This window comes from Elephas maximus, chromosome X (assembly GCF_024166365.1).
Source record: "Elephas maximus indicus isolate mEleMax1 chromosome X, mEleMax1 primary haplotype, whole genome shotgun sequence".
NCBI lineage: Eukaryota > Metazoa > Chordata > Mammalia > Proboscidea > Elephantidae > Elephas > Elephas maximus.
In genome coordinates this window covers 154,383,865-154,528,043 of record NC_064846.1, presented here as the reverse complement: position 1 = coordinate 154,528,043, position 144,179 = coordinate 154,383,865, and the positions used below count along the sequence as shown (strand labels likewise).

The 144,179-nt window shown below is 41.0% G+C and overlaps 1 protein-coding gene across 1 annotated transcript; it reads left to right on the top strand.

Annotated features, from left to right (window-relative positions):
* Window positions 1-60,740: 60,740 nt before the first annotated feature.
* Window positions 60,741-134,596, top strand: PDK3 (pyruvate dehydrogenase kinase 3). Its single transcript, XM_049871801.1, has 12 exons — window positions 60,741-61,018; window positions 86,923-87,064; window positions 90,985-91,056; window positions 92,781-92,965; window positions 93,643-93,732; window positions 111,298-111,375; window positions 118,560-118,636; window positions 120,279-120,380; window positions 121,299-121,409; window positions 126,358-126,471; window positions 128,359-128,498; window positions 133,881-134,596. The coding sequence occupies exons 1-12, from the start codon at window positions 60,913-60,915 to the stop codon at window positions 133,909-133,911; spliced, it is 1,248 nt and encodes a 415-aa protein (XP_049727758.1). The 5' UTR covers window positions 60,741-60,912; the 3' UTR covers window positions 133,912-134,596.
* Window positions 134,597-144,179: the final 9,583 nt, after the last annotated feature.

The following is a 144,179-nucleotide window of genomic DNA, read 5'->3' as shown; positions in this document are numbered from 1 at the left end:
TAAACATAGCCTTGTAAAATGCTTGTGGAAGAGGGAAGAGAATCCATTATGGAGGAGGAAAAACACCAAGGACAAAACAGCCCTGACACTTTCCTGAGTTCTGGTATACAGAGTCAAGCCTTGATTACTTCTTAATTATCAGCTTTTGGAGGCAGTTGCATAGATTTATATAATACGTAAGCATATCTTTCATACACGTGCACGTATTTTCTGCCTCTGCTGATGTGGTGTGTGATTTAGAAGCTGCTCATAATTTGGGGGAAGAGCCTGTTCTCCTTTGGGAGTGTAAACTTGCACATTCTTTCTTTTATTGCACCTGTCCCTACTTCGCTTCCAGGAAGAATACTGGTTTTTGCACAGAAACATCACAAAATGCCTTTCTGGGAAAGGAAAATCTCCTTAGATCAACTCTCTCTTAACATAAGGCCAACTGGAAAGAACATCAAAGGGAAAGGGGATGGCAGCAGTGGGCTAGGATGGAAAGCAGAATTAGCCGCTGAAATGGACATGTCTGTTCACCTTCTCTCTTGCTCCTTCCAGATTTTTCTTAAAAACAAACAAAAAAATTTTTTTTAAATCTATGTTTTGTGCTACATTCAGGCTCATGTTTCTACTTCTCTTTTTACTGCTTGGGGTGGCACTTTGCTGCCACTTGGTAAGCTTATTAGAGTACAGTTGTCTTTGTTCAAAAAGAACCCTCCGTTGGTTTTGTGGTCTTTGGCAGGCAGCTAGCAGAAAGACTAAGCTCAGAACAGATGCCATGTTTCTTTGGGGCATGGCTTTGGCCAGCCTTCTTTTCATTTTTGGACCTGCAAGTGGAAAATTACCACTCTAAGGAGCCACGTACCTTATGGAAAAAACGTTTGGAATTACCCAGTAGAATAAAATGGCCTTGGTAAGAAGAGGTAATACAGAACCTCACCAGATTCCACTGGGGGCTTCTTTTCTCCTTACATTTAATTTCAAGGGTAGTTCTGCTAGAAACCTACATTTCTGAGCAAGAAGCTGTGAAACAATTCCAAACTGATACAACTGCTGGCAACCATGCATTGTAATCATTTAGAGAGCATCTTCTCTGGGTTGGCTCAGTGCTGGGTGTTACTAGGGATACAGAGATTAAAAAGACACTGTTCCTCTCCTCTGAGAGCTTCCAACCTAGTGGGAAAGACAAACATGCAGAGACCCCATGTTATGCCTGGAATTAGAGTTAAGTGCCAAGAGCAAAATAAAATCAAAGTTATAACTCTGCTTGGCTGGGCATGGCTGCAGCAATTGAAAATCTACTAAAATGCAGACTGTTAGTAAAGTCAAATTATCTTTTGTCCTCAAAATGTAAGTAACTGGCTGGATGTGGGTTTTTTCTTCTTCTTCTTCTCTATACTTTTCTCTGTCAAGTTTCTAAAATAAGCATGTTTAGGTTTTTTTTTTTCCTTCTTCTGCTTTTGCCCTCATTATGAAAGTAAGTGGGAGTCTGAAGGGGAAAATGTATACTTTTTTTTTTTGCAATACTCCTAGTAATGTTAACAAGAGCAAACACTAATTTAGTGGTTACTATGGTTTTTTTTTTATGGTGTTAGGTACTAAACCTATTTTATACAGGAGGAAGGAAGTAATTCGCCCAAGTTACTCAAGGAGTTAAATGGCTGAGCAGGCTGGCTCCAGAGGTCAAGCTGCCTAATTGAGTGAACATTATGAAGGAAGAGTTTTTCCTATGAAATTAATTTCTCAGGTAACTGAAGGTTGCCATCCTGTCTCAGAATTGGGCTGGGGAATGACTCATTCCTGAGAGCAGTAGGGTGGCGGGGGGGGTGGTATGCTGGGATTGGAAAGACAGGCCCAAATCTGGTTCAGTCACTCAGAGAAACCTCCAAAGAGCTGCTAGCTGGTTGGCCTAACCTGGCCTAAAGGATCCAGGGAAATAGCAGGTCCTTCTCTAGAAAAGCAGCTGGGCCTGGGAGGGAGCACAGGGAGGAGTTGCAGCAGGGGAGCAGAGAATCCTGGGAAAAGAGATTGGGGGTTAGGGTTCAGGGTTCAGGTTAGGGTTAGGAGTTAGGGTTAGGACTGGGGGGTTAGGATTATGGGTATTAAAAAAAAACCCAGTGCCATGGTATTAGGGGTTAGAATTACATGTTAGGGATGGGTTTAGGGTTAGGGTTAGAGATTAGAGTTATGTGACAGTTTGGAGGGTTTGTGTTAGAGTTGGGAGTGGAGTTTGGTGTTTGGATTAGGGTTAAGTGTTTGAGTAATGATTAGGGTTAGGGCAGTATTACAGGTTTGGATTAGGGTTAGCAGTTAGGGGTTAAGATAGGTTTAGGGTTAGAGGTTAGGGAATAGGGTTATGAACATGGTTAGTGTTAGGGTTATGACAACATCCAGTTTTTCTGAGTGGCCAAAGCTGCTGGCCATTCTGTTGAGGTTTGGGAAAAGACATGAGAATCTGGGAGGGGATTTTTGCAAGGGCAAAGTGAGACCCCAGACCTAGGAGGGCCTATGGGTTACAGCCCCAGTGAGGTCTCCTGAACAGAAACTGAGAACAGGACCAAAGAAGACTCATGACAGGGAAAGGCTTGGGGGTCATGGAGGGGAGATGCCCAGGAATCATAAATGGGACACAAGCACAGTCAGGTGACCTGCTTCAATAGCCACCTTGCCGGATTGGCCCTGGGAGCTGAAAGCAGGGCTGAACTCCAAGGTGAGATCCAGCAGCCCCAGGCATGGAGAGGCCAAGAGATGCCGTGGCTGGGATGCAGCCCAGTCCTGATGGAAAGCTAAGGATTTCCTGGAAATGGTAGCAGGATGTACTTGGAGATGTAGGCAATCAATATCCCCATATTACAGGAAAATGAAGTGCGGAAAAGTTAAGTAACTTTCCTAAGGTCACACAGCAAGCAATAATCATCATCCATACATGGATTTGTGTGATTTAAAAACGGCTTTGAATTGGTTTGTTCTGGTTCGACTCCCTGCTGAGAATTTGCATTTCCAGTCCAGATATTGTGAATCAAAATCTACATTTTAAGAAGATCCCTGGGTGATTTTTTTTTTTATCATTTTAGCAAGACCCCCAGGTGATTCTTATTTGTACCTAAGGATTTGTAGCCAACCTTTGGTTGCAGTTGATGAATGAACCTGGTTTCTATAGAAGTGTTCGTAGCTATTTTTGTGTATTTTAACGAGGAAGACAAAGTGAGACAAAGAAGATGTAAGAACTTCAGTCATCCTTCGATGACCCAATGACTTCTTTGCTGAATCAAATAATGGTTTTCGAATGCCATAAAAATAGTTTCTTAATTTTTTTATTGCTATTCACAATCTAATGGCTATAGACGTGACACACTTTGAAGTTTAATCTATGTTATTGACATTTTCTCCATCAATTTCCTAAGGCTAGAGCTATAAATACTCCCGCCCATACTGAATCTAAAGTTACCAACATGACGTCACTGAACTCATAGATGGGAAGAGATATGCAGTCGCACCCCATTATTATGTATTTCCATCATACAGGTACAATAGACAGAAATAAGCTCAAGAAGGTAGATAAAAGTGAAATGTAGAATAATCAGGAAGCTATGCGTTTTGAGTGTTTATTACTTTTGTTTTGAATATAATTTATATAAAGGCAATTTTTTTGACTATTAAAAGCAATGGTTTAATGTTTTGTTACATGCCCTGAGAGCTTTACATATTGTTACTTGGTCCTTTAAGAATACAGCTTACAGTTGAAAGCCAAAGAATCGTGGTCACATAAAGCATGTTTTCACTGCCTAAGCCAACCAGAAAATGAACACAGTAACTTATTTTGACCTGAAATTATCCAGTGAAATTCTTATGTTTATTTTTGCAATTTTCTGCATAAAGTGGCCTCATGGTTTTCATAGCAAATTGATGGTGAATGTAGGAATGGAGTGCAGACCAAGATGTAGTCCTTTGTGTTTCACCATTAAAAGAGAGTTTAAGGTGGTCTTCAATCCTGGCCAATGTCGTAGAGTCATTTGCTTTTCCCACTTGCTTTTTTCTCAGTATTTCTCTCGAGAAAGCCAAGAGTTTAGTCAAATTACCTTCATTAACTGTACTTTCATTTAAGTGACATAGAGATGGAAAGAGATAATAGTTCTAGAAATACACGGCTACCTCATAATCCACATTGCTACCTGTGGAAATCTAACAGAAAACTATTAATAATTGGGTCTGACACTACAGCAGTAAAACTCACAGTATGTTCTTATTAGTTTTTTTATTCATGTTGCTTTCAATCACTATATTCTGTTCTCTGGGAATGTTCTTATTAACTTCTGTAATACAAAGCATTCATATATGTATGGTTTTAAAGAATAATACAAAAAATAGAGATGCTACGAATCAGGGCAAAAAGGAAAGTTAATTGGAATTTCAGTATTAAAAAAGAGGATGAAAAAGAGAAAGTTTTTTTTCCATTATTTTATATAAATAGCAGACGGACATGATTTAGGGAAAGCTTACAGTTAGTGACCACAATTGTTATCGTATTAATTAAGGGCAAGTGGGATGGTCCATTTTCCTCTCTGTGATGCTCTATGCGTAAGTTTTGTCTTTGATTCAGTTCTCTGAGTTTTGGGCTTTGTTTTTGCCTAACCCACCCTACTTGGCTTAAAAAAAAAATCTTTTGAAGAAAAAATGTAGGCTAAAGAATCTTAATTTCATGTTATATATGGTGTTTTGAAATATTGAGATTAAACTGCCTTTAAGAATCTGGCGATGTCTCTTTAATTTTGTCTTTATCATGTGAAAAATGAGTTGTATGAAAAATAAAGAAATTATATTGTGCCATTTATAGCATGATAAGAATTATTTCCAAAGTTAATTTTTCTAATTTTTGTGTGGCATCAGGTACGTAAGCAAGGCCAAGAGTATTAATTATAGACAAGATGCCAGAGTGGAATACTTATGCACCTTTCATTGTTATAGAACTTCGTATGCGAGTTAATATTAATATCAGCGCTGTCTCAAATACCATTCATCTGACACTTGGCAAATGCGTTGTCACTAAAGGTGAAAAAATATTAATAGTTCAGTTCAGTTGAAATGGGTGTTCTTATGTGTTTTTCCAGAGAATTCTCCCTTTGATTAACTCGGTATCCTCTCTGACACATTTTTGTTGCACTAAAGTGTCTTTTATAGTGTGTCAAAGTTATGAATAATGATAGACCCTCTCTTAAATTGCCCCTCAAGTTCACTGCCATTTGCTCATTAGGTTTGCTTTTTTTTAAATAATTTTGGTTGAGCTTTAAGTGAACGTTTACAAATCAAGTCAGTCTGTCACATATAAGCTTATATACACCTTACTCCATACTCCCACTTATTCTCCCCCTAATGAGTCAGCCCTTCCAGTCACTCCTTTCGTGACAATTTTGCCAGTTTCTAACCCTCTCTACCCTCCTATCTCCCCTCCAGACAGGAGATGCCAACACAGTCTCAAGTGTCCACCTGATACAAGTAGCTCACTCTTCATCAGCATCTCTCTCCTACCCATTGTCCAGTCCCTTCCACGTCTGCTGAGTTGTCTTCGGGAATGGTTCCTGTCCTGGGCCAACAGAAGGTTTGGGGATCATGACTGCTGGGATTCCTCTAGTCTCAGTCAGACCATTAAGTCTGGCCTTTTTATGAGAATTTGGGGTCTGCATCCCACTGATCTCCTGCTCCCTCAGGGGTTCTCTGTTGTGCTCCCTGTCAGGGCAGTCACCGGTTGTGGCCGGGCACCATCTAGTTCTTCTGGTCTCAGGATGATGTAAGTCTCTAGTTCATGTGGCCCTTTCTGTCTCTTGGGCTCTTCGTTATCGTGTGACCTTGGTGTTCTTCATTCTCCTTTGCTCCAGGTGGGTTGAGACCAATTGATGCATCTTAGATGGCCGCTTGTTAGCATTTAAGACCCCAGACGCCACATTTCAAAGTGAGATGCAGAATGTTTTCATAATAGAATTGTTTTGATAAAGGCAATTTTATATAATTCAATTTTTTTACTAACTACTGTGTTTAAGAACTGGCTTGCAAAATTCCTGAAAATTTAACAGTCAGCTCTTGCAAGCTGGTGTGAGCCTGCCACAGTACACTGTTTGTCTGACCCCATATCCAGACCTTTTTTATACCCATCACAGCTGTCTCTACGTCATTGAGACTTACAGTTACACATGGGTATCCAGGAGGAAATTGGGTTCTTAGGCATCATCTATTGAGAAGGGTAACTTTAGAAGTATCTCAGTCACAACATTCCAATTATGGGCAATGTAGAAACAGTGTTCGATGGTTTACTGAAAAAGAAAAGGCAGTAGAAATTCCTTTGGCATTGGTATTCGTGTAAATGTTTGATCCTTTTTGGCTATGAAGATGATTCTCTCTAGTGCTCTGAAAGGAGTGTTGCATCTCCTCACAGCGTAGGATGCATGCTGAAACCTCTGTCAGGGGACATTCACACACGCACACCCGTAGATACTTATTGCCAGGTGCTGTTTATGTCTGTATATCCACGTGTATCATTCTGCTATTGCCACAATTATGATGTATAACGAGCCACCCCAAAACTCATTCATTGTGTTAAACCAGCAATCATTTATCCTCATCCACATATCTGGGGATTGGCTCATCTAGGCTTCTCTTGACTTGGCTTGATTCTAAGGTGCAGGTTGGGTCTATGTCTACTCCAAGTGTCTCTCATCCTCTTTGGACCAGCAGGCTACCTGGCCCATGTTCTGCTCATGACAGTGGCAGAAGCACAAGAGAACAAGTCCAACTGCAAAGGCACGTACATTTCAAGCCTCTGTTTCTATCGTACCTACTAACATCCCATTGGCCAGAGCATGTCACATGTCCAAACCAAATAGCAATGGGGTGGGGAAACATACTCTGCTAGTGGGAGGAATTGCAAAGTCTTAAGACAAAGGGTATAAATGTGGGGAAGGGTCAAGAACTGGAAGCAATAATGCAATCTGCCATGCCACATGTTTACCAAACTTAATTACCCAGGGATCAGCTTTTGACCCTGAACTCATTATTCAACGCTGCTGAGCTGTGGACTATATAAGATGGAGAAGGGAAATAATTCCTATTCTAATATACGATACCACAGGAGACACAGTCCCTCAGATTGGGCATCTCAGAGCAAACCTTTTCCAGGTTTTTAAGGCTGTGCTGTATCTGGGAATATGCTGGAGTTGACTCTTCTGCATTTCTCCATTGTATTGCTCAGCTATTCACTGATTTAGCCACTGTTCTGCCCATTTTCCCTGCCATACTTAGCCACATACACAGAGTACTAGTCATACATCTTTGGATGCCAGCTAGCTGCCACCTCCATCCCAAAGGGTCAAGGGAGAAAACAGAAAATTCTAGGTGCTACAGTATTGTGGTATAGTAGGCACATACGGGCTTAGCAGGCAAGGTAACTTGTTTGAAATCCATACCTTTCACTAAGTAGCCATGTAAATTTGGGGAAGCTTCTCTGAATTTCAGTTCCCTCATTCACGAAGGGAAGATAATTCTACATTTCTCACAGGGTGTTATGTGGTTTAAATGACATGAAGTTAACACCTGCTGTGGAACCTAGCACATAGAAGGCAATCGATAAATGTTTTTGGTTGGGAGACACTGTCATTGAATATCTTGAATGGATTTTTAACTCTAGATTTTAAATCTAGACTGCAACTTCAAAACTTATAGAGACACATTAGACTGTAAGCTATTTTCTGTCTCTGGGGAAATGCCCATTGTCTTCCAGGAAGGTATAGCGTATCAGCCAGTTGTCAGGGTAACCTTGGAATGCTCTGTGGCAAACTCTGAGAAGTGCTTCCTTTGCACCTGGAGGCCACCCAAGGGTCACTCCATCCCCAACCTAGTTCTCAGCCTCTGCATTCTTCTTCTTGCCCACTGCTGGGTTGTGAGCACCCACCTGCAATACACACACACGCCCCTCCTGCAAATGGCTACAACTGTTCCAAAATGGAGCACATTCTTTGCCAAGGCCCAGTCAAGAAATTCTGGTGGCGATGGCCTTATGGGCTTAAGGTGACTCTCACTGCCAAACCTGGAACTAGCCCAGCCTTCCTCTGCCTTTGGGAACAATTGTGCCTTATTAAAATGCACTGACAGTGGATCCAAGCGGAGGAAGCGTGCTTGTTTGAAATAAACTCCTGTCTCACTTACCTCGCCTGCAATTCAACTCAATGAACACTTATAGGAAGTCTTTGAAGAAGGAATTGACCCTCCAAGGAAAGACGTAGGGGTGAGAAAGATTGGAGTATTGAATGAAGGTCATTGGGCTTTTCAGCAGTAGTAAACCCAATGCCATATAAGGAGCCCTGGTGGTGCAATGGTTAAGCCCTCAGTAGCTAACCCACTCTGTGTGAGAAAGATGCGGCAGTCTGTTTCTGTGAACATTTGTAAATCTGCAGCCTTGAAACCTTATGAGGGCAGTTCTACTCTGTTCTACAGGGTTGCTATGAGTCAGAATCAACTTGATGGCAATGGCAATTTTTTTTTCTTATTCCTCCTTCAGCAAACTCATGATATGCAGAGTTTGAAGATCGTGGGCAAGGGGGTGGGAAATTTTGCATTAGAAGGACCAGAGTCTTCTGGAAGGGAAGACACTGTCAGCACCAAGCCTTCTCTCTGAGATTCAGAGGTGAAATCTGTTTAGGTGGACCTGGGCAACACAGAGCAACAAGGTAGGGAATAGCAACAAGGCCCCTGCAATGCAGTTGCTATGGGGGGATAAGGGAGACTGGAACCATGGGCTAGCCACAGCTCTGAATCAAGAGCAGTGTTCCTGGGTCTGGGGTGTGGAGTGCCAATTAACTTGTCCCAGTGCAGTCCTCCTGAGGACAGGCCTAGCCTGGTAAATCGGCTGTGTGGATGGGTCCAAAAAGCCCTAGCCACTAGGTTTGTTCTTTCCCACATCACATGGCTTCTTAGTCTACACCTCTTCCTTGGTAGCTGTAGTTGGGACAAGTAGTGCCATCAGTTGCAATGTTACCCTGGCCTGGCGGTCTGGTGGTGGTTGTAGTATGCTCCAGTGTCAAGATGGTGCTGTGAGTTCTGGCTCCCACAAAATAAGCAAGAATTTGCAGGCCAGGAAACTAAAAATCCTTAGGAATTCCTGTCATATAAGGTGACAGCAAGAGAGAGGGAATAGATGGATTTCTACTAGTCTGCGTGGGTAAGGGCTTAAGTATTGCATTCTGGACAATACTAGGGGGCCCTCGCTGAATTGGAAACCAAAATCTGACCTTCCAGTTGCAGAGCAAATAATGGGACAAGAAGAAACATCAATATGGAAATGTCTTTGCGGATGCATTCTCAAGTGTCAGTGGGATAAACTCTTGTGGTAGAGGTCTCTGGATTTGACAAATATAACATGATTAAATATAAAACATTTTTTTAATATTTAATCATGTTATATTTTTTTGATTAAATATAAAAAAATTTTTTTTTATATTTAATCATGTTATATTTTTTTGAAGTACAGAATTTTTTTAAGGCAATCTCAGTGTAAGAAGAAAATATTAATGTATGAGTGAAATTATGAGTCTCTAAGAAATAAAAGTAAGTTGAAACTTCATTAGAGAGTTTGTCCAGATTCTAAAAAAATAACCCTGAAATTCATGGCACCATCTGTTTTCCCCCTTGAGATTAAAAAGAGTGGATTCACTGTGTAATAGTTACCACTGTCCATCATGTAATAGAAGGAGGTGGGCAGACTTTGTCAGTTAAATCTGCATATTCATAAATATTCATATGCATAAATATTCATGCATGTGACGTTTTCCTTTTCAATGGCATTTCTATTCCCTTATCTTTCTAGGGAGATTTCTCTCTCTCTCTTTTTTTAATTGTACTTTAGATGAAGGTTTACAGAACAAACTATAGTTTCTCATTAAACAGTTAGTACACATATTGTTTTATGACATTGGTTAACAACCACATAGCATGTCAACACTCTCCCTTCTCAACCCTGGGCTCCCTATTACTAGCTTTTCTGTCCCCTCCTGCCTTCTAGTCCTTGCCCCTGGGTTCGTGTGCCCCTTTAGTCTTGTTTTGTTTTATGGGCCTGTTCTAGAGGGATCTCTGATAACCATAAATAGTTTTCATCATGCCAGTCTAGGATATAAAACTCCAGATCTTCTGGAGGTTTCTGATCACAGAAAGTAGATTGTACACGATGTTTCAGCCTCAGAATTACAAAGTTCATAATAAGAGACAGTGATATTAACAAAGGGGAAGGACACTGCTGATTGTCTACCCAACATCCATTTCCCTTTTTGTTATGGTTCTGCCCCATCCTCAGCTCAAGAGGGGAATCCTGATTAATCTAAGCCAAACAGCACATGGCAATGACTCAAGCTGGCCTAGTCAGGGTGAAGGAAAGCCCTCCATGCTTCCTTTCCTTTTCCCACCCTACATTAACAAGGAAGCCTGTAGCCCAAAGTGTTGTCCAGGCAGCCGTCTTGTGACCATGAGAGGAATCAGCCTCAGGATAAGTCAACACCAAATATAGCAAAGTAGGGAAATGGAGAGAGACTGCACCACACCTGTCTCTGTCCTAGATGGACTTCTAGCTATGTAAGGTAAGATATTTCCTTACTCAAGGTCGTGGAAGCTCCGTAGACACAGCCAAACTCCCTGAGGGACCGAATTGCTGGGCTGAGGGCTGTGGGGACCATGGTCTCAGGGAACATCTAGCTCAATTGGCATAACATAGTTTATAAAGAAAATGTTCTACATTCTACTTTGGTGAGTAGTGTTCTGGGGTCTTAAAAGCCTGTGAGTAGCCATCTAGGATACTCCACTGGTCTTACCCCTTTGGAAGCAAGGAAAAATGAAGAAAACTAGAGATACAAGGGAAAGATTGATCCAAAGGACTAATGGACCACATCTACCATATTCTGCACCAGACTGAGTCCAGTACAACTAGATGGTGCCTGGCTACCACTGAATGCTCTGACAGGGATCACAATAGAGGGTCCTGGACAGAGCTAGAGAAAAATGTAGAACAAAATTCTTACTCAAAAAGAAAGACCAGGCTTGCTGGCCTGACAGAGACTGGAGAAACCTTGAGAGTGTGGCCCCCGGCCACCCTTTCAGCTCAGTAATGAAGTCACTCCTGAGGTTCACCCTTCAGCCAAAGAGTGGACAGGCCCATAAAACAAAATGAGACTAAAGGGGCACACTAGCCCAGGGGCAAGGACTAGAAGGCAGGAGGGGACAGAAAAGCTGGTAATAGGGAACCCAAGGTGGAGAAGAGTGTTGACAGGTCATGGGGTTGTTAACCAATGTCATAAAACAACATGTGTACTAACTGTTTAATGAGAAACTAGTTTGTTCTGTAAACCTTCATCTAAAGTACAATTAAAAAAAAAAATCCAAACATGAAAAAAAAGAAAAATATTTCCTTACTGATGAAGTCAGTTTGAGTCAGGGTTTTCTGACTTGCAGCCAAATTGATCCAAACTGGCAGGCATCCTAGCCCATGTCAGTCTCCCTGCCTTTCTTCATGACCGAGAGTGGCAAGCAGAGCCTAGAGTTGAGCCACACCCCAAAGACACTCATGGAAGCTCTGTGGGCAGAGGAATCTTATAAGGAGCCCTCCCTCCCCCAAAAGGGACTGTGCCTGAGAGCTGGTACTCCCTCACTGGTTTGAGTTTGAGGTTGTTTATGGCCACACCCATGCCCTGAGGTACTGCTCTCTGAGGGAAATAACAACTCAAGACTGGAACCAAAGCTGTCTGAGGAAAGGGTAAGGGGTCAAAAATCACCTTGGAGCTGATCCAAAGACAAATCAGACACATCCTTTCCAGAAAAGAAACAGCTATACACACTGTTCATTTTCTATTTCTTCGTATAGTCACAGAAGTTACTGCTTGTGTCATTTAAAATACAAGTACCACAAACATCTGCTAATCTGACTGTGGAAACATCAAGTCGAATGCCACGCAGCACCTTGGAAAGAGAAGTAGGATTAGATTCCAAATTTAAGCCTTCCAAGTCAGTCATCCGTGCCCTCTGTTGTTTCCATGGAAATTGAGTTTGGGTTAAGAGTAGTTTAGAGGTACCCATTCATGATGTTTGTGATATCACTACCACCAGTTACCGTACAGTCGATTTCGACTCATGACGACCCCATGCGTGTGACAGTAGAACTGTACTCCATAGGGTTTTCATGGCTGTGATCTTTTGGAAGCAGATCACCAGGCCTTTCTTCCAAGCACCTCTGGGTGGGTTGGAACCAACAACCTTTCAGTTAGTAGCCTAGTATTGAACCATGTACGCTACCCAGGGACTCCTCACTGATACATCTCCCTTATCAAAGACTTGCTGTCAATGAAATAATGGACCTTTGTGAGACAGCACCTGGTACCTGGTAACACACCACTCTGGTAAACGATGAAATCTTCTGGCATTTGACCAAACAGCCCTTCTTTCCATGATGGTCAGAGATAACTGCCTTTCATTTGGTTCCAAAAAGTATGGAAAATGAAGTATTTGAGTGGTGGCCACGGAGATGCACCGCCCAGATCTCTCTTCAGGAAAGAACTTGCCACTCAGCTGTCAAGACTACGATTAGCTGTTAGCACCTTCAGGCAATGACTGAGCATGGGGCCCGGGTGGTGGGGTTTGAGGGGCTGTGGTATTAGGGCCTGGACATTTCTGCCCAATGCAGGACTCCTGTAATGGACAACCCTGTTCCAGGGGTTGGCTGAGACTGTCTCAGACCTACACCATGGTCTGAAGCTCTCCCTGCCCAATTCTGCTTTCCATGCCCCACCCCCACCTTTTTTTTCTCAGGTGTCAGAGCTGCACTGTGGTCTGAAGATTTCCTCTGCCTGATCCTGTTCTTTCCCTTGTCTTTTTCACAGGTGTTACCCGCCCGCCCCCAATAAACCTCTGGCACTCCTAACTCTGTGTCACCATCTGCTTCCTCCAGGTTCCAGCTGACATAATTTGCATTATCCATTTTCTCCTTGTTCCCAGATAGAATTATTCAGACTATTTTTTCCATTCACTTACATCAAGATAGGAAACTTAATTTTTCTTATTTCCTAAAACCCTCACTATTCCTTTATCCCTCCATTTCAAGGAGTGCAGAGGTCTGCGTTCACTACTTTTCTCTGCATTGCAAGTTATATACAGTGGAGCCAGAATGTCTGCCTTGGGTTTTATTGTGAAATAATATGTGGTATGCTTTGACAATGTACAACACTGAAAAAGATTGTTGCTCAGGAAACAGGCATGTTCAGTAAAGACAACCCAACTGGGCCATTATTGACCCTCAAACCCATTGCCATTGGGTCGATGCTGTGATCTTTATGGAAACAGATCGCCAGGCCTTTTCTTCCATGGTGCTGCTGGGTGAGTTCGACCCACCAACCTTTAGGTTAGTAGTAGAGTGCAAACTATTTGCAGCACCTGGGGACCTTATCAACCCTTGTTGTTGTTAGTTGCTGTTGAGTGGATTCCAGCTTATAGCAACCCCATGTGTGCAGAGTAGAACTGTTCCATAGGGCTTTCAAGGCTGTGACCTTTTGGAAACAGGTCACCAGGACTGTCTTCTGAGGTGCTTCTGGGTAGGTTCAAACCACCAGCCTTTTGGCTAATAGTCTAGCGCTTAACCATTTGTGCCAGCCAGGGCTTTCCTATTGACCCTCAAAGTCACAGAATTCCACAACCAGAGAGACCTGAGAATTTTGTACTGGTTTTGATTTTCTTTGGATCTCAGAGCCTATGATGAAAGTCAAGGATCCTCTTCACCCAAGTTTGCAGGCGTGGACCCAGATTAAGCCCCCTGACTTCTAGCCAAGCCAAACTCTCATTTTCAAGAGGAGGAATGGAGGCCTGACAAGATGAGAGGATTTGTTCAAGGTCTTCTGTCTCCTAGCCCAGGACAAAGGGTGGGATGGGCAGAGGGTTGGCTCTGCCCAAGTCTTTCAAGCAGCATTTAGGGCTTCTTTGTTGAATTAAGAAGATATTGCTAACACAGAAGAAAACATTCTTTGATGGTTACGAAGGAGGGGAGGGAGGGAGAGGGGTATTCACTAACTAGATAAAAAAAATAGTAGACAAGAATTATTTTAGGTGAAGGGAAGAACAACACACAATACAGGGGAAGTCAGCACAATCGGACTAAACCAAAAGCTAAGAAGTTTCCTGAATATAACCAAACACTTCTAGGGACAATGTAGCAGGGGTGGGGGTCTGGGGACCATGGTTTCAGGGGACGCCTAGGTCAATTGCCATGACAAAGTTTATTAAGAAAACGTTCTGCATCCCACTTTGGTGAGTGGTGTCTGGGATCTTAAAAGCTACCAAGTGGCCATCTAAGAGGCATCAATTGGTCCCAGCCTACCTGGAGCAAAGGAGAGTGAAGAATACTAAAGACACAAGGAAAATATGAGCCCTTGAGACAGAAAGGGCCACATAAACCAGAGACTCCATCAGCCTGAGACTGGAAGAACTAAATGGTGCCTGGGTACCACCAATGACTGCCCTAACAGGGAACACAACAGAGAGTCCCTGATGGAACAGGAGAAAAGTGGGGTGTAGAACTCAAATTCTGGTAAAAAGACCAGACTTAATGGTCTGACTGAGATTGGAGGAACCCCAGAAGACACGGCCCCTAGACTTTCTGTTAACCCAAAACTGAACTATTCCTGAAGCCAACTCTTCAGACAGGAATTGGACTGGGTTATAGGATAGAAAATGATACTGGTGAGGAGTGAGCTTCTAAGCTCAAGTAGACACAGGAAACTATGTGGGCAGCTCCTGTCTGGAGGCAACATGAAAAGGCAGAGGGGGACAGGAGCTGGTTGAATGGACGCGGGAAATACAGGGTGGAAAGAAAGAGTATGCTGTCACATTGTAGGGAGAGAAACTAGGGTCACATAACAATGTGTGGATAAGTTTTTGTATGAGAAACTACAATCTCCAGCCTACCCTGTGCTTGGGCAAGCCCAAGAAAGCCCCCAGTAGCCCAGGAACTCCTTCACAATGGGTTAGAAGAAGCAGGGACGGCCCCAAAGAATGCAAAAGAGGCTGCCTGGGCTGTTTCTCTGCCTTCGTTAACACACTGTTTCCATCGCTTTCAGGACCTCCATGGATAGGCTCACTTCCCCTACCCAGGGTTTGACAAGTGAAGGTTTAAAAATGAAGAGTGAGACAGAGAATAATGCCAATTATTTCTTACAGTTCAAACCATAAACAAACCTCAGTAGCAGACACCCATATCCCTTGGTCTTCATCATTCCATGCACTCCAGTGGCTTCCTCCTCCAAGCCCCTGTGACTCTCAGCCTGGGGGCTTTCTTGGGCTTGCCCAAGCACAGGGTAGGCTGGAGATTAAATGCCCTGGAGTGACTCTCAACCAATGATGGCGAGAGTTGATGTATAACTGCTCCTTCTTCCTTTTCCCTAGAGTGGGACAACTCTAAGGCATGTTCTACATGATTTTCCACTTGATCCATTTGCTTAGAGTGGTAACCTACTCATTAACACACCCTATATTGGTTTTCTTCCCTTCCCTGTTTCACATTCCCACTTCCCTCCCAGTGCTTCCTGGGTCTCTCTCTCAATTAAACGAATTGCACTCAAATCCTTGTCTCCAGGTCTGCTTCTAGGGGAACCCAACCTAGCACAGCCCACAAACCCAGCAATATTCTCTGAAATAAGGCCTTCCCATTGCTTACAGCAATGAACTACAAACTTTTATGCTTGTGTACCTTCTCTCCATCATATGCATACTTGTTTATTTATAAATGATATACAATCATTGGAAACCCTGGTGGTGTAGTGGTTAAGAGCTACAGCTGCTAACCAAAACGTCTGCAGTTTGAATCCACCAGATGCTTCTTGGAAACCGTATGGGGCAGTTCTACTCTGTCCTATAGGGCCGCTATGAGTTGGAATCAACTCGACAGCAATGGGTTTGGTTTGGTTTTGGTTTTATACAATCACTAACTAATATATTATGTCATAGGCTGCAACTTGGACAAGCTATACATACATATTTTAATAGATACTGGAGTAATTTTGAGTTCTTTGGGCAACCTCTTTTCAGATCTGAATAGATGGTCGTTGCTTCGATTTCAACTGTGGCTGACAAAGAAGGTCCTGGAAGGAGGAAATATGCAACCATTGACATTTTTTGGTTGTTTGATTCTGCTTGTCCTATTAATATTATTTTAACCAGGGATTCCTTTGTTACCTGTTCATTTTGTGAGGGCTGGTTTCATTATAATTAGGTACTAAAAATAATTAGGTACTAGAATCTGTAAACATACCCAGGCAGAAGAAAACTGTGATATGTTGCAAAATGCTGAAAGGGAGTGGACTGAACCACCAATGCCCACATACTACCTATTAGTTAAGTTTATTTTCTAATTCTTTGGATCAAAAATAATTATAATAGCTGACACAGATCACAATGGAGGGTCCTGGACACAGCTGGAAAAAAATGTAGAACAAAATTCTAACTCAAAAAGAAAGACCAGACTTGCTGGCCTGACAGAGTCTGGAGAAACCCAGAGACTGTGGCCACTGGACAGCCTTTCAGCTCAGTAATGAAGTCACTCCTGAGGTTCACCCTTCAGCCAAAGAGTGGACAGGCCCATAAAACAAAATGAGACTAAAGGACCACACCAGCCCAGGGGCAAGGACTAGAAGGCAGGAGGAGACAGGAAAGCTGGTAATACGGAACCCGAGATTGAGAAGGGAGAGTGTTGACATGTTGTGGGGTTGTTAACCAATGACATAAAACAATACGTGTACTAACTGTTTAATGCGAAACTAGTTTGTTCTGTAAACCTTCATCTAAAGTACAATTAAAAAAAGAAAAAAATCATTATAGGTGTAATAATATTTTCTTCCTCCACCCCAATGGATTGTCTTGAACACACCTTGAGATGCGCACACCCTGCTTTGGAGGCCACTGGTTTGCTTACATCCAGTCTGCATTCCTCCTTGCCCTGTACCCACTTTCCTGTACCTGCTAAACCTCTCCAGGGCACTCTGCTCCAGTTGGCCCAGCCTCTTTCCTCCTCTAACCCTTTGTTTGTACCCTCCTGAGCTATCTGCATCTGCATTTTGTTCATCCTTCCTTTCCCAAGGGCCGCTTCTGAGCTATTCCAGCCCAAAACCATCTCACTCTGTCTAAATCCCTTGAACACATCTAGCCCTAGCCACACATATTTTTTAAACTCACCACCTACTTATTTGTTTCTGTAGCTGAGCTCTAACAGCTGCATGCAGGCCAGAGCTATGTGAGTGCAGAGAAGACAGAGAGTTAATTGGAGGTGACATGGTGTTTATTAGGTGGCCCCAGGTCTTACAACACAAAATCAGCGCATGGCCCAAGGAATCTCCTGGGCCCTTAGCACAGACTGTGCTCTTCAGCTCTCCCGGAATCTGTCTGCTCCAGTGACTGGCTGAGGACTGTAAACATTAATTGGTCTATGGCACAGAGGCAGTAATGAAGCCATGGAAAAATTGCTCCGACTTCTAGCTGAGAGGACAAAACTGTGCCAGGCTCAGGGTGAGTTAGCACCATGTTTTTCATGCATTACAGCTTCTCTTCTGCCTTCCCAGGCTTAGTCAAACACATTCCTAATATGACTTTTTTTTTAAAGAAGCCCACATCAATGTTTCTAAAAATTAGATCTTCCAAAGTATAGAATTAGCCCACTTTTTAAAACTAGCTTTATTGAGATGTATTGTTTATTGAGATGTATTGTAGGTACCATAAACTTCCCCATTTAAAGTGTACAGTTCAATGATTTTAAGTATATCCACAGAGTTGTGCAATCTAACTCCGTGATGGTCTTTTGATTTGTCAATGTGGCTACAGTTCCCAGTTATTCAGTTAAACACTAATGTAGGTGTCACTGTGAAGGTATTTTACAGATGTGATTAAAGTCCATAATCAGTTGACTTTAAGTAAGCGAAATTATCCTAGATAATCTAGGGGGGCCTGATTCAATCAATTAAAAGGCCTTAAGAGCAGAGCTGAGGCTTCTCTGATGAAGAAGAAATTCCGCCCGTGGACTGAAGCTTCCTTTTTTTGGAGCAATCTTCCACGTCATGACACAGTCATTACTACAACATAAAATTTTAATAGCTACGTAGTATTCCATTGCATGGCTGAACCTTAATTTATTTGACTAAATCCTTGTTATTTGGATTGTTTCTAATTTGGGACTATTATCAAACTCACTGCTATAAAGAAGCTAATAGGCTTTTAAATTTGACAGCAGCTATGTCCTTTTCTGAATTGTTATGGATCAAATTGTATCCCCCCCAAAAAAGTGGGTGTCAACTTGGCTAGGCCATGGTTGCCTCCATTTTGTGATCTGATGTACTTATCCTATGTGTTGTAAATCTTAATTCTGTGATATTAATCAGGCAAGATTGGAGGCAGTTATGTTAATGAGGCAGGACTCAGGCTACAAGATTAGGTTGTACCTTGAGTCAGTCTCTTTTGCAGTATAAAAGAAAGAATCAAGCAGAGAGGAGAGGTATTTCATTACCACCAAGCAAGAAGAGTCAAGAGTGGAGCGCATCCTTCGTGCCTGGGTTCCCTGCACTGAGAAGCTCCTAGACCAGGGAAAGATTGAGGACAAAGACCTTCCCCCAGAGCCGACAGAGACAGAAAGCCTTCCCCAGGAGCTGGAGCCCTGAATTCAGACTTGTAGCCTCCTAGACTGTGAGAGAATAAATTTCTGTTTGTTAAAGCCAGCCACTTGTGGTATTTCTGTTATAGCAGCACTAGATAACTAAGACCATGATCAGTGTAGGATCTCTTTCTTTTTTTTTAACTTTTTAGGCATGCACAATGTATACATATAGAAGTGCATATATTGTAAGTATGTGGGTGAATATCTTCACAAACTGAACATACCTATGTAACCAGTACCCAGATCAAGTAACAGAATATGACCAGCACTTCAGGAGAGCCCCTTTTGTGACTCCTGCCTGCCAGGTCTTTTTTCTTTTTCAACTGAATAGCAGCTGGCAATACATCAAACCGGCAAATCCAACACCCCCTTTGTTTTTTTAATATTATTTTTATTGTTATTGAAAATATACACTGCAAAACATACACCAATTCAATAATTTCTACATGTACAGTTCAGTGACGTTGATTACATTCTTCAAGTTGTACAACCATTCTCACCTTCCTTTTCCTAATTGTTCTTCCCCCATTAACATAAACTCATAGCTGCCCCCCCCCAAGCCTCCTATCTAACTTTTCTAGTTGCCATTGTAATTTGATTCCATATAGTTAGTTCTTTAAAAGAGCACAATGCTGAAGGCACACATTCTTTACTAATTAAGCTAAACTATTATTGTTTGGTTTTAAGAAGACTTCAGGGAATATTTTTGTTTTAAGGTTTTCTCAGGGCAATAGTTTCAGGGCTTCTTCCAGCCTCTATGGCTCCAGAAAGTCTGGATTCTATGAGAATTTGAAATTCTGTTCTACATTTTTATCCCTTTTGATCAGAATTCTTCTACAGAATCTTTGATCAAACCATTCAGTTATGGTACCCAGGCACCACCCAGTTCTGGTGTTATGGTGAAGGTGGCAGTTGTTCACGGAGGCAATTAGCCACACATTCCGTTTTGTCCTCGTATTCCTGACTCTCCTTCTTCCTCTGTTGCTCTAGGCAGAAAGAGACCAATTGTTGTGCCTTGGATGGCCACTTGCAAGCTTTTAAGACCCCAGACACTACACAACAAACTAGGAGGTTCAACAGAAGCACTAAAAACGATATTAGACCAGTAAACTGGGATGTCCCATGAAACCATGACCCTAAACCTCCAAACCAAGAAATCAAATCCCATGAGATGCTTGGTCTTACTTAAGAGCCTCAGCAACTACCCTTCTTCTTCTTTTTTTTTTGCATTGTTGTAGTAAAAATAATATCTCACACCACATGCCAATTCAGCTTTTTGCAGGTGTACAACTTAGTGATATCAATTACACCAATTGGCTGTGCACCCATTACCCAGCACCCCCTTTGGAGCAGGGCAAGTAAAGACATCACAGATTGCCACTTAGTGTGCACTCATGTCTCTCTGTTCTCTGTACCTCGAATCTCTGCTTTCAGCACTCTCTATAGTAACCTTAACCCTCACCTCAGCATCAACTCTATTTTCAGTGTCTACCTTTAGTGTAGCTTCAATAACTGAGTGGATGGCTGGAGAGTTGGGTTGGCATGGTGAGTGAGCAGCATGACCAGGCATGTGGTACCCTCTTCCCTGCCCTACACCCAGGCTGAGGCCGATACGGAAAGCCTAAACAGTTGTGAGCAAGGGCCAGGCTTTCTAAACTAGTGGGTCTCAAACTTGGCTGCATATTGGAATCCCTGGGGAGCTTTAAAATTGAGTGATACCCAAGACCTGCACTCAGAAGTTCTGATTTAAATGACTTGGGGTGAGGCCTGGGCATCAAGATTTACAAAAAATACCTAGGTGATTCCAATGTGCAACCAAGGCTGAGAACCAGTACTTCAAACTCAGATTCTCTTTGGCTTTTGTGGCTTTTGTGGGTGTGTGGCTAAGGATTAAATGCCACTTCTCATTGATGCTGTAATGTTTTTGTAACTTACACTGACATTTTATTTTATTTTTGGCTTTCCTTGGAGGGCTTGTGCAACACTGTTTTAACAACGTCCCACCCTCTCCACAGACTGAATTGACAGTCTCTAATTTTTTTTTTTTAAGATGGTGTGGATACACTGGGTCATTTAGCCTGAATGGGAATTAAGATGTTTTAAAACAATAATGAGTTAGAAAAGTCATTCTTTAAGCATATTTGATGTGCTTTCTTACCTCTCCTGCAGATAATGCGCCTTGATAAAATAACATTGTTACTAGAAGAAATTATGGTTTTTAGATGTGTAAATTACACAAGACAGATTTGCAAAACCATCATGCCTGACCCAGCTGAATTGTTCCCTGGTTGTTTACTGTAGAGGAATTTCCCACACAGGGGCCCAGACAGCATACTTGAAAGATGATTTAAAAAGAATTCTTTTATAAGTTACTTTAAGAAGGAGAAAGATCCTAGGTATGTACCCAGAAGACTTGAGACTAGGGACTCAAACATACTTGTACACCAATGTTCATAGCAACATTATCCAGGATAGTCAAAAGGCGGAATCAACCTAAGAGTCCATCAACGGATGAGTGGATAAACAAAATGTGGCACATCATACAATGGAGTATTACTCCGCCATAAAGAGAAATGAAGTCCTGATACATGCTATGACATGGGTGAACCTTGAAAACATTATGCTGAGTGAAATAATTCAGACACAAATAGACAAATATTGTATGATCCCACTTGTATGAAGTATCTAGAGTAGGCAAATGTATAGAGAACAGAAAGCAGATTAGAAGTTACTAGCGGCTGAGGGGAGGGGGAAATAGGGAATTATTGCTTAAGGAGTAGTGAGTGTCTGTTTGGGGTGATGAAAACGCTTTGGAAATAGTGGTGATTATTGCACAACACAGTGAATGTAATTAATGTCACTGAATGACACACTTGGAAATGGTTAAAATGGCAATTTTTTGTTTTATATATGTGTGTGTGTACATATATATGCATATTTGCACTACAATATAATAAAAAGGGAGAAGGGAGGAAACGTCTGGTATATGAGCCCAAACATATGGGTTGACCAGACATCAGACATTTAAGGTAAAAAGGAGAAAGGAATTTGAGCAAAGGAAGAAGAGAGATGAGTCTCGGGTAAATTGGTGCTTCTGGGATGTAAAGGAGCCCTGGTGGCGCAGTGGTTAAGAGCTCAGCTGCTAATGGGCGGTTCAAATCCACCAGTCGCTCCTTGGAATCCCTATGGGGCAGTTCTACTCTGTCCTATAGCGTCGCTATGAGTTGGAAACAAATGGACCGCAGTGGGTTTGACTTTGGTTTGGGGGTATAAAAGGTGTATAGCTGACAACCAGTAGAGGGATGACCAGCTGGCTTACCTAGTAAGGATGTTGGCAAGTGTGAGCAGAGCCTCCGAGGTACTGAGGCAAAGGAAACAAGTGTCATCTGTGTTAGACAGGCAGGGTAATTAACCAGGAAGGCAAAGGCACAGATATGAAAACACATCCTGGTGAATGGAGGGAAATGTCATGCCATCCCCAAATTCACTTTTCTTAATGTTCACATGAGAATGCTGGTGCATAGGCTGGTGTTCACAGGAACCCCATCCTTTCCTGAGGAGTGCTCAGTGGCTCCTGGCCAGGAGGTCTGCTCTGGCAGAGCTTGGAGCTGATGATACACTGTCCCACATGATTTCAAAGCAGTGGTGGGTTCTGTCTTATATTTATACAACCAACAGAAAGAACCTATTTTAGAGAAAACAGGCAAAGAAGGGAGCTGAGGGTAGCAATTTTATAGCCTGCCCTGTAATTTAGTCTGGTATTCTCTGTTGAAGGAGAAAATAGTCCTGGTGTTAACAGACAGTAGAGGATGAGAGAATGAAGGATCAAGCAATTTGAGCCCTGGTCCTAGAATTTTCAGTGTATTGGTAAGGGAGGAAAAACTTTTGACCTTTTCCCCTCATTTTAGCATCATAGAAAGACATTGGTCATTTGTGGAGGAGACCGATTCACAAATTAAAATATCTATATCCAGAGAGAGAGAGAGATAGGAGGACATGAAATAATAGAATGAGAGGAAATGAAATATTGGCCAAGAGCATGGGCTCTGGAGTCAGGCTTCCTGGGACTGCATCCCAGCTCCGCCACTGACCTGGGGCAGTGCCCAAGGTGACCTTGGGTGGGTTATGACCTTGGATAGGTTATGCAACCTCTCTCTGCCCCAGTGTCCTTGTCTGTAAAGTGGAGTAATAAGAGTACATACATCTCATGGGGGCCTGGCACAAAATAAGTCAATAAAAGTTATCATTATCATAAAACTTCCCAGGATATTACAAGAGATGAGAATTATCTACTCTAGCCTGAGGGAGCCAGATAGAATCACGTCCCAAGCTAGGGGAGGTGGTAGCCTAAGCTGAGTCTTAAACAATGAAAAGAAATTGGCAAGAGAGGAGGGAGATGGTATTCCCATTCTTGGCAGAGGAAAATGATATGTGGGCAAGAAACAGGGTGTTCTTAAGAAAGGCTTTTTTAAAAATAATATTTTATCGTGTTTAAGGTGAAAGTTTACGCAGCAAATTAGGTTCCACTTTAACAATTTCTATACAAATTATTCAGCTGTATTGGTTACATTTTTCACAATGAGTCATCATTCATTCCTTTTTCGCTGTACCATTTCCAGTGCACTAGTTTTCCTGCCCCCTTCTCTTCTTCGCTTTGGAGTAATTTTTGACCATTTGGTCTCATATAGATGATTTCTTAAAGGAGCTCATTACTCACAGGTGATATTCTTTATTTTATGAGTCAATCTGGGTTTTTTTTTTTAATCTGTTTTTTTATCTAAAAGGTGACCTTGGGGAAAAGTTTGGTTTAAAGTTTAAAGAGTATCTCAGGGCAATAGTCTTGGGGAGTCCTCTAGTCTCAACTGGTCCAGTAACTTTTATAAAATTTTAGTTTTGTTCCACAGGTTTCTCCTGTTCTATCAGGATCCGTCTATAGTGGCCCTGATTAGAACGGTTGGTTGTGGTAGCCCGGCACCATCTAGTTCTTCTGGCCTCAGGGTAGATGAGCCCGTGGTTCATGTATACTATTAGTCCTATAGACTACTTTCTTCTCTAAGTCTTTTGTTTCCTTTTTTTCTTTTGTTCCTGATGGGTAGAGACCAATAGTTGTATCTTAGATGGCACAACATGATGAATGTAATAATGAAGAAGAGTGAACTGTAGCACCAACTTGGGTTGGGATGGTCTATGATGGGCATGGGGGAGTTTCCACCAGTCCTAAACAGGATCTCCAGATGCTGCATTGTGGGGGCTGTGCCCTGCACATGGTCACCTGGCAGATAGTGGGAGTTGAAGTCCAGCCCATGCCCCACTTGCCAAGCTGTGGGCCTCAGCATGAAGCTGCATGCTTTTGGAGGAACGGGTGTCTTGTAAAATCCATACTGAGGTGTTGTATGGGCAGTTCTGGTGCTAGGCAATAGGATAGAGAGGAGGGGCTGAGAGGCAGCCCATTTTCAAGCCTTCTGACACCCAGAAGGATGTTGCCTCCCTGCCCTCCAAGCTACCAAGGGTACAGATGCTAGTAGAGCTGTTTGCCTAATCTTCTCCCAGCTCTGCATGAGAGAGCAGTTTGGTCTTTTCTTATATAACCACACAGAACAGGCAAGGTGGCATTCACTTTGTTATTGTTTCCTCTGCCAAATGTTTTTATGCCACAAACGTCATGTTAGGAACCCTGTAGCCATTCTCTGGATTTTGAAAATTGCATAGGGAAGAATACTTCATTTCAGGAAAGGGTCTGGGGAGAAGAGGGAAGGAAGGAAAGAGGAGGAGGCAAAGTCCTCTTGAAATGCAGACTGTCAGTTTCCCTTCCAGAATAACTAACTGCATTTGGTCTTTTGTTCCCTGCCCTGGGGAACATGTTTCTCAAGTATAAAACTGGATCAGGCTGTTCATAGAAATGCTTTGAAGGTACCAAGCCCTTCTACTGTAATAGCAGCCCAGGCTGTGTTTTCTACTCTTCTAAACCACATCTGCCAAAAACAGACAACAGGTCATACTGGAATAAGCTGCTTGGCCACTGAGGCCTTCACCCTGCTATTAATCAGGCCCAACCTCCAGGAAGGAGGAGGGAAGGAAGGATGTGCCAGCAGCAACGTGGGCATAGCTCTTGTGCATACTGGGGAAAGAAAAAGGAAAAGTGCCCACAAGGGAATATAGTAGATTTAAAGTCAGCTTTAAGGAGAATTTTGATCATAAATATAAATTACTAAAACCACTAGAGAACGAAAATCACCAAAGAAAACTAAAACACCATGCTCAAGCCTGTTTCCTCCACCTGTAGCAGATGTTTTGATGTCCCACTCACAGCCCCCAGCATTTCCCATTTTCATGCATACTGGCCCAGTTTCCAACAGTCAGCACCTGCTACTCTTTGGAGGCTCCCTCTGGCCACTACAGCAGCCTTCAAACAGCGCCCTTGCTTCTCAGGTAGGGTAACTCTGATGCATATATTCTACCATGTCACCCAGAGTTCCCCAGCAGGATTAAGCTCCAGTTGCCCACAATGTAACTTGCTTGATAACATACCATTAACTGGCTTCCTTTCCTTCCCTCCTCTTACTGCCCCACCGCCCTATCAGTGTTTCCTGAAGTCTCTTCCCAAATAAATGGCTTGTACTCGAATCCTTCCATTACGGCCCACTTCGGGGCAACCCAAACTAAAACATCCTTTAACCTTCATCCATTTTGTTAAAATTTACTCCCTTCCCCTATTTAACAAGTTTAACTTTCCCTTAAATTGTTCATTCTGAAATTCAACACAGAGCTGTGATGGCTCCTCCATCCAAACAATGTGTCCAATACAAGACATGTTGTTGTTGTTAGTTGCCATTGAGTCGATTCCAGCTCACGGTGACCCCAGGTGTCAGAACAGAACTGTTCCGTAGGGTTTTTAAGGCTGTGACCTTTTGGAAACTGATTGCCAGGGCTTCCTTCTGCCTCTGGGTGTGTTCGAACTGCCAACCTTTTGACTAGTACTTGAGTGCTTAATCATTTGTGCCACCCAGGGACTCCAATACAAGGCATATCCAAATTTTAAAAACTGTTTTGTAAATCTATCTAAGGAACTTTCCCAATTTTTTTTGGTAGACTGGAATCTTTTGTATTAAATATTTGTTCTGATATCCGAATTATAGACCAGATCTAGGCAAGCTTTCACTTGGTAAATGTATTCTCTGGTAAATTATAGGAGTAGCGTCATATTTTCAACGTATTAGGGGGATTTAGAAGTCGAACTAATTGTCTTCTGAATCCTTTTATAAAACAGGCCCAAATTTATGAATTTTCATGTATTTTGTTTCCTGAAAGTGAACTGTACCCATCTTGGTATTTCATTGTTGCGTCTCATATTTGAATGGAATTTCAACTATGGTTCCCCCCGCCACTTTTTAATGCTATTTCTACTAGTACTACTTAGACTATTACCAAAGTCCTAATACAAAACTATCTGAAATATCATATTGATGGTACACAGATACAGGAAGTTAGTTTTATCCTCCAACATCCTCTTGGGACTACCACAATATTTCTTTTTCTGTCATTAATTTGTTAAGAGGTGCTAGATAAATCACCCTGACTCTTCGTTCTTCAATTTTTCCAGGTATTGAGCAATAAATTAATATTTGAAGTTGTATGAACTAAAAAGGAAATGGGTCAATATCCTTTTCTTGGAAATAAAATGTCAGGGCTTATTTCAGTATAAAAGCAATGTATACACAGAGAAAACTACAGGAATTCAGAAAAGCAGAATAAGAGAAAAGCACCTATATTTCTATTGTATAAAGAGGCCCAGTATTACATTTTAATTTATTTTCTTCCAATTTTCTTACTATATACAGGTTTTGTGTATTATCATCATCATGACATAAGCATTTTCTGTTATTATCTCTTGTTGGGCATCAGATAACATCTTGCTGTTGTTGTTAGGTGAGGTGAGTCAGTTCCAACTCATAGGAACCCTATGTACAACAGAACTAAACACTGCCTGGTCCTGCACCATCTTAACAATTGTTGCTATATTTAAGCCCATTGTTGCATCAGTGGCAAGAAAAAGGAAAAGTAACATACCATTATACCATACCATCTTTCTGGTATTCGCTGCTTCCAGCCAGGATCCATCTAATGTCAGCGATAATATCCCTTGTTCCATATCCACTTCTGAATCCTGCTTGAATTTCTGGCAGTGCCCTGTCAATGTATTGGTGTAGCCGCTCTTGAATGATCTTCAGCAAAATTTTACTTGACTGTGATATTAATGATATTGTTTGATAATTTCTGCATTCTGTTAGATCCTTTCTTTGGAATGGGTAGAGATAGGGATCTCTTTCTTTTTTTTTATTATGGTTTAGGTGCGAGTTTATAGCTCAAGTTAGTGTCTCATACAAAAATTTATACACACATTGTTATGTGACCCCAGTTGCTACCCCTGTAATGTGACCATACATTCTGCCTTCCCACCCTGGATTTCCCATGTCCATTCAACCAGTTCCTGTCCTTTTCTGCCTTCTCATCCCCCCTACGGGCAGGAGCTGCCCATTTAGTCTCGTGTATCTACTTGAACTAAGAAGCACTCTCTTCACGAGCATCATTTTATGTCTTACAGTCCAGTCTAACCATTGTCTAGAGAGTTGGCTTCGGGAATGGTTTTAGTTCTGGGTTTTAGTTTAGAGTCCGGGGACCATGTCTTCTGGAGTTCCTCCAGTCTCAGTCAGACCATTAAGTCTGGTCTTTTAACTAGAATTTGAGTTCTGCACCCCACTTTTCTTTTGCTCCATCAGGAACTCTCTGTTGTGTTCCCTGTCAGGGTGATCATTGGTGGTAGCTGGGCACCATCTAGTTCTTCTGGCCTCGGGCTGATGGAATCTCTGGTTTATGTGGCCCCTTTTGTCTTTTGGGCTCATATTTTCCTTGTGTCTTTGGTGTTCTTCATTCACCTTTGCTCCAGGTGGGTTGGGACCAATTGATGCATCTTAGATGGCCTTAGATGGCCACTTGCCAGCTTTTAAGACCCCAGATGCCACTCACCAAAGTGGGAAGCAGAACATTTTCTTAATGAACTTTGTTATGCCAATTGACCTAGATGTCTCCTGAAACCATGGTCCCCAGACCCCTGCCCCTGCTACACTGCCACTTGAAGTGTTTGGTTGTGTTCAGCAAACTTCTTAGCTTTTGGTTTAGTCCAATTGTGCTGATTTCCCCTGTATTGTGTGTTATCCTTCCCTTCATATGAACAGGGATCTCTTCCAGTCGGTTGGCCAGGTAGCTGTATTCCAAATATCTTGGCATAGATGATTGAGCACTTCCAGTGGTGCATCACTTTGTTAAACATCTCAACTGGTGACCTGTCAATTCCTGGAGACTTGTTTTTTGCCAATGTTTTTAGTGCAGCTTGGACCTCTTCCTTCAGTACCATCGGCTCTTGACCATATACTACCTCCTGAAATGGTTGAATGTCAACCAATTCTTTTTGGTGTAGTGACTCAGTGTATTTCTTCCATCTTCTTTCCATGCTTCCTGCGTTGTTTAGTATTTTCCTCATAGAATTCTTCAATATTCCAACTCGAGACTTAATTTTTTTCTTCAGTTCTTTCAGCTTAAGAAATGCCAAAAGTGTTCTTCCCTTTTGGTTTTCTATCTCCAGGTCTTTGCACATTTCATTATAATACTTTACTTTGTCTTCTCTAGCCACCCTTTGAAATCTTCTGTCTCTTTTACTTCATCTTTTCTTCTTTCGCTTTAGATAATCTGCTTTCAAGAGCAACTTTCAGAGTCTCTTCTGACATCCATTTTGGTCTTTTCTTTCTTTCCTATCTTTTTAATGACCTCTTGCTTTCTTCATGTATGATGGTCTTGATGTCATTCCACAACTCCCTTGGTCTTTGGTTATCAGTGTTCAAGGTGTCAAATCTATTCTTGAAATGGCCTCTAAATTCAGGTTTAGAGCTCAGGCTGCTAACCAAAAAGTTGGCAGTTTGAGTCCACCAGCTGCTCCTTGGAAACCCTACGGAGCAGTTCTACTCTGTCCTATAGGGTCACTAGGATTTGGAATCAACTCAATAGCAACGGGTTTGGTTTTTTTTTTTTTAAATATATATACTCAAGGTCATAGTTTGACTCTTGTGGACCTGTTTTAATTTTCTTCAACTTCAACTTGAATTTGCATATGAACAGTTGATGGTCTGTTCCACAGTTGGCCCCTGGCCTTGTTCTGACTGATGATACTGAGCTTTTCCATTGTCTCTTTCCACAGATGTAGCCAATTTGATTCCTGTGCATTCCGTCTGGTGAGGTCCACGTGTATAGTCACTGTTTATGTTGTTGAAAAAAGGTATTTACAATGGCCTTGCAAAATTGTAATGTGATCTCCAGCATTGTTTCTATCACCAAGGCCATTATTTTCTAACTACCAATCCTTTTTCTTTGTTTCCAACTTTTGCATTCCAATTACCAGTAATTATCAATGCATCTTGACTGTATGTCTGATCAATTTCAGACTGCAGAAGTTGATAAAAATCTTCAACTTTGGCCTTAGTGATTGGTGTGTAAATTTGAATAATAGTCTTATTAACTGGTGCTCCTTGTAGGCGTATGGATATTATCCTATCACTGACAGTGTTGTACTTCAGGATAGATCTGAAAGTGCTCTTTTTGGCGATGAACGTGATGCCATTCCTCTTCAATTTGTCATTCCCAGCATAGTAGACCATATGATTGTCTGATTCAAGATGACCAATACCAGTCTATTTCAGTTGACTAATGCCTAAGATATTGATGTTTATCTGTTCCATTTCATTTTTGGCGACTTCCAATTTTTCTAGACTCATACTTCGTACATTCCAGGTTCTGAGTATTAATGGATATTTGCGGCAATTTCATATGGTTCAACCGAATAATTACCTTACAGGGTGGTTGTGAGAATCAAACACGATAATATTTGTTTAAGACCTTGCATGATGGTTATTAAATGTTAATATCCCCTTTGATAAAAGTGAAAAATATCTGCATCAATGTTTAATCTCTTTTAAACTGGCAGAATATACACCAATATATTGCACATTATATACTTATTTATTTTATATCTTGCCTTTCTCCAGAAGGAATTTAAGGAGTCTGTTTTGCACAAAGCTGGTAATCTTTGAATTGATAAATGAATGAATGTTTCTGCTTAGTTTTGGCTCTTTGGTTATTTCTGAGCCATACTTTGGCAAACGCTAAAACCAAAAACCAAACCAGTTGCCGTGGAGTCAATTCTAACTCATGGCATCCTCGTGTGTAACACAGTGGAACTGCTCCATAAGGTTTTCTTGGCTGTAATCTTGACAGATGCAGATTGCCAGGCTTTTTTTTCTGCCTCTGGGTGGGTTAAAACCACCTTTAGGTTAGTATTTGAGCGCAAACCGTTTCTGCCACCCAGGGACTTGCTCAAACACTAGACAGCCCAATTTGGACAGATCTTTTCCAAAAGAGTTTGTAACAAAGTTTGTGCATGTGTCCTTTTCTAGCAGGTTGCTCTTTCCTACAGGTATCTGGTAAATATCTAACAACCTGCTCTCCAGATCTGTGATGGGGTGGAACAGATCAGCAGCGTTTGCCCATTTCCGTGGTGTGAATACTCACTCCTTTTACAGTCAATTTCAGGCTACCAACTTGACGTCACCAAATGCAGAGTTGGGAAGAGATATGGGTACTGGCCGGCAGCAGCCCACCACTGGCTCCACCAAACAAGAAACCCGAGGCCAGTGATCCATAGACTGGCACTGATAGTGTTTATAATATATGATTTTGTATTGATGTTGCTAATTTTCACACTTACCAAATATTTTTGAAAAACTACAACAGAATAACTTCAAAAATGGAACAAAACAATAATTACAGTATTTATTGCTATCCTAAATCTGTATGACACCTTCTTATTAAATTGCTCTTCTTGATGAGACAACCTGCAGGGTTTAGTTCTTCGTTTTTCCTTTTGTGAACCTGTTATTTTAATGAAAAAGACACTCAGTCAGTAATTCCAAGAAAAAAGCACTATGTAATTTTGTTTGTTGACCCTCTTGACGATCTTAATGACTCAGATCTTGGGAAATACCTTTTTGGTGGGATTGCAAAACCAAAGATCAAAATTTTATTTTAAATGCAAAGGAATGTGAATCACAAATGGGGTAATCACTGAGGACATGGATTTTTTTTAATCAAAGATGTGTTTTAAGCTTCTAAAAACACTTCTGCAAATAAAATATTTTACTCTAAACCAGAGATTCTACATGGAAGAGAGTATTGTCTGGAAGGTGAAGGGTATTTTAGAAATCAATGGGGGCATTTTTTTGTTTGTCACCATGATTAGGGACACTATTTTAAGGGTGGGATCTGGGGTTGCTAGGATTGGAAATTGCCCCGTTTCCAAATGACCTTCAAATATCCTGTTGGACCTTTTAAAAAAAAAAAAACCAAACTCGTTGCTGTTGAGTCGATTCCAACTTATAGAGACCCTATAGGACAGAGTAGAACTGCTCCGTAGGGTTTCCAAGGAGCGGCTGGTAGATTCCAACTGCTGACCTTTTGGTTGGCAGCCATAGCTCTTAACCACTGTGCAACCAGGGCTCTGCTGGACCTTTATGTAGGTGAAAATATGTACTTAATTTTCCAAGAATGCAACTACTATATAAATTGGGTGCTTGCATTTAATTTTGCTCAAAATTGGCCAAGAGTTGTTCACCATCTTGGGAAGTCATAGAAATATAGGCAGCACTTGCTTTGGTTGTTTGAGTTGCCAATAAAGCGCTCCTGCATTTCTAGCTGTTGCAATCACAGTGATGCTATGATTAGTAGCATCTGGCTAATTTATTATGTCTTCTAGTGTTGCCAGGCCTGAGGGTTTACATTTTGAGGTGCATGTTATTTTATTAAGGAGCCCTGGAGCCCTGGTGCACAGTGGTTAAGAGCTTGGCTGCTAACCGAAAGGTCTGCCATTCAAACCCTCCAGCTTCTCTGTAGGAAAAATATGTGGCAGTCTGCCTTTGTAAGGATTACAGCCTTGGAAACCCTATGGGGCAGTTCTACTCTGCCCTACAGGGTCTCTATGAGTCAGAATCGATGCGACAGTGTGGTTTTAATGGGTTAGTTTACTATAAATTACTTTTACTTCTCCTTTCTACTTGGGCATTATATTGATTTTTAAAATTATGTGTTGGGGTAAGTGATAAAGAAAAAAAAAAGAAAGTGATATCACCTATAAATTTCATAGCAGGTTAGTACAGGGGACAACATATGAATATGCGTAATAAAAGGGATCATTGGGTCTGATAGGGTTGAGACCACTGATATAAATAAACAATCCTTAGCATAATATGACAATACCTTTTCTGTTTTCGAGGCACCCAGCATATCTGCCTACCATCTGTCATCAAAGAGTGGCATATCATATTCCCTTGGCTTCAAGACTGTAAAAAGATTGTTCAACCCTGCCTTAGTCCATTTGTGGTTTAAAATAACAATTGTATCCATTCCCTTAATCACAATGCTTACGGCTTTGTCATTTGTTCTTGGGAACATTGGTTGCCCTTTGGAAAAGTGCATAATCAAAAAGTCCAGTGGATCAAATCTTTAAGGCAATTTTAAAGTGCAATGAGCCTAAATTTCCTTGAGTTTAGAATTTTCCCCTGAGGAAGTCAGAAGCAAGCGTTAACAAGCACATCTGCTTAGTCTCATGCCATATGTATTGGCAATAAACACCCTGGTAGGAAAATAAGCAGTTAGTGCTATGCACACAGTAACAAAAAATAAATATATACCTTGAGCTGGATTCAAATATGAACCTACAGATCATGTTGTCAACACAGGGAAAAAGAAAAAAAATGCATCATCAATGCAAAAAACTGTAATAAATATGCAGGGTTAACCTCTGGCAAGATTGCAAAGTACCTAGTGTTTGCTTCCAGCACTTCCACACTTCTTTATTCCGTGCCTTTTTCTTTACTCAGCACCTCCCACAGCTGCAAGCCTAAGGGCCTCAGTTAACTCCAAAGCAGCAAGCATTGTTGAGCTATTTCTGCTGTATGCCAGGCACTGTAATAGGCACTATTAAATTATTTTTCTTATTTAAAGGCTACAAACTGTCAGAAGGAAAGGGATCTGATAAACTTGTTTTTCTTAATTTACTCTAGAAACTTTTTCCAAGCAGATGGGCTATTGGTGTGTGTGTGTGTTTTAGGTGAAGGTTTACAGAGCAAATTAATTTCTCATTAAACAATTAATACACATATTGTTTTATGACATTGGTTGTCAACCCCATGACATGTTGACACTCTCTGCTTCTCAACCTTGGGTTCCCCATTTCCATTCATCCAGCTTTCCTGTGCCCTCCTGCCTTCTTGTCCTTGCCCCTGGGCTGCTGTGTTCATTTAATCTCGTATACGTGGTTAAGCTACGTGTATTATTGTTTGTTTTATGGGCCTCTCTAATCTTTGGCTGAAGGGTGAACCTCAGGAGTGACTTCAGTACTGAGTTAAAAGGGTGTACAGGGGCCATACTCTTGGGGTTTCTTCAGTCTCTGTCAGACCAGTAAGTCTGGTCTTTTTTTGTGAGTTTGAATTTTGTTCTACTTTTTTCTCCAGCTCTGTCTGAGACCCTCTACTGTGATCTCTGTCAGAGCAGTCGGTGGTGGTAGCCGGACACCATCTCGTTGTGCTGGTCTCAGTCTGTTGGAGGCTGTCGTAGTTGCGGTCCCTTAGTCCTTTGGACTGATCTTTCCCTTGTCTCTTTCGTTTTCTTCATTCTCCCTTGCTCCAGATGGGGTGGGACCAGTGGAGTATCTAAATGGTCACTTACAAGCTTTTAAGACCCCAGACGCTACTCGTCAAAGTAGGATGTAAAACATTTTCTTCATAAACTATGTTATGCCACTTGAGCTAGAGGTCCCCCAAGACCATGGTCCCCAGGCACACGGGCTATTTTTTTTTATTCACTTTTATTGAGCTTCAAGTGAACGTTTACAAATCAAGTCAAACTGTCACATATAAGTTTATATACACCTTACTCCATACTCCCACTTGCTCTCCCCCTAATGAGTCAGCCCTTCCAGTCTCTCCTTTCGTGACCTTTTTGCCAGCTTCCAACTCTCTCTATCCTCCCATCCTCCCTCCAGACAGGAGATGCCAACACAGTCTCAAGTGTCCACCTGATACAAGTAGCTCAGTCTTCATCAGCATCTCTCTCCTACTCACTGTCCAGTCCCTTTCATGTCTGATGAGTTGTCTTCGGGAATGGTTCCCGTCCTGGGCCAACAGAAGGTTTGGGGACCATGGCCGCCGGGATTCCTCTAGTCTCAGTCAGACCATTAAGTATGGCGTTTTTGTGAGAATTTGGGGTCTGCATCCCACTGATCTCCTGCTCCCTCAGGGGTTCTCTGTTGTGCTCCCTGTCAGGGGAGTCATCGGTTGTGGCCAGGCACCAACTAGTTCTTCTGGTCTCAGGATGATGTAGGTCTCTGGTTCATGTGGCCCTTTCTGTCTCTTGGGCTCTTCGTTATCGTGTGACCTTGGTGTTCTTCATTCTCCTTTCATCCAGGTGGGTTGAGACCAATTGATGCATCTTAGATGGCCGCTTGTTAGCATTTAAGATCCCAGACGCCACATTTCAAAGTGGGATGCAGAATGTTCTCATAATAGAATTATTTTGCCAATTGACCTAGAAGTCCCCTTAAACCATGGTCCCCAAACCCCCGCCCTTGCTCCGCTGACCTTTGAAGCATTCATTTTATCCCGGAAACTTCTTTGCTTTTGGTCCAGTCCAGTTGAGCTGACCTTCCATGTATTGAGTATTGTCCTTTTTTTTTCACCTAAAGTAGTTCTTATCTACTAACTAATCAGTAAAAAACCCTCTCCCACCCTTCCTCCCTCCCCCCCTCATAACCACAAAAGTATGTGGTCTTCTCAGTTTATACTATTTCTCAAGATCTTATAATAGTGGTCTTATACAATATTTGTCCTTTTGCCTCTGACTAATTTCGCTGAGCATAATGCCTTCCAGGTTCCTCCATGTTATGAAATGTTTCACAGATTTGTCACTGTTCTTTATCGATGCGTAGTATTCCATTGTGTGAATATACCACAATTTATTTAGCCATTCATCCGTTGATGGACACCTTGGTTGCTTCCAGCTTTTTGCTATTGTAAACAGAGCTGCAATAAACATGGGCGTGCATATATCTGTTTGTGTGAAGGCTCTTATTTCTCTAGGGTATATTCCGAGGAGTGGGATTTCAGGGTTGTATGGTAGTTCTATTTCTAACTGTTTAAGATAACGCCAGATAGATTTCCAAAGTGGTTGTATCATTTTACATTCCCACCAGCAGTGTATAGAGTTCCAATCTCTCCGCAGCCTCTCCAAGTTTTATTATTTTGTGGTTTTTGGATTAATGCCAGCCTTGTTGGAGTGAGATGGAATCTCTTCGTAGTTTTTTTTTTTTTATTAACTTTTATTGAGCTTCAAGTGAACGTTTACAAATCAAGTCGGACTGTCACATATAAGTTTATATACACCTTACTCCGTACTCCCACTTGCTCTCCCCCGAATGAGTCAGCCCTTCCAGTCTCTCCTTTCGTGACAATTTTGCCAGCTTCCAACTCTCTCTCTCCTCCCATCCTCCCTCCAGACAGGAGATGCCAACACAGTCTCAAGTGACCACTTGATATAATTAGCTCACTCTTCATCAGCATCTCTCACCTACCCACTATCCAGTCCCTTTCATGTCTGATGAGTTGTCTTCGGGGATGGTTCCTGTCCTGTGCAAACACAAGGTTTGGGGACCATGACCTCCGGGATTCCTCTAGTCTCAGTCAGACCATTAAGTATGGTCTTTATATGCGAATTTGGGGCCTGCATCCCACTGATCTCCTGCTCCCTCAGGGGTTCTCTGTTGTGCTCCCTGTCAGGGCAGTCGTCCCTTGTGGCTGGGCACCAACTAGTTCTTCTGATCTCAGGATGATGTAGGTCTCTGGTTCATGTGGCCCTTTCTGTCTCTTGGGCTCTTAGTTGTCGTGTGGCCTTGGTGTTCTTCATTCTCCTTTGATCCAGGTGGGTTGAGACCAATTGATGCATCTTAGATGGCCGCTTGTTAGCATTTAAGACCCCAGACGCCACATTTCAAAGTGGGATGCAGAATGTTCTCATAATAGAATTATTTTGCCAATTGACCTAGAAGTCCCTTTAAACCATGGTCCCAAAACCCCGCCCTTGCTCCGCTGACCTTTGAAGCATTCATTTTATCCCGGAAACTTCTTTGCTTTTGGTCCAGTCCAGTTGAGCTGACCTTCCGTGTATTGAGTATTGTCCTTCCCTTCACCTAAAGCAGTTCTTATCTACTAATTAATCAGTAAAAAACCCTCTCCCACCCTTCCTCCCTCCCCTCCTTGTAACCACAGAAGTATGTGTTCTTCTCAGTTTATACTATTTCTCAAGATCTTATAATAGTGGTCTTATACAATATTTGTCCTTTTGCCTCTGACTAATTTTGCTCAGCATAATGCCTTCCAGGTTCCTCCATGTTATGAAATGTTTCACAGATTCGTCACTGTTCTTTATCGATGGGTAGTATTCCATTGTGTGAATATGCCACAATTTATTTAGCCATTCATCCGTTGATGGACACCTTGGTTGCTTCCAGCTTTTTGCTATTGTAAACGGAGCTGCAATAAACATGGGTGTGCATATATCTGTTTGTGTGAAGGGTCTTATTTCTCTAGGGTATATTCCGAGGAGTGGGATTTCTGGGTTGTATGGTAGTTCTATTTCTAACTGTTTAAGATATCGCCAGATAGATTTCCAAAGTGGTTGTACCATTTTACATTCCCACCAGCAGTGTGTAAGAGTTCCAATCTCTCCGCAGCCTCTCCAACATTTATTATTTTGTGTTTTTTGGATTAATGCCAGCCTTGTTGGAGTGAGATGGAATCTCATCGTGGTTTTAATTTGCATTTCTCTAATGGCTAATGATCGAGAGCATTTTCTCATGTATCTGTTAGCTGCCTGAATATCTTCTTTAGTGAAGTGTGTGTTCATATCCTTTGCCCACTTCTTGATTGGGTTGTTTGTCTTTTGTGGTTGAGTTTTGACAGAATCATATAGATTTAGAGATCAGGCACTGGTTGGAGATGTCATAGCTGAAAATTCTTTCCCAGTCTGTAGGTAGTCTTTTTACTCTTTTGGTGAAGTCTTTAGATGAGCATAGGTGTTTGATTTTTAGGAGGTCCCAGTTATCTGGTTTCTCTTCATCATTTTTGGTAATGTTTTGTATTCTGTTTATGCCTTGTATTAGGGCTCCTAAGGTTGTCCCTATTTTTTCTTCCATGATCTTTATCGTTTTAGTCTTTATGTTTAGGTCTTTGATCCACTTGGAGTTAGTTTTTGTGCATGGTGTGAGGTATGGGTCCTGTTTCATTTTTTTTGCAAATGGATATCCAGTTATGCCAGCACTGTTTGTTAAAAAGACTATCTTTTCCCCAATTAACTGACACTGGGCCTTTGCCAAATATCATCTGCTCATATGTGAATGGATTTATATCTGGGTTCTCAATTCTGTTCCATTGGTCTATGTGTCTGTTGTTGTACCAGTACCAGGCTGTTTTGACTACTGTGACTGTATAATAGGTTCTGAAATCAGGTAGAGTGAGGCCTCCCACTTTCTTCTTCTTTTTCAGTAATGCTTTGCTTATCCGAGGCTTCTTTCCCTTCCATATGAAGTTTGTGATTTTTTTCTCTATCACATTAAAAGATGACATGGGAATTTGGATCGGAAGTGCATTGTATGTATAGATGGCTTTTGGTAGAATAGACATTTTTACTATGTTATGTCTTCCTATCCATGAGCAAGGTATGTTTTTCCACTTAAGTATGTCCTTTTGAATTTCTTGTAGTAGAGCTTTGTAGTTTTCTTTGTATAGGTCCTTTACATCCTTGGTAAGATTTATTCCTAAGTATTTTATCTTCTTGGGGGCTACTGTGAATGGTATTGATTTGGTGATTTCCTCTTCGATGTTCTTTTTGTTGATGTAGAGGAATCCAAGTGATTTTTGTATGTTTATCTTATAACCTGAGACTCTGCCAAACTCTTCTATTAGTTTCAGTAGTTTTCTGGAGGATTCCTTGGGGTTTTCTGTGTATAAGATCATGTCATCTGCAAATAGAGATAATTTTACTTCCTCCTTGGCAATCCGGATGCCCTTTATTTCTTTGTCTAGCCTAATTGCTCTGGCTAGGACCTCTAGCACAATGTTGAATAAGAGCGGTGATAAAGGGCATCCTTGTCTGGTTCCCGTTCTCAAGGGAAATGCTTTCATGCTCTCTCCATTTAGAGTGATATTGGCTGTTGGCTTTGCATAGATGCCCTTTATTATGTTGAGGAATTTTCCTTCAATTCCTATTTTGGTGAGAGTTTTTATCATAAATGGGTGTTGGACTTTGTCAAATGCCTTTTCTGCATCAATTGATAAGATCATGTGGTTTTTGTCTTTTGTTTTATTTATATGGTGGATTACATTAATGGTTTTTCTGATATTAAACCAGCCCTGCATACCTGGTATAAATCCCACTTGGTCATGATGGATTAATTTTTTGATATGTTGTTGAATTCTATTGGCTAGAATTTTGTTGAGGATTTTTGCATCTATGTTCATGAGGGATATAGGTCTGTAATTTTCTTTTTTTGTGATGTCTTTACCTGGTTTTGGTATCAGGGAGATGGTGCCTTCATAGAATGAGTTGGGTAGTATTCTGTCATTTTCTATGCTTTGAAATACCTTTAGTAGTAGTGGTGTTAACTCTTCTCTGAAAGTTTGGTGGACAGATGGGCTATTTTTTAAAATAATTTATTTTACTTTTGTTGTTGTTGAGAATATACACAGCAGAACATACACCAATTCAACAATTTTACATGTACAATTCAGTGACGTTGATTATATTCTTTGAGTTGCAACCATTCTCATCCTCCTTTTCTGAGTTGTTCCTCACCCTTTTAACATAAACCCACAGCCCCCTAAGTTTCCTATCTACTCTTTTGAGTTGCCATCATCAGTTTGATCCCAGATAGAGAGATCTTAAAAGAACACAGTGTTCAAAGCAGATATTCTTTACTAGTTAAGCTAAAGTGCTGTTTGGTTTTAAGAAGGCTTTGAGGGTTATTTTTGGTTTAAAAAGTTCATGCAGCCTCCATGGCTCCAGAAAGTCTGGATTCCATGAGCACTTGAAATTCTGTTAGCAGATGGGTTATTTTGAGAGATCAAGGTAGTGGTTATCTTGAACAAGGGGGAGTGATGGGGAAAGGGCATGAGGAGCTTCTGGGAGCCAGTAATGTTGTATTTCTTTATCTGGGTGGTGGTTACCCAGATACGTTCACTTTGTGAAATTTCAACCAGCTATGTGCATTGGTTAAGAGCTTGGCTGCTAACTAAGAGGTTGGCAGTTAGAATCCACCAGTCATTCCTTGGAAACCCTGTGGAGCAGTTCTACTCTCTCCTGTAGGGTTGCTTGCTATTGTCAGAATTGACTCAATGGCAACAGGTTTGGTGTTTTTTTTTTTTTGGTTTGGTGTGCTTATTAATTAGGCATACTTCTGTATGCATGTTACACTTCAAAAAAAAGTTTACTTTTTCAAAAAAGGAGATGGAGATGAAATTTTGAAATCATCGCTACCATTTTTAATAAGGTATCCATAACTTGCTGCATTGATGTCTCCCAGGGGGTGTTTTAGATGTACCATGGAGGAGACAGTGCTTAACTTAAAGGTGCACATTGCTGAAGGTAGAACTTCAGTGAAGAGGTGGCATCAGACAGGCCCCCCTCAAATCTCACCTGATCTATGGCCCTGAGCCCCTTTATCCAGAAGCCTGATGCTGCCCATTATGATCCCAGATTATTAAACATTAAGCAGAAGGTAAAGAAAAAACTATCCTTAAAGAGGAGAATGAAGTTGAAAAAGGGGCCCATTAAAATAAAATTTTAGGAGAAAGAACCAAACAAAGTTGGAAGAAAAAATTCAAGTAGAGTTGCCAGATTAAGCAAAAAATCAATCAGTCCATCAATACAAAATGCCCAATTAAATTTGAGTTTCAGATAATCAACAAATGATTTTTTTCTTAGCTTAAGTTTGTCCCAAATAGTGTATGGGACATACTTATACTAAAAAAAAAAAAAAGTATTTGTTGTTTATTTGAAATTCAAATTTAACTGAGTGTCATGTATTTTAATTGGCAACCCTAGATTCGAGGGAAGGAGGGAGATCAAATCATAGGCAACATGAAAAATGTGTTTTCAAAGTGGGGAACCACTTCAAAGTAAGATTCTCTGAAAACTACCTAATATTAAATAATAACAATCCCTGCCCTAAATAAGGGAAAGAACTTTCCACAAGAAATTAAAAAATATGTATATTTTTTGCAATTGATAAAAGATTAGAGGCCTTTCTTAAATGTCTTGCTAGAGGTTCAGCGTTTAAACCAAATCTTGTCACAGTCACTATTTCTTGTCACATTCACTGGGACATTCACTGTTTCCCAGAGATCTGGGTGGTAGAAACTGCCTAGGACAAAGGTGGGCAGGAAGGACAAAGAGCTTCTTCTGAAAGATCCTTTTTCAGTTTTCATCTGATGAAATCCTCGTTGCCTATAAAAAGAGTTTGCCATTAAAAGTACTACATTAGTATCTGGGTCGAAAAACAAATTTCTAAATACTCTGTTCCCATCTACTCATCGAAGCAAAAGCATCTGAGAGTCACTCGAGGTGAATGAGGTCAGTTCTTCTGGGAGAGGTAGCCCAATCACACAACTGCTGATTCTCTTTTGAAGCACTGTAGTTTACCCACTCTAATTTCCAAGTGTATAATGAGGATGAAATAATTAACAAAATTATTCTAAATTGAAGTTTTTTTTCTTATTTTAATAATCCCCCACGTGTCTGTTTGTCATACTGTGGGGGCTTGCATGTTGCTATGATGCTGGAAGCTACGCCACTGGTATTCAAATACCAGCAGGATTACTCATGGTGGATAGGTTTCACTGAGCTTCTAGACTAAAACTGACTAGGAAGAAGGACCCGGCGGTCTACTTCTGAAAAGAATTAGCCAGTGAAAACCTTATGAATAGCAGTGGAACATTGTCTGATATAGTTCCGGAAGATGAGCCCCTCAGGTTGGAAGGCACCGTGGCTGCAACAATGGGCTCAAGCATAACAAAGATTGTGATGATGGAGCAGGACCAGGCAGTGTTTTGTTCTGTTGTACATAGAGTCTCTACAAGTCAGAATCAACTCAGCGACACCCAACAACAACAACAACATTTCAATAATCACAGTAACTCCAAAGCCACCACAGTGTGACAAACTGACAGACTCGTGCTGGGTTTTATTAATTTATTTTAAAATCAGAAGTATAGTTGCATGTAGTTAAAGGTACATGTCCTTTAAACAGTTTGCTCTTAGAAATAGGTACACTATATACTGTATAATTTTTATACTATTAATTGTTAAGTAAACTTTTCTTTCATGGAGTGCTTAAAGTAAACTTTGGCCTAGCTCACAAAACCTTAAAACAGCGCAGGTTAAATTTATTGTGGGTAAACTCTATGAATGAATGTTGCCAACTGGCTGTGTAGAGTCTTTGTTGATATTTTTTATGGCCTTACAAAACTGTCAACAGCAATGACCTGCATGTCCTTGGATGAGTTACTTGGCTGTCTAGGCCACAGCTTCCTCATCTACAAAATGAAGATGAGTGCTGTTCCCTCCAATCTTTAAAATGTTATGACTAGATTAGACTAAGGGTGTGTTCGTCTCTCGGGAATAGAGGACTCAGAACAACTTACCTAGAGCTGTTGTTGGTAGTGATGTTTTTATTTTAATAAATAAAGGTAAGAAGAGTGTAGAAAAATGGTTTCAATTCCCTCTGGCCCCTGTGGAAACCTTTCACAGGTAAAATAAGCAGGATTTAGGAAAAGATAGACTATCAATAAAGTGATAACCTAGAGATGGGAGTAAGGATTAAAGATTGAAAGTTGGTAACTGCAAGGGGAGAAGATGCCATGAGAACAAAAGCACACCTGTCTTCCCTCCCACAGAAGGCCAGTTGGTGCCTGTTGGAAACAAGAGATTCACCCCCAGTGACTACATTCAGTGTTGCCAGAAACAATGGCTTCTAGTTGATTTCCATAACTATCAGGAAAAGCGTATCATGGCAGCTATAATGCAAGGCAATGCCCAGTGCTGAGTATTTCCTCCTGCCTCAACTCTGAGGTGGATGTGCACAGCAGTCAGAACGCAGGATTTGGAGAATCAGGGTTTCTTCAACCTTCAGAGTGTTCATGCGAACTAAACCAAGTGTTTGAGATGAAAATTATTTGTGTTAAGAAACATTTGTGCTTCCACATTCATTACCAAAGATATACTTGAGCACTTTTTGGAAAGTTGTTTTATAAATTATAAATTTATCTAAAAATGTTCAGCCACGGCTTCTTGCTAAGACTCTTCGACCTTAGACACTTTGTGACAGAGTTGAGAAAGAGCTGACAGCTCAGGTGGAAGAATTGGAGTGGGCATGGCAGAGCAGAGCCTGGCATCAAACAAGGTGAGGTAGCTTCAACAGCTTTACTGGGCCCTATTCTTTTACTGATGAAGATCAAAGACTACAGCCTTCAGTGCGGATTACATCTCAACATAAAGAAAACAAAAATCCTCACAACTGGACCAATAAGCAATGTCATGATAAACGGAGAAAAGATTGAAGTTGTCAAGGATTTCGTTTTACTTGGATCCACAATCAACACCCACGGAAGCAGCAGTCAAGAAATCAATCGACATATTGCATTGGGCAAATCTGCTGCAAAAGATCTCTTTAAAGTGTTGAAAATTTTCAATTGCCTCCTACGCATGTGAAAGCTGGACAATGAATAAGGAAGACCAAAAAAGAACTGATACCTTTGAATTATGGTGTTGTTGAAGAATACTGAATATACCATGGAATGCCAGAAGAACAAACAAATCTTGTCTCGGAAGAAGTACAGCCACAATGCTCTTTAGAAGTGAGAATGGTGAGACTTTGTCTCCCATACTTTGCACATGTTATCAGGAGGGACTGGTCCCTGGAGAAGGACATCATGCCTGGTAGAGTAGAAGGTCATTGGAAAAAGAGGAAGACCCTCAATGAGATAGATTGACACAGTGGCTGCAACAATCGGCTCAAACATAGCAATGATTGTGAGGATGGCACAGGACCGAGCAGTGTTTCGTTCTGTTGTACATAGGGTCGCTATGAGTCGGAACCAACTCGATGGCACCGAACAACTACAACATTTCCTTCCCGCTCCATAGCTCTGCCCTCCTCACCAAAGGGGGGATATTTTAAATGCATCTGAGGATTGTGTATATGTGGACACTATGGAGTACTCACTTGAGGAAAAGCTAATCAAACATAATTACAAGAGAATCCAGGAGAAAGAGTTATAATGTAATCAATACCATGATGTGCGTAGAATATGTATGATGTATGATATTTTGTAGCAAAGCTCAGAATTTGTTCTAGAAAACTACAAAAAAATTACCCTCTGGGGAATGGGAGGTGGGTAGCCTGAATAATAGCGCTTCAAAGATGTCCACGTACTAATCTCTTGAACCTGTGAATATCTTACCTTACGCAGCAAAAGGGACCTTGCAGACGTGATTAAGGTTCAGGATCTTGAGGTGAGGAGATTATCCTAGACTATCAAGGTTTCTTGTAAGAGCGAAGCAGGAAGGTCGGAACGAGATGAGAGTCAGAGAAGAAAATGTGATGACAGAAGCTGAGATTGGAGTGATGTGAGTCCATAAGCCAAGGAATGCAGGAAGCCTCTAGAAGCCAGAAAAGACAAGGAAATAGATTCTCTCCTAGAGCCTTCAGAAAGAACACAGTCTTGCCAACTCCTTGATTTTAGGACTTCTGATTTTCAGAACTGTGAAAGAATAAATTTGTGTTGTTTTAAGACAGTAAATTTGTGGTAATTTGTTAAAGCAGCAATAGGAAACTAATACAGGAGGACTCGACAGGATGTTTTCAATTCAATAAGCATGGTTTGGTGAGAGTGTTGGGGTAATGGCTGGTGGGAATGTGCACAGTTAGTCACTGTACAGATTTTTATTGAGAGCCTGTGATCAGCTATACACTGTGCTTGAAACTGAAACAAACAGACGTGGACTCTGTCATTATGGAACTTACAGCCATGAGAGAAAGACTGGCATTAAACCAAAAATTGTTATTAAACAACTTCAAGTGTGCAATGTACTAAGAAGTACCACATGGTGCTGGGGTGATTAAAAGGAGACCTAGTCCTTCTGGATGGTCTGAGAAGGTTTTCCTGGGAAGTGATATTTAAGACAGATTACAAGGATGAGTAAGAGTTAGCTATTAGGTCAGTTATTTCAGGCCAGTGGAGGTGAAATGGTCATTTTGGAAAGAAGGTAGAGTATAGCCAAAAGCTATAGGCAGGCAAAGCATTATATGTTAAGGAATTGAAATAAATCCAGTATTGCCGGAGCAGACAGAATAAGAGCTAGAGTTGTACAATAGGAGATGGAAGGGTAAATAGGGGCTAGACCATGCAGGGCCTTATAAGCCACTGAAGAGGCTTGGCATGACCATATTTACGTTTTTAAGGATCACACAGACTGCAGTGGATGAAAGAATGGAGTGTGGGTCAAGAGAAAATGATGGAAGACTAGTTTTAAGGATATTACAGTAGTCCAGGTGAGAAGTAATGGTAGCCCTGCCCAGGATGGTGGCAGTTGAGATGATGAGAAGCAGGATTCAAGAGATATATAGGACATAGACTCAAAAGACTTGATGACTGATAGATGTGCGAGGTGACAGAGAGGAAGGTGTCAAAGATGACTCCTAGGTTTAAGCAACCTGGTTAGCAGATCCATCATTTTCTAAGGAGAGGAACAATGCTGGAAGAGATTTTTTTGGGGGGGAAGATTATGAGTACACTTTTGGACATGTAGAGTTTGAGGGGTCACTGAGACATTCAAGCAGAAATGTGGAGTAGGCACCAAAAAAAAAAAAAAACAAACCCAGACTTACTGGTCTGACAGAGACTGGAGAAAGCCCGAGAGTATGACCCCCAGACACGCTTTTAACTCAGTGCTGAAGTCACTCCTGAGGTTCACCCTTCAGCCAAAGATTAGACAGGCCCATAAAATAAAAAATAACTCAACCACGTATATGAGATTAAATGGGCACACCAGCCCAGGGGCAAGGACGAGAAGGCAGGAAGGCACAGGAAAGCCGGCAACAGAGAACTCAAGGTTGAAGAAGGGGAGAGTGTTGACATGTTGTGGGGCTGGCAACCAATGTCACAAAACAATATGTGTATTGTTTAATGAGAAAATGATTTGCTCTGTAAACCTTTATCTGGAGTACAATTTAAAAAATGTGGATTAGGCATTTGGATATGTAAGAGCAGATTTAAATTTGGGAGTTGGAATTTAAATGGTAAATGAAGCCATGGGAACAGTGGAGATTGCCCAGGGAGAGAGAGAAAAGTAAGAAGAGGGCCTAGGGAGGAGCTCTGAGGAACTCTAAGATGAAGCAGAGCAGCTGAAGTCAGAAAAAGAAACCCAGATGTAGCCAGCAACCATGGGAAAAAAGTAGGAGGCTGTGGAGTAACTCAGTGCAAGGAAAGAGAGTTTTCCACAGAAGCAGTGACGATGAGGTCAAGAAAAATAAGGACTAAAATGTATACCTTGGACATAATGGTCACTGGTGACCTTCCCATGAATTTGCTGTGACAGGGGAATGGAAGCACAACCTAGGAATTGTCATCTCCTCTGAGTGTTTCCGGCAGATGTTGTAATAACGAGGTCTTCAGGAAGAGCTACACGGTGAGAAGTCCAATGGGAAACTGCTGTTGTATGTGTGCCAACAACAACAGCATACATACAGTCACATACATACTGTGCCTTCCCAGAAAGACAAAAATGTAGGGTGGTGGTCAGGACTCCAGGCCCCCTGGGCCTTAACCACGCCGCCTTGTACACTTATTACCTTTGGCTGGCATCACTCCATCACTTGCTCTTCCTTTTAGCTCTAGATCTTGCTAGCTACCATCCTTGTCTCAGGTCTTTGTCATTCTTGAACTTGAACAAGGAAATCACTATCTCTTTTCTTCCTTTCATTCTCCCAGTGTTGTTTGAGAGGTTAATTCAAGGAGTCCAATTTAATCAACATTTCATTCCAACTGCTTCTCGTCCAATATGTACGAAGTGGTTCTTCATCAGGGACGTGGCTAGTTCTGTGAACGGACAAAGGACAATAGTATATTAGGGAAGTGGGTTGATGGAGAAGTACAAGGGGGATTACAGGTAAGTCTCCTACCTTATGAGAGGCCAGGAAGGCTATCAGAAGAGCCAAAAAATTTGATCCAGGTTGAAGGTTTAAATAATGGGAAGAGAAAATGTTCCTGTATTTTATCGATTGTCTACTGAAATTCAGCTTATGCCTAATTCAGATGCGGTTCTTTGACTGTAATAACTATGAGGCATACATAGGAGTCCAGCCTTCCCCACCCTATGAGGCAACATGGCATACGAATGGGAGCAAGTGCTCCTTGGGTTATGCCGCCAAATAAATCTTACCAAAGATAACAGTGACTTTCTCACTGAAACCAGAACACCAACAGGAATGTTGAGGAGGAAAAAAAAAATGCAGTGAAAGAATGAAGCCATTTTGAGGGAAAGGACTAAAAGAAGAAAAGAGTTTTACAAGGAGAAACAGGATACAACTCTGACTTATGCAATAAGTTTGCTTTGTAAGGGTGGTGAAAAAATGGAGTAACCGTAGAGTAGAATCAGAGTTCTTTATAACGTTTTGAACACAAACATAGCTTTTATTTGTAAATTTTGGGGCAGTTATTTTTCCCTCTCTCTTCATTACTCTCTTTGCCCTTCAAATTTGGAAATTATTCCCTCAGGTAAAATAAAATTATTTCCTCTTGTTCCCTGGGAAAGTATTTGTCCTGACTCTACCCTCAAGATCTACTAAATAAGTTAGTACTTGAGAATGATAGCAGTGGCTGCCTACATTGGCTTTGATAAATAATTCAGTATTGTAGTCAGAGCTCTTCTCAGGCACTCATGATCTGCCTTTGAGAGATCAGCTGAAGCCCAGCCCTCTCATTTTACAAATGAGGAACTTGGTGTGGAAAGGTGAAGCAATTTTCTCAAATTTTCACAGAGCTAGTTAGTGACAGATGCAGGCCTGGAACTTTGAGGTCAGGTGTCTACCTATGCTATGCTGTCACACTTGAATATATTGAAACCACAATGAAACCAAACTTGTTGCTATCAAGTTGAATCTGACTTATGGAGACTCCATGTATTACAGAGTAGAACTGAGCTCCATAAGGTTTTCTTGGCTGCAATCTTTTTGGAAACAGATCACCAGGCTTTTTTTCTGCTGTGCCACTGAGCAGATTCTATCCCCCAACCTTTAGGTTAGTAGTTGAGTGTAAACAATTTGTACCACCCAGGGACCTGAAACCACAACAGTGACCCCTATAGTTGAAAGCTTATGGAAGCTAGGAGGATACCATCTCCAGTTCTCACAACAAATCATTAAAGGAAGCTTCATCATTCTCATTTTCCAGATGAGAAAACCAAAGCTCAGAGAGGTTAGATAACTTGCCTAAAATCACACAGTCAGTAAATAGCAGAACCGCTTAATCTTACAGGATGGCCAAATAGGGATTGGCAGTGTTTAGGTCTGATACTACACCTCAGTGGGGACAGGTGATGGCCTGCCTGGTGGCACAAGGAATGCCAAAAGGCTAACTAAAATTACTGACCCAACTTCTTTGCTGTGGTGTCTACAGATTGCGCTTGGAGTCAGTCGTAGACAAGACCAGGGAATGGGACACTGAAGAGTTATGTTTTGTTGGGAAGTGAGAAGGGAAACCACCAGAAACAAGAACTTTTTAGACCTAGTAGGATGACACTGGTACGATGAAGGCAGCCTGAAGGAAAAGGGGTCTCTGGAGAAAGAATGAAAGCTGGTGATGCCCAGCTCAGACTTGTATCTAAAATGAGGCCAGCTCTTGAGCCCCTAAGTGGACTGCAGTGCTTTAGGAATTTGATAGCATGTATTTATAGAGCTGAATCAGTCTGCTCTGACTGCACTATTTGGGAAGGAGGTCCATAGTTGCATAGAAGTGAATTAATAACAATTCTGGGTTCAGGATACACAGGTCCATGCTTGGCCCTCTTTTCAATTAATGAATTAATTACTCAAGAACACGCATGAACCTAACACCCAAACCAAGAATTAGAGCATTAGATGAAGCCGTCTGACAATGCCAAGTTTTTAAGAGGATTTGGATTACTAACAAAACCTCTTTATTATTTGTGGGAGTGTAAATTGATTTAATCAGTTTAGAAAACAATTTGCATTATCTTCTGGAGTTAAACATTCTCACGCCTTATGATCCAACCATTCATTTCCTAAGTATATAAACCTGCCCAAAAATGTTCAGAGCAGCACTGTTTACTGTTTGTAGGAGAGAGATAGAGGGAACGAGAAACAACCTTAGTGGATCTATGGCTATGCAAATGACATAAAATGAGTTTTTCTAACATAACACTGAGTCAAAAAACTAATTCCAGAAGCCTTCCTGCAGCATGATACTCATTGTATGAAGTTTAAAACAACTGAAATGAAAGAATATAAGCACAGCATTATTCACAATAGCCAAAAGGTGGAACTAACCCAAGTGTCCATCAACAGATGAATGGATAAACAAAATGTGGTATACACATACAATGTAATATTATTCAGCCATAAAGAGAAATGAAGTCCTGAGACATTCTGCAACACGGATGAACCTTGAAAACATTATGCTGAGTGAAATAATTCAGACACAAAAAAGACAAATACTGTATGAGCCCATTTATATGAAATATCTGGAATAGGCAAGTGCATGCAGACAAAAGTTTGTTATAGGTTACCAGCGCCTGAGGGGAGGGGAAAATGGGGAGTGATCGCTTAAAGGGTACTGAGTGCCTGTTTGGAGTGACGTAAAACATTTGGAAATGGATCATGGCGATGGTTGCCCAACATGGTGGATGAAATTAATATCACGGAATTATACACTTAAAAATGGTTAAAATGGCAAATGTTTTGTTATATATATTTTACTACAATAAATTTTTTAAAAGGAGAATAACAATACATATATGTGTGATAAAATTATTTTTCATAATCCAAAACAAAACAAACAAAAAACAAACCCACTGCCAGCAAGTCATTCGGACTCATAGGACAGAGTAGAACTGCCCCATAGGGTTTCCAAGGCTATAAATCTTTATGGAAGCAGACTGCCACACCTTTCTCCTGTGGAGCGGCTAGTGGGTTCCAACCACTGACCTTTCGGTTAGCAGCTGAGCGCTTTAACCAATGTGCTACCAGGGCTCCTTATTTTTCATAAAATACATGATGAAATTCAGAGTACTACACACAGCAGGCCAGTACAAGAAGAAAAAAAAAAAAACCAAACCTGTTGCCATCGAGTCAATTCTGACTATAGGGTTGCTATGAACAGGCCAGTAATGCTAGGGAATTACCTCCCACTCCCCCAAGAGCAGCCCTTAGGCAATGGCCAACAGGAATTAGTGTACAAATATCCCAACTCCCTCACCTCTCAGGTAGGCAGGAATGAATTATCCAATAGGCAAGGTAAGCATTGTGCTTACCTTGCCTATTGTGGGTAGGACACTCTGAGATTTGTGTCTATGCTGTTTCCAGTGGTTCCCCAGTTGCCCATGGTAACTTGCATTATAAGCCCTTTGTCACCAGTCTCCCCTACTCCCCTTTCCCCTGAAGATATTTTTGAGCACTGCCTCTCAAAACACGGTCTGTTTTAGGGAAAAAACAATCCAAGACACGCTCATATCTATGATCCTAATGGCAGCACTTTCATTTTGACACACAGAACTCTGGAAATGTTAATGGAAGAGTCAGTTTTAAGCATTAAAGTAGGAGCTCACGTAGGTGCTTTCACCAGTAACTCAGTATTCTATGTCATCCAGATGTTAGCTAGAGGTTCTCATTCCCCATGGGACTGAGGCAGAAGTGCCCCATCTTACTCCCATTCACTTCTTTGCCTTTCCCCACCCTACCCTCAAATCCCAAAGCTTATCACAGTCCAAAGCCCTCTTCAGGATCTTGCTCTTCTATGTTCTACTGGCCTCCTCTACTCCTTGGTTCTTTCTTCCGCGTAGCTGCTGCTGAACCGTACAACTCCTTCACCAGACTTCATCAGAAAGACAAAACAAAAATCACCTCAAAGCAAGCATTTGTGAATTGATTAACTGTGATGAAATTGGTGAGGAGAGGGGTGACATGGGCTGTACAAACTCAGCCCTTCTTAAAATCCCTCCATCTGATTTTCCCTCCATTCTCTACTTCTCCCCTCTCTCTCCAGGATAGCCCTGGTGGAGGAGGGGGCACTACAAATTCTTCTGTCCAGAGCTCCAACCTCAAACTTGCATATCTAAACCCATCAAGGGGCTCTTCAAGAAAAAGGAAATTATAGGCCTAGCTAGCAAACTTGTCTCCCTGCTATACCTAAAACTATAGACAAACACAGGAGTCTTTCTGTTTCAAATGGGGGAAACCTAGATCTTCAACAGCACCCACGCAAAAACTCTTTCCAAGTTATGGTTAGACAAAAAGGAAGGCAATGCTAGATCACTCAACACCTGTCATGTGTTTGTAGACTTGGCATTAATAACTAGGGAGGTGTAATTTTATTTTCTTAATAAGTCGTGTCCATGCAAAACAATTTCGATGTTTTTTGGGCTTCACTTCCTACGCTTATATAGGTCTTCAAGTCACGGCAGAGTGCAAAAGTCTTGGCAACTGAATAACACCAATGTTGAATTTCCTGGCTCTACCATACTTTTACCATACTTCAGTGGCTGACCTTGGGCAAGTTACTTAACTTCTTTGAGCCTCAGTGTTCTCATCTGTAAAAGGGTACGCTAATGTGTGCTTTACAGAATTGATCTGAGGATTAAAAGAGGTAACTGCACCTAACACAGCCCTGGTACAAAGAGGCCAAGCAACGAATGTTAGTTACCTTACCACATAAGGAGGAGTATAAGGGACACCCCACAATATATCTAGCACAGCATTGTCCAATAGAAATATGTAAGCCCCAAATACGAGCCATAGATGTAATTTTTCATTTTCCAGAAGCAATACTTAAAAAAGGTAAAAGAAACAAATGGAATTAATAATATATTACATTTAACAAAAATATCCAAAATGTTATCATTTTAACATGGAATCAATATAAAAAAGTATTGAGATAGTTTACATTCCTTTTTTTCCTTTTTTCATATTCAGTCCTCGAATTCTGATGTGGATTTTACACTTACGACGTATCTCAATTTGGACCCCGTTTCAAGTGCTCAATGGCCGCATGTGGCTATTGTTGTTGTTGGTTGCTATTGAGTGGGTTTGGACTCATGGTGACTCCATGTATTACAGAATAGAACTGCTCCATAGGGTTTTCTTGTTTGTAATCTTAACGGAAGCAAATCTCCAGGCCTTTTCTTCCACAGTACCACTGGGTGGGCTCAAACTGCCAACCTTTAGGTTAGCAGTCGAGCGTACACTGTGTACCTTATTGGGCAAAATGAGATTGAAACTCCTCAGATTTTGAAACCTGGCCTTTTCTATTGTATTCTATGACACATTTCAAACTGTTGGAGGCATTTGGGTCCAGTCCTGTTCCTTTAATATCATTAATTTAGAGTTGTTGCAAACATCAGATGATATAAGGGATGGATTATCCAAAAGCAGGAATCTCCAAACTCTTTGTGAGGAATTACTGTTTTTCTTTTCCCCAAAACTTTCAACCCTGCAGAAAATTGGAGTAAATGGAAGGATGGGGGTGGTGAAAAGAGCTGGGCCTGACAATAAGACACTAGTGGCTTAGGGAAGAGGCCCTCCTGGTAACTACACAACCCTCTCTGATGGACATCTTAGCAAACCTTGGCAACTGACCTATGCCAAGTCGGTGGTCTTGATGGTCAGGGGTGGGGAGGGATGGGGGTGAGGCTGCACTGCATCTTAAATGGGCAAAGACCTTACTAGATTTGCTGTTGTAAGAAATGCCAAGTTTTCAAAAGATATGAACAGACGCTTCACTAAAGAAGACATTCAGGCAGCTAACAGATACATGAGGAAATGTTCACAATCATTAGCCGTTAGAGAAATGCAAACCAAAACTACAATGAGATTCCATCTCACTCCAACAAGGCTGGCATTAATCCAAAAAACACAAAATAATCAATGTTGGAGAGGTTGTGGATAGACTGCAACACTTATACACTGCTGGTGGGAAGGTAAAATGGTACAACCACTTTGGAAATCGATTTGGCACTTCCTTAAAAAGCTAGAAATAGAACTACCATACGATCCAGCAATACCACTTCTGGGAATATATCTAGAGAAATAAAAACCTTTACACAAACAGATATACGCACACTCATGCTCATGGCAGCACTGTTTACAACAGAAAAAAGATGGAAGCAACCAAGATACCCAGCAACGGATGAATGGATAAATAAATTATGGTATACTCACACAATGGAATACTACACATCAGTAAAGAACAGTGAGGAATATGTGAAACATTTCATAACACGGAGGAATCTGGAAGGCATTATGCTGAGTGAAATCAGTCAGTTGCAAAAGGACAAATATTGTATGAGACCACTATTATAAGAATTTGAGAAACAGTTTAAACAGAGAAGAAAATATTCTTTGATGGTTACAAGAGGAGGGAGGGAGAGGGGTATTCACTAATTAGATAGTAGATAAGAACTACTTTAGGTGAAGGGAAAGACAACACACAATACAGGAGAGGTCAGCACAACTGGACTAAACCAAAAGCAAAGAAGTTTCCTGAATAAACTGAATGCTTTGAAGGCCAGTGTAGTAGGGGCAGGGGGTTGGGGACCATGGTTTCAGGGGACATCTAAGTCAATTGGCATAATAAAATCTATTAAGAAAACATTCTGCATCCCTCTGTGGAGAGTGGTGTCTGGGGTCCTAAATGCTAGCAAGCAGCCATCTAAGATGCATCAACTAGTCTCAGCCCACCTGGACCAAAGGAGAATGAAGAACACCAAGGACACAAGGAAAATACGAGCCCTCGAGACAGAAAGGGCCACATAAACCAGAGACTACATCAGCCTGAGACCAGAAGAACTAGATGGTGCCCAGCTACAACCGATGACTGCCCTGAGGGGGAACACGACAGAGAACCCCTGTGGGAGCAGGAGAGCAGTGGGATGCAGACCTCAAATTCTTATAAAAAGACCAGACTTAATGGTCTGACTGAGACTAGAAGGGCCCTAGAGGTCATGGCCCCAGACCTTCTGTTGGCCCAGGACAGGAACCATTCCCAAAGCCAATTCTTCTGACAGGGATTGGACTGGAAAATGGGATGGAGAGTGATGTCTGTGAGGAGTAAGCTTCTCAGATTAGGTGACACTTGAGACTATGTTGGCATCTCCTGTCTAGAGGGGAGATGAGAGGGTAGAGGGGGTTAGAAGCTGACAGAATGGACACAAAAAGAGAGAGAGTGGGCTGTCTCATTAGGGGGAGAGCAACTGGGAGTATGTAGCAAGGTGTATATAAGTTTGTGTGTGAGAGACTGACTTGACTTGTGTACTTTCACTTAAAGCACAATAAAAATAATGAAAAAAAGAAATGCCAAGTTTTCCAGATAATAGGTGGCAGCTTAGAAGTCAGAGTCCACTACAAATAATGGTTTGTGCTCAGTTAATTATGGGGACTAAGTAAACATTAATAGAAATTGATAAGATCAAGTCTTGGATAAAAATAGAGAAGCAGTTGATTCTGACAACTTTTGGGGCAAAGGAGAACTGAATAAGACCACTTATGTACCAATCCTGGTTTCATATTTTTGGAAAACTTTCCCACTTCGAGGATTTCCTAAATGTCCGTCTAACCATAATATCACTCAAAGCACTCTTTCGTGGTTGTTGCGTTGTTGGCATTTTGCTCTGTTTCCTTCCACACTTTTTTCTATGAAGGAGTTTTTGTAATCTCTTCATAGTTGAGTTCAAACCAATACATAATTTGGTATCTTGCTTTTTTCCCACTTACTATAATGTCTGCATTTTCCATGTTCTCATATAGGCTTCATACAACAAATTTTTAATGACAGTCAAATGGTCCATTAAGCATACGTGCCATGATTTACTTAACTATACTCTATTATTATTTTCCTCTTTCTGGATATTATAAGATGTGCTTTTGTTCCACTTGGGTACAAGAAGCATTGCCCAAGCCTGTTGCTGTCAAGTTGATTCAGATGCATAGAGATGCTATAAGACAGAATAGAACTGCCCCATAGGGTTTCCAAGGAGTGGCTGGTGGATTTGAACTACTGACCCTTTGGTTAGCAGCTGTAGCTCTCAACCACTGGGCCATCAGGGCTCCACAAGAAGCATTAACTTAAAAAAAAATTTTTTTTTTAATGAAGTTAAATCTGGATTTGAGTCCCCATGTTCAGAGCTGGCAAGACACCCAACAGCAGCCATTGTTGGAAGTTTCTCCCCATCTGAGAAATGGGTATGTATGAGGTCTCTTGACAATGCTTGGTGTGAAAGTTAGGATGCTTTTGACTCTAAAGAACATAAATCCACTCAAACTTGCCTTAGCCATAAAGGGGATTTACCAACCTGGGTAACTGGAAGTCCAGGGGAAGCTTCAGGGTTGGTTTGATTTAGTCGCCTAAAAGTGTCCTCTAACACTCAGTTTCTTCCCATTTCTGCTGTTTTCTGCAAAGCCGGCTTCACCCTGGTCACAAGATGGCTATTGGCTACTCCTGGTGCTACATGCTTCTTTTTGTGCGCTGAGATGGGGAGGAGATAGAAAGAGAAGAGAGAGAGAGATGTGTTCCAGAAACTTCCTCAGAATAGCAAGCAAGTTTCTTCCACAGAGCCCTCAGGAAATGTCTCCTCCTTTCCCATTGGTCTGAACTGGGTCATGTGTCCAACCCTGAACTAACAGCCATGGCCAGCAGTCAGAATAAAGCTCATTAGTTTTTAGATTGAGCCATATATCTCAGCATTACAACCAGGCTGGGCTTTTTTTTTTCCCATCAAAGTACAAATGCGCTGCATGTGGAAGTGAACAAAAGCGCGGGTGATTACAAATAGAAGAAGGAATGAATTTAGGGAGACTTTCATAATGTTTCCTATATCTTCCAACTTCTGTTTTCAGCCCTAGAAACCAAAACACCTTGCTACACAAAAAACAAAATCCCCAGGCCACAGGAGCCCAAAGCCTGGACCCAAAGAGGGGGAAGACAAGCTCCTCTTAATTCTTTTGCACCTCCAAGAGCAACAAAAACAAAACACATTTAATTTCTCAATAGATTATTCTGCCACAACACCCTGTACTTCAAACTCTTTTCTGTCCTCTTTTGGGGAAGGAAAAAGTTCTAAGAAGGGTGAAAACCCTCCTTTATTGGAAACCAAAGGACCAAGATAAATGACCTTCAAGAGGGTTTGGACCATCCAAAATAGTTTGTCAAAAAAAACAAGAATCTAATCACTTGGGATAATAGAGCTATCGCTTTAAATCACACACATATTTGATTAAACACACCCATTTAAGTAAAGCTTTATTAAGTAACACTCTCTCTTCTAGTTCCCTCAACTTCACGCTCTCACTTCCCAAGTCACTCACTCTAAAAGTCAAAAGGTGGGCTGGTATTATGAAAGAATGTAGAATTGAGAGTCAGGAAACCTGGATTCGAACTCAGGCTTTGCCATTTAAAAGCTGTGTAACTTTAAACAAATTATTTTAACCTTTCTGTCTTAGTTTACTCACCTTTAAGATAAGGATAATATTGAGTCATCAGATTTACTGAGAAGAAGCAACACAGGTACTTTTACAAAGCACACAGTTGGCGCTGAAGAAATGTTAGTTGAGAATGAAGAGAGAAGGAGGGGGAAAAGACAGGGAGACCAGGATTTCATAGCCAAGTCAAGTGATGATGGAAGCACTTTATAACAACATCCACGAACTAGTGATCAACAATGATGTGGATAATTAGAGGTTATTATTTTTCTCTCTCTCATCTGTTCCACTCCACTTCAAACTTTTGATTTTGGCTCTATCATATGCATGATTTGATAAAATGTCCATCATTGCTTGAATTACTCAGAAAACTTCCCTTATCTTTGTTTCTCACTGAAAGCTGATAAGAAGGAATGTGACTTGGAGTAGGTTTTGTTGGTTTTCATTCATTTAATAAATATTTATTGTGCCTCTAAAATGTGACTGGTACTTATGCTGGGCACTGGGGATAAAAGCAGTGAGTAAGACAGATGCAGTCCCAGCCCTCACAGGCTTAATTCTAGTGAGAGGATAGGCATTGTCTTAGTCTGGGTTCTCTAGAGGAGCAAAACCAGTGAAGTGCATATATAAATGTATAGAGAGAGATTTACTTCAAGGAAATGGCTCATGAAACTGTGAGGAAATGACTCACGCAATTGTGGGGGCTAGCAAGTCCCAAATCCATGGGTCAGGTGGCAGGCTCAAGATCTCTGCTGGCTCACATGTTTGCAGAGGCTGATGACCCCAAAATCTGCAGGTCAGGTGGCAGACTGGAGGCCTCTGCTGGCTAACGGGATTGTGCGGGCTGGCAAATCTAAAATCTGCTGGTTAGGGGGCAGACTGAAGACTTCTGCAGCCTTACATTCCAAGAACCAGAGGTCAGGCAATGAAAAGAGTGGAGGATCGAGAGACAGCACTTTGCCAGAACATCCATTTATATATTGGAGGCAGGCCATACCCCCAAGGAAACTCCCCTTTCAACTGATTGACTGCTCACATCAGATCACAAAATGGAAGGTGATTATATTATGGAAGAACACATGCCAAACCCCTGAGAATCATAGCCTAGCCAAGTTGACACATAACATTAAGCATCACAGGCATTAATCAAATGATAATGGTGTTTTGAGTGTTACCATAGGAAGTACATAGCTAGGCCCCACCCACAGTTTCTGATTCAGTAGGTCTGAGGTGAGGTTCAAGAATTTGCATTTATAACAAGTTCTCAGGTGATACTGATGGTACTGGTCCAGGCCTTCACTTTGAGAACCACTGGGGATGGGGCCTGTGCAAGACCATGGTGTGTACAAGGAACTGAAAAAAGTTCATCAAAATCAATTTCTCTCAAGGTACTTTCTTGTACAACTACACTCAACACTGAAATCGACCCACTTGATTCAGCTTCTGGACTTCGACAGTTAACATGCAACTATTGGGTAAAAGTATATGTATTGCTGAACAAAAGAGGCTTAACAATACCTTGGGTTTATATTAAATATGCTTAATTTCATTGGAGGAGTCCCTGGGTGGCTCAAACAGTTAAATGCTCCACTACCAGCTAAAAGGTTGGCTGTTTCAAACCCACTCAGAGGTGCCTTGGAAGACAAGCCTGGCGATCTGCTTCCTTAAAAACCCTATGGAGCAGTTCTACTCTGTAACACATGGGGTCACCATGAGTTGGAATTGGCTCAACACCAACGAACAATAACTAACGTATTTTATTTGATTGTCACAAATGCCAGTGAGAGAAATCAGATGTTTCCATGTGCTATAAGTAGTAACTGGAACACAGAAGGGCCAAGTGACTTGTCTAAGGACAGACAGCTAGTTGATAATAGAACCAAGCCTAGGACTGGGCCGTCTGAGCACTGGGCCAGCAGTTTTCATTATACCAGGCTCTTTCATATTGTTCCCAACCTCTGGGACTTTGCCACCTTTTGGAGAAGCAGCAATGAAATTCGGCAAATGAAAGTTCAAGTAATCCAATCAACAGAATGCATAGATTTAAACGAGCATTTTGTGCAGTGGAAAATGAAGGAGTAAAACAAGTGTCATGGGTTGAATTATGTCCCCCCCAAAATGTGTGTATCAACTTAGTTAGGCCATGATTCCCAGTATTGGGTGGTTGCCCTCCATTTTGTGATTGTAATTTTATGTTGAGAGGATCAGGGTGGGATTGTAACACCACTCTCACTCAGGTCACCTCCCTGATCCAAGGTAAAGGGAGTTTCCCTGGGGTGTGGCCTGTACCACCTTTTATAGCTAAAGAAATAAAAGGAAAGGGAAGCGAGCAGAGAGTTGGGGACCTCACACCACAAACAAAGCAGCACCAGGAGCAGAGTGCGTCCTTCGGACCCGGGGTGCCTGTGCCTGAGAAGCTCCTCTGCCAGGGGAAGATTGAGGACAAGGACCTTCCTCCGGAGCCGACAGAGAAAGCCTTCCCCTGGAGCTGACGCCTTGAATTTGGACTTTTGGTCTACTTTACTGTGAGGAAATAGATTTCTCTTCGTTGAAGCCATCTACTTGTGGTATTTCTGTCATAGCAGCACTAGATGACTAAGACAAGTGATTTGTAAACTCCAAAAAATCAGCAGCACTTTGCCACTTAGGTTAGGTAAGCCTTCCTCTCCGCCAATGTCCATCTTCTTCCTGCTCACTGACTACCACAACTGTCTCCAGTTACACTCTGCCTATGGGTAGCACCTCAGAAAATCAGGAGGCACCACAGGCCACAGCTGTACCTTTTCTCGGCTCATATACACCTATTGGACAGCTTAGCTCTGCTGGCAAAGCTCCCGGTTAAAGTGGTTATTAGTATGTCTTTTTTAGGCTTTGATTTGAAAGGAGAAGACATAGTAGTCTATATACCACCACCAAGATGGCTGAGATGTACTTGAAAATCCAGAAGTGAGGGACAACCACTGGATGTCTTTGAGTGTACGTGCTACTTTTCTCTAAATCCAGACAGTAGAGATGCAATTATTTTATTAACCAAAGAATTGGGTGCATGACCACTCAATAAAGGCTCAAAAGCTAAATAGCTACACGCCAAAAAGCTCATTCAGTAAGAAAACCAGTTCAATCAGACCAAAGGAGTGGTTTCTAGTAACATTTTTACCTTTCCTTCAAAAACAGTCTACCCTTCCTCTTTTAGGTGATGTTTACACACGGCCAAAAGTAAAGCCAAGGTTTGGTGGAAATGGTTAAAGCAAGCAGTACTTCATATGTTCATACCAGAAAATCAAGGTTTCATATGCTGAGCCCTGAGTTCTGGTTCACTCTTAGGAAGACAAAGAATACCCAACACAGTGTAAACACAAAATTCTGTCCAAAGATGGTGGTGATGGTGGTGAAGCATGAATAGGGTCCTATGTTGGGGTGTGGGGGGGCATGGAAGAATGTCAGTGATCTTACATTTAATCCTTTCCAATGGTAGTGGAAAGGAGCCCTGGCAGCACAGTGGTTAAGTGCTGGGATGCTAAACAAAAGGTCAGCAGTTCCAACCCACCAGCTGCTCTGCAGGAGAAAGATGTGGCAGTCTGCTTCTATAAAGATTTACAGCCTTGGAAACCCTATGGAACAATTCTATTCTGTCTCATAGGGTTGCTATGAGTCCGAATCTACTCAATGGCAACGAGTTTAATGGTAGTTGTGGTGGTGGCAGGATTTGAAGTAGTCAGTGACTTTAAAACTGATCCTGGCTAATGGCTGTGGGGAAACCCTGGTGACATAGTGGTTAAGTGCTACAACTGTTAACCAAAAGGTCAGTAGTTCGAATCCACCAGGTGCTATTGGGGCAGTTCTACTCTGTCCTGTAGGGTCACTATGAGTCAGGGATCTACTCGACTTTTAATGGCGGTGGGGGGGGGGCATCAAACAGACCCAGTGACCTAACATTTAATCCTGTCCAAATGTGTTGGGGGTGGGGGATGGGTAGACAGTAGGGAGGTGGGAGTGGTGGTGGGTAGAGGGGGTTGGTCCTGTCCAATGGTGGTAGAGAGCCCTGGTGGTGCAGTGGTTAAGCGTTTGGCCGCTAACTAAGAGGTCAGCAGTTTAAACCCACCAGTTGCTCCTTGTAAACCCTATGGGGCAGTTCTACTCTGTCCTATAAGGTTGCTATGAGTTAGAATCGACTAAACGGCAATGGGTTTGGTTTTGGTTTTTTTTTTTAATGGTGGTGGGGGGGCATGACACAGTGTTAGTGACCTAAGAATTTGTCCTGTCCAATGGTGGTGGGGGGGGGGCAGGGTACAGAGTTGGTGACCTAAGAATTGCTCCTGTCCAACGGTGGTGGTGCTGGGGCAGAGCACGGAGTCAGTGATGTAAGAATTGGTCCTGCCCAATGGTGGGGGGGGGGAGGGCAGGGCACAGAGTCAGTGACCTAAGAATTAGGTTCTGTCCAATGGCGGGGAGGGGCAGAACACAGAGCCAGTGACCTAAGAATTGGTTCTATCCAATGGTGGTGGGGGGAGGGTGAGGCACGAGACAGAGTCACTGACCTAAGAATTGATCCTGTTCAATGGTGGTGGAGGGGGCAGGACACAGACTCAGTGACCTAAGATTTGGTCCTGTCCAATGGTGACATGAAGGCATGGAATAGTCAGTGAGTTTACATTTAATTCTGTCCAGAGGTGGTGGTAGAAGTGAAGGGGCATGAAAAAGCCAATATAATTCAGTAATAAATGGACCACAAAAATCGAAGTGTCAAGATGCAGCTAAGACCTTGAAGTGCAACAGTCGGCCGGCGTAGGAAGAACTCCCGAAAGAGTTGCCTCGGCTTGCGAAGGGCCTAGTGCGGCGCGTAGGCATCGATTCCGGGCGTGGGCTCCCGGCCTCCTCTCGGGCCCCCTGCACCTCGGCCACCTTTCGCCCACGGAGGACCTAGCCGAGGGTGCGGCTGGAGGCGGCTACACTTGCAGGGCAGAGTACAGGGGCAAGGAGCAAGACGCCGGAGGCGCTGCGCACCGCGGCCCGGAAAGCGGCGACGGCCAACCAGCGGCGAGCGAGTACAACCCCGCGCCCCGAGCGCCCTCGCTCCCTCGCGCACTGCGTACGTGCGAAGGCCGGCTCCGCCCCCGGGGCGGGGTCTGGGGAAGCCGCGAGCGGCCGGCCGCGGCCCCGAGCTGGTGCGGCGGCTGCACCCGCGGTGCCGAGGCCGAGGCGGAGGCCGGGGTGCGCGCCTGGCGGACGTGCTTGACCCGCGCGGCTCGGCTGCGCCGGCCCTTGTGGCAGGCCGGGGGTCTCGGCGGGTCTGCGCGGCGCTCCAGCCAGGATGCGGTTGTTCCGGTGGCTGCTGAAGCAGCCGGTGCCCAAGCAGATCGAGCGCTACTCCCGCTTCTCGCCGTCGCCGCTCTCCATCAAGCAGTTCCTGGACTTTGGTGAGTGCCAGCCGGGCCCCCGCGGCTTCGGGGCTCTCGGGCAAGCCAGCCGGGGCGCGGGGCCTCCGCCGATCCCGCAGGCTCGGTGCAAAGGCCGTGGGAAACGCGGGCGGGGCTGGGGATGCCCGGCGGCGCGGAGAGACAGGCCTGGCACCCTCACAGCGACCGGGGGCCAACCAGAAGAACCAGAAGGTGCGTCCGAGGACCCTCATCTCAGGCGGGACTCCCCAAACCATCGTCACTGGCTTAAGATCTACCTGACACAAACATGACTACCGTTAAAACTTCAGAGGAAAATGGGAATGATGATGGCTGTTTCATGTATTCGTACTTCGATATTTTTGGTTGGGTAAGAGCTGTTTAGAAACAACTTGAGGCCGAAGAAATTATGCAATGGCATTTTGCCCCTTTTCTGAGGTGCCTGCTGTGCCTGAGTGGTGGGACTCGAACTGTTGTCTTCATGACGTTATGGGAATGCAGTTAGAGTCCTGGACTGCCAGCGCCTTAGATGCTGGGTAGAGCCGACGTGTGGGCACGTAGCGTCAGAGCAGGGGCTGATACCACCTCGGCCTGGGTGTCAGCACCTTTTGTCATGCCTCTCTTTTTGTGTACCTCGCACCTTCACCTTGTTGGGTAGGCTGGTGGGCAGCTCCCATGGATTGAGGTGGGAGTGCAGAAGACCCAGGTCCCCTGAGGCCTAGCTGAGATAGGAATAGGTTCCACCACTCCATGTTCAAACTGGATCATATTTCTCCTAGTGGTGCCTTTTGAGCCATGGGTTGAACGCTCGCAGTGCCGAATGCGAGGGAGTTGGTTGTGAAACACCCATAAAACAAAAGTGGGCATCCAGGTATCAGAATGGAACTCGACTTCCCTGAAGGAAAATTAAATCGATCTGCAAAGATGTTCTAAGCTCTCAGAAAATAACGGGTGTATGTTTGATTCGGAGACCCTGGTGCCATAGTGGTTAAGTGCTACGGCCGCTAACCAAAGGGTCAGCAGTTCGAATCCGCCAGGCGCTCCCTGGAAACTTTATGGGGCAGTTCTACTCTGCCCTGTAGGGTCGCTATGAGTCGGAATCGACTCGACGGCACTGGGTTTGGTTTTGGTTTTTCATGTTTGATTAAGGAGCCCTGGTGGCGAAGTGGTTAAGCGTTGGGCTGCTAACCAAATCTCAGCAGTTGGAATCCACCAGCTGCTCCTTGGAAACCCTATGGGGCAATTCTACTCTGTCCTATAGGGTCACTGTGAGTCTGAATCAACTCCACAGCCAACAGTTTTTTGGGTTTTTTTTTTTAATGTTTAATTAAAGGACCCCTGGGGGTGCAGTGGCTAAGCGCGCAGCTGCTAACCAAAAGGTCAGTGGTTCGAAGCCACCAGCCGCTCTGTGGGAGAAAGATGTGGCAGTCTGCTTCCATAAAGATTACAGCCTTGGAAATCATATGAGGCAGTTCTACTCTGTCCTCTAGAGTCACTGTGAGGTGGAATCCACTCAGTGGCACCGGGTTTGGTTTGGTTTTATGTTTAAGGAATTTTATGTAAATATCAAAGGAGGGTGTCAGCTGGGCATAAAAACTAAAGTGCAGAGTAGGTAGAATGTTCCGGGAGGACCTGATATGCACAATGCGATGTTGTCCACACCTAAAACAAGTTGGGATGGGAAGAGAGAAATAGATTAAATTTGAGACCGGATTAAATTTCAGAACACTAATTTGCCAAAGGATGATGATAAAAATCAAAGTTCAGTAAGATGTTGATCTTTGCATCTTAAACTTCACCCCCAAAAGCTCTTCAGTAGTTTTATTATCCCATTCCTGGCCACTTGTGAGAATTTTATCAGTTTGAGGCAACTCCTGGCTTCAGAGTTCAGAAAGAAAATGTTGATGTTGCTATAAATGGACATATTTTCCATCTCTAATTTATGGTTTTAGAGAAGAATCTGATGGTACCAACCTTTCATAGGGTAAACTGAGACAGGCTAAATCACACTAAAAGGAACAAAAGGAATTCAGAAACTCCCAACTCCTTCCTCCCACCCTTAAAGTTGAAGTGATGGTTCTAATAGTTTGGCTGAATTTTCAGTTGATTTATTTCTATAGCAGCTAATGTCTGTCCATGTTAATAGGTGTCTTGGCAAGGATGTTATTTGAGTGGAAAACCACAGTAGAGGTTAGTGTTACCATGGAAAACCTATGGGACCTGTAACTGGAAACAAATATTCTAATTCAGACTCTGTTCTAACTCTCTGTGTGACCTTGGACAAGTGACTTAACCACACTGGGGTTCATTTTCTTCATTAATAAAATGTGTGGATTGTCTCAGGTAATCTCTAAAGTACAGTTCCAAAATGAAATGATTGTAATTTCAAAGAAAAAAAGATGAGCTTTTTGGAAAAGAAAAAAAAAAAAAGAAACTAAATCTTTGATAGATATTTTCCATAAAACACTTATGACCTATTTGGATAGGAGTGGAGAGATACAGTAATCTAGGATAATGGGAGAAGCATATGTTTTTTCCTTATAGGGAAGCTCACAGAAGCATTATATATAATTTAGTGGAATTTGCTGGAAATCACAGGCCTAGCTTGTAACACCCAGAGAGGAATCAGATGGCAATCAGCCTGTCTTTAATGGCATGACAACTAAAAGAAGGGAGTTGTCATGTGAAGACCATCTCTACCTCTACTCTTCTCTGAGTTCTTCCATCTCTTGAGAGAAGTTCTATTTTGGCGAGTGATGTGGAACTTTGAGAATTTTGAATGGATGTGAGAATATTTTTAAGGTGAGGAAGAAGAAGAGTAAAGAGACTGTATGCCCATGTATGGTTGTAGAAGAGGAGCCCTGGTGGTACAGTGGTTAAAGTACTCAGCTGCTGACCTAAAGGCTGGCAGTTCAAACCCACCAGATGGCAGTGGGTTTGGTTTTTTTGGTATGGTTGTAGAAAATGGCAAGGGAGGGCCAACTCAGATGTTTAAAGGACCAGATGGGGTGCAGCAAATGAGTACATGAAACCAGTCAGGTGGGGACTGTGGCAAAGTCCCACTCCTCAGCTGCAGCTGATTAGCACAAATTCATCCTACAGGTAGTCTCCGACTTGCAACATATCAAAGTTATGATGAACTGCACTTACGACCGTCTTTTTTTAAATTTTTTGTACATCTTATCGTTAGTAAGATGTACAACATACAATGTTGTAGTATGTGGAAGGACCATACAGACAGCTGTCGTTAATTTTCTAACTAGAAATGCAATCCCCATTCCCAGGGGTAATCGAGATGACCCAGAACCTTCCACAAGTGGGGTTCTTACTGCAGTTGACAAAATGCCAACGTTGTCCTTTTTTTTACAGACATGTGTTTTTTTTAAATGTGCATATGTATTAAAGTATATGTTTGTATGTAATATTTCCAACCCCCAAAGACAAAGATTGGACTTACAAAGATAAAATTAAAGCCATTACCACTGAGTCAATTCTAAATCATAGCGACCCTATAGGAAAGAGTAGAACTTCCTTGCAGGGTTTCCAAGGAGCGGCTGGTAGATTTGAACTGCCAACCTTTTGGTTAGCAGCCAAGCCCTTAAACACTGCTCCACCAGGGCTCTGAAAAAGGCAATAATAAGGAAAACTAAAAAAAAAAAAAAAAGGTATTCAACTTACGTTGGAGTCGTCGGAATGGAACCCTGTTGTAAATTGGGGACTACGTATATTTTCAGGATGTGTGACTTAAGCAAAATGGATGGATGGACCACGTTGGCTCACAGGCTGCTACCTTGGGCACTTTACAAAAGAGACATAAATTTTTTGACTAGAGTAAAAGTAGTTAAAGGATCAGCGAAAAGATATACATAGAGTTTTATGCTTACAGTATTTGTTATAACCATGTCAACGAATTGTAGTTTCTGTAGCCACTGAAATAGCTTTATTATGCTAATGGTATCCCACAGAAGTAAATAAGATCATTTTCCTTGTTTGAGAGTGAAAACTAAAACTGGTTGTTACTTCAGAAGCAGTGATTCTATTTTAAAGCAGGGTTTCTCAACCTCAGCACTATCGATATTATGGGCTGGATAATTCTTAGTTGCTGGGGGCTGTCCTGTGTGTTGTATGACGTTTAACAGCATCCCTGGCCTCTTCCCACTAGATGCCAGTAGCACACCCCTACCTTCGAGTTGTGACAACCGAACATGTTTCCAGACATTGCCAAATATCCCTTGAGGGGACAAAATCACCCGCTGTTGAGAATCATTGTTTTAAAGCATTTAGATCAGTGATTTTCATGCCTGGGCCCTAGCCCGCAAATTTCTGATGTAAATGGTCAAGGGTTGGGGTGCATGGCCTTGGTGTTTTTAGAGGATCCCCAGGTTATTTTAAAGCATAAGCAGGGTTGAGAATCCTTACTCAGGTAAGGAGCTTCTGAGTCTAGAGTACCCTCCTCTTTCTGTGTATAGTATTTCTCTGTGCCTTTAATAAAACAGTCTCTTGGATTCAATCCTTACTTGAAATATATCCTTCCACACTGTCATTGTCAGTTGCCACTGAGTCAGTTCCAACTCATGTGACCCCATGGGTGCAGAGTGGAACTGAGCTCAGTGGGGTTTTCAAGGCTGTCACCTTTCAGAAGCAGTTCACCAGGCCTTTCTTCCTAGGTGTCTCTGGGTAGGTTTGAACCGCCAACCTTTCTGTTGGTAGCCCAGTGCTTAACTATTTGCGCCACGAGGGGACTCCATCCCCACACTGTTAGGGAATAGCAAGTGTTCTAAATGGATTATGACTTTATAATGGTGATAGTGCATTCCAAAGGGTGGGCAACTTTTTTTTTAGTCAGTTTTTTAAAATCTGAGATTATAGTTTCATGGTTCAAAATTCAAAAGGTACAAAAGGACATAGAATAAAAAAGCTGCTTCCTGCTTCTGTCCACGAGCCTCCCCTTTTTTATGTAAACAGCAGCTTACAATTTTGTCTGTACCTTGCTTTTTAAACGTAATACTTTAGAGAGCTTTCCACATCTGTACCTACAGAACTTCCTTTTTTTTTTTTTATGGTTTCTGAGAATTTGGTTATGTGGACGTACTGTAATTTATTAGCCAATTCCCTATTGATGGATAGTGGGCTCTTTCTAATCTTTGCTATGACAACTAGTGCTACAGTGAATTATTGGGTGCATTTTAATTTCATGCATGTGTGAGTGTATCTGTAGGACAATTTCCTAAACATAGGATTACTGCATCAAAGGGTATGTGCCTTTGCAATTTTCATAAACGTTGTCAAATTGCTTTCCATAGAGGCTGCCTGTTTACCCTCTCACTGGAAGTTTTTGAGAGTGCCTGTTTTCCTCCACTTTCACCAACACTGTTGTCAGACTTTTGGTAGGTGAGAAATAGTGTTGACATAGAATTTTTTCTCTTTGGGTAAACATTTTTTTTAATTTAGCTTTTTATTATGGAAAAATTTTGAATATATACGGAAGTAGAGAAAATAGTATAATGAACTACTAACCGCCCCCCCCCAAAAAAAACCAAACCCATTGCCATTGAGTTGATTCCGACTCATAGCAACCCTAGAGGACAGAATAGAACTGCCCCATGGGGTTTCCAAGGAGCAGCTCGTAGAGTCGAACTGCCGACCTCTGGGTTAGCAGCTAAGCTCTTAACCACTGCGCCACCAGGGCTCTGAGTTTGAAGACTAGAAGCCAAATATTCAGAATTAAAGGAGAAAAGAACAATTAGTTTAGGTAAAGATATATTGGTTTATTACAGGTTGATCAATATTTCAATTTAAAGAGAGAATTGGCTTTGGGGGCCTTTAAGATCTGATAGGAGTCCCTGGGTGGTGTGTGGATGTGTGTATGTGCAATCTTTGTTAGGTTTCCTTATCAATGTTATGCTGGTTTCAGAAAAAAAAATTTTTTTCTGTGCTAAGACCAGTTTATTTTTTGACTCCTCTGTTCTGTAAAGGTTTGGTAGAATCCCCCATGAAACCTTTTAAGCCTTGTGTTTTTTTGGTAAAACTGTTCTTTGACAACTTTCTCTATTCTGTAGTATTGATCTGTATAGATTTTCTATCTCTTCTAGAGTCTGTTTTGATGTATTTTTCTAGAAAATTACCCTAATCATCAAGGTTAAGTCAATTTGTATAGCAGAGACAGTAGTCTCTTATCAGTCTTCATTTCCTCTGTGGTTGTTTCCCCTTTATTTCTTAGTTTTGCGTTTCTGGTCCTCCTTTCTTTTTTGATTAGGGTTAGCTGATGGATTTATTTATTAGTTTTTAACTTTTGTTCTCTAGTTCATTGTCTACTTTTATTTTACTAATTCCTGCTGACACCCTCAGGTTTATTTTGTTGATTCCCTCCCCCGCAAGGTTTTGAATTGGATACTTCATTTCTTTTTTGTTGTTTATTTCAGTATTTAGGGCTCTAGTTACTCCTCCCAACACTGTTCTAGCAGCTCATGTGCAGTGTTTGATCCTCCCTCCACCCCAGCTCTTCTGCCTCTTCAGATTTGTATTCTAATATGAGCTAAGAGTGGTCTGATTTTTTAAATTTCGAGTGTAGGTGCTTTGTGTGTTTTAATTGACATGAATAGTCAGGGTTTGTTGCATTGTGATCAGAAAAGTTGTCTGAATTGTTATTATTTTTTAATTGGTTGATGGTTTCTTTGACCATTTCCTGTGCATGTTCCTTGGGCAGCTAAAAAGAAGGATGTGCTTTCTCCTCAGGTTACAGAGTTTGATATATCAAATTACCGTATTAATGATGTTATTTAGGCTTTTTTTTATACCTTTACTTTTTTTATATCCACTTAATTAGTCGTGCCTTAGAGAAGTTCAAGTCTCCTAATCATATGAGTCAGCCCCTGGGTGGTGCAAATGGTGAAGTCCTCGAAGTACTAACTGAAAGGTTGGCAGTTCAAACCCACCCAGAGGCACCTCAGAAGATAGGCCTGGCAATCTGCTCCCTAAAGGTCACAGCCTTGAAAACCCTACTCTGCACACATGGAGTCACCATGAGTCAGAATTGACTATGCAGCAGCTAACAACAATAGTGTGACTCGATTTCTCCATTTATCTCCTATTAAAAACAAACACCAAACCCACTGCTGTGGAGTGGATTCTGACTCACAGCGACCCTCTAGGACAGAGTAGAACTGCCCCGTAGGGTTTTTGAGGCTGCCACCTTTGACAAAAGCAAACTGCCACATCTTTCTCCCCCAGAGTGGCTGGTGGCCAAGTGCTTAACCATTTTGCCACCAGGGCTCCTTTCGTAAAATACAGACTAGATTTAAGAGACTTAGTCCAAAAAAAAAGGTAGAATGCCTTAATACTTTTTTATATTGATTACGTGTTGAAATGATATTTTCTATATGTTTGGTTAAATAAAATATTGTCAAAGTGAATTTCAGCTGCTTTTTATATTAACGTGGCTACTAGAAAATTTAAAATTACATATGTGGCTTGCATTAAATTTCTGTAGGATGTGCAGTTTTAAATACTATTTCCCTACTGGGAGCAGTGGGGAGCCCTGGTGGCGTAGTGGTTAAGAGCTTGGCTGCTAACCAAAAGGTCAGCAGTTCACACCCGCCAACCATGCCTTGGAAACCCCGTGGGGCAGTTCTGCTCTGTCCTATAGGGTTGCTATGAGTCGGATTCGACGTGATGGCAGTGGGTTTGGGGTTTATTTATTGTTTATTTTTTGGAGCAATGGGAACATTTCACCATTTAGAAGAAACATTTATGATTTGTTTTTATGTCTTACTATAACTTGTACCTGTCTAGCTCCATTTTTTTTTCCTGTAAATCTGTTACTCAGGATTTTTGGAGCAATGTATTGACTTTGAATGGCAGTGAATGTATTCTGGTTCCTTGTATATTTGCAAAATTTTGAATTGTCTCTTCAACAGTTGTGACGAATTGAAAGTTCTCTTCGTGATATAAGGCAAGGAGCATTTGGACTATTAGGAGGTAAAGATAGAACCTTGTGAATGTTGAATGAGTTGATAGGCAGTGATGCCTATTTTCATTTGGACTTGCTTTTCATCTTTCAGGCTCAGCCTCTCCAATTCTGGTCCCTGCATTAGCCACTTTTATCCCCTCCCTGCAGACTGTCTTCTGGCTGGCTTTATGTCCCAGTTACTTTGCGCTTGTCCTTTGCTCAGCTGCACTTGTATTAATGATATTTGGTCCTGCCTCCTTGTATTTTATTTTATTCTGAATTGTCTCTTTCCAGAGGTGAGTGCTTGCCTCTTCTTTGTAACTCCCCCAGCTTCCTCAGCTTAGTCTGAGGCTCTTTGCACAGAATGGGTGCCCCACAGATGTTGAGAACTGACAGCATGCTTGATTGATTCCACGTAAAGCTCATTAAGCACTGTATCATTTTAATTTAATGTCCCCACATTTACATATAGCCTCTTCCAAACAGAACCACCAGCAAGCATGTTGTCTGACAACCATGCCTTCTTTTCACAGAACCTCATATTTTGATTTCTACCATAGTCACACTGGCTCTGTGAACCTCAGAGCCTTTAGCATTTAGAAGGCAGCAGCCAGTTTCCCTGGTTTTACTATTTTTGAGGCTTAAGGGCCCAGCTGCCTTCTGTTTTCCTTTAGAAAGTATCTTAGGATTCCAGTATATACTGAGATGTTGACTTTGGTTCTGCATGATTGCACATCACAAAGTCTCAGTTTTTTGAAAGTCATCTTTCTTCCTGGAGTCGGGCTACCACTGGGAAGAGCAGTGATTTTGTTCCTGGAGAAGATGAAAAGATTTTTTTTAACTGATAGGAAAAAGATGAAAACTATCGCATTCTTTTTCCAAGTGTGTTTATTTTGAACTTTTACATATGTACATGACACACCTTTTCTGTAAGCAGTAAGGTTTTTCTACTGTTAGGCGTTACCAAAAATTGTACTAACCAATTTGAAGACTACCAAAACCCCGTTACTGTCAAGTTGATTCCAACTCATAGCGACCCTGTATCTCAAAAGAGATTGACTCAAGATACGGCCTAATCTTGTAGGTTGAGTCCTGTCTCATTGACATAACTGCCTCTAATCCTGCCTCATTAACATCATCCAAAAAAACCAAACCCATTGCCGCCAAGTCAATTCTGACTCATAGTGACCCTGTAGGACAAAGTAGAACTGCCTCGTACTGTTTCCAAGGAGCACCTGGTGGATTCAAACTGCTGACCTTTTGGTTAGCAGCCATAGCTCTTAACCACTATGCCACCAGCGTTTCCATTATAGACGTTAGGATTTACAGCACGTAGGGAAATCACATCAGATCACAAAATGGTAGACAACCTCGCAATACTGGTAATCATGGCCTAGCCAAGTTGACACACATTTTAAGGGGACTCAGCTCAATCCATAACACTGACCTGTTGATGGCTGGAGAGTTCTCACCCATTAAACTTTTGGGAAATTGATCAGACTGTTGGCAAGATTTGGGAAACCGTGGTTTTGTTACTAGGTGAAATCGGAAAATGTCACTCCTTTTCGTTTTTCTTTATGTTATACGAGCATTCAGTTATTTTACTTCTGTGGTAATCTGATTTCAGAGTTGGGCAGATCCTTTATCTTGGGAATACTGTGATCTAAGACAGGACCCCTGGTGGCGCAGTGGTTAAAGTGCTCAGCTGCCAACCAAAAGGTTGGCGGTTGGAAGCCACCAGCTGCTCCGTGGGAGAAAGATGTGGCAGTCAGCTTCTGTAAAGATTTGTAGCCTCAGAAACCCTGTGGGGCAGTTCTACTCTGTCCTGTTGGGTTGCTGTGAGTCAGAATCGACTCCATGGCAATGGTTTTTTTTTTCTTTTTTGTGGTCTAAGACACGTTGTCAAACTGTAGTCATAGGGCCAGCTGACTGTTTTGGTAAATAAAGTTTTAGTGGAACACAGCCACACCTATTCATTTACTGTTGTCTGTGGCTTCTGCGGCTCTAGGACAGCAAGCTTGAGTTGTTACGCAGATTGTACAGCCTGCAGAGTCTGAAATGTAACTTTCTGGACTTTTACAGAAGAAGTTTGTCGACCCCTGATCTAAGATATTTTTATTCCCTGTTTAAAGAAGTGAGCAGTGATTAATCCTGATTTGTATTTAAATGTTAAAACTGTTTCTCCTCTGTGCTACTAATGCTATACCTTGGTTATCTGAAGTGTGACTTTTGGGGTAGCTAAGACTTTTCCCAGAGGGCAGTAATGGTCCAGCGATAGAATTCTCGCCTTCCATGCCGGAGACCCAGGTTCAATTCCCAGCTAGTGCACCTCATGCGTAGCCACCGTCAGTCTGTCAGTGCAGGTTTGCGTGTTGCCATGATGCTAAACGGGTTTTAGTGGAGCTTCCAAACTAAGATGCACTAGGAAAAAGGCCTGGTGATCTATTTCTGAAAAGCAGCCATTGAAAACCCTGTGGATCACAACGGTCTGATCATAGTCGATTGTAGGGATGGCATGGGACCAGGCAGGATTTCGTTCTGTTGTCATAGGTTCACCATGAGTGGGGGCCGACTCCCTGGCAGCTAACAAGAGCAACAAGACTTTTCCAGGTAATAGGTGGTTTACCCAAGGATACAGGTAGTTCTTGACTTACGGCGTGTTCGAGTTGTGACCAACTGTTTTTGTTTTGTACATCTTATTTTTTATGGTTAGTAATGTGTACTACAACAATGCTGCAGCGTCTAATTTGCTGGTATTATTCTCAGATGTTCATTCATAGATCTTCATTGTTATCACTTACTGTTCAAAACACTGCCGTATAGCAGGCAATAATGAAAACTTAAAAAAAAGTATTCAACTTATGTCAGAACCGACTTAAGACGGTGTCATGGATTGAATTGTGTCCCCCCAAAAATGTGTGTATCAACTTCGTTAGGCCATGATTCCCAGTATTGTGTGGTTGTCTTCCATTTTGTAATTGTAATTTTATTTTAAGAGGATTAGGGTGGGATTGTAACACCACCCTTACTCAGGTCACCTCCCTGATCCAAGGTAAAGGGAGTTTCCCTGGGGTGGGGCCTGGACTACCTTTTATCTCTCAAGAAATAAAAGGAAAGGGAAGCAAGCAGAGAGTGGGGGACCTCATACCACCAACAAAACAGCACCAGGAGCTGAGCATGTCCTTTGGACCTGAAGTTCCTGTATCTGAGAAGCTCCTTGACCAGGGAAAGATTGAGGACAAAGACCTTCCTCCAGAGCCAACAGAGAGAGAAAGCCTTCCCCTGGAGCCGACACCCTGAATGTGGACTTTTAGCCCACTTTACTGTGAGGAAATAAATTTCTCTTTGTTAAAGCCATCCACTTGTATTTCTGTTATAGCAGCACTAGATGACTAAAACAGACGGAGTCGTTGGAAAAGAACCCTGTCCTAAGTCCAGGACTACCTGTATATGTCCCTGAGTGAATTACCAAGTGAAAGGCTTTGAGGGATTTTATAGCTTTAATTTCCAGAGCTATCAGCAAAGTTTAAGTATACCCGTTTCTCCACAACCCTGCCAAAATGAGGTTTTATGATTTTAATTGTATAATAGGTATCATAGAAGCTGAAAGCTTGTGCTGTTTTTCCATGTAGGTTTATTCTCTCTGCATTCTGTTGTGTGTAAAGTGCCTTTGATCACTTAGTAACAGAATCCAAAGTTTAAATATTTGTATGACTTCTTCTGTGCATTTTGCATATTAAGCTATTGTGCTTTGTAAATATTGCCTCCGGATTTTGCCCCCTTCTTTGGTAAAGTAATTATCAAAGTGTACTTTTAAAATCATTTGGAAAGACCCCCATTGCTGTAGGGTCGATTCTGACTCTTAGCGACCCTATAGGACAGAGTTGAGCTGCCCCATAGGGTTTCCAAGGAGCACCTGGTGGATTCAAACCGTTGACCTCTTGGTTAGCAGCTGTAGCTCTTAACCACTACGCCACCAGGGATTCCTTGGAAAGACTAGCACCTATAATTTTACAATCCATCTTTTGTTGTAGCCCTTCCAGTTTCTGCCCATATATATACATATGTTAACATCATATATTGGTTTCCTTTTTATTTAGTCCACAGTCTGATTTTTTATATACCGAATATTACATATCTTATTTGCAGTACTGTCTTTTATCATAGTCAGATTTATCACTTATAGTAGATGTCATGGATTGAATTGTGTCCCCCCCAAAATATGTGTCAACTTGGCTAGGCCATGATTTCCAGTATTGTGTGGTTGTCCTCCATTTTGTAATCTGATTATCCTCCATTTTGTGACGTGTTTTAAATCCTAGCCTCTAAGGCTGTGGTTATGGTCCCATTTGGGAGTGAGCTGTCTGTTATGTTAATAAGGCAGGATTGTTGTTGGGTGCTGTCCAGTCAATTCCGACTCATAATGACCCTATAGAACTGCTGCACAGGGTTTCCAAGGAGTGGCTGGTAGATTCGAACTACCGATCTTTTGGTTAATAGCTGTAGCTCTTTACCGTTGTACCACCAGGGCTCCAAAGCATGTTAATGAGGATTAGGGTGGGATAGAACACCCTTACTCAGATCACAGCCCTGACCTGATGTAAGGGGGTTTTCCCCAGGGTGTGGCCTGCATCACGTTTTATCTTACAAGAGATGAAAGGAGAGAGAAACAAGCAGAAAGTGAGGGACCTACTACCACCAAGAAAGGACAGCTAGGAGTGGACCCAGGATCCCTGTGCTGAGAACCTCCTAGATCTAGGGGAAGAGTGATGCCAGTACACACAGAAATCTCCAAGGGATACTGAACCCACAGATGTTTAAAGGAGAAAAGGACCTTTCCCCAGGGCTGACAGAGAGAGAAAGCCTTCCTGTAGAGCCGGTGCCATGAATTTGGACTTCCAGCCTCCTAAACTGTGAGAGAATAAATTTGTGTTTGTTAAAGCGATCCTCTTGTGGTATTCCTGTTATAGCAGCACTAGATAACTAAGACAGTAGAGTTTGTGAATTATTAAATCTATCTGGAATTTATTGCCATTTCTGATGTGAGATTTGTAGCTAACTCATTTTTGCTCTGTTCTGTCCAGTTGCACAACAACAATTCACAACAACTGTTATTAAGACCTCAACTTTTTCTCTGTTGTTGTTTCTGGGCTTATCATACATAAAGTTCACAGAGAGAGTAGTTTGTTACAAGTTTGTAGACTTTATCCAACTGGACAACTTTTCTGATTATAAGTAAACATCATATGTTAACTTTTACCTGTTATTTATGTTGAAATTTGGTGAGGGAACTTCCTTATTACCTTAAATTAGAAAAACAAAACAAAACTTTCCTTTTCTTGTGCAATTATTCTTTTTGATAAATTGGTCAACTTACATAAAATGTGCTAAGGAGACTGTGGATGGGTTACCTGGTGTTTGCAGGCTTCCTGCCGTTGTCATGTAAGTTGTGAAATCATTGAAGCACCTTCAGTTAGCCAATTTCACTTTTATGCCAGGGAGAACTAACTTACCACCATATTTCCCTTTGTGGCAGAGCTGGATTTGACTGTCACCCATGGTGGGTCTCGTTTATATCCCTCAAGGAGAATGCCTTTCCTGGTCAGTGTCTCATTTATACTGAGATTATACCTTCTGCCATACATGAATGGCAGAACTTTACAGGAAACTATTAAGTTTATATGGGTTGATGTTTATATTCCCTCTAATTGACTTTTTTTAATTGACTACTCAGGGTTCTAACTTGGTAATATGTTACTTCCCTAAGCAGCGCCCAAGCAGTCACTATTTTATTTTCATTCTTAGAGTTGATCTGTGATGCCTGCCAGTCAACTGTTTGAGTTGTACCAGTGTTGCTTTCTTACTTACTAGGGCATGGAGGTCAGTACAGAGTAGTCTCACTACTGCAAATAAATTATTGAATATATCTCTTATAATATTTTCTCAGACCATGAAGTTAAATATTTCCCCATGTGTTGTTAGCCAGATTGGGGCCCTTTGAAATTTGTAATATACGTATCTTTTCCCAAAAATCATGACATTTTTATAGACCATATTCGGCTTCTTCTATCTGAACCCTTTCTTGGATCTGTTCTAATAGAGTGCAAATGTTTCCTTAAGCTTGGTAGCAGATATTTCTTAATACCTGACTTTGTACTTTGTATAAGTTTGGTTAAATTCTCCTCTTGATTCCAAGTTTAAATAGAAAGCAAAGTGTAATTGCTTTGCTACTATTCCTATCCTGATCATGTAGTGTGCTCATGTGGGCGCTTTGCTTGTAATAAGCCCCTCTGAGAGGAAGGTGCTTGGCTCACGATGAGTCTCCTATTCCCTAGAAACTGACGCTCCTACCCAGGGCTACTGCTTCTTTGGTTAGTGCTCTTTGCGCTTTCTCCCCCATCTCTTTTCTAGCCTACGTACTCATATTCCTCCTTCTTTAACCTGAAGTGGCCTTCGGTAAAGCTGTTCAAGAAGAAACTAAAATGAACTAAATGGAAACTACAAAAGATTCAGTAGACTCACCTATCATTTACTGAGTACTTACCAACTCTTGCTATAAAATATGGTACTACTTAATTCTCACAGCAATCACGTCCATTTTATAAGTTAGGAAGCTTAGGTGTGGAGCAGGTAAAAAAAATCACCCACGCATACTGGAGGAGGTAGAGCCAGGTCTCTGACCACTTGATATTCCTACCACTACCATAGCTGAGAAAGTAGGTATTGGATTGGATGCCATGTGTGAACAAAACAAACTGGAGTTGAGGATTGACAAGGGCACTGTCACTGCTCGTTAAGACTTTCCACATCCTGAGGTGTGGTCTTGCGGTTCTTTTCCTTCATGAATTCGTTCAGCAGTTTTTATCATCCCCATTTAGGAGCATCTAAAAGAGAATTTTTTTTTTTTAAAGAGAAAGGAGAAAAAAAATATGTTGGTAATGTGGAAAAGTCTCTTACAGACTATGACAATGTTTGTGGTCAGTTTCCTAAGAGACGAATAAAACAGAGATGGAAACTAAAATAAATGGGTAAATAGAAAAGTTTTGTATGCTTAGTAGCCACTGTCTAAGGAGTTCCGTGATTCATTTTCCTCCATAGAATTTCCTATGATTACATGCTAGTCACTGGTTCTCAGCCCTGCCTGCTCATGATAATCTTCTGGGAAGCTCCTAAAAACAATGACATCTGTACCTGACACAAGCCAGTCTCTGGGAGTGGGGCCTAGGCACTGGTATTTTCTAGTTACTCAGGTGGTGATGTGCTTCTACAGTGAAGAACCATTGTGTTAGATCTGGAAAAAAAATTTTTTTCCCCAAACACAAGAGATATGAACCACATTAGGGGATAGAATTCATGAGATGCTGAAGGTACCACGTAAGTAGTTTTGAGTCCATCAGCATTAGTTGAATGTCCTGGATTTGGAATGAAGTGGAAACTGAGGAGCACTGGATTTGGTCAAGGCATAGTCACTGCCTTTGAGGAGCTTATAGATAAGTAAGAAGCTTGGACAAATGCATAAATGTATATTTGCTAGCCAGACTTTATGACTCCTGTGAGTTTGTGATATGCTTTCCTGCTGTCCCTCCCTCTCCCTTAAAGGGTTTTGTAATAGGTATGGTTTCTTTAAGGTGGTTTCTGGGAATGTGTAAAGTGTTAACCCAATTGTCCTTCATCCAGAATGTCTTCAGAGTCTTTCTGAATGGAAAGCACAAACAGAAGAACAAATGTAATTGTGTGTACTCTTGTTCTTGGTTTCTAGCTCCTAGCAGCACTCTCCAGAGTGGTTCCAGAAGTTACATTATTAGGCAAGGTTGCTATAGGTAAGTAGCTAAAGTGTAGAGCCACAAAACAAAACCTTATCCCATTAGGTTCATTCAGTGGGAGTTTGAGCTTAGAGTCACCTGTCCAACCTCCCCAACTTTACACATGAGAAAATAGAGGCCCCAAGGAATGAAGAGACTGTCCAAACCATCAGCTCGTTGTTGGCATACATCTTGGCTGCCGCTTCCAAAGTGAGCCAGAAATTATTCTTTCTAGGAGGTGGAGGGAACTTAAATTTGTGTACCGCTGTATTCCGGACTTAATACTAGAAGTTAGCTGTAGTTCTCACTACATCCATTTCATGGGTGCTTCCATTTCATGGATGAAGAAGCGAAAGCCTAGATGGTTTAAATATCTTGCCCAAGCGAAGTTAGGGACAAAACCATGGTTAAAATTGAGGAAGGTTGACCTTTAAAATCTATGCTGTTTTCAGTTCAGTGTAATATATCATTATGCAGTTCTTTATAGCAAACAGTCTCTATTACTAATGCTGAGCTTTTGTCTATGTTTGTTCTGTTAGACAATCAGGAAATTACATAAGCTAATGCTCATCTAGTCTTAAAATTTCAGAACTATTAGGTTGATACCCACTGCATTTACTTCAACGTTAAAAAAGATGGTCCTTCGTGTCTAGAGTTTATCTAATCCTCAGATGGTGAGAGAAACCATTATTCTCGGACTAGCGCAGAGTGAAACCTCAGAGTGTTCTTATTCTAATGGCCAGTACTTGTTAGTCTGTCTTATTACCTCTGGGAATATGAGAAGTAGTATGGACTTGTATTCACGTCTTAATTTCTGGTGCCTACCAGCAATGTGAGCTTGGGCAAATCACTTCATCTCATTGTGCTTCAGTGTCCTGATCTATAAACTTGAGATGATAGCATCTGCTCAGAGGGTTGTTTCAATGATGAATTTGAGAATGTACAACACACTGCATGGCACAAGCTCAGTAAATGTTGGTCATGGTTTTATTATGGGAAGTTAGTGACACAGCACTTCTTGGATGAAATCAGCTTCCTGCTATAAGAAGAGAAGCTAGGTAGGGGGCTCTTAACCTTGAACTTAATGATCTTAAAAGTTTGTTGGCCGAAGGTCTTGAACTATATAAATTGATTATTTTTGCAAGAAACATAGCACCTTCAGCTCATTTGTGCTTTGAACATGACTGGCTTTGGACTCCATTCACTTTAATGGTTAACTAAACATTTTGTCTCTATTAACCTCAAAGACTGGTAGAATGTGGCTTTTACTTAACTGTTGCTGCTTCCGTGACAACGAGGCATCCTGTAACTCACCAATCTGTACTTAGGACTGGATCCCAGTCCCCCTTCTGGAATTAGGTTGACATGAATCTGAGCGACGACCTTGACTATGACTGTTATTTGCATGATCTAGCTGGTCAAAGCTCTGTTTTTGATGTCAGCTCTCAACACATCCATACCTCTTCTTTCCATTTTCTGGCCTGACACACTGTGGAATGTTTGACCCCTGGTGGATCTCTTTTTAAATTCAGCCACAAGTTTTTCCAAACGAAGAAAAACTCAAATTTATCAGGCAGTGAAATGCTGCTTCTGGACATGAAGTAAAACAAACCCTTTGAAACTATAAATGAAACTAAAAAAATAAGTGATTCTTTTGAAGTCCATTCACAATAACTTGGTAGCTCTGTAGTTACACTTCAAGTTGTTCTTTTGAAGGACTATTTAATTAGTCACTGTTTAGCCCTGGTAAATGCAAGCATTAATTACTCAGGATTCCAAAATTCAGTGTTTTCAAAAGATTAAAATCATAAACAACTGGAGGGAAAAAGTCAAAGAGCTACCCTAAAATAATATTCTCTCAATTATAATATTTTTACCATTTTAACATGGTTAATGGTAAAAATAAATTGCAAACTCATTTAATTTTTAGAAAAAGTAGAATTATCAGAATGAGCTACTCATTCTGTTGGATTTTGGTGGCTTGCTAGTAATTTCTCCATTTATTGCTCTCCTTTTCCAGTCCCTGACCCCATTACTACCACCCGCAAACCACCCTCCACCAAGTGCTAAAGCTGAAAGATGTGGGCAAAGCTAGCCTTCAAGTAACGCACATTAAGAGTCTACATTTTAGGCAGCGTAGCCTCTATTGATAGAAGAGAGTACAAGATATGCCCACAACCTTCTGCTTTAATTATAAGATACTTATTATCAGGTGGCTTCATTAACCAAAGAATTAGTTACTTTTTCTGCCTTCTGTCATTTAGTCCAAAAGAGGATTAAAGACTCACCAGAAATACAGGCCACTATGAAAACTAGGTATAAAGGATCACAAGTCTGGGTGATTCTGAAGGCTGATCAAATGCTCCTTACCCGTGGCCCTCTGTGGTCGCTCCTCAGGGAGGGCTGCCTGAAACCGAAAGTCATTTGTATTTCTGTTTATGAATAGACCAGAACATGCCTCTTATGTCTAGTGAGTGTAAAGCTGTACAGAACCTTTCTAGAGAACCTTTTGCAAATATAGTAATTGCCTTCAACTTTTCAGTGACAGGGCCAAGTATGAAAAACAAACAGAAGACAGAAAAGAATTGAAGGGCCCTCAAATTAGGAAGAAAAACTAAAAAAAAATACACATGAGTGCATTTAAGCCAGTGCCTTATTTGCATTTGCCTGAGTTGGAATTTTCCAAGCCCCCTCACACGCTCCCTTTTTGTCTTCTTGTCTGCTGAACTGGAACTAGAGAAAAATTTAATTTAAACCGAATATCTGGCATTAATGCATAGGATAAAATACTTTCAACCTATAAGAAATGAGGAAAGCCACAGAAAGGTTAAAATATCAGGCATTTCATATTTATTTTTAGGCTCTCTAATTAACTAAAAAAGACTTATCCCCTGCTTTCACTGATGTATAATTAAGGTATCTGAGTACAAAGAATTTGTCCCTAAAGCTAAATTAGAATGTAGGAGACAAAAAAAAAAAAAAGGAAAATTTCCCAGCTATTCTTTTTTAAAAAAATACAAACTTCTGAAAGCATTATCTCTTCTTCCAGTAAATAATTGAGAAGTTACTATATGTGAGGCACAATAATAAGGGCTGTGGGGGATATGGAGACAGATAAAATCAAGTTTCTTTTCACACTTTTTTAAATAAAAAGTTGATAATCCAAGAAGGCTAGAATAAAATGCTTCCCAAAACTTGGCCTTGGCTATCTGAAACTAGGCCTCATAGTTGAGTTTTCCAGTGGGTGCATCAAGCCCTTTTATCTTAAACTGTTAGATGGTAGGGACACAGCATACTTTGCTCCAATTATGAGAATCACGAAGTGAGTGCAGATGTCTGTACTGATCGAGAAGGCACTCATGCACTCAGATCTTACCAAGTATCAGAACTATTTGATCTTGTACTACATGGCCTCGGGCTCTTCTGCTTTGTTATCCTCATCGTTAGTAGTGATTGCTACTTAACGGGAGTAGTAATTGCTACTTAATGGGCTCTTTCTTCCCAGCTTTAAGAATGTGATAATGTTAAATGTTAAGCACATTTTAATCTTCACCCCAACCTCTATGAAGAAGGTACTATCATTCTTATAGATGGCTACACTGGGGCATAGAAGTGATAAGAAACTTACCCAAGTTCATAAAGCTTGTAAGTGCTTGAGTCGAAATTCAAACCCAAGTGTGTCTAACTCTAGCACTTGATCTGGTCATTACCATCCAACAGGACCACAATCCTTACTCTGAATTCTGAAGGCCAAAAAGCTCTAAAAACGAATTTCTAAGTATGGTGCCAAAACGAAGCCCGTGGCAAAAACCTGGACTTGAACTGGCTTGTGGTCTTTATCCTACTTAATGTGAATGTTGATATACAGTAAGTCCCTGAGTTAAGAACATCCGAGGGATACTTAAGGACTGTCATAAAGCCTATTGAAAATTTGAGTTAAATACAGTGGTTTGTAATAACAATTACAGGCACTACTTTGTGATGCTTATGAAAGCATTGCTTGGTTTCAGTGGTTCTTCCCCCCGCCATCTAAACTGTTTTAAGAACTGCTTTTCTAATTTTTTTTTACAGTACTGTATACCTACACACATAAACACACACTGATTCTCTCTCGGTAGTACAGTACTGTATGTAGTTATTATTACTGTATTATCATTACTGTATTATTATGTTTAAGATGTTTTAGAGTGTTTGGAAGTATTTCTTAAGTGTTTTATATGCATACCAAAAAATCAAACCCATTGCTGTCGAGTCGATTCCGACTCATAGCGACCCTCTAGGACAGAGTAGAACTGCCCCATAGGGTTTCCGAGGAGTGCCTGGTGGATTTGAACTGCTGACCTTTTGGTTAGCAGCTGCAGCACTTAACCACTATGTCACCAGCGTTTACTTTATATGCATAGAAAGGTAAAAATACATAACTGTATGCTAAGACAAAAATTTGACTGACACTAAAAAGAACCATATGTACCTGTTCCAACTTACCTACAAATTCAACTTAAAGACAGACTCAGGAACAATCTTGTTCGTAACCCAGGGACTACCTGTATTTCACTCCAGATATATTGTGTTTATATAATATATGGAGCTCTGGTGGCGTAGTGGTTAAGAGCTTGGCTGCTAACCAAAAGGTCTGCAGTTTGAATCCGTCAGCCACTCCTTGGAAACCCAGTGGGGCAGTTCTACTCTGTCCTATAGGGTCGCTATGAGTCAGAATCCACGCGGCGGCAATGGGTTTGGTTTGGTTTTGGTTTATATTATATATATATATATATATATATACACAGATATATATACACCTTTTTACCTTCCTGAAATCTGAAAATCTTTAAATTCTGAAACGGCCTAGCCCCATGAGTTTCAGGAAGGAAACAGTGGACCTGGCACTTGCCATCTTGCCCCTGCAAGCCAGTTGTTACTTTTCATGGTTCTCCTTCACCCTACCCCCAGGCTTCTGGTTTGCTGCTTCTGATATGCTGTGTACTTGGAAATTGGAAACATGTGAATTTTAACTCCCCCCAGAACTCAAGATAACTTTTTTAAAATCATGACTTCATACTGATACTCCCAGTTGCAATTCAACACCACAGGGTTCTTCTGCTTCTTCTTGTTCTTTAACTCCCTTCTCCCACAGTGAGAACCTTCAACATTTGTGCTTTAGAATTTTTTTTTCTTTTGTATTTAAGCAGGATACAAAGTCTTTCTCCTGGTATGGGAAGATCTCAAAGTATCATTTAAATTGGACAATAGGTCCTTCATTTTATAATGGGACTCACTATGAGATTCTTTTTCAATATCAACATTTTTAGTGCATTTAAAATGATTCTATCTATAAAAATTATATATATGGAACTTTTTAGGAATAATGTATTTTATCTGAAGCAAAATCACCATAGTAATTTTAAATGTTAATAGTCTAAGGCCAAATGAAAGCACCTAGAGTAAATGTTGAAAGGTCATTGCTGGAGATTATGTCCTTCCCCGCTTCCTGGGAGTGGGGATTTTGTGGGTTAAAAGTATTCATCACAGTGAAGGTGCTAAGAGGAAAAAGTGAAAGACAAGAATCATCGATTAGTTAAAGGTTTACCGCAGGCCTTCAGCGTACTCACTTAGAATGAGGAATGGATTGTTTAACCAGTTATCCTGACTTTTTTGAAAATGGTGAAGAGGGGGTTAAAGGTCAGTAGGAGAGAAAGTTTCTGCAGGTAACTTTCGAGAGTGGTTTCCTTTACTTCAAGTCTTACTCGGTGGTGAGAGGAAAGGAATAAACCAGAACTTGGCTGGAAGTGTTAGAAAATCTGATTTATTTCTAAAACTTTGAATTTACTGCCTTAAAAAAAAAATTTTTTTTTTTATCACAGGTGGAAGAATAAGGCAGGTTTACCCACAGGGCTTCAGACCTATTTGGGTCTGGCTAGAACCCCTGCTGAGAATTTGCATTTCTAAGAAGTTCCCAGGCAATGAGGCTAATGCTGCTTGGCTAGGGACCAATTCTGAGGACCACTAGTAGAGCAGTGGGTCTCAGAATTTTTTAAGAGTCACCTGGCGATCTTGTTAAACTGTAGGTTCTGATTCAGTATATCTGGGGTAGAATTGCAAATTCTCAGCAGACTTTCGAATCAGAACAAACCATTCGAAGGTCTGGTTTAGAGGAGGAAATTGTTAGATGAACCGTGCTGCCCCCTCTCTGGGCTGGCCCTGCCCCAGTGTTGCCCGTTTCAGAACAATGTTCACGGAATATGGAGCATCAAGAAGGTCTATCCAATGCAAAGGAGATGGGATGGACCCCTAAGTATCATGGAGTGCAGAAGAAGGACTACTAATGTATATTGAACACTTGCTCTGTGTCAGGCTCCATATAGGTTTCCACGTTTAGCGTTTACAAAAACTGTTTAAAGTTTTATATTCATTTTACAGATAAGGCAACTGAAACTCAGGAGGTAAAGAAGGTTACGAAAGATCTCACGACTCCAAAATGGAGAAAATGGTCCTGGAACACAATTCTGATCCCGAAACTCGTGTCCTTTCTGCCACGTCCTCAGCCATTATCAGGTTTAAAGCAGGGCTGGGGATTGAGGGACTAGATTAGTTCTAGAATTATTCTATTCACATGGCAATAGGGAAAGAGGCTTGGGTTTCTCCTTTTAGGTGGCCAGGTACCTTTTTTTTTTTTAATGAGCTTCAAGTGAACGTTTACAAATCAAGTCAGTCTGTCACATATAAATTTATATACACCTTACTCCATACTCCCACTTGCTCTCCCCCTAATGAGTCAGCCCTTCCAGTCTCTCCTTTCATGACAATTTTGCCAGCTTCCAACCCTCCCTACACTTCCATCCCCCCTCCAGAGAGGAGATGCCAACACAGTCTCAAGTGTCCACCTGATACAAATAGCTCACTCTTCATCAGCGTCTCTCTCCTACCCACTGTCCAGTCCCTTCCGTGTCTGCTGAGTTGTCTTCGGGAATGGTTCCTGCCCTGGGCCAACAGAAGGTTTGGGGACCATGACTGCCGGGATTCCTCTAGTCTCAGTCAGACCATTAAGTCTGGTCTTTTTATGAGAATTTGGGGTCTGCATCCCACTGTTCTCCTGCTCCCTCAGGGGTTCTCTGTTGTGCTCCCTGTCAGGGGAGTCATCAGTTGTGGCCAGGCACCATCTAGTTCTTCTGGTCTCAGGATGATGTAGGTCTCTGGTTCATGTGGCCCTTTCTGTCTCTTGGGCTCTTCGTTATCGTGTGACCTTGGTGTTCTTCATTCTCCTTTGCTCCAGGTGGGTTGAGACCAATTGATGCATCTTAGATGGCCGCTTGTTAGCATTTAAGACCCCAGACGCCACATTTCAAAGTGGGATGCAGAATGTTTTCATAATAGAATTATTTTGCCAATTGACTTAGAAGTCCCCTTAAACCATAGTCCCCAAACCCCCGCCCTTGCTCTGCTGACCTTAAGCATTCCGTTTATCCCGGAAACTTCTTTGCTTTTGGTCCAGTCCAGTCCAGTTGAGCTGACCTTCCATGTATTGAGTATTGTCCTTCCCTTCACCTAAAGTAGTTCTTATCTACTAACTAATCAGTAAAAAACCCTCTCCCACCCTCCCTCCCTCCCCCCCTCGTAACCACAAAAGTATGTGTTCTTCTCAGTTTATACTGTTTCTCAAGATCTTATAATAGTGGTCTTATACAATATTTGTCCTTTTGCCTCTGAGTAATTTTGCTCAGCATAATGCCTTCCAGGTTCCTCCATGTCATGAAATGTTTCACAGATTCGTCACTGTTCTTTATCGATGCGTAGTATTCCATTGTGTGAATATACCACAATTTATTTACCCATTCATCCGTTGATGGACACCTTAGTTGCTTCCAGCTTTTTGCTATTGTAAACAGAGCTGCAATAAACATGGGTGTGCATATATCTGTTTGTGTGAAGGCTTTTATTTCTCTAGGGTATATTCTGAGGAGTGGGATTTCTGGGTTGTATGGTATTTTTTTTTTTTTATGGTAGTTCTATTTCTAACTGTTTAAGATAACGCCAGATAGATTTCCAGAGTGGTTGTACCATTTTACATTCCTACCAGCAGTGTATAAGAGTTCCAATCTCTCCGCAGCCTCTCCAACATTTATTATTTTGTGTTTTTTGGATTAATGCCAGCCTTGTTGGAGTGAGATGGAATCTCTTCGTAGTTTTAATTTGCATTTCTCTAATGGCTAATGATCAAGAGCATTTTCTCATGTATCTGTTAGCTGCCTGAATATCTTCTTTAGTGAAGTGCGTGTTTATATCCTTTGCCCACTTCTTGATTGGGTTGTTTGTCTTTTTGTGGTTGAGTTTTGACAGAATCATAGATTTTAGAGATCAGGCGCTGGTCGGAGATGTCATAGCTGAAAATTCTTTCCCAGTCTGTCGGTGGTCTTTTTACTCTTTTGGTGAAGTCTTTAGATGAGCATAGGTGTTTGATTTTTAGGAGGTCCCAGTTATCTGGTTTCTCTTTGTCATTTTTGGTAATGTTTTGTATTCTGTTTATGCCTTGTATTAGGGCTCCTAACGTTATCCCTATTTTTTCTTCCATGATATTTATCGTTTTAGTCTTTATGTTTAGGTCTTTGATCCACTTGAAGTTAGTTTTTGTGCATGGTGTGAGGTATGGGTCCTGTTTCATTTTTTTGCAAATGGATATCCAGTTATGCCAGCACCATTTGTTAAAAAGACTATCTTTTCCCCAATTAACTGACACTGGGCCTTTGTCAAATATACCTTTTTTCTTATTGTGTTCTACTTATATAAACTTTATGCACAACCAGTGCAGGGCAACTTCCAGAAGACTCCGTGACCTCCTCTTTTAGAGTCAACACTGTACTCTAGTCTTAGCCTCTTGAATGTGCCAGAGTAGATTCCTCCACTTCTCAGCACACCATGAGCTGGTTTCACTGGCACGTGCAAGTCCCATGTCTCAGTCAGAGTCCCTTCCTTGGAATCATCACCAGCAGAGCTACGGCCCCCAAAGAAACACATTTGAAGAGAATCTTAGGAAACACTTGGCAGCCAGTAGGTGAATACGTGTGAAGTGACTGGATCTGTTGCCTTCTGGGCACCCCTGTGAACAGCAGTGAATTTGCATGTACTAGTACAGGAGCCCTGGTGGTTAGTACAGGAGCCCTGGTGGTGCAGTGCTTAAGAGCTTAGCTGTTGTCCAAAAGGTTGGCAGTTTGAATCTACCAGGTGCTCCTTGGAAACACTATGGGGCAGTTCTACTCTGTCCTATAGGGTCACTATGAGTTGAAATCGACTTGACAGCAATATGTTTGGTTTTTGTTTTTCTTTAGTACATTTGTGCTTGGAAGTTTTCCCACAGTGTTTATTTGAAAACAACTTCAGATTGTATCTTAGGTCACTTTTATATTGCTGCTGGTAACACTAGGAACATATTTGTGTTCAGAAAAAAAAAAGCTTTCAAGGTTGCCTCTTGGAATAAATATTCTTTTTCTATTATAATTATTTTCTTAAACTTGATATTTCACGAACTAGATGGTGCCCAGCTACCACTACCGACTGGTCCGACCAGGTACACAGTAGATGGTCCTGGGTAGAATGGGAGAAAAAAGTAGAACAAAACTCAAATTCCTAGAAAAGGCCAGACATACTGTACCAGTAGAGCCTAGAGGAACCCCTGAGACTGTCGCCCTGGGGTGCCGTTTAAACTTGGAACTCAGACTACTCCCGGTGGTCACCTATCAGCCAAAAGGCAGTGGCTTATAAAATAAGTAATATCACCCATGAGCACTGTGCTTCTCTAAACAATCATCTAAATGACATCTAATGGTCAACATTTACCGTAGACCAAAGATGAGAAGGTAAGGGGGGGGAAGGAAGCTAGATTAATGGAAACAGAACAACCAGAACGGAAAAGATGAGAATGCTGATACACTGTGAAAAGTGTAATGAATGTCACAGAATACTATGTTTAGAAAATAAGTTAGAAGCTAATTTGCTGTGTAAATTTTCTCCAAAAAACGCAGTAAAATATTTTTGAAAAGCTTGCTATTTTAGAGGATACAAGTTTAACTAGAGACTGCAGGATTATTAAATTTTCTCCCTCCAGCCAGTAACTATCATTAGAGTACTTTATTACTCTATCTGTTAGGTTGTGAAATCATGGAACCTTTTCCATCTCTTCACAGGGAGAGATAACGCGTGTGAGAAAACATCATATATGTTTCTCCGAAAGGAGCTTCCCGTGCGACTGGCTAACACAATGAGAGAAGTCAACCTTCTGCCGGACAACTTGCTAAACCGGCCTTCGGTGGGATTGGTTCAGAGTTGGTAAGTACACAGCATGGCTGAAAATGGTCAGTCTTCCTCCAGATGTGCTGAACGTGTTGGCATGGGAACCATTCTCCATAAAAGTACATGGACTGTCTGGGAGTGAGTCATTCGGGATAGCTGAGTTTTCCGGGCGATTAAAAGTTGCCACTTTTATTGCAGAACTGTTGAATTGAAAATTGTTTTGATGGAAAGTATTCCTAAACTGTACTAGACACTTTTCTTGATTTCTCTGTCTACTTTTCTAGTTGGAAATGTGATGTATGCTTATTGAAAAAAAATTGGAAAGTACAGAAAAATGGAAAGGAAAAGCAATGCAGTAACCCAGGCGAGTGGGTCTGTATGTAATCCTTTGGATGAGAAGATGTTTGCCACTTGTTATCAAGTCTCAGTTACTTCTTTTGTTTTCCTTGTTAAGAAGTTCCTTGAAGGCAATGCTATTTTGAAAATCACATTAAGTCATTTAAAACGGAACCTCAAATTGGAAAAACCTTCAGCTACCTGGTGTGCTTCATCTGCCCTGTTCCAAGTGTGACAGACCTTAACTGAGTGTAACTTGAAGTTAAATCGATTGTAGCTCTGAGGCTTAGAGCTTGTGCTATGGAATTGAGGACGTTGGATTTGTGAGTGAGGAGCCCGGGTCACACAGTGGTTAAAGTGCTTGGCTGCCAACCGAAAGGGTAGGTGGTTGGAACCCACCAGCCACTCCGAGGGAGACCGATGTGGCAGTCTGCTTCCTTAAAGATGTACAGCCTTGGAAACCCTGTGGGGCAGTTCTGTTTTGTCCTATAGGGTCACTGTGAGTTGGAATCGACTGGACGGCAGTGGGGTTTTGGTTAAATTTGTGGATACACTAGCCACTAGGTAAGCAGGGTGAGATCACTGAGTGGCAGGATGGGAGAGCTGCTCGCAAGGGCATTTTGCGTACATTGGAGAACAATTTGCATGCCTACTCTGTATTATAAAAGCAAGATAGAAGTCACTGTGAAGAAAACAGATTAATAAAACCTTGCTGTGGACCCGAGGAATTTGGGAGGCCAGATGTGACTGAGATGGTGCTATGGGAGCACAGAGGAGAGGGGGAGGAGGCCAGCTATGGTTGGGCCCTGCCCTTAGATGGGTGGGCAGAATTGGCAGGTACAGGTGACAGAGAGCATTCTAGGGGACGGGAACACTGTGAACAAACAGAGAATGGAACTATTAATTAGATTGCATTTAGAGGGTTAGTGGAAGCCAGGCTTCTGAAAGAGAGTGGACATTAACAATCATTCCTCAATAGTATTAATTGTGATAAATTCTTAGGGCTAAGGATGAATCCCCTGAGAAACACTGTAGTGGGTGGTCTCAGATAGTGTCCAGTCTCTTTCCCAGGCAAGCAGCAGCTCCTCCCTGGGTGAGGCGCAGGGTCCTTGGAACCCAGGAGAGATCAGACAGACAGTGACGGTGACCATGGTTTTGATAGTGCAGTCAGTTACGCTCTGCCCTGAATTGATAGTTTGTTTCAGAAAGAGCAGAAAGTACTTTTTTGTATGAGACTTTTTATCATTTCAAGACCATCATTAGAAATTTTCCAGCAGAAAGTGTATAATCACTATTGAGGGACACCGTGGTGGGGAGTCTAGGTAGGCTAGAGGACTCACATGTCCCCGGGTTCTGATAGCAGTGACAATCAAACATTTACTCCTGCCAATAACTTATGTGAAAGTTACTTCAGGGACCTCAAAGTGAATTGCTGGCACCGTATAGACTGAAACAAATTACTGTGTCAACTGTTCTTTGTCTATTCACCACCCTTCTTCCATATCCATTCCAAACGTATGCGTGCCATGTCTTCCTTTTCTTTTCCGAACGTTTTATTTTGAAATCATTTCATATTTAATATTTAAATCATTTCATATGTAATTTTGGTAAGAATAGTAGAAAGAATTCCTGTATATGTATGTTGTTGTTAGGTGCCGTTGAGTCAGCTCCAACTCAGAGTGACCCTGTGTACAACAGAACGAAACACTGCCTGATCCGCGCCAACCTCGCCGTATATGTATGCCTTCAACTAAATTCATCTGTTGGGTCTATCGTATTTGCTCTATCATATTCTCTCTATAGATGGGTATAGATACATACACATGCATACATACCTATACATATAGTATCTATATATGTATACATAACGCGCATATGGTTTTTTCCCTCCTAAACCATTTGGGTTAATGCCTTTTATCACCTAATACTTAATGCCCCTTTATGGGTTAATAATGGGTTAATGCCCCTTTATCACCTAATATTTAGTATTTATCTCCCTAGAGCAACTCTTAGATAGCCACAGTCTGGTGATCCAATTTGGGAAATGTCACATTGATTCAGTAATATTTCACTAATTGTCCTGGTGATCTATTTAGCAACGCCCCCCCCCACCTTGATTTGGGAATCCAATTCAGGATCATACATTGTGATGAGTTGTCATTTCCTTCTTTTTCAAGCGAGCCTGATTGTGTAATAGGCAGTGAATCCCACCTGTCCCCTCAGTCTGAATGTGTTCTTCTTGCCCTCTTCACTTTCAGGCGAGGAACCTCGGCATGAACTCTGACTCCTCTCCATTTGTGACTTTGCTCTTTAAATGAATTATCCTGCTCGGAAAGGACCATCCCTGAAAGGGATGAAGATGCCTGACTCAAATTTTGCTTGTGTGTGGCAGGGCAGAGGGACTCACGGGGGATTGCTGACTTTGGCCTCTGAGAGTGGTTTACTGGATGATTTTAACAACATCTAACCCACAGCCCAGAGACTTTTTAAAAACTTACCTAGAGATGTGCATACTTTAGTATCACTTGCGTTGCCACAAAGTTCTTTACTATTTTTGTGTTTATATGAGTAACAGCCATTTTTTGTTACTGGAGTGCCCTTATCCTCTACCCAAAGCCAGATAGTAAGATTAATTATAATTGGCTGTTAGAAGTAATTAGAATAAAGGGATAATTCTTTCAGAACATGTTCAGGCCCAAAGCAGCAATCACACATGTCTAAGTAATTGGGAGATGTGAATCTTCACCAGATTCAGCCGGTCCTGTCTAGACAGAGCTGCTGCAGTAATGAGCCTCTCTGAATCCCACTTTCCTTTGTTCTCTAGATCTTTATGTTGGAGACCTTGTTTCTTGTACTGGTCCTGATTGAGACCTGTAGCTGTTCTCCAACCACAGCCTGGTTTTGAGGGCTTAGGAGACATTCCTTCTCCTCCATTATGTTGGGGAAATTAGTTGAACTTTGTCAAGGCACCTACTTTTTTTTTCTAGTTTCTAAGTTCTTAGAGTGCACTTCAGTGTCACAATACGCTTCTTAAAATTTATATGTACTTTTTTTGTATTCAGACTATAGACTTGCTATGTCTATTAGGAATATTTGGTTGCAAGTAATAGAAAATCCAAGTAACCCTGACTTAAAGAATAATTTGGGTCCAGCCATAGGGTGAGCTTTTAGTGTTCGTTTCATGAGGTTATCAAGACTCTGATTTCCATGGTGTCAGCTTCATTTTAAGGCAGAATTTCCTCCTGGTGGCAGAATAGCTGCAGTAGTTCCAGACTTCACATCCATATAACAGACTGTACGGAAGCAGAGCAAGTTGATTTCTCTCCCAGAGACCTCCAGGAAGTCTTCTCTCTTATTTTACTGACCTAAACTGAAGCATATGCCCATTCCTGAGCCAATCCCAGTGTTCAGGGGGAATTAGAGGCAGTGATAGACTTAGACCTGGACTATTGAACTGATTAGTGGCAAGAGAAATGGAATTACCCATAGTAAAATCAGGCTTACCCAAGGGCTTTGTTTGGCATCAGCTTCCCCTGAAGCACTTCGGGTAAGAGAGGCATGTATGCTGGTTAGGCAGCTAACACAGTAACTCTGTTTTGTGTTGTTTTTTTCTTTTTTAGGTATATGCAGAGCTTTCTTGAACTGTTAGAATATGAAAATAAGAGCCCTGAGGATCCACAGGTCTTGGATAAGTAAGTATAGGGCCAAACTTACCTGAAAGTAAAAACATATAGGTAAAAAAAAATTTTTTTTTTAATAAGTAGAATTCATGCCATTAAGAACCAGGAAGTATAATTTGGACAAAGTCATTAGGTTTCTTTATGGACAATGACTTAATATTGGATTTTTTTAAATTGAGTTTAAGATTTTAGCATAGTAGAAAAGGAATAATGACATTTCAAATTATGCTTCATGATCTTTTGCATTTCCTCAGGGTGAACTGGGCACTCACTATAAATACTTCAGTAAATGTTCCACCTAGTGGTAGTTTTAAGAATGCAGGGTCCTCAACATAGCACATGAATTTATTTTCTGTCTTTTACAATTAAAAAAAAACTCAGTGGGATATTATACATGAACTCAGAAAACTATAATGGTTTTATTTTGGAGAGGCATGAAAGCTTGTGTTTTTTATATAGCAACCTGAATTCTATTACTGCCGTTATGCACAAAGACTAAATTCTCATGCCAATACAAAATACTTGATTTTCACTTTCATTAATAAGTCTTTGGAGATATTTTTGGTGTGTCCCCATGTCAGAAGTATTGATATATTCCACAAATTATTTATTTAACAAACATTTATAGAGTCTGTATTATATGTATTCACTTATTCAAAAAGTCATAGGGTTCCTAAAAAAGGTGTTTGAACATTTTTTTTTCTTTACTAGAACTTTTTACATTTTGCATCTCTGAAAGGAGAGATTTTGTAGAAAGTTTCAAGCAAAAACTTGGGGTAATAATTAGACATAACCAATCACCTCATGGGATTAGTTCTCTTGCTTGCTTTGGTGCTTAGGGCCGTGATGTCATGGGACAATCTAGTCAGTTGGCATAATATAGTTCTTAAAGTTTCTGTACTACCTCCCAGTATGGTGAGTAGTGTCTGGGGTTTTAAAAGCTTACAAGTGGCCATCTAAGGTATAACTATTGGTCTTTATTCGTTTGGAATAAAAGAGAAAGAAAAAAACCCAAGAACCAGAGAAGGAGCTGGACTACAAGACTGTCTATGACCGACTGCCTCCGCCACCTTGAGACCAGGAGAACTAGATGATGTCTAGCTACCACTACTGAATGTTCTGATCAGGAACACAGTAGATGAGTCCTCATAAAAAGGGAGAAAAACACAGAACAGAACTTCAAATTCGTAAAGAATCCAGATTTACTGGACCTATTGAGGCTGGAGGAGTCCCGGAGACTATGGTCCTGAGTTGCTCTTGAAACCTTGAATTGAAACTATCCCCTGGTGTCCCCTTTAAACTAAATAACAGTTTAGCCCGAAGAGTAAAGATTGTCACCCTCTGAGAATTGTGTTACTTAAAAAAAAATTATATAAGACCCAAGGGTCAACAGATATCTTAAAACATAGATGAGAAGGTTGGAGGGCAGGGAGATGAAGTAAATGGAACGGAAACAACTAGGACAGAAATAACAAGAATGTTGATACAATGTAAAGAATGTAACCGATGTCACCAATCATTATGTCTAGAAACTGGAATGGTAGTGGGTTTGGCTGTGTGTATTAAAATAATTTTTTAAAAAGTTGGGGCTAGTATTTCTAGCATGTATGTAATGATAATGATGGCTCTACCTATAGAGATGCCAACAGATAAATAGTCCAATGGTGGGATTGGGAAGTCTATACATCAGCCCATAAGATAGAAAGACGGACCACTTTTTGTCCCCTCCCCCACAGCTTTCTACAAGTCCTGCTTAAAGTCCGAAACAGACACAACGATGTGGTTCCTACAATGGCCCAAGGGGTGATTGAGTACAAGGAGAAGTTTGGGTTTGATCCTTTCATTAGCAGCAACATCCAATATTTTCTGGATCGGTTCTACACCAACCGCATCTCTTTCCGCATGCTTATTAACCAGCACAGTAAGTTGCTTTTGTTTTTCCATTTGAAACTTAACGGGAGTGATTTCTCCAGAATGTGTTCCTGTTGCGTCACTTCTCCTTCACTGGCCTGTGTTTGGGGCTCTATAGAAGTTTCATTTCTAGTTCAGTTTATTCTCAGTGAATCCCTTGTATTGAAAAGCTGTTCATTAGTTTTGGTTGTTAAGAGAAATCCCTGAAAGGCTAAGGATGGAGGTTTCTTCATCTAAGTCATATTGGGTGGGGACAAAGGGATCGGGCACCTGGCAAGTGTCACCGCTTTAGAACATGCTGACTGCAACTGTCTTAAAGCATGTCCCTCTTCCTTCATTGTCTGAGAGAGCTGATCTCCTGTAAATTGTATTGCTCTCAATTGCTGTATGCTAAGATGATTCTTGGAAACCCTGGTGGCGTAGTGGTTAAGTGCTACAGCTGCTAACCAAGAAGCTGGCAGTTCAAACCCGCCAGGTGCTCCTTGGAAACTCTATGGGGCAGTTCTACTTTGTCCTATAGGGTCACTGTGAGTTGGAATCGACTCGACAGCAGTGAGTTTAGTATTTTTTTTTGTTTGTTTTAAGATGATTCTTACAAATAAGAGAATCCTTTTCAGAACTCATAAACCCCTATATTTCTCTTCTATTTTTTTTAATCCTCTCCCTTTCCTTTTGTGTTTTTTGTAGCGCTTCTGTTCGGCGGTGACGCTAATCCTGCTCAGCCTAAACATATAGGGAGCATTGATCCCACCTGTAACGTGGCCGAAGTAGTGAAAGGTAAAGAGACTAATGTAGTTCAAATAGGATTGTCTTTTTGAGGCAGCTCGACTATAGGATTATGTTGCTTAGATTGTTTGCTGATTCATCAGGCTACTGTGGCCCCAAGTCACTCGATCCAAATATGAAATGCCCTTTCTAGGAAGTTCAGGGAGAAGATATATAATTAGTAATGCTAAAAATATGAGTTTCTGCTTCATTGATTAGGGTTTTGCTTGGAGTTCTATCTTAAACAGTAAACATTCGTTAGCTTAAGTATGATTCTAAGTTTTGATTGCTGTGAGTCCTTCTGATAAAATGAAGCTGAATTCACATGTTTATAAAATGTAAACATCTTTCTGATGCACAACCGTTGTTTTGTAGTATACTTGGCATGTGGGCTTCATGGGTTCATTGGCCATCCAGCTAGATGGTGTTCCAGTAGCTTCCCGATAGAATAGCGCCCTATAGCCGTAAGTCCCTCATAGCCAGGCGCTTTGAAATTGAACAGAAGTTCTCTCATTTTTCATTTAAGATTAATGCTATCTCCAGAAATCCTTCTGGTTGTAAGTGAGCCCCCTCTTAAGTTTTCTTCAATGTTAAGGTTACTGTATGCGGCCTCAGACCCCGAAACTCTCTCCTTCCCCAGATCGTATCTCCTGCTGTTGCCCTTATCTCCCTCTAGACACACGCCCATACAAGTTTTCATGACCACTGATCTGTCTGGTCTTTAGTAAGGACCTTTGTTGCTCTCACTCTTTCTGAACTGTGCAGCTGAATAAGTGAAGGGGGCCTTGTCTCCTTGGCAAAGCTCTCAAGCCCACCAAAAGCAGAGCGACCTTTGCTATTGCAGTTTTGAGGACCAAGGAAGGTGGCCCAGTGCATATAGCTTACCCAGTGGTTTAACAGACCAGACCTTCAGCAACCATGGCCAAGGAAAACCTGTGCTATTTGTTTACTCTGGGCATTGCTAATCCCAGGGAGGAGGACCCATACCTTAGCTTTGCCTAGGATTGTCAAGCTGTCGTGGCCTCTTTAGTTAGAAAACATTTACCCGAATTCTTTCAGTTATAAGGTGAATAGGCCCAGCCTCAGCTCTGTAAGCATTCTGTAAGTTGCCCTCGTACAAGCTAACCCTGTAGTTGATCATAACCCCTGTCTGCCTCCAGGGTGGGCAGGAGAGCAGGATCAGTCGTACAGTAAAGAGCATGTTCATTAGGCACTAGCCTAATGGCTTTTATGAATAAGAAAACTTGGTTCAGACAGTCGACTACCCTTTAGAGAAAAAAGCACAAAGTCATAAGACTAAAGTGTGTTATTCTATGTTATATATTTTACGTGTGCCTTTTTTCTTTAACTCTAAGCAGTTTGAGGTCAAGGTTTGTGTCTTAAACACTTGCTTGGTAATTATCATAGAACTTAGTATGGTACGTGACTGAGAAATATTCCTTCGTTTAAACCTTTTGATAATTTACTTTTTTACAAAAACAGTTTTATTGAGATATAATTCACATAACATACAATTTGCCCGTTTAAAGTATACAAGTCAATAGTTTTTAGTATAATCACAGAGTTGTGCAACCATCACCACAGTCAATTTTAGAATATTTTCATCACCTCCAATTAAACCCTGTATCCTTTCACCCTTGCCCCCCATTTCCCCGTCCCCTTCCATCCCCTGCCAACCACTAATCTACATTCTGTTTCTAGATTTGCCTATCCTGGAACTTTCGATGCAATCTTACAATATGTGGTGTTTTACAACTGGCTTCTTTCACTTAGCGTGATGTTTTCAAGGTTCATCCATGTTGTAGAATGTATTAGTAGTTCATTCCTTTTTGTTGCTGGATGATATTCCATTGTGTGGATACACCAAATTTTATTTATCCATTCATCAGCTGAGGGACATTGGGTTAGCTGGGTGACCTTGGGCATGTTATGTAACCTTTGTGCCTCAGTTTCCTCATCTGTAAAATGGTGCTATTGGTTATTTCACCTATATCATAGGGTTATATGAGTAACCAGATAGAACCCCTAAAGCAATGCTAGCACATAGTAAGAGCTGTAGAGGAGTTTACTAACGGTGGTCTTTAGGCCTTGTGCAAGTCATTTTGCTTCGCTTTTATACCATTGATTATAATAGGTTGATGCCTTTACTTTTGTTTCTGGCTTAAATTGTAAATTATTTTACAAAGCCATTTAGGACATGTATAAAACAATTGAAAATTTGAACACTGCGTTTTTAAAATTGTGATTAAAAATATATGTAACAAAACATTTGTCATTTCAACATTTTTTTACATGTAGAATTCAGTGGCATTAATTATATTCATCATATTGTACAGCCATCACCACTGTTCCCAAATGGTTCTATCACCATTAACAGAAACTCGGTGCCCCCTAGGCAATGATTCCCCCTTGCCCTCCCTCCCACCTCTGGTAACCACTGATAAACTTTGGTGTCTATGCATTTGCCAAATTCTAGATATTTCATATAAGTGAGATCATAGAATATTTGTTCCTTTGTGACTGGCTTATTTCACTTAGTATAATATTTGCAAGGTTCATCCATTTTGTGGCATGTATCAGGACTTCATTTCACTTTATGCTGAATAATATTCCATTGTGTGGATATACCACATTTTGTTCATTCATCTGTTGATGAGCATTTAGGATGTAAACACCTTTTGGCTATTGTGAATAGTGCTGCAGTAAACATTGGTGTACAAGTAAATGTTTGCGTTTCTCCTTTCGTTTCTTTCTTATATATGCCTAGGAATGGAATTGCTGGGTCATATAATTTAAACCAAAAAAAAAAAAAGAAAACTTTTTGATGAGCTGCCAAACTGTTTTCCACAATGGCTGTACCATTTTACAATTCCACCGGCAATGCATGAGGGTTCCAATTTCTCCATATCCTTGCCAACACTTGTTGTTTTCTGTTTTTCTGATATCTCATTGTGGTTTGATTTGCATATCCCTAATGACTCATGATGGCGTAGTGGTTAAGAGCTACGGCTGCTAACCAAAAGGTTGGCAGTTCAGATCCACCAGGTGCTCCTTGGAAACTGTATGGAGCAGCTCTGCTCTGTTTTATAGGGTCGCTATGAGTTGGAATCGACCCGACAGCAACGGGTTATTTTTTATTTTTGAATGACGCATGGCACTGAGCATCTTTTCCTGTGATTGTTGGCTTTTGTATACCTTCTTTGATGAAATGTCTATTCAGGTCTTTTTCTCATTTTTTGATTGGGTTTCTTTTTGTTGCTAAGTTGTAGGAGTTCTTTATATATTCTGGATATTAAACCCTTATCTGATACATGATTCTCCCAAATTTGACCCAGTCTGTAGGTTGTCTCTTCATTTTATTGATAAAGTCCTTTGGTGCACAAAAAGTTCTAATTTCTGTCAAGTCCAATTTTCTCTTTTGTCTTTTGCTGCTCTTCCTTTTGGTGTCATCTAAGAATCAGTTCTTTAAACCTAGGTCCCAAAGCATTACTCCTGTGTTTTCTTCTAGGAGTTTTATGGTTTTAGTTTTTACATTTAGGTCCTTGATCCATTTTGAGTTAATTTTTGTGTATGGTGTGAGGTATGTGGTGAGGGTCCAGCTTCATCCTTTTGCATTTGGAAGTCCAGTTGTCCTAGCACCATTTGTTAAGAGACTCTTCTTTCCCCCATTGGATGGTATCTTAGTCATCTGGTGCTGCTATAACAGAACTACCACAAGTGATGGCTTTAACAAAGAGAAATTTGCTCTCTCACAGCCTAGTAGGCTAAAAGTCCAAATTCAGGCCATCAGCTCCAGGGGAAGGCTTTCTCTCTGTCGACTGTGGAGGAAAGTCCTTGTCATCAGTCTTCCCCTGGACCAGGAGCTTCTTAATGCAGGGACCCCAGGTCCAAAGGACACGCTATTCTCCTGGCTCTTGCTTCTTGGTGGTATGAGGTCCCCCTGTCTCTCTGCTTGCTTCTCTCTTTTATATCTCAAAAGAGATTGGCTTAAGATACTATCTAATCTTGTAGACCTCATCAATATAATTGCCACTAATCCATCTCATTAACATTATAGTGATAGAATTTACAGTATATAGGGAAATTACGTCAGATGACAAAACGGTAGACAATCATACAATACTGGGAATCATGACCTCGCCAAGTTGACAGATATTTTTGGGGGACACAATTCATGACAGATGGACTTAGCACCCTTATCAAAAATCAATTAACCATAAATGTATGGGTTTATTTCTGGACTCTGAATTCTATTCTATTGGTCTATAATCCTGCCATTATACCAGTACCATACTGTTTTGATTACTGTAGCTTTATAGTATGCTTTGAAATCAGGAAATGTGAATCCCCCTACTTTGTTCTTTTTCAAGATTGCTTTGGCTTTTCAGGGCCCCTTGCAGTTCCATATAAATTTGAGGATTGGTTTTTCCATTTCTGCAAAGAAGGCTGTTGGACAGAGAACCCCTGAGGGAGCAGGAGAGCAGTGGGATGCAGACCCCAAATTCTCATAAGACCAGACTTAATGGTCTGACTGAGACTGGAAGGACCCAGGTGATCATGGCCCCCAGACCTTCTGTTGGCCCAGGACAGGAGCCATTCCTGAAGCCAACTCTTCAGACATGGATTGGACTGGACAATGGGTTGGAGAGCGATGCTGGTGAGGAGTGAGCTTCTTGGATCAGGTGGACACTTGAGACTATGTTGGCATCTCCTGCCTGGAGAGGAGATGAGAGGGTGGAGGGGGTTAGAAGCTGGTGAAATGGACACGAAAAGAGAGAGTGGTGGGAGAGAGCGGGCTGTCTCCCAATTGCTCTCATTAGGGGAGAGCAATTGGGAGTATGTAGCAAGGTGTATATAAGTTTTTGTGTGAGAGACTGACTTGATTTGTAAACTTTCACTTAAAGCACAATAAAAATTATTTAAAAAAAAAAAGAAAAACAGTTACTGCGGAGTCCACTCTGACTCGTGGCAACCCCCTGTGTGTGTCAGAGTAGAACTATGCTCAGTAGGGTTTTCAGAAATAGATTGCAAGGCTTTTCTTCCAAGCCACCTTTTGGTGGACTCAAGCTTTCAGTTAGCACCACCCAGGACTCATCCAAAGAAGAAAAACTACACGATTCCTCCCTTCTGCTATGAGTCAGACTCCATGGCACATAACAACAGAGCTCGGTCTGTTGGGGAAGTAGCCCTGAACACTGTAGGGTCTTCCCAGAATCCATTTCTGCTTCTTCTAGTTACAGTATCCTGGATTTTCTCTGGGGGAACCGGCCTCGCCTTGACCCACAATGTTAGCTAGAGACAGGATCCATGTGACTCAAACCCACCAATCAGACCATGATGATCACCTGGCTGCCATGATTGGTTCAAGGATGAACACATTGTCCAGTCAGAGCCTGTGAGCCACAATCTAGGGTCATCTGTGGAGAGAAAGGGTGCTCCCTCTTTCACTGGAGTTGGGCCCAGCTGGCTTCCTTCTTGAACCATGGAAAGCACTTTGCTGCCCCTGTGGAGCCTTGTGAAAAGCCTCCAAAGAGGAGAGAGGAGCTGAGCGATGGAGAGAGACCAGGTCCTGATGTCACTGTTTGTGCGCCTGATTCCACCCGTACCTGAAGTCCATCTACTCTTGTACTTTCCCACTTTATGAGACAATAAAGTACCTTTTTTTCCTTTAAAAAAAAAAAAAGAAGGCTGTTGGAATTTTGATGGGTTTGTGTTGAATCTGTAGATTGCTCTGGGTAGTACTGACATCTTAACAATATTGAATCTTCTAATCCTACCCTTTTAACTCAGTACAGAAGTCACTCCTGAGGTTCACCCTTCAGTCAAAGATTAGACAGGCCCATAAACCAAAATGAAGCTAAATGGGTGCACCAGGCCAGGGACAAGGACGAGAAGACTGGAGAGGACAGGAAAGCTGGTAACAGGGAGCCCAGGGTCGAGAAGGGGAGAATGTTGACATGTCATGGGGTTGGCAACCAGTGTCACAAAACAATATGTGTATTGTTTAATGAGAAACAAATTTCCCTGTAAACCTTCATCTAATGTACAATTAAAAAAAAAATTTCTAATCCATGAACACAGGATGTCTTTCCATTTATTTAGGTCGTCTTTAATTTCTTCAGGTAATATTTTATAGTTTTCAGTGCACAATTCTTTTACTTCCCTGGCTAAATTTATTCTTAGGTATTTTATTCTTTTAGATGCTATTGTAAATGGAATTGTCTCCTTAATTTCATTTTCTGAATGTTCATTGCTGATGTATAGAAGCTTGGCTGATTTTTGTGTGTTGACCTTGTATCCTGCCACTTTGCTGAATTCATTTATTATCTCTAGGAACTTTGTAGTAGAATCTTTTTGGTTTTCTATATAGGGGATCATGTCATCTGCGAAAGGGGTAGTTTTACTTCTTCCTTCCCGAGTATTTATTTTAAAAAATAGTCTGACTGGGACTTCCAATACAATGTTGAATAGTAGTGGTGAGAGTGGGCATCCTTGTCTTTAAACACTGGTTATTTGACATTAAAGAAATATTGTTCATTTTTTTAGGCATGATATTAGTAATTGTGGTTGGTTTTTTTTTTTTTTTTTAAAGCAGTCCTAACTTCTAGAACGGCATTTTAAAATACAGGCAAAATGAGATGACGTGTGAGATTTGCTTCAGGATTAGAGAGAGGGAAGTAAAAATGATTTGGAATATGATGAAAATTGTTGAGGTTAGTTATGAGTAAGAGCCCTGGTGGCCCAGTGGTTAAGAGCTCGGCTGCTAACCAAAAAGTCGGCAGTTCGAATCCACCAGTTGCTCCTGGGAGTCCCTGTGGGGCAGTTCTGCTCTGTCCTATAGGGTCGCTGTGAGTCGGAATCAACTTGATGGCAATGGGAGAGAAAGTTATGGGCATGGGAATTCATGCTATGCTTCCTACTTTTGTATCTATTTGAAATTCCTTGTAATAAAGTTTTAAAAAATAACACATTTTTTCATCTCATTGTTCCTTCAGAAATAAAATCTCCACCAGTTGTAGGGAGATCTTAACCAAGAATCAGAACAAGCAGATAAATAACAGGAGGTACTGTAAAGATGAGTGAAACTGTTACTACTTCCGTAGCACACAGAGATAAGAAGCACTGATAGTAGCGGAGTCTGTGGAGGATTCTGCTGTGACCTACTTGACCATTAAGGCAAAACAATCTGTGGCTTTGTGGCAGTTACTGTCTATATCGTTCTTGTTGTATTTATTACGTATTACCTGGTATTCTCGTTATTGTACTTGTGTTGGTCTGTCTAATGGAGTGTACGTAACTAAAGGTTTGGAATTACTCTTATATACTTTTATATGACTCCTCTTACAGAACTTGGTACCAAAAATGAGCCGAAGAACATATGCAAAATAGTTCAATACATATTTGAAAGAAGAAAACCTGGAAGTTGATGCCTACAGCCTACCTCATAGCCTCCTGCTTTCTTTGTCCTTTCTATTCACAATTAGGACCATGGGTGAAATCCCCTCCATTCTCTTCCCTCTTCCTGTACTCGCCTACAGCTTTATTTTCGTACTTTGTCCTGCCCTTTTTTACTTTACACCTAGTGGAATCACTGTTGTCCTGTGAACAAAGTTTACCACATCTTTATTTACTCACTCCTCACTTGTTTGGCATAAATAAAGCCTGAGTTCCAGGTGTAGCCTTATGCAGTAAAAATCACTCCCCGTGATCCTCTACCGCTCAAGATTCCACTTTCTCCAGTGTGCACACACATACTGTGTCTCTGCTGTCCCAACACTCATGGAATAAGGAGGAAAGGCTGGCACACTTTCCATTCCCCACTGCATTCTTCAAGCAGTGTTTTTCATCTTTGAACAGTCTCTTCCCTCAAGGAAAAAAAAATAGTGGAGGTTGGCTTCAGATTCTCAGTGCATAAATGCTGTAAAGCAACATCCACGTAGCCAACTCTTCTGACAGCCTTCATTCCCTTCGTAAATCATACTTATTGGTACCCACAGGGGAAACCCTGGCGGCGTAGTGGTTAAGTGCTACGGCTGCTAACCAAAAGGTCGGCAGTTTGAATCCACCAGGAGCTCCTTGGAAATTCTTTGGGGCAGTTCTACTCTGTCCTGTAGGGTCACTATGAGTTGGAATCGACTCGACGGCAGTGGGTTTGGTTTTTTGGTTTGGTACCCACAGGACACTAAATATTCTTAATTCATAGATGTTTTGTAGAATGCTTTTGTGCTTCTGCTTCTACCTGGAGAGGTCTATGATTACTCAGGATCACTTATTTGTACCCAAACCTTTCAAGTAAGTTATATCACCTGTTGTAACTGCTTAATTTATTTAAATGTTATGTAAACTGAAGAAATATGAGTATCAAAAAGAGACTTATTTCCATTAAAATCAAGTTGCATGCTTTGGAAAGACTCAATGAAAGTCTCTTAAAAAGTGTAATCAAATTACTGTGAGCAAGATAACTATTAGATTACAGAGCAGCACAGTAAAAATCTTAGAAGGAATCAGTACTTAGTTGGCTTCACAAGTATCTTTAAGTTTTTTACACCTTAAGGAAATAGACATTTAAGTTCATAGATGCATGTGATATTGTTTCTCTAAGAAAGAGGACCTGAAATTCCAAACAGGTCCATATTCAAAGAAGAGGCTTTGGCTTTATATGAAAATAGTGACAAAGGAATAAACTGCATTTTAAGTTAATGTTTATGGTTGTTGTTGTTAGGTGCCCTCAAGTTGGTTCCAACTCATAGTGACGCTGTGCACAACAGAATGAAACACTGCCGGGTCTTGCTCCATCCTTACAATCGTTGTTATGCTTGAGCCCATTGCTGCAGCCAGTCCATCTCGTTGAGGGTCTTCCTTTTTTCTGCTGACCCTGTACTTTACCAAGCATGATATCCTTCTTCAGGGACTGATCCCTCCTGACAACCTGTCCAAAGTATGTAAAACGCAGCCTTGCCATCCTCGCTTCTAAGAAGCATTCTGGTTGCACTTCTTCTAAGACAGATTTGTTCATTCTTTTGCCAGCCCATGGTATATTCAGTGTTCAATGTTCTTTGCCAACACCACAATTCAAAGGCATCAGTTCTTCTTCAGTCTTCCTTATTCATTGTCCAGCTTTCACATGGGTATGATGCGATAGAAAATACCACGGCTTTTTTTTTGGTTAGGCATACCTTGGTCTTCAAGGTGACATCTTTGTTTTTCAACACTTTAAAGAGGTCCTTTGCAGCAGATTTGCCCAGTGCAATGCATTTTTTGATTTATCGACTGCTGCTTCCATGGGTGTTGATTGTGGATCCAAGTAAAATGAAACCCTTGACAATTTCAACCTTTTCTGCATTTATCATGATGTTGCTTATTGGTCCAGTTGTGAGGATTTTTGTTTTCTTTATGTTGAGGTGTAATCCATACCGAAGGCTGTGGTCTTTGATCTTCATCAGTAAGTGCTTCAAGTCCTCTTCACTTTCAGCAAGCAAGGTTGTGTCATCTGCATAATACAGGTTGTTAATGGGTCTTCCTCCAGTTCTGATGCCCCATTCTTCTTCATGTAGTCCAGCTTCTCAGATTATTTGCTTTATGTTTATGGTAGTAATCACAGTGTATAGTTTCCCACTTTATCCAACATTTCTGTTCATCAGCCAACTCCTGTTCCCATTTGGGTCAGTTAAGAGAGGGAATACCATGCTTCCAAAATAATAAAAGTGCCCACTGGGAAAAAAAATTAAGAAAAGTAGGAAAAGAGAGAAGAGAATAATAATTCCTTGTTCTGATAACACAGTGAGAATATTGTTTTATACATTTGATTTCTTACCAAATGTATAAATCAGTGTTCAGCTCATTTGAATATTGTACATAAACCTTTGTCTCTACAAAATCCTTGATATTTGTGTATTTCCCCATCTCCGGCACTGATGCCCATCACATACTATCTTCTTGGAAGAATCCAGTGCCTGACAGTAGGAGCCCCTATCCTGCCTTCCTTATCAGTTTCTTTGGAGTTCTTCCCATGTCTGATCTGTTATGCTCATAATTTGTATATTCAAATGGTTTACCCACCAAGTTTATCTAATCTTTACTCTTCATTGGGGGATTGGGCCTAAATCAGTTACCTTCCCTACCATGGTGAAATGGGCTAGGCAACCTAAAAAGAAACACCAAGATCTCTTTTCTCTCTGTTGTTGTTAGGTGCCATTGAGTAAATTTTTGGCTCAAAAGAACCCAATGTGTCAGAGTAGAACTGCCCCAAAGTGTTTCCTAGGCTGTAACCTTTACAGGAGCTGATGGCCAGATCTTTTCTCCCAAGGAAGCATTGGTGAGTTTGAGCCACCAACCTTTTGGCTGGCAGCCGAGCAATTAACCATTGTGCCAACAGGTCTCCTTTTTCCTCTGTGTAGCGTAAAGCAAATATCTAACTTTCTGCTTCATTCCTTGTCTTAGTCATCTAGCCCTAACAGAAATACCAGAAGTTGATGGCTTCAACAGACAGAAGTTTATTCTCTGACAGTCTAGGAGGCTAGAAGTCCAAATTCAGGGTGACAGCTCCAGGGGAAGGCTTTCTGTTTCTGTCAGCTCTGGAGGAAGGTCCTTGTCATCAGTCTTCTCCTGGACTAGGAGCTTCTCTGTGCAGGAAGCCCGGGTCCAAAGGACGTGCTCTGCTCCCAGCGCTGCTTTCTTGGTGGTATGAGGTCCTCATTTCTCTCTGCTCGTTTCTCTTTTTTATATTTCGAAAGAGATTGGCTTAAGATACAATCTAATCTTGTAGATCTCATCAACATAACTGCCGCTAATCCATCTCGTTAACATCATAGAGGCAGGATTTACAACACGTAGGGAAATCATATCAGATGACAAAATAGCAGACAATCATACAGTACTGGAAATCATGGCCTAGCCAAATTGATACACATATTTTTGGGGGACACAATTCAATCCATGACATTCCTTATGAGTTCTACTCTTAATTCTCTGTCAGAATACCCCAGCAGAAGTTTTTTCTAGGTTAAAATAAAACTAAGAGAAAAAGTAAGGCAGACAACACCAGAGTTCACCAGACGTCAAAAGACCTGAAAATTCTATGAGACCACTATTATAAAAACACATGAAAATGTTTCCACACAGAAAGAAACAACCTTTGATGGTTACAAGAGAGAGAAGTATTGGTGAGGGAAAAATACTAACTAGATAGTAGATAAGTAGTAACTTTGGTGAAGGGTGAGACAGTACACAATACTGGGGAAGTCAGCACAACTTGACCAGGGCAAAGTTATAGAAGCTTCACAGATACATCCAAATGCCCTGAGAGACCAAGCGACTAGGGTTTATAGTCTGTAAAAAAAATGTTCTATGTCTGACTGTGGTGAGTAGCGTCTGGGGTCTTAAAAATCTGCGAACAGCCATCTAAGATACATCTGCTAGTCCGATCCCAGCTGGAGCAAAGGAGAATGAAGAACACCAAAGACACAAGGGAAAGATTAGTTCAGAGGACTAATGGACCACAACTACCATAACCTCCACCAAATTGAGCCCAGAACAACTAGATGGTGCCCGGTTACCACCACCAACTCCTCTGGCAGGGATCACAATAGAGGGTCCTAGACAGAGGTGGAGAAAATGTAGAACAAAATTCAGATTTACAAAAAAAGACCAGGCTTGCTGGTCTGACAGAGACTGGAGAAACCCTGAGAGTATGGCCCCCAGCCACCCTTTTATTTTTATCTTTTTTTAAAATAATTTTTATTGTGCTTTAAGTGAAAGTTTACAAATCAAGTCAGTCTCTCACATATAAATTTATATACACCTTACTACATCTACTCTCCCCCTAATGAGTCAGCCCGCCCCCTCCTTCCAGTCTCTCCTTTTGTGACCGTTTTGCCAGTTTCTAACCCTCTCTAACCTCCCATCTCCCCTCCAGACAGGAGATGCCAACACAGTCTCAAGTGTCCACCTGATATAAGTAGCTCACTCCTCATCAGCATCTCTCTCCAACCCATTGTCCAGTCCCTTCCATGTCTGCTGAGTTGTCTTTGGGAATGGTTCCTGTCCTGGGCCAACAGAAGGTTTGGGGACCATGGCCGCCGGGATTCCTCTAGTCTCAGTCAGACCATTAAGTCTGGTCTTTTTATGAGAATTTGGGGTCTGCATCCCACTGTTCTCCTGCTCCCTCAGGGGTTCTCTGTTGTGCTCCCTGTCAGGGCAGTCATCGGTTGTGGCCGGGCACCATCTAGTTCTCCTGGTCTCAGGATGATATAAGTCTCTAGTTCATGTGGCCCTTTCTCAGACACCCTTTTAATTCAGTACTGAAGCCACTCCTGAGGTTCACCCTTCAGCCAAAAATTAGACAAGTCTATAGGGCCAACAATAACACACGCGAGGAACATGCTTCATAGTTCAGTTCATTTATAGAAGACCATCGGGCACACCAGCCCAAAAGCAAAGATAAGAAGGCAGGAGGGAACAGGAAAACTGGACAAATGGAAACTGGGAACCTGGGGTGGAGAAGAGGAGAGTTGTTGACACATCACGAGGTTGGCAGCCAGTGTCACAAAACAATTTGTGTATGAACTGTTTAATGAGAAACTAATTTGCTCTGTAAACTTTCACCTAAAGCACAGTTAAAAAAAAAAAAAAAAGAGACCTGAAAATTCTTCCATATCTTTTACCTAAAAGGTGCTGGAGTCTCCATCCCCAAGTGCCCCAGGGGCGGTGTTACGGATTGAATTGTGTCCCGAAAAAATATGTTATAAATCCTAACCCCTATACCTGTAGTTATAATGCCATTGGGAATGAGTTTTCTTTGTTAATGAGGCAGTATTAGAGTGTATCTTAAATCGATCTGTTTTAAGATATAGAAGAGAAGATAAAGAAAGGAAGGAAGCAAGCAGAGATGGGGGAAGATAGGATGCCACGCCGCATGAGATCTCCAAGGAACCAAGAAACAGAAGCTGAAAAGAGACAAGGACCTTCCCCCAGCTGACAGAGAAAGCCTTCCCCTAGAGCCAGCACCCCGAATTTGGACATCTAGCCTTCTAAACTGGTTGTTAAAGCCACGCATTTGGCTACTTTGGTATTTCTGTTATATCAGCACTAGGTAACTAAGACAGACAATAATCGAAGTCTCTCAAAAGACCTAGGCCTCACCAGCTGTTCTTACCAATCCCCCTCAAGTGTTGTTGAAGAGAGGAAGAAATGGACCTCCTCTTCCCTTTTACCGGTGGAGTCTTACTGCTCCCTTCTCTTTAGAGCAGTTGGTATTCTTGCACTGACTTTTACCTTCTCTCTATATCCTCTGAGATTTCTCAGTTTTCTAACTTAGCGTCTCTATGTCTAACAATTTTCTTTTCTTTGTTTTAGGAAGCTTGATGTAGAGAGAGTGTGAGTTCTGGTTTTTAGTGACGGCGTCTTATTTTCTCAGTTGTGAAGATTCTGCGTGGTTTCAATATAGTCAAATGTCCAGACCAAATGACGTGTGTGTGTGTGTGTGTGTGTGTGTGTGTGTGTGTGTGTGTGTTTGTTTTACAGCCCAGAGAAGCCTTGATGGACTAATAGTGATCTCATACTTAGATCTGTTGAGACACTACAGAAGAACTTTTATGTAGAAGGATAGGGACAATATTTTTATTTTTGACTAGACAGTTGTATAAATGTGTAAAGGTGGGGTGCATCCTGCAGAACATAAACTGAACGTGCAGAACACTGAAGCATGCTTCCTCGCTGCTTATTTAGCACTTTAATGTCTACCTTTACACATCTGCAAATTATAGACTCATGGTCGTGAATGCTGGAATTAGTGTTGCAGAGCTGTTCCTATTATCCTCTGGGAGGTGCCTTCCATTGTGACCCTTTTTCCTCCTTTCTTTGTAAGAAAGCAGGAAATAAAATGGAAGATCCTGTGGTAAGATAATTTTAAAGGTACAAACTTAAATACTTGTTACAAAAGTCAGTTCTCACAGCAACATTAGCTTGCCTGTGTTGTTCCTATGTGCTATTATTGCTTAGCACGATAGCGTACAGATGGTATCCTGAGAGTGTGGCATTATTCTGCTTCAGAAACAACATCTTCTTGTGCTCTCAGGTTGTGAGTAACAGAAACCCACTCACGCTAGTTCAAGAAACAGATTTATCAAAAGGTCCTAGTAGGTCCCATGATAATCTCAGGACAGGAAGCATTTTACAGTTGGAGCTTGTAGAAACTGGAATTGGGAGACGGTAAACAAGATGGTTTTCTGTGTATCTTTGCAACTGGGGTTACCAAGTCATGGCCTCTCTGCCTCCCTCTGCCCGCTCCATTCCTCTTCTAAGCTGTAGACTGGCTGGCTCTGCTGCAGCTTGGTGATGGCCGTCATGGACACTCCCTCCTTCCTAGATTATGTTAACTCTCAATGTGTCTTTTTGACTTCTTCCTTGCTGGATCATCCTGAGTGTCTCAATTCTAAATTCCCCCGAAATGAATTTAATTGCCTCATCCCATCTTTTTGCCCATGACCACAAGTTTTAGGGTTCTGGTCAACCTATAGATTGGTTGCCCTTATATATTCTGTCCTCCCCACTTTCTCAGTCTGCTTTGGTTTGAGGGGTGAGGGAGAGTCTACTGCCTCCCCCCCTCCGCCAAAAAAAAAAACCTGGTTGTTCGCATGTGGTATAGGTTTTAGGTAAGAAGAATGATGTATTGTGACCAAGGTGTTATGACATACAGTGGGAATTTATAGGTAAGAAATTATATGAACATAGATTTTACCATTTACTGCCTCCAGAATGTTTTTGACTGGTTGGTGTATGTGAGTCTGCTTTGTGATGTCTTGAGGTTTTCAAGGATCGTAATGCAATTTTTAATTGCAGCATTGACACACTGTAATTTATAAAAAAAAAAAAAAAAAGTAATTTATAGTGATACTTAAAAAATTCTCACTCACATGTTTTTTTAGGAACCATACTGGGTCTTTGAGTTGGCTGTTTCTATCCAGGCTCCATCATCCTCCACTTTTTACAGTGCTTTTTCTTAACACTACTATTAGAATCTCATGCTACTGGGCAAGCTAATACTGTGAGGAACTAGCACATTTAGTCGGTTTGAGTTATTTCCCTGTTTTATAATGAATGGAAGAGCAGTGTTTAAACACCTTTAAGGGTGTTTATAGGCAGAAGAGTTATTGTCTGGAGTGTTAACTGGTTTTGTATATGGCTAATGAAGCATCCTTATTAGATTTTAGCATTTGTTGATTTAAGTAAAGTAGCCTTGGAAGTTCTCGGCCAGCTTTGTGCTATCGTGTCACTAGGTGGAGATGTAGTAGCATTGTTCGGTGCTGTAGCTGAAGGAGAAAGAGTGCGTCTTGTTTTTTTTTTTTTTTTCTTTTTCCTTTAAAAAAAGTATTCTACAGATATTTGACAGTGATGTAGTGGTTAAGAGCTACAGCTGCTAACCAAATGGTCAGCAGTTTGAATCCATCAGCTGCTCCTTGGAAACCCTATAGAGCACTTCTGCTCTGTCCTATAGGGTCGCTATGAGTTGGAATCAACTCCACAGCAACGGGTTTGGTTTTTTTTTAATTATTACCTAGAAAAAAAATGTAAGTTTAGTATAATTCTAAATCTTAACTTTCTTGTTCAGTGTTTAAATTCAATCCTAATTTACTGTCTGCTTCCACACTGATCAATTCTTTTCTAAATCTTTTCCCCCTTCTTACTGCCATTTCGTTTTTGCTATCTCTCATTAAATCTTCTTGTCAGAGAGTCATTCTAACATCTCTATCGGTGGTTCTTTATAATGATTCAATTATAAGAGTTTACTAAGGTAATGAGAATGTTTACTCTGAGGCCAAACAATCAATATAAAGTTTTAATTTGGTAGTCGTGTCAGATAAATGAACCAATACTTATAGTCTGAACTAATCTTATCTTTGTATTATTGTAGCTTGATAATGTCAAATGTTAACATTTAAATTCTATAGGGCTTGTATTTTTTTCCCTTTCTTCTTTCCCTCCTTTCCTTCTTTTCTTTCTCTTACCTCTTGAATCTTAAGCAAGTGTCTATATGTAGTTTTGATGTGGGGAACAAAAGAAGCATAAGCCTGTCTACAAAGAAGTGATATCCAGTTGAGAAAATTACAAATATGCCCATGAAGCATTTAAAAGTAATCTGATATCTGATCTTTAGAAAGTATAGAGGTGAAACTTAAGAAAAAAATCTTCTTGCTTTGGAAAACTGTCCGGTGGCAGTTCCTCAGTTAAACACAGAGTTACCACATGACCCAACAGTTCCACTCCTAGGTCTGTACCCAAGAGAAATGAAAACATGTTCACACAAAAACTTAGACATGAATGTTCATAGTAGCATTATTCATAATAGCTGAAAAGTGGAAACAACCCAAATACCCATCAACTGATGAATGGATAAACAAAAGGTGGTGTATCTAGACAATGGAATATTATTCAGGAATAAAAAAGGCCTGAAATACTGACACGTTACCACATGGATGAACCTCAGAAACATTACGCTAAGTGCAAGAAGCCAGACACAAAAAGCCACATATTATATGATTCCATTTATATGAAATTTCCAGAAATGAAAATCTGTAGACACAAAGTGGATCCGTGGTTGCCAGGGGCTAGAAGAGGGGAGCAATGGGGAGTAACTGTGAAGTGTTGAAAATGTTGTAACATCGATTGTGGTGATGGATGTGCGACTGTGAATATGCTAAAAACCTTTGACTTGTATGCTTTAAATGAATGAATTGTTTGGCATGTGAATTATATCTCAGTAAAACTATTTTTAAGAAGTGAATTATCATAAGAATTAAAATTTATTAAATCAAGGAATATTTATTGATCATCTCCACAGGCACCAAACTAAATTCTGTGAGTTGCCAAACGAGCATAAGACACAAACCCTGATCTCAAATTGCTTACAGTCAAGAGAAAAGCCCAAGTGAAATATATAGTACACTTTGCTTTATAATTTTTTCCCCATCCTTCTGAGCTAGTCCGGTATTTTAATATAGAGACAATATTGTGGTCATTAAAAATTTAAGGGAAGAAAAAATTAGGTTTAGTCAGTAATTCTGTCCAAGCCAAAAACAAGGCTTTAATTTTTAGGTGGTAGTTAATTAATTCTAAATCTATTAGTTTAGAAATTGTCCTTGTTTGTTTTTTCTATTAAATTTGTATGTTTATATATATAATATATACATACTTGTGCCTATGTTAAAGGAGCTCTGGTGGCACCGTGTTTAAGTACTCGGATGTTAACTGAAAGGTTGGAAGTTCCAACCCACCAGCCGCTCTGCGAGAGAAAGATGTGGCAGTCTGCTTCTGTATTGAGTTACAGCTTTGGAAACTGTGTAGAACTACCCCATAGGATGGCTATGAGTCAGAATTGACTCCATAGCCAGCTGCTCCATGGGAGAAAGATGTGGCAGTCAGCATTTGTAAAGATTTACAGCCTTGGAAACCCTATGGGGCTGTTCTCCTCTGTCCTGTAGGATTGCTATGAGTCCGAATCCACTCCACAGCAATGGGTTTGGTTTTTGGGTTTTGTGCCTGTTATTAGTACAGCGGCTAAAGTTTTTTCTTTCTTTGCAGATGCGTATGAAACAGCCAAGATGCTGTGTGAACAGTATTACTTGGTAGCTCCAGAGCTGGAAGTCGAAGAATTCAATGGTAAAAGAAAGATAATTTTAACCTTAAATGCAAAGAAGTTCACTAAAGAACTGATTATTGTACCTGAGCTATATTTTAGCGAGGTCCTAAAATTATGCTGCTTTTAAATCCCTTATGTCTTTTAAAAACTTTCTCTATAACCTTTGGTCAACCAGCTGTATTGTAAGGAGTTTTAGTACAGAAATATGTGACGTATTAGACCCCAAAGTTCTTGGAGCAGAAGTAATCAAGGTAGAAAACGCACCAAGGTAAAAACAGACAATTCTCAAAATAACAAATGCAAACAGTCAATGAACATATGGAAGAGTATTTAACTTTACTAATCAAGGAAGTACAACAACAATAAAAAACCACAGAGACATGCCATTTTTGTCTTTCAAAATGTCAGTGATTAAAACATCTTAAGGCTTTGAATTTGTGCCCAGAAAAATACTCTCTCATGGACACCTCTACATTTCTGGCGTAAGTTTAAATTAGTACAGCCTTTCTCAAAAATACTAACAATGTTCTTTCTTCTTGGCCTAGTAAATTAAATTAACAGTGATTGTATTCTTTTGTCCACTGAATTAAACTTCAGCAAATTTATTATAAGAAAATAGATATGTGCAGAGATTTACGTACGAGAGTGATGATCACAGTGGTTTTCATATAGGAAAAACTAGAAAACAACCCAAGTTTTTCACAACAGAGGATTATTTCAGTAAAGTATGCTACAGCCGTAAGATAGAATACTATGCAACCATTCAAAATAATGCTTTTTAAAAATAAATGCTGTAAAGGAATATTTAATGTATGAGGAAAGTTGAGTTTTTTTAAACACAGGCTGTAAAAGTTTACAATAGTGTAAGTTCTTTGGAAAATACTTTGAAGGATTTATACTACTAAAATGTAAACAATGGCTCTCTGGATAGTGGGGTTATAGCTGGTTTTTATATTATTCATATCATTCTATATTTGTATATGTTTTTTAAAAATTTATAAATTACAAGAAATATGCTCATTGTAAAAATATAGACAATACGGGAATGTAGAATCAAAAATGAAAGCCCCCCACCTCTCTCAGTCCCATACACAGCTTTGTCTTTTATATAAAAAAAAGTAGGGTTCAAACTATACATGTTCTGTAACTTGTGTTTTTTGCTTTACTTTGAAGATCTTTGCATGTGTTAACATCATTTACAGATTGGCCATAATGTTGTTGTTGTTATGTTGTTAATATGCTGTTGAGTGGATCCCAACTCATAGGGACCCTATAGGACAGAGTAGAAGTGCCCCATAGGGTTTCCAAGGCTGTAATCTTTACAGGAACAGATTGCCAGGTCTTTTCTCCCGTGGAGCAGCTGTTAGGTTTGAACCGCTAACCTTTTGGTTAGCAGCCAAGCGCTTAACCATTATGCTACCAGGGCTCCTCCATCCATGATGTAGATTACCATAATTTATTGAACCATTTCTCTGTGGGCAGACATGTAGGGCTTCAGATTTTTCCTATATTACATATAATGAGCAAAATGTTGCATATATGTCTGTGTGTGTTATTGTTGTTGGATGATCCCCTGTCAAATCTGACTCATAGCGACCCTATGTGACAGAGTAGAACTGCCTCATAGGGTTTTCTTGGCTGTAATCTTTATGGAAGCAGATTGCCAGGTCTTTCTCCCTCGGAGCCACTTGGTGGGTTTAGCTTTAACAAGTTCTGTTTTAGAGATATAGGCCGGAAATTGGTTCTGAACACTGTAAGTAGATGCTGCTGCTTTATAATGAGAGAGAGAGAAATTTTCCCACATTACAACAGCTGACTCCATTTTCAAGGCAGGAGTCAGATCCAGATTCTAAATGGATTCGGTCTCAGAGCCCGTCTAACCTAGCATAGTGTCTTTGACAGTCATCAGATAGAATGGTATCACTTGCTGCCTGCTGCTGTGGACTTCAGAGTGAGTAAGGCTACCAGTAACAAAAGAATCACTTGTTACTACCTGAGAATTTAATTGCATTAGTTCAACATATAATCTTTTGTTTCTGAGTTTTCCATTTTTTTCCCCAATCTAGGCCCCTGAGAGAGCATTAACTAGGATTACGTAGCACATACTGTGGGAACACCATCAATATTCACCAGTAATTACTAGAATTCTGAATCCTGGTGACAAGCTATAGTAAATTTCCTTTATTGTCCTTTCTGTAACACTTTTAACAGGAGTATTAAAATAACAGAATTTTATTTATTTTATATCAGGTTTCAAATCTTTCTGACTCACCAGACTTGGGAAAGCTAAGACTCATTAGCACTACTTGCATGTCTTCACCATTGCTAGATTAGTCTTTCCTGTCAAGAGGTGGTTCAGAGCTATGAGTTTGGTGGGAAGCATCAAAATTTTAAATCATAGTATATATATTTTGTTATAAGAGGGTTCGTAGAGAAGGTATCCTGGGATCTATGACCTCTAGTTTCCCCACATGGGATACTTTTATGGGTACTTTCAGTCAAGTGATTCCAGACAATAATTGAAAAAGCCATTACTGGTGGTAGTGGTGTTGTGTGCCATTGAGTCAACTCAGTGGCACTCATTCTGACTCATAGCGACCCCATGTGACAGAGTAGAATTTCCCCACAGGGTTTTCTAGACTGTAATCTTTATGGAAAGGAACCCTTTTGGCACAACAGTTAAGTGCTCGGCTGCTAATGGAAAGGTTGGTGGTTCAAACCCACCAGCCGCTCCTCAGGACAAAGATGTGGCAGTCTGCTCCCATAAAGATTACAGCCTTAGAAACCCTATGGGGCAGTTCGACTCTGTCCTACAGGGTTGCTGTGAGTCGGAGTTGAAATCGACTCGAAGGCAACAAGTAATCTTTACGGAAGCAGATCGCCAGTTCTTTCGCCTGCGGAGATACTAGGTGTCTTCAAACTGCTAACCTTTTGATTAGCAGCCAAGTGCTTAACCAGTGTGCCACCAGGGCTCCTTCCATTACTGGTAGCTCTGCTAATATTGTAGAAATTAATTTTTAGTAATAATATCCAACATTTATTGAGTGCTTACTGTGTGACAGGCTCTGTATAAAATAGTTTATCACCATTATCTCATTTAATCCTTATATTAACCCAGTGGGATATATACTATGCCCATTTTAGAGATGGGATGCTGAGTCCCAGATGGGTTAAATAACTATTAATATAGCCATTAAATGCCCAGCTACCTTTTCTCTTAAATGCATTTTTTTCTGTTTAGCCTTCATTTTTTTTCACTCTTATAGGAGAACTATCTGAAAATAAAATTCTTTTTATCCTAGGCAGAATTCTCTTGGTATTTATTAGATGTTGTTTTAACTAATGATATGTGGAGTGATGACTGTGCAAACCAGAGACTATTATTTATTGAGTCATGAGCATAAAAAACCTGGACCATTTTGTCCAGTGACTTTTTAAAATGTTCCGTTAGATAGGTAATTCATATTCCATTTGTGCCTAGTTACAGAAAGTCAGCAAACATCCAGTAAGGGTCTACTATTTAACAGCCACTGAACCCAGGATTAGGGAAGATTCACGGACAAAAATATCTGACATGGTCTTAAAAGGAATGAAAGAAATCTAAACTGTAATCTTCCCCCAAGAAAAGTATTAGTCATTGAGCAAGCCTTCAGATGGCTTCTAGAAAATGTCGAAGTGAAAAAAACGATAAAAGGTATTTTAAGATTACGTTTTCCCTGAAATTTGGAGTGAAAAAGTTGAATTCATAAAGATGTTTATGTAACTAATCCTGCATTTGGGTTCAAGATAGACTAAGCACTCAGCTTACTCCTCAGGCTCCATTAAAATAGCAGTAAAGAAATACAAAGAAAACCAGCAAAGGAAAAGGGAGAGGGGTGAAGGATGGTCACCAAGTGGACCAACACTCCCAACTCCTGAGCGAGGGTAACCAGATGGAGGTATGCTGATTACTGGAACAGAGCAGAAGACCACAAAGGGAGAGGCTACAGCAGAAATGGCACCTGATCTGTCAAGGATTAAACTGCGGAGAGACTCTGGGAGCAGAACTGGGAGGTGCCAAGGACTGGAATGAGAAGGTGGAGCCAAAAGGCAGGGGTTAATTGAGAGCTGGTCTGAGCAAGAGTATGGAGGGTTGATGGCGAGCTGGTTGACCCTGGCCGGCCTCTGCCTACAGCCAGACAGAGGCATTTTCCCCTGGGCAAAAATAAAAGTGCCCTCTTCAAAAGACTACCTGGGAAGAACTGGGATTGTTCACTTGAGTGTTGGTATCCCAAAGTAAAGCTGTCTTCATTTAAGCATTTGGCGACCCTGCAATCAGAGACCCTGTGCTCATCCTAAAGCCTGTTGAAACATCTGGAGCATGTACACAGAGCCCCAAGTCAGCCTTCCTATTTAGGGGAAAGCCCCAGAGGGCAATGGAACACCAGTTACTTCTGATGATCCATCTGGTTCTTTATTCTTAAACAAAAATATCACAACCAAGGTATGTCACTGCCAGAAGATCTTCTTCTTAAATTCTGAGGGAAAATGATTTTGAACCCAGATTCTATACCTAGCCAAATCTCCAAGCAAGGGCATCAGATGTAAAAGGATTGAGAAATGTGTCTCTCATGCACACTTTTCTGAGGTAGGTTACCTGACTGACTTGACAGTATATATAATATGGATATAAGAAATAGTGAAAAGCATTCTAGATCTTCAGTAAAATATTTTAGGATGACTGTGAAGCACCTCTGGAAAGCAATCTATTCTAATGTGAAAAATCTTGAAGAATGGAATGGATACTATGCAATAGAGTAAGAAGCTGAATGATCTTAGAGATATGGTGAAGAAAGCATGTTTCTTGTCTCAGTTACCCCAAAAGAGGCTGTACTAGTTTCCTAGGGCTGCCGTACAAATTACCACAAACTGGGTGGCTTAGAGGAGCCCTGGTGGTGCAGTGGTTAAGCACTTGGCTGCTAATTGAAAGGTCTATGGTTGGAACCTACCAGCGGCTCTGTGGGAGAAAAGACCTGACCTGTTCCCATAAAGATTACAGCCTTGGAAACCCTATGGGGCAATTCTACTCTGTCATATAGGATCGCTATGAGTTGGAATCAACTTGATGGCAATGGATTTTGGGTGGCTTAAAACAACAGAAAGTTATTCTCTCATTGTTCTGGAGGCCAGGAGTCTGAAATCAAGGTGTCAGCAGTGTTAGTTCCTTCTGGAGGCTCTGAGGGAGAAAATTCCATGCCTCTCTTCTAGCTTCTGGTGACAGCCGGCCTTCTTAGGCTTGTAGACCCATCACTCCAATCTCTGCCTCCATCTTCACATGGCCTTGCCCTGTATCTCTGTGTCCTCAAGTTTCTGTCTCTGTTCTCTTATAAGGACACTAGTCATTGGTTTTAGGGCCCACCCTAAATACAGCATGACCCTTAACTTAATTACTTCTGCAAAGACTATTTCCAAATAAGGTCACATTCACAGGTACTGGGGAGTAGGGCTTGGGCATACCTTTTTAGGGCCACTCTTCAACCTATGAGTTGGAATTAACTCAACGGCAGTAGGTACAGGTATTCAACCTTCTGCAGTGAGGTAGCTAGAAACTCCAGGAAAAGTTGAAAACTGTGTAAGAAAGATACAGTCCAAATATTAAGCAACCTAAAAAGAGTACCATAATTTTGAGCAGTTGGAGGCATGTAACCAAAAACCAAACCCATTGCTGTTGAGCCAATTCCCACGCCTGACAACCCTATAGGAGGCGTATAAGGAGAATCTATTTCACCTTAAGGCTGAGAACATTCTCTTTCAAGCGACACATGCATTATGTCATCAGACTCATAGGAAAGGAAATGTCCTGGTACCTTGTGGTAGCCGCTCTGCAGTGACCAATATTTACCTAGTTATAATATCACCAACACTGACACTATTGATTTTCAACTTTTTGAAAGAATCTATAGGCAAAGCACAGAGAACTGAATTAATGTTACAGAGCAGGCTGTAAATATTATCAACCAGAAGAACTAAAGCGTAAATAGTCAAGATTTATGATTTACTGAAACGGGTCTGAGTGGTGAAATGGGAAAGGGTGGGGGGACTTTTGCTTTTTCCTTTTTAAAAACTTTTAAACCATTTGCATGTAATTTGAAAAAAGTAACTGATCATCAAAGGGTTTGGGATTCAGAACCAAAAGATCTTGCTTCAGATGTCCAGTTTCAGCACCCCTTCTATTACTGTGGGCAAGTCACATAGCCTCTCTAAAGCCTATTTCCTCACCTATATATGTATTCCTTCACCTACATTGGAAAGCCAGTTTCAGCTGGCTTTGTAATAATGGCCACCCTTACGAACCACACAGCATTGTCATAAGGATTAAATTAGATAATGTATCGTGAAAGCTTTGCAAACAGTTATGTATCAAACATGTTAGCTCTATATTGTGAATTTATTAGAGGAAGTAGTTGAAATTATAACATGTTTGGGTATATCTGCATTCTAGTTGAGAAAGCTCTTGTAGTTTCAATCTCTTAAGTGACTTGGGGTCACTAGGAAGAGGAAGGACTGAACTTTTGAGCACCTACTCCATACCCCATGCTGTTCTTAGTGATTGACATGGAATTCAGTGTTTCTCAGATTTTCCTCAGGGGATCCCTTATGCAAGGAGAAAGGACCCTAGGTCACGGGGGCTTTGTCTGCTAGTTGCTAACAGAAAAAGTTATGTGAACCTTACATTCTGCTGTGTAATATGCCTTGTTTGTCATAATTTATTGTTTTGACATTTCTGGTTAGTCCAGTTCACCAAGAAGCTGTGCCCCATTTCTCCTGTGGCTTCACAGTCCCTAAGCTTCATGCTAGGGTCAGTCGTGGAAAGTATCCCTCATCTTGAGAAACATTGAGTGACATTTGGGTGATCTAACATAATTCCCAGAATGTTATGACATAGGTGACAATATTCCAGTTCTGCCCAGGGGGAAACCGAGCTTCAAAGAGATTGAGTCATTTGCCCAGTCATATAGCTGGTAAGTGAAAGAACTAGAGTTTCAACCCAAGTTTGTTCGATTCCAAAGCATGTGCTTTTTCTCAGCCCTGCCTTTAGGAGTAGAAACGGAAGTTAACCTTTCATAGAGTTCTTTTTTTATGTACTTGGGAAATGAAATGCCAAAGTCATTCTTGACTTCTAGTTTGAGACCTTATTCATTGGTGGCTTTGTCTCTGTTTTCAGCCAAAGCTCCAGACAAACCTATTCAGGTAGTTTATGTGCCCTCACATCTGTTTCACATGCTATTTGAGTTGTTCAAGGTAAGTGGAATTTAAAAACATGGAAAGAAGTCTTCATTTTAAATTACTTTGATTCAGGGCATAATGGATTCATTAGATTAGCATAAGAAAAAGGTTTTGCATAGCCATTTTAAAAACGCTATTTCTGATATCCTCTGGGTTTTATAATTTGTACACTGTGAGATGAAAAATTGCTGTGTACAATATAGTTTTGGTGAATATTAGTACATATTGATCTCGAGACTTAATTGTGCTTTACTGATTTTTTTTTGTAAAATCCATACTGTTTTTTTCTTCAGTTATGAGATTAGAGATGCTTTTTATTTTATTTATTCATTTTTTATTAACTTTTATTGGGCTTCAAGTGAACGTTTATAAATCAAGTCAGACTATCACATACAAGTTTATATACACCTTACTCCATTTTTTTTTTACTCCATACTCCCACTTGCTCTCCCCCAATGAGTCAACCCTTCCAGTCTCTCCTTTCGTGACAATTTTGCCAGCTTCCAACTCTCTCTATCCTCCCATCCCCCCTCCAGACAGGAGATGCCAACACAGTCTCAAGTGTCCACCTGATACAAGTAGCTCACTCTTCGTCAGCATAGAGATGCTTTTTAGTTTCCAAACCTGGCAAAGGCTTTATTGTTGGTAGCCAGATCAAAATAAAAAACATGTTTATGCATATTTATGCTATGAACATTAAGCATGTAGATGCATTAGTAATCGTTCCTGTCCTGAGAGATACCGTAAAGCCCTTTATGTATTTCGGTCAATCCAGAAGAACTGACAGAGGCAGAGAGGAAAGATGTGGAAGAACTGGACCAAAAAGGACAAAGAGAAGGCTCTTTAGACTCTGCAGCTTAAGCCGTTGCTTTCGTTAACCAGTAGTTAATGGCCTTTACCGTAGCAGCCCAGTAGTTAATGGCCTTTACCGTAGCGGCCCAGTAGTTAATGGCCTTTACCGTAGCGGCCCAGTAGTTATTGGCCTTTACCATAGCGGTATTGCAGGCACAAGGCATTTCAGCTGAAATTTCATTCCTTCCAATGCGTAAAACTCAGAACTGAGCACCTGAAAAATCAGTTATGCTGATTTGCTTCCAAAAATTATAATGTTAATGATGTAACACTTTAAGGTTGAGATGGGCATTCAATTGTGAAATTTCTCTTCAACAGCTGTGGCTTTCTCAGAATTCCTTTTTAACTGGAATTTCATCTTTTTCAGCCAAATGATTAATTTTTCTGGGAAGCATGCATCTTTTCAGGCTTTCTGCCTCCTTTAGAGGAAAGGTACTCTATAAAATGCAGGCTGATAAATAGGATTTAAAGTGCAAAAATCAGCTTCTGCAGCCTCATTACATGTGATAAAAACATTCCTCTCGGGTATAAAGTTGAATAATTCCAATACTGTAAAGCAAAAAAAAAAAAATTTAGTGTGGTGGTTGGGGCTAAAACTAGATGAAAAACAAAATGAAGTGTCAGGAATTTTGCCTTGATCTTAAGATATGTTTAGCTAAGCTTTTTGGAGGGGGGGAAATGCCGTAGAACTCCAACTAATATTTGCCCCATAAAGAACTGTTGTGTATAAGTAATCTTATGCTATTTTTTTTTTTAAATTATGTGAGTCAGTGATACGCTAAAAAAAAAGGTCTTATCATTTTAGAACTCAATGAGAGCAACAGTAGAATTATATGAAGATAGAAAAGAGGGCTACCCAGCTGTTAAAACCCTTGTTACTTTGGGTAAAGAAGACTTATCCATTAAGGTAACTGCTTTATTTGCATTTATCCTTTAATTATCGGTTAATTTAATACAGAGCCCTGGTGGCGTAGTAGTTAAGAGATCGGCTGCTAACCAAAAGGTCAGCAGTTCGAATCCACCAGCTGCTCCTTGGAAACCCTACAGGGCAGTTCTACTCTGTCCTATAGGGTCACTATGAGTCAGAATTGACTCGATGGCAACAGGTTTGGCTTAAAGGGTAAAAAAAAAAAAGAGACAAGAGAAGAAAACTGACGTTTATTTATTGTCTTATTTGTAAGTACCATGCTAGATCCTTGACTTACATCACCTCACTTCAACCTCATTGTTGTTATATTGTTAGATGCCGTGGTATTGGCCTCCGACTCATGGTGACTCCATGTACTATGGAACGAAACACTGCCTGGTCCTGCGCCGTTCCCATGACCGGTTGCGGATTGGACCGTTGTGATCCATAGGGTTTTCATTGGCTGATGTTCCAAAGTAGATTACCAGGCCTTTCTTACTAGTCCAGCTTGGTCTGGATGCTATGCAGAAATGTGTTCATTATCATAGCAGCATGCACGTCTTCACTGGCAGATGGGTGGTAGCTTGCATGATGCGCATTGGCTAGGAACTGAACCTGGGTCTCCTTCATGGAAGGCGAGAATTTTACCACAGAACCACCCATGTCCCTTCAAGTCCATTAGAACTCCATTATTCAGGGCACTAAGGTTGAGACTTTAAATCCAAGCCTATCTGAGTCTACTGTAGTACTCTGCCTCCTTGTTTAACGTGGTTCACAAAGGAGCCATATTTGCATTGGGAGTTCAGAGCCCTTGTAGGTTTTTAGAGCTATCTGGTGTCTACCTTATTTAATGAACTCATTGTCTCCTACTAAGTATAAATTGACTTTATTTTTTTTTTAACATTTTGTATATTGCAGATAAGTGACCAAGGTGGTGGTGTCCCACTCCGAAAAATAGATCGTCTTTTTAACTATATGTATTCAACTGCTCCCAGACCTAGCCTGGAGCCTACAAGAGCTGCCCCTTTGGTAAGCATTTTAAACTGCTGCTTAAGAGAATATCAGTAACATGCAAAGGGACTTGCAGAGAGCTGGCTGTTTCCCCAGGTTGTTACGCTGTCCTCGTTGAATTACAGTATTTCCTGTATAGTTTGGAGGAGGGGCAATTTTATGCCTCTGCCACTTTTCTTGGTGGCTCCTTTGGACTTAGATTTCTTCTCTAATTCCTAGCTAAGAAACACTCACAGCTGAGTGCATCATCCCTAAATACAGAGAGACAGCACTTCACTGTGGTAAAACAGCTACCGGAACACCATTTACTACTTAGTGCTACCCTTGGGGGAGGGGGCAGTGGAAGTTTAATAAACTAAAAAATATAAACCCATTGCCATTGATTCTGACTCATGGTGACCCCATGTGTGTCAGAGTAGAACTGTTCCATAGGCTTTTCAAGGCTGTGACCATCCTTCCAAGATGTCTCTGGGTGGGTTCGAACCGCCAACCTTTTGGCTAGCAGTCAATCGCTTCTTCCTTTGCGCCACCCAGGGACTCCTAGAAGTTTAATAGCAGATGAGAAAAGGAACAGGATGTGGCGCGTAGCTGCAGCTTGGTCCTGGGCGCTTGGGTAAAGCATATCATAGAGGCCAGTATCACCCACAGTCTTTGAACTTCCCCCATCAAATGTGTTGTTAGGTGCCGTTGAGTCGGTCCCGACTCGTAGTGACCCTGTGCACAGCAAAACAAAACACTGCCGTGTCCTGAGCCATCCTCACAATCGTTGTTATGCTTGAGCTCATTGTTGCAAATGTGTTAATATAATTAAAATGTTAAATTAGGAAAACTTAAAAATTTTATATTAAATGGCATGAGCACGAAACGTATAGGTGGGGCATGCATTTTCAGGGTCTTTTCCATCTCACCCTTGATGGCACTTTCAGCCCTCTTAAGGCAGTGGAAAAGCCTCTTGTTACCATGGTAGCATTTAGAGCCTGGTAGGGCCCCATTTTCTTCCCGTACTGAGTGTTTCTAATTGACGAACAACAAGTGAACCCTTTGTCATTAAACACAACAACATATATATGAGTCTGCAGAATGGTTTGGGGTATAAACTAAGTTCCATTTTAAAGTCCTACCTGAGTGATAGCACCTAAGAGTAGATTTTATTTGTATGAATAAAAATCAAACACTTCGCATTATTTATTTGAGACAGAGTTGGTTAGCTCCAAACAAACAATGCTCAGCATGTTCAAAATGGAGGGGAAGCCATTTATATAGTATTCAGGAAAATTTATGAAAGATCAATTTCGAAAGGCATTGCATTGACCAGGATCTGGTTAAATAAACATAAAAATAAACTTAAACATCAAAATAAAAAAAGACACTACACTGGGGCCTTAAAAGCTTTTGAGCAGCCATCTAAGATATTCCACTGGTCCCACCCCGTTTGAAGCAAGGGAGAATGAAGAAAACCAAACAACAGAAAGGTTAGTCCAAAGGGCTAACGGACCACAGGCACTGCAGCCTCCACCAGACTGAGTCCAGCACAATTAGATGGTGCCCACCTACTACCACCAACTGCTCTGCCCGGGATCAGAGTAGAGGGTCCCAGACAGAGCTGGAGAACAAAATCCTAGCTCACGAAACAAGACCAGACTCACTGGTCTGACAGAGACTGGAGAAACCCTGAGAGTATGACCCCTGGACACCATTTTAACTCAGTACTGAAGTCACTCCTGAGGTTCACACTTCAGCCAAAGATTAGACAGGCCCATAAAACAAAACGAGACTAAATAGGCACACCAGCCCAGGGGCAAGGACTAGAAAGAAGACAGGAGGGGTCAGGAAAGCTGGAAATGGGGAATGCAGGATCAAGAAGGGAGAGTATTGGCATGTCGTGGGGTTGGAAATCAATGTCACAAAACAATATGTGTACTAACTGTTTAATGAGAAACTAGTTTGCTCTGTAAACTTTCATCTAAAGCACAACAAAAATAAAATGAAAACAGGTGCCAAAAAGGAAAAAAAAAAAAAAGGAAGAAAGAAAATAAGACACTACATATCTAGAGCCTTCTCCAGTTGTCTAATAGGAATATGGATTATCTATTCTGGGTCTCAAACTAGCCTCCTGAGGATAGCTGTTATGTCATACTGGTTTTTGTTGTTGTTGTTGCTGTTTGTTTTTTTAATGAAACAGGAATTGAAGTAAGGAACCTTAAAAAATTATGTATCCATCCTCCCATTTTATAGACGAGTAAGTGAAATGGAAGCCTAGAGAGGTTAGTATCTTGCCCAAGGTTGTTGGGCTAATAAATGGTGCAGCCAGTACTGGCCAGCTCTGTGTTCTGTCCACAGTACCATGTGGTCTCTCCTTTTGAAGGAATGCTTCCACTAGCGTCTTTTCCAGTTAGTAATCTTTCTCAGCTTTAAAGTGGGCACGCAGGTATGTGCTCCTAGAAAACATAATCTCACCAAGCAAATTACTCTTTTATACCTCTGTGCCACTCTGAGTCGGAATTGACTTGACGGCAACGGGTTTGCTTTTGGTTTGGGGCCTTGACACATCCATTTATTTCTTTTTTGGGGGAATGTTCACCTAGCTAACTCTTGTTGATCCCTGGACACTGGGGAAATGCTCCTGAACTCACCAAGTCTAAGCTAGAGGTCAGTCACTCCTCCCTGTTCCACAGCTCCTTGGGATTCCTGGAAGCTTACCTGTCTCCTCACACCCTTACTGCATTGAGCTGAGGTCTGCTCTGCTCTTCCTGTTAGACCTGGAGGCAGGCTCTGTGCCTTGCTTGAAGGTAGGAGGCAGATGTCCTCAGGTCTCTTCCTGGAGTACGCCATTTTCTTGCCTGTGGTTACCTCAGTCACTACTGTGAACATCTCGTCTTTAGTACTGGCCACATTCAGCCAGTACTAAAGCCCTTAAATGGCAGGTTGTACTCTGTCACACCCAGCCCTTTGGGTTAGGTCCTACCTTATGGAAAGCGTCGATGAGAGATCTTAGAAAATGGCAGAAATCCATGTAGCTTGGTAAAATTGCTGCTCTGAGTAACTGTAATATCAGCTTTCATTTATTTATTTATTGTAATCTTATGGTGCTTTTGGTGGAAGTTTACAGTGCAAATTAGTTTCTCATTCAAAAATGTATACACAAATTGTTTTGTGACATTGGTTACAATTCCTGCATTGTGTTAGCACTCTCCCCCTTTCCCTTTCCACCCCAGCTTCCCCGTGTCCATTTGTCCAGTTTTCCTGTCCCTTTCTGCCTTCTCATCTTTGCTTTTGGGCGGGTGTTGCCCGTTTGGTCTCCTATAGTTGATTGAAGTAAAAATCACGTTCCTCACATGTGTTACTGTTTGTTTTATAGACCTGCCTAATCTTTGGCCTGAAAGGTAGACTTCGGGTGTGACTCCAGTTCTGAGTTAGCAGGGTGTCTGGGGGCGGTCAGACCACTAAGTCTGGTCTTTTTTGTGCATGTGAATTTGAATTACATTTTTTCTCCAGCTGTGTCTGGGACCCTCTATTGTGATCCCTGTCAAAGCAGTTAGTGGTGGTAGCTGGGCACCGTTTAGTTCTTCTGGGCTCAGGCTGGCGGAGGCTGTGGTTTGTGTGGTCCATTAGTGCTTTGGACTAATATTTTCCTTCTGTCTTTGATTTTCTTCATTCTCCTTTGCTCCTGACAGTGTGGGACCAATAGATGTATCTTAGATGACTGCTCCCAAGCTTTTAAGACCCTAGACACTACTCACCAGAGTAGGGTATAGAACATTTTCTTTATGAACTGTGTTATGCCAATTGACCTAGATGTCCCCCAAGACAGTGGTACCTAGCCCTAAGCCAGCTTTCATTTAGTTTTACTATATGTTAAAAAACAAAACCAAACCTGTTGCTGTGGAGTCAATTCCGACTCATAGAGACCCTATAGGAAAGAGTAGAACTCCTCCGCAGGGCTTCCAAGACTGCAAATCTTTACAGAAGCAGCTACCACATCTTTCTTCCACAGAGCGGCTGGTGGGTTTGAACTGCCGACTTTTCACTGTGCGGCTAAGTGCTTAACCACTGTACCACCAGGGCTCCCTTAACTATGTGTTAGGTACTATGCTAAGACTTTATACTTATTATATCCATTTAATCCTTATGACAGCTCTGAGGTAAACATTTAATTAGATTTTTAGATGAGAAAATAGTCTCAACGAGGTTGAGTAAACTGCTGAGCCACACAGAACATGGATTTGAACTTAGGTCTATCTGAATCCAAAGCCCATGCAACTACCCCTCTGTGTGTGCCTGGCTCAGACTACTGCCCTCCTCCCTTAACCTTGTTCATAGATTAATCAGAGGTGACCATGCCTGGAAGCTTGGCAGTATCACACATTTTCCCCCAAAAGTTATTGACATTAGTCTCAGTTATTCTTCTCCGTATCTGAGAAATTTTTTTTTTAACAACCTGTTATTAACAGTCAGGGGTTCTGTGATATAGAGATATAGGAGGGTACTGGGATGTTTTTACTTGTCTCTAGACTACAATATATCAACATATTGATATAAAATTCCCAGAACCCTAGGAAGTAGCTTCTTAGGAAATTTTCTTTTCAGTGTTTCAGCCTTCTTACTGGTAGATTTGAACTCCTGTGCTAATTTTAGTTTTCACTTCCAAGAACACGGCAATCTGATTATGAAACTTGGAAATGATGTGGTTTGAGTTTTGGTACCAGATCAAATCCCCCTTGATAAAAACAGTCAAAATTTGGACTATTCTTATTTTCCGAACATATGAGAAATGTTTTGCAGGGTGAAAATTAAGGGGTTGTTCTCCATAGATGTACATATCTATCATCATAAAGGCAGAATCAGTAATTTATTTGATGTAAATCTGAGTCAAGCTTTTTTTTTTAAGTCTTCTCGGAATAGCCGTCATGCCAAACGTGGGGGTGTTTGCACCAGTCTTACTGTATGAATTCTCTTTTCTCCATAGGCTGGATTTGGTTATGGTTTGCCGATTTCACGTCTGTATGCTAGGTATTTTCAAGGAGACCTAAAACTCTATTCCATGGAAGGAGTGGGCACTGATGCTGTCATTTACTTGAAGGTACTGTGTTCTGTTTCTGTTAATATGAAGGCACCTTTACTTTTTTTAATTGTACTGTAGATGAAGGTGTACAGAGCAAATTAGTTTCTCATTAAACAATTAATACCCACATTGTTCTGTGACACTGGTTGCCAACCCCACAACATGGCAACACTTTCCCCTTCTTGACCTTGGGTTGCTTGTGGCATCTTTCCCTTTTGAAGCTATGAGTCCTAAGAAGTGAGAATGCCACTCTGTCTTCTCTTACGTTCAGCTCAGATTTACTTCAGTTTTGTGTGAGAACCATGTTGTCTCCTTCATTTTATGCTCAGATGTAGCAAAACAAAGCATATTTAATAAATTATTAAAATGTTGATTTTAAAACTATAGTGCTAAATTGTGATTTTTTAAAAATTGCACGTCCATTAGAAGGACTAATCGAAAAAGACACAGGCTTTTATAAACTGAAATCTTTAGTCTTTTGCTTGAAAAACTTGCTGGCTTTCCCACAGTTACAAAAATTCAGTGATCATGATATATAAAAGATTGATCTAATTGATCTCACTTTGTTATTAAACAGAGTTCTCTGTAACCGTTTTTCTCATTCATTGGTGGTGTTAAACTTCTATTTCTGAACTCTAGAATATTTGGCATATTTTGAATAGGTAATATAGGCACCAAAAACTGTTGCCGTTGAGTCAGTTCCGACTCATAGCAACCCTATAGGGCAGAGCAGAACAGCCCTGTAGGGTTTCCAAGGAGCAGCTGGTGGACTCAAACTGCCGACCTTTTGGTTAGCAGCCTAGCTCTTAACCACTGTGCCACCAGGGCTCCAATATAGGCACATAATAGACCTTTAAAAACTACAAAAGGGACAACTTAAGTCTCTAATTTCTTTTGCACAAATGTTAGTGTCAGCACCTGGTTTTTGCTTTTAACTTGCCAATATATCTTGGCACTCTTTCCATATCAGTTGATACAGAACTGACTAGTTCTTTTTAACAGCTGCATAGTATGTTATATATCACATTTTAGCCAGTTATTTGGAGCATGTATTTTAAATGGCAATGCTTCTAGATGATATGATAGTCGATCTCACTTGATGGTCTTATGTTTATAAGTCTGATATGTATAAAACTTTATTTTTTCCTGGGCCTTTTGGGAGAGTAATTGCTCAGTGAATAATGGTGCCTGGTCCAAGACCATATAGTCAAGACAGTTGAGTATCTCAAAGCAGTATTAACTGAATTAAAATGCATTTTTCTCTGGTGATGTGTACTTCATTGCTGGATTTAAATTAGTGCATGTTTTTATTCCTTTAAAAAATGCTTTAATTTTCTCCTGGCTAGTCTAGGTAAACTACTAAAATATAATTTTGATAAAAGTTCAAAGGTATGCATTAAGGTTTCTAATTTTTTATAAAGGAGCCCTGGTGGTGCAGTAGTTAAGCACTGGGCTGCTAACCAAAAGGTTAGCGATTCAAACCCACCAGCTGCTCTGCGGTAGAAAGATATGGCAGTCTGCTTCTGTAAAGATTAAAAAGAACCAAAAACCAAACCCATTGCTGTTGAGTCAATTCCAACTCACGGTGGCCCTATAGGACAGAGTAGAACTGCCCCATGGAGTTTCCAAGAAGCACCTGGTGGATTCAAACTGCTGACCCTTTGGTTAGCAGCCGTTTCACTTAACCACTATGCCATCAGGATTTCCCTCTAAAGATTACAGCCTTGGAAATCCTATGGGGCAGCTCTTCTTTGTCCTACAGGGTTGCTATGAGTCAGAATTGACTTGGCAACAACAGGTTTGGTTTTGGGTTCTTAACTTTTTAAATAGTAAAATTTGGGTTAGTATTTTACATGAGGGAAAATAACACCGAACCTTTCGTGTATGTTTTTGTTTTTCCAATAGGCTCTTTCAAGTGAATCATTTGAGAGACTCCCAGTTTTTAATAAGTCAGCATGGCGCCATTACAAGACCACACCTGAAGCTGATGATTGGAGCAATCCTAGCAGTGAACCCAGAGATGCTTCAAAATACAAGGCTAAACAGTAATTTACCATTTTGATTTTCATAATAAAATATCTGATTTTCCTCCAGAACATACCAGCCAGATGATCGATATCTTTCAGCCACATCTTCTTTGCAGTTATCACTGGAAAAGCAAAGTGATCCTAGAGAAAGAAAGATCGGAGCAGACTTTTCACCCAAGAAAGGAAGGATAGCAAGAGTTGGATAGCCAGAGTAGCAACATAGAGGTGCTCTGTTCTAGAATCCTCGCACCAAAGAGCTGTTAAAGGTATTAGCAGTGAGCAAGGGTTTGTCCTGCCATCAATTTTATATAAGAAGTTATCAACTTTGCCATTTGTCATCATCCATAGAGGTTTACAGAAGAATGCATAGAGAAATTTTGTGGTTTGAGGCTGAAAAAATAAAGACGTTAAAATCAGCGGTTAATCGCAAAATAATGAGTTTCACTATTTTATAGTAATAAGGAAAATAATCCAGTCTTTGGTTTCCAACTTTTTTTCTTCTGACAACCCTTAAGCTCCAACTCTACTAGCAACAGTGAGGATTTTGTTTATTCGTTAAATTAAAAATAAATTTATTAATATAAAAGTAGTATATGTGAATTGTAAATAATTAGAAGATACAAACCAGCAAAAGAGAAAAATCTCCATAGTCCCACAACCCAGAGATTACCACTGTTAACAGCTTTGTTATGTGAATATATACAAATAGCAGCGTATCTGGGAGAACACTTTGCTATTTGTACATATTTTTTTCAAAATGAGACCATACCATTCATACTTTATAAACTGCTTTTTTTTCATTTTACCATCTCTACCTTTCCATGTCAGTATATTTGCATCTGATATTTTTAATTCTATTTCAGTGTTGCAGTGTTTCTTCTTAATATATTTTAATTGAAACCCTGGTGGCGTAGTGGTTAAGTGCTACAGCTGCTAACCAAAGGGTCGGCAGTTGGAACCTGCCAGGTGCTCCCTGGGAACTCTATGGGGCAGCTCTACTGTGTCCTATAGGGTCACTATGAGTCGCAATCGACTCGACAGCACTGAGTTTGGTTTTGTTTTTTGGTTTTTATATTTCTCCATACCCTGAAAACATTGATTCTTAACATCCCTAACATAATGCAATAGAAAGGTATTTGTATTGCAATTAATAATTTTTGCTTCTTTTAATTTTAACTTCCCCTGATTTTTCCAAACTAGGGTTTATTACAGGACCATATAACACATTTGGTAATGTTTCAGAGCTCTGGTGGCACAGTGTTTAAGCATTGGGCTGCTAACCAGAAGGTCAGGAGTTCAAATCTACCAGCCACTCTGGAAACCCCATGAGGCAGTTCTACCCTGTCCATTGGTGGCAGTGGGTTTGTTTTTTTTGGGGGGGGTTTATGTCTCAAGTTATTTTTAATCTAGAACAATTCTTCTTTGTTGAGAGACCATGCCAGTTGTCCTGCAAATGTCCCACCTTGGTTGACTTGATTTCTTCTTTGAAATTTCACTTCACTTGTTCCCCATTCCGTCTATTGCCTGTAAACCGGAAGTTGAGCTAAAGGCTTGATGGATTCAAATGAAGTGTTTTGGGTTTTTTTTTGCTAGACTATTTTATAAGTGCCATTTCAGAATTACACTGATATATGGTTGATGGCAACATTAGTGATGTTAAGACTGACTGTAGTTTAGGTCTCTGTTCCCTCCATGGTATTTTCCCTTGTCAACCAGAAAGTAATCTGAATGGTGTTACTTTGGCACTGTATGAATGTACAGTTACCCAACAACCACGCACCTAATGTTTTTTTATACCAATTGATACATTTAGCCTGAATCAATAATTTTATTAGAGTTTGTAAATGATTTAAAAAATATATCATTCCTTTGACAATTATTAGCTGACACTTGCCTGTAAAGTAGAGCTCTTCCTCATCAGCCAAACCAAACCTGTTGCCTTCAAGTCAATTCCGACTCATAGCAACCACGAAGGACAGAGCAGAACTGCCCCATAGGGTTTCCAAGGAGTGGCTGGTGGATTCAAACTGCTGACCTTTTGGTTAGCAGCCATAGCTCTTAACCACTGCGCTACCAGGGCTCCGAAGACCATTTAGGTACCTTGAATTACAGTTCCTCCTGGCAAGACCGTATGAGCATTTAAATCTTTCCCTTTAATTACCAATTTTCGAGATGAGAAATTGGCTTAAAAGCCACCTTAAACCAACCAAACCAAACCCAGTGCCGTCGAGTCGATTCCGACTCGTAGCGACCCTGTAGGACAGAATAGAGCTGCCCCATAGAGTTTCCAAGGAGCACCTGGCGGATTCAAACTGCTGACCCTTTGGTTAGCAGCTGTAGCACTTAACCACTATGCCACCAGGGTTTCCAAAAGCCACCTTAAATGGTGACAAATGAGTCTGGCTTTCTCTTTTCTGAGTATTGTAGATTTTTATTACTTTGATATGTTTCAGTCAGTACTTCTTTTTATTGAACTATAACGTGTGTAAAGTGTACAAATCTTAAGTTTATAGCTTGATGACTTTTTACTATATTTCTGGCACCCCAAAAAGCCCCTTCTTTCTGAAACTTCCCACACCCCTCCCCCACACGTAACCATTATTCTGACTTCTATCACCAGAAGTAAGTTTTGCCTCTTGAACACAACATAAAAGGAATATATAGTATGTACTCTTTTTGTGTCTAGCTTTCTGTGATATTCATCCTTGTTATTGTCCATAGTGGTCATTATTCTTTTGATGCTAAAATTGGCACACCTTTGGCCAATGAGGGCTATTTCAAGCTGGATCCTGTGTCTTTCATTGACAAAAATCCTTAATCTTTGAAAGCTTCCATGCTTTCTGGCCCACAGCAATATCCTAAAAAAAAAATAATAATAATCCTAGGCTCATGTTATATACCTTTCCTGCTCCTGTCCTGGGAATCAGCCATTTCCTCCAAGGAGCCCTGTTTCCTCTTATTGAGTGTTAGAGATCCTCATCTGGAAGTTGGGAGTGCTCACTATACCTTTTCTAGGTCCTTTTTCTAAACAGAGCTGTAAAAATTATATACAGGCAGTCTCCGGGTTATGAACATTCAACTTAAGAATAACTCCTGTTTGCCTTTTAATGTTATATAAATTTACCCTCACTTTGATACCGCGGAACCAACCCCTACTCACAACAAATTCTTTATCACAATCGTCTTCACTTGCCGCACGTGCAGCTTTTAAATCATTGAAAAGGCTTTGAACCTTTCTTGCACAAAAGTACGGCTAAATAAGAACCATATGCAACTATTCCAACTTACCTACAAATTCTTAAAGACAGTCAGGAATGGATCTTGTTCATAACCCGGGGACTGCCTTATTTAAATGTTAAGTTCATACTGATATTTTTAATTCTATTTTAACATTGCAGAGTTTCTTCTTAATATATTTTAATTGAGTTTTTTTCTCCTTATCCTGAAAACCTTGATTCTTAACATCTCTAACATAATGCAATAGAAAGGTATTTGTATGCAAATATATTTTATACAGCATTGCAGTTTTGTATCAGTTTAGTAGTATTGGTCTTTTCTGATGAATGCTATAAAGGGCATCTGTACTGACGGGGGAGCCCTCGTAGCACAGGGGTTAAGGATTTTGGCTGCTAACTAAAAGGTCAGCAGTTCGAATCCTTGGAAACCCTATTGGGCAGTTCTGTTCTGTCCTATATGGTCCCTATAACTGAGAATCGACCCGAGGGTAACAGGTTCAGTTGTTTTGGTTTATACTGATGGGTTGTTTTTTTTTTTGCTATGAAGTGTTGTGATGGACTTATATGCAATATTGCTAGGCTGGCCACCCCTCTCAGATGATGAAATTTTAAAAAGTTTGGTTTGTGTGAGCAACCCCCGCCCCTCTCCCCAGCCAAGATTAAGTGAAATCTCCTGGAAACACCTGTATCCGTTTCCCTTGATTCCATTTTTGGTTTTAGGTAAGTGAAGTAGCATGTTGGGTATTAGTGTGACCAGTTAATTCAAACTAATGCTCTGATAGGTAGAATAATTTGGTAGTGCAGAAGCACTTTTTATAAATAATAAAATCCATTTGAGTTGTAAAAAGGCTGCTTTAATTGAATATTGTTTTAAAGGACATTTAAAAACTCTGACTAGTTTAGTAGGTTGTATACAAGCTTCCAACAGGTTTGTTCTGGTTAGAACCCCTGCTGAGAATTTGCATTTCTGACAGGTTTCCAGGTGATGCCAAGCTGCTGGTTCGGGACCAATTCTGAGAACCACGAGTAGGGCCAAAACCAAAAAACCAAACCCAGTGCCGTCGAGTCGATTCCGACTCATAGCGACCGTACAGGACAGAGTAGAACCACCCCCATAGAGTTTCCAAGGAGCGCCCGGCGGATTCGAACTGCCGACCCTTTGGTTCCCAGCTGTAGTAGCATTTAACCACTATGCCACCAGGGTTTCCACTAGTAGAGCAGTGGTTCTCAAAATTTATTATACATAAGAATCACCTGGGGATCTTGTTAAACTGTAGATTCTGATATAGTATATCTGGGGTGGAACAAACCGGTCTGAAGCCCTGGTTGTAAACTACTGTAATTAGGTATGAATCTTAATTTCTGATATGTTATTAGACAAACAAATTTTAGCAGAAAGTAATTTTTAAAATTCTGAAATTGTTAAATTATACAAATGGGATATTGATGGAGATTTGGGGGAAATACTTAGTAGGTATAATAAATTCACTAGATGGTTATACATGATTCTAAGACAATTTATTCTCTAATCAGGGTTTTTAAAAAAATAACAGTTTTATTGAGATACAATTCACATACATAAAATTCACTCTTAAAGCGTAGAATTCAGTGATCTTTGGTATCTTCAGGAGCTCTGGTGGAACAGTGGTTAAAGTGCTCGGCTGCTGACCAAAAGGTTGGCAGTTCGAACCCACCAGCTGCTCCATGGGAGAAGGATATGGCAGTCTGCTTCTGTAAAGATTTACAACCTTGGAAACCCTATGAGGCAGTTCTGCTGTGTCCTGTAGGGTTGCTATGAGTCAGAATAGACTCAACAGCAGTGGGATTTTTTTGTTGTTGTTTAGTATATTCACAGAGTTGTTCAACCCTCACTACTACCTAATTTTGGAACATTTTCATCACCTCAAAAAGAAACCTCATACCCATAAGCAGTCATTCCCCATTTCTAATTAGGTTTTTAACTGAGAGTAAAGAACTGTTTTAAAGTATATGTAAGTAATTAAATGGTAGTTCTCTTTCTGTAGGAACTCTAGAAGATAATCCTGCGATCAGGCAAGAGTTTTTGAAGTATCACTCTGGCCAAATGCTCTGAGTAGGCTCTGGTTAAACCAGAGGAGGCTGTACTCATAAACTCATTATGGATATTGCTGTTATTTCTTTGTAGGGACAAGATCAAGACTAACAGAACTTTCTAGAGAACTGAATGCTCTGATCCTCTCTGTGAAGAAAGATCGTCTTCTGCAAGTCAACCAGAGAGAACTCCTTTCCTCTACCAACTTTGAGCGCAGAACCATAGTTATTCCAGTGCTTGAATGTGTATTTTCTCCATACCAGCTGGACCTTTTCCATGGAGCCTTTCCTGTAGCTACTCCAGCTCTTCCACAGAAACTAGTAATTTTGTAAACTGAGTAATTATCCGTAGTATTTTGCTGTGTTGTGATTGGCGCCTGGCACACAGGAACACAGAGCCTCCAGAGGGTCTTAATGCCCTCATAGCCTCCACCTCATTATCATAGAGTCAAGTGTCTACAGTCTTCCCGAGATTCCAAGCTCCTTCCCCTTCCTGACGCAGCAGATACCTACTGTTACTGTTTGTGACCGAATACCATGTTTGTCCCAAACCACCGACCAGGGCCTGGGGAATCTGGAAGTTGAAGACATCAGCTGAGCGTGTCTTGATAATTCAGTCCCAGAGCCTTCTTCCTTCATATGCATTTCTCTTCCATTATTTGATTTAAACTCTTGCCTTCCTCCATCTGATCGTATTCTCTTTGTGAGACGTGGGTACTTTCGTGTTAGATCTTACTCATCAGTGCATTGATTTTACTTTAAAATTCATTTGTATATTTCCATTCTGTTGATTAAAGTGATCCAAAAGTTGTCTTGGACTTTTTCACTTAACTGCTTGGTTTCAAAGATCTTAAGTGAAAAACTGCCTTCTGATCAATAGCAAGTTTGTAAAGAATGGAAAAGTAGACTTTTATTGCTTATGTAAAGACTTAACCAATCTTGTAATGTACCTTTGTCATATTCTATTCCTTTGTAGTCTTCTAGTCTCTGTGTGGGTGCACTTTACTAGTGGTAAAATGGACTATTGAAGGGAAAAAGTTCTGTCTAGTTTATTTTGAATTTTAGCCAGTTTTAGAATAGTCAACTCAATCTGATTTTCACAGTCCTTTTTTTTTTTTACTTTTTTGCTGACTGTTGGAAGTGGAAGTTGGCAGAGGACTTGGAGTAAGGAAAGAGGAGTCATATTTACCTTTAGAAATAGAAGCTGTCTGAGGGTCCATATTAAAATCAGCGTGTTCCACAGCTCCACAGGATGTTTCTCTTCACTATAATCTTTCATATGTATTATCTACCCTGACTTCTCCCCTCTTTTAATGTCCGTATAAATGTGTTCAGTCCTGTGTTTAAGTCTTGAGTCTCACTGATTTAAAACTTTTAACTTGAATTCTTCATTCTTTTGTCATAAAATTGTGTCAGTGTGGCTATCTCCATAGTTACTGTGGTGGGAGATTTTTCCCTGGGAGAAGTTGTGCTCTGACCAGCTGCACCTGGGTTGATTACATCGTTTCTCTTAGTTCCCCTGAATCTGATTTTTCTTTCATATCATTATATTACCTGAGATCATGGTAGTTCCCCTTCACCTTTCGAAAGCTCTCATCTATCTCATACTTTGAAGCATCTCATCAGAGAACTCATATCTAATCAGTCAGGTAAAAGGAATATCAACATACTTTCTGATGGTAAGGCAGTCTATATGGGGGCCATTGCTTTGAGAACTAAGTCAGTGTCATAGAGATGAGGCTGTCTCATATGATTATTTTCTTGTAGTGTAAACGATGTAAAAATAATGGTCCTTCACATTTAAAGACCCTGTCTTCCTTATAAACATTAGGTAGTATATTGGTGCCTTCCTTACTAGGCCTCTGTTTCAGAACATACTCATTTATACTTCCAAGTATGATATACCCTAGAGGTGGAGGGTCAGCAGATTCTGTCATTGTTTTTGTTGTGTGATTGAAAAATGCTCATGGATCATTATGCCCTCACAACGCCACCATGTAAAGGTTGAATATGGAAAAAATGGGGTGGAAAAAATCCTATTACATTCCTGCCTTTACAAATCTTTTTCAAGTAAAGATTATTTCAGTGTTTTAATAACTTAATTGGTAACCCTTTTCTCATATACTCTTCTTATTTGTACCCATCTGACCCCAGTACTTACCGCTTCTCCTGTCTTTGTTTTCTGTATTTAACTTTGCTCTTAAAGCAACCGCAAGAAGAGTTCCAGAAACATCTTGCATTCTCACAGTTCTGCTAGCCCTTTTACCCAAGTATTCATCTGTCCTTTTTGTTGGCTGTACATAATTATCTGATCTTAAGCACATCCTTCTGGCTGTTTGCTGGCTTTGTCCATAAGAAAATGGCCAGATTTCTACATATGGGTTATAATATAAATAGACATTGCCCCCTTGTCAGCTAAATTTGACTAGTTCTCTTCCTTCCTCTTATTTCCCTCTCATTTATGTTATACTCAGTATTTGGGGACCATGCTTGCTGTTTGGATTAGCACCTGGCACATAGTAGGTTTCCCTATTCCCTATTCCCATCAGAGATCATTCTAAATATTAGTTGAATCAAAGAATGAAAATTGACAGATGTTTATTTAGCTTGGGCGATCGGGCAACCTCTTTCAAAGTTCTTAAACTGTTCTTCTTTGCAATATAAAAATAATTCAGGTAAAGAGCTGTGGAAGTACTGAATTTCCTTCTTATCATACCAAGAAATGATTTTAAAATGTAGAGAAATGGAAGGAAGTAGGGATTGGTCCACGGAGGCCATCAGACCTTTTCTTTGTCTCTGAATATCTGATTTTGGCTCCTTAATATATTGGGTTCTTTCCATCCAAATAGAGACATAGTTTTATAGCCTTGCTTATAGATTACAAAGATCTTTCATGTGGACCATGCAGGTATTCTTTCTCTTTTTCATATGAGTCCCAAAGCAGTTAAGGGCTTTTCCAAGGTGGCAGGGTAAATAAATAGCCGAACCAAAGTGGGTAGGTTGGGTCTTCTCCTTTCTAGGCTGGTGCTTTCAACAATACACCAGGTAATTAGCATTAGCTCTTTTGAGGAATTTCTTGGGTATATTAGCCCTCAAGGGTAAGATACAAACCAAAACTTTTATATAGTACAAGATAATTCCATTCAGGAAAGATGTTCTTTTGTGTGTTTTCATTTTGGCATAGTTAGTAAGAGGAGCTAATTGAATGGATTTGGCAGCTTTTACCTAGAAAGACAGGCAACTTAAAGTGTATAGCTGTAGGTAATTACTATAGTTATTTAGGCTTAATTCTATGTTTGAATGAATTCAGTGCTCAGTGCCAGCCCTTTGATACAAAGACTCCACATTCAAGAGTTGATGCATTTATCTTTGGGTGGACTAGATTATGGCTTCAGTTAGATTTTCTTGCATATTTACAGATGTATTTCTCTTGCTGTTACGTGTGAACAACAACTTGGCTGGCTGTTGGATTCTTGGATCACATCCCTTCTCCCTCAATTCTTTGGAGATACTGCTTTATCGTCTTCCCGTGCCCGGTGGTGTTGGGTGGTAACCTGCTTGTTTGCCCTGGATACTTGTGATTCTTTGTCCTTGAAATTCAGTAACTTCATCCAAGTATGTCTCAGGGTTGACAGTTGTCTGTTGGCTTTTCGTGGCACACAGGAAATGTGCCCATCTAGAGTCTACTCAGCTTCTCCTGCTGCCAAGTTAAGAAATTATTGGTAGAGTCCTTTAGAGCCCTCTTATTAACTGCCCAGTAATTATGACCTGTTTGAGACTAGGAGAAAATCCTGGCAAATGTGAGAATCCTTTTTGATTAGGAGCAGCTTCATTGTATCTGTCAGATACTCCCCTGCAGCCCATGGTATGGGGTTAGAGCTTCTACTGGCTTCATAATAGACAGCTTCTTTTTCAATTTTGGGGTGTATGTGTTGGAGAGCAGGAGTAGTTACATAAACATGCATTTATTCTGCCATCTTTCCCAGCAGTCCAGGTGCTTAAACATTGACTTTGAAGATAATGTCCTTCATAATCTATATGTTAATAAACAGAGGGAACCAATATTGCTAGCAGGAAGGAACCATTAACTACTTAATCAATACAGGATTTTTGTTTATTGTTCTGTGTAGAAAGATAACTTTTAACTCAGGTTCCTGTTCCCTTGATTAGAGATATCAGTACCTTCTGGTTTGAAAATAGGGATCATATGAAATTTTAATGATTTTTGAAGCTATCAACCATGGGCAGTTATTAATTCGTTAATTAAATATGATAGCATATTTCAAAATAGCACATAATCAGAGTCGTCAAGAAGTATGAGCTATTTTTTGTTAGGGTGTTCTTTTAACTGTCCAACTGAGGGTGTTAACCCCTCTGAGAGCTTTACTGTGACATATTTTCTTTTCTGTCTTTTCAGTCAAACCATTTTATTGTTGCTGTCAAGCCAGTTCCTACTCATGGCGACCTCACGTGTGTCAGAGTAGAACTGTGCTCCATAGGGCTTTCAATGGCTGATTTCTTCTGAGGCACATCTGGGTGGACTCCAATCTTTTGCTTAGCATCTGAGCACATTAGCTGTTTGCACCACCCAGGGATAGAAAGGTGTGAAGTCCACATCAGGATTGCTTTTCTTATTCATGACTATATGTTGAAATGGTCTGTTGGTCTGGGCCCTGCTATAGCAGCACACAGATTAATGTATAGAAAGTGCATTTACAGGCAGAGCACAGGGAATGCAGCTTCGTTCAGATTGGGGGTTTGATTCATCTGTTTGTAGGATTTAAGCTTCCTTTCCTCAGGGGCCCGCCCATTCCACTAGACAACCATCAGCAAACTGCTCCCCTTCAGAGCTCCAGCAGAACGGCCAAGGAGCATGTGTGACTGCTTGCTCGATGCCCCAAACCTTCCTGCCTGTGTCTCTGTCCTCATGTGAGATGCAGAATCGAACACGGGCACCCACGTGCAAGAGAGACTGAAGAAGCGAAGGTGGGGGACAGGGGTGTCATGGAAAGCTATGTTCATTCCTCCATTTAAAAAACAGAGTGTCTCCTGTGTGCTAGAAACCACTAGATGCTGGGAATCTGACAGTAATAAAAGCTGATAGAAATCCCTGTGTGGTGAAGCTCACATTCTAGGTAGGGGAGACAGACTAGAAACAAAGACATTCGATAGTACAATTGGGAGATAAAAGCGATGGAGAAAAAGAAAGCCAGGCTGTGGGGTGAGGGGGGTAGGTGGCACCAGGCCTTCTAAATGTTCTTATCCTGGACAGGTGTTCCCCTTAGACGAGGAGGTGGTAGTGACTCCTCAGCTCTTTTTGCCTTTGTCCCTACTGATCTGAATTTGGAGCTGTCCTGCTCTGCGCTCGGCTCTGTGAGTAACTCTGTGTGGCCCCTGCACCGCAGCTCTGGGCAGACAGAGCCAACCGTGCCCATTTCATCAGCTCCCTGACCAGCAGAGAACAGTGGTAAGGGGAGAGGAGCCGGCTTAACAGCCAAATCTCATAAAAAGGAACCCTGGTAGCACAATGACTAAGCGCTCAGCTGCTAACCAGAAGGTTGGCGGTTTGAACCCACCAGTGGCCCTGCAGGAGGAAGACCTGGCAATCTGGTCCCATAAAGATTAAAAAAAAAAATTAGAGCCTGGGAAACCCGATGGGGCAGTTCTACTCTGTCACATGAGGTTGCTGTGAGTTAAAGTTGACTCAACAGCGCTCAACAACAACAACAACTCATCATGAAAACACAATGATAGCAGGCTCAGGATGTAGCTTTTTGGATGGACTTCAGAACTCATTATTTAAATAAAAGTTTCCCACTTGGAAGCTATGTTCATCCCTAAAATGAAAGAATTAAATGACAACGATGTTTTGGTGACAAAATTCTTGAGAAAACTTTGTTTCTGCCTTTGCACCTGTCTTGAAAATAGGGACATGAATTCCCCCACAATCCCAATGATAGGATCCTATGGGTCTTTGGGTTGTGACGCAGGCACCAGCAGCTCTCCTTGCTCCCTGCTCAGTGCCCTGGAGGGAACACCTTCGGGCCTTGGCACCCGCCCTGTCTGGTCTATGGAGAGAGCTAGAGCTGAGTGGTCTGGAGGCTGTGGGGGTGGATTTAACTGACTAGGGAAGGAGATCTGATTTTCATTTAAAACAAAAAAATCAATACCCATAGCAACCCTGTTGGACAGAGTAGAAGTGCCTCATGGGGTTTGCAAGCCTGTAATCTTTACAGAAGCAGGCTGCCACATCTTTCTCCCACAGAGCAGCTGCTGGGTTCAAACCCCTGACCTTTCGGTTGGCAGCTAAGTGCTTGACCACAGCGTCACCATTTAAAGTACTTATTTGGATGTAAATAAAAGCACTTTAGGACATCTTACTGAAAGTCTCCACACAGGTGTCTCTGTCAGTTATGTGCCTGCGTTAAAAGAAAGCCCACCCCTTTATCTCATTAATATCCTTTCAGTGTTTAACAAGTCCACAATGGTACAGTAAAACCTGCTAAAGCCAGAACCTGTGTAAGGTGGAAACTAGTCAGAGAAGGAAGACTCAGGTATTTTCCACAAAAATGGGCAATAGAAAAGTGTTAAGACTGCACCCTGTCAAAGGCAGAAAACTTGTGAGACCCGGAAAAGCAAGGCAGTCCTGTCGAGTTCGGCTTTCCTCCGTCCTATAGGGTTGCTATGAGTTGGAATCGACTCGAGGGCACTGGGTTTTTTTTTTTTTGGGGACTGTAACATCTTCACATCCAAGGTGGAGAACTGACTTCCTGTCTCTCCATCCTTCTCCCTTCAGTACTGTTGACTCTGAAGGGACAGCGCACCTCCTGATGTGAAGGGGTACCTGATTTCTTTTACGGAGGGCTGCATAGTTCTCGAAAATGAGAAGAAACAGAGTTTGATGTCTGGAGGCCTGTGGTCCAGTTTGGTCTATTGGGAATATGTTTTGTGGTTTTATTTTTTTAATGCTAGAGAATTAAGGTGTTAAATTTGTGGTAATACAAAATCCAGGAAGCTTAGAGTGCAAAGAGTGTGAACTTAACCTGAAAAATATTTCTCTGTTCTATAAATCTCTCAGTGACATTTGGATTAATCAAGCATAATTAAATGTAGTTAGATTTTTGTCAGATTGTAGTTCAAAATAATACTCATCTATGGAAAAAAAAAAAGAGGGTAATATATGCTGCAGAAATTTTATTAAGCACTTTAGTTAAGCAAACACTAAGGAGAACAAAATCAGCCTTAGGAAGGTTAATTACTAAAAAAACACAAAGTATAGTAGATTATGGAAATCATTTTAATTTTGAATACCATGGCTTAAGCTTTAATTTACATAGAGAAGTAGTTTGGATTTGTTTTTCACATTATAGTTTCCAAAAGTACAGAATTGCACCCTTTTACAAGCTCTGATCATTTGTAGGATTCTATTAAGCCCACTCAGCTTTTTCATGCTAGTCGTTTCCGAAAGTAAAGAATCAGAGCTGCAGTCTTAAAATGCAACGAATTATTTTAGGGTTCCACTGGGTTTGTTTAAATTATAAGAACTGCACTTTCGATTTCTGGACCTTTTAAAGAAGTTAGCGTTCTAAGAGAAGCATTAGGAGAGAGAATGTAGGTGACAGCCTCTCGCTGGGGCCTGGCCTCTTAGTAAATGTTCAGTTTTAGAAAACGAACCTTTAAAAAAAGGTTAAACGTAAGAGTATGGATTCTAATGATGAATCTTTCTTTTATTTTAGTCATTTCTTAAGGGGAGAAGTAAAGCGATCAAATGGCTTTTGTATGTTTGTATATATTTTGTACTGAGAATTAAAACGTTTTTCCCTACCCTTGCATGTCTCAGGGAATAGCCCATGATAAGGATCCCTCATGGAAATCTCTGGAACTCCAACCACATTGTATTCAGATTTAGTTCTTGTCTAAGTTTCCAGAGCTTGAGTTTCAGAAGTATTGTCATCTCAGGAGCACACGATGACCCAAGAGACCCGAACCTTGCCCTTATCCCTACTCAGAGTCTATGCACATTAGGCTTTCTCATGATAAATGACACCTGTGTTTCCTTTGTCTGGTGTCACTTCTCTGAGATTTTCATAGAGAACAAAACCCATGCAATTGCATTTTGTCCAATAACTTTGCTTCTTGGCTTTTCAGTGAGGGTTCTGTTTTCCATTGGAATTGAATTCTTTCAGGAAAGTAAAAGTTCACTTAAGAGAATATTTCATTAATGAATTCTAACTTCATTGACCTAAAAGTGGCCTGTTGATTTGAATTCCATGCATGACTTTTGCAAAACAGCACCAATGTCAAAGATTGAATCTGTACTAAGCAATATGTTTGCCATATTGAAAAGTGAGAAAAGTACGAAAAGTACATAAATATCTAAGTGTGGCACTTAGGACGGGCTTAGCTGCTCTCAGATTCAGCTTTCCCTTCTAAATTGGTTGAAAATGGCAAATTTAGAATGGAATGCATATTAATAACAACTACTTAATGTTTAAAAATATTCTTACCTTGAGATTCTTTTTGAGAGAAAAAAATGAATCTCGACATTTAGTTCTCTTTTTTGACTATTTGTATATGCTAGGCATTAAAAGGAGCCCTGGTGGTACACTGCTTAAGAGCTCAGCTGCTAACCAAAAGGTTGGCAGTTCGACTCCACCAGCCACTCCTTGGAAACCCTGTGGGGCAGTTCTACTCTGTCCTATAGAGTCACTATAACTCGGAATCGACTAGACAGCAATGGGTTTTTTAGGTTTTGAGGCATTAAGAAAGGCAATTCCAAAAGTTTAATCTGAATGGAAGTCAGCAGGATTCACTGTTTAGCCATGCTGTTTTATAAAGTATAACAAAGGGTTTGTGTAAACAGATAAATATGGGTATAAAATGTTATATTGTTTCTAATATATCATGGCACCGTTTTCTTACAAATTCCATTTTCCTTTTGCCCTTTGAACTGTTAGTTCTTATAACCATGTAACCTAAATTAGTATTCCCAAAGGCACTATAGTTACACCAAGAGCTGGCTTATGCCTTGATCTGAACTAAATGCTGAGGTTAGTATCCCACATGTTTAGTCTAAGAATACTTACAGCCAACTGTAAGGATCTGGAAACAGCTGGGACGGCCCAACACTGAAGTGTGAGCCAGCTTCTCAGGCCCATGTGCCGATGACCGTCAGGAGGCAGGTTTTGCCTGGCTGTCATAACCAGTGTAAACTGCAAAATAGAAGAGACTTTACGAGATCCAGTATCTGCTGCGTTTTTCTCTAGATGTGTTTGTGTAAGCCTTCCTGGGGAACACATCACAGAAAGTCCTTTGGTATCTTGCTTTTCACTTTTCAAAGTTCCTGTTAGAGCTGGCTTGTGAATTTGACCAATAAATTGTGCACATACTTAAAATCTTTTTGGACTAAGCCAAACTAAGTCTATTTTGACTTTCAATGGGCAACCAAGGCAAGGTTTATCTAAAAAACACAAAGTACCCTGGATTTTAAAATTTTAAATGGACTTTTTTCAGTGTTGGGGGAATCAAGGTATATTGGTGCCTTTGTTTTCATTCTGTTGATTGTGACAAATGATTTTTCCCCACACTCTAGAACTGAATGTTATTACCTTAGCGTCTGTCTAAGCCTAAGCTCTGCAGAGTTTCTTGCTAAAATCATTTGAGGCTGTAATTGCTGCTCAAGGTTTATGTACACATGACACCATCTGTTGCTTCTAGGTTCACATCCTCACAAAAAGGACGCAAGTGTGTGAAATTTAAATATTTCCCAGATTTAGAACGCAAGTGGTGAATACTTAAGAAATGCTTCAACCAAATAAGAAAAGCCCATGCAAAGTAAAAATACTGTTGTGATCATATTGAATGCGGAGATTAAGTGTAAAGTTACTTTGCCAATTTTTTCCCCATAATCCCTTAACTCAAAAGCAGTGTCTAAACCAGAATGATACCTGATTTGATAAGAGAAAAATACTAACTTAAACATGAAATAAACGTTCGTTACAATACTTGTACCCGGAAGTCAGAAGAGGACCTGGTTCATTTGTGCATTGGTCAGCTTAGATACAGTGACAAGGGTAGGCATGTGTCCGGGGCTCACAAACAGCCTTGTGGATGTGGTGTGAACCCTGGCCCCTTACGCTCTGTTCCCACTTGCCTGGTACACACTGTCATGAATGAAAGATGACTTTGCCTTGAGGTAATTGGTCACTCCACTTTCCATGGAGAAGAGTGTTCTGTTGCTGTGATGGTTGACAAAACGTGACTAGAGAAGTGTGTGGCTTAGATACTACTGTTTTCTATAAGTTGCGGAGCCATCTGTGGCCAAACTAGGGCAGGAGCTGATGGACAATCCTGTACCACAATCATCCAACCAATAAAACGGTAGTCATGACTC

Coding starts and splice junctions, on each gene's coding strand:
- PDK3 (XM_049871801.1), top strand. CDS start 60,913: ATGCGGTTGTTCCGGTGGCTGCTGAAGCAGCCGGTGCCCAAGCAGATC. Junction 93,733..111,297: donor CGTGGCCGAAGTAGTGAAAG/GTAAAGAGACTA, acceptor CTTTCTTTGCAG/ATGCGTATGAAACAGCCAAG. Junction 126,472..128,358: donor ATGCTGTCATTTACTTGAAG/GTACTGTGTTCT, acceptor TTTTTCCAATAG/GCTCTTTCAAGTGAATCATT.